Source organism: Passer montanus, unplaced genomic scaffold (genome assembly GCF_014805655.1).
Source record: "Passer montanus isolate IOZ18808 unplaced genomic scaffold, ASM1480565v1 scaffold15, whole genome shotgun sequence".
Taxonomy (NCBI): Eukaryota; Metazoa; Chordata; class Aves; order Passeriformes; family Passeridae; genus Passer; species Passer montanus.
In genome coordinates, this window is record NW_024362051.1 from 6,453,794 (window position 1) to 6,557,377 (window position 103,584).

Below are 103,584 nucleotides of genomic sequence, written 5' to 3' on the forward strand. Positions count from 1 at the left end.
GTTCAGAGCTATGCAGGCATCAAAATGATTTGTGCTGTGAGCAAAAGAAATGAGGGGTAGAGCCAATGCAGCTGGGCTCCAGAAAAAGTAATGAATGTCAAATAAGTGAATGCCTGAGGTAGCATCCTCCAAAAGAAAGCAGAGTGGAACTGGGCTGGTGGATAATAGGATTTCCATTAGTTTAGCCAGGCTCATGATTTCACTGAGTTGATTTTGGTACAGAAAGGACAATCATGTCTGGTTTAGAGATCTGCTGTGCACCACTGCCTGCTGAAACCCATGAATGGCCAATGCAGAGAGGCCATGCAGGACAAGGTGCTTCTCAGGGGCAAACACATGGACAAAACTCAGGAAACAGCTGGCTGTGGCATCAAAGGCAGCTTGGGGCTGGTGGGACTTCACCCTCTTCATCAGACAGTGCTGGAACTGCCTGACTCCAGTGCTGCCTCCTCCTGCTCTGGCTCTCGTGCCAGAAAACACCCTGGCCTCAGTATCTGTGGTAAATCAAATATGGTGGTTATGATTTTAAAAACACCTTCTTTAAAACTTATGAATTGTTGAGAAATTCTGTTATAAAAAGCAGGTAAAACTGCTGGAGGTAAACACACTGCTCTGGTTATTTACTTCTGTTTAAATTTCACTAGCTTGAAAAAAATGTTGATAATGAAAACCACACTCATATAAGTGTGGTTCTTATTCAAAGGCACACATGGTATAAGCCTTGGAATTTTGCCCATCTTTCCCTGTTTTGCTTTCCCATCCCTCCATTTATTCACCTGCATCTCTCACTTGCTTCTCACCTGCAGAGATGAGCTCCCAGGGTGAGCTGGGGCTCCTGGCTTTGCTGCCCTGCAAATAATGACAAGACATAGTCAAAAGGTGTTTCCACACAGATCTGAGCTATTTTCATTATTTCTAACAGTGAAACTTCCGAGTTCAGGTACAAATTAATGGATATGTTCTTCATTTGTTCTAATGGGAGCTGTGGCACAGACAAGAGGGATGAGGCTGGGACAGAGCAGCCTGTGCTGGGATCCCAGTGTGGGGCAGCAGATGCTGGAGGTTGTGCTGAGAGATTGGATTCAATCTGCTCTTCTGCACTGAGTACTTTGAAACTGGGAGCTGGGTGAGCCAGACCAAAGCAAAGAGGTGGCAGATGGGATGAGGGCAAGATGATTAATTGAAACATACCAAGCAGCCCTGTATTAGCTCCTGCTGCGTGTTCTGAAGTGTGGGATTGTGAGGATCATCTCTGGCTTAGGGGCAAATCTGCTTCTCTGTGGAAGCAGTCCCACTGTGGCCTTCAGAAGCACCTGACTGTCCACATTGCTTACCAAGCTGGGAAGTGAAACTGGAAAAGAAAGGAAAAGAGAGGAAAAGAAAAAGAAATGGATGCACAGGAACAGAGTCTCCTGCTCCCTGAAGCAGGGTGAGAAAGAGGGACAGGAGAAGAGGAGCTGCAGTAGGAAAGCATTAAATAGAGACCCAGACAGGCATAATGATAGAGACAGACTTTTAGATCAGTAAGGAAGTGTGAAGAAAAGCCTGTTCAATAAAAAAGCTGCCATCAGTGAACCACAGGGACAGTATCCACTAAATGACATCATTTACCACTCTGCTTGTTATCACTCATTATGCTGTAGATCCTATTATGTGCTGCTTGATGTGAATCTGGCCCCTGCTGTGTCAGGCACAACACACAAAAAGAGGGGAAAAATAATTTCTTGCCCCAAGGAGTTCATGGTGGAGAGTAAGGAGTATTTCTATGAAAGACTGCATTATCAGTTCAGTGCTGGAGGTTCTGGGAGACAGTGACAGGTGGACAATGTTTCTCAGAGTTCAGAGTTTTACAACAAAAGCAAATTATATACATGTAAAATAGAAATTACAGTTGGCTGAGTGCAAGAAAACCTTGGAGGTATGGCAGTTTCATTTTGTTGAAGGGAAGTGATACATTTTAGTGGCATAGGGATGCTGGAGATTTCATTAACTCTTAGATTTTAGTGGGCTACAAATCTTCACTGCTTAACTCCTGTGGGATTTGAGCTTTCATTTGGAACCCAACAATCCTTGGTAACCACTCCTGCTGTGATATGGTTTCTGCTTCTAATGAAGAATTTAAAAATTCAGCAAGTGATAAGTGCCAGAAAAGAGAAGAATTCAGGAAAAGTCTTGTAATCCAAAATTATCTCTTTTAAATAGCTAATAGGAAGGCTTTATACCACCACTGCAGTCTGAGTCTAAGGGAGCAGCAGGAATCAGCAAGGATTGGCCAGGAGGAGGCTGTAGTCAGCCCAGCCCAGCAGTACCCACAGGTTGAATTTAGGATAAATAAGACTTACCCCCTCCTATGAAGGACCTTGACTTGTCCTTCACGCGAGGGGGTTTGAGGGTATGTTGTTGGTTTTAAGCAAAATTTGTTTGGGTTGTTTTTCTGGGTTTTTGTTATTGTTGTTTTGGTTTTTTTGGCTTTTTGCAGGGAGCTTCATCTCCAGTTAATAGGGATCTATCTGATGATAGCAGGGAAGTGAATTTGTGAAGGAATGATTGCCAGCAGATGGCTTGTAGCTACAGAAGGATGCATCCCAAGCCTGAGGTGTCCTTAACTACCCCAAATGACAAAATTATCCTGAGACCCAAGGGAGTGGCTTTCTTCTACATTCATCTACTGTGGTAAGTGGGGTTGGGTATTCTTAGGAAGAATGACAGGGTAAGAGACAAAGCTCAACAAATTTCAGGGTATAAATTAAACTCCACAAAGCCTTGTCAGGCTTCTCCATATGTAAATGTATGTTTAATTCATCCATCTAATTGAACAAATTCAGGAATGTGTAAAAACAAAGGACTTGGCTGCCCTGGACTCTGCTACCAGCTCCTGAAAGAAAATCCAAGCCTTAGGCTCTTCCATTTGCATATAAAATGTATTTTGGAGTCGACCACTGAATGGGTGTGAAAAAGGTGCAAATATTTTAGAGCAGAGGACTTAAACGGGAAATTCACACCAGGACCCTCCTGCCTGGTCAGAAGAAAATACCTGCTCAGGAGAGAGAGGCTGAGGCCAGACTAAACCCCAGTGCTTGGTTTAGTCACAGGGACATTGCTCTGACTCAGTTTCCTCAATTTAGGGTTAATTGGATTTATTTTGAAGAATGCACCTTATCCCATAGAACTTGCCATATTCCGTTTATTTCCACAAGTCCCCATCCGCTGCAGAAATTTCCTCCTTTGTTTCACTGCATTTGACAATAGAAGAGAATTTTCCTCTCTCCACTGGCAGATTAACCATTATAGTTAGTGAAAAAATCTGTCCAACAGGGTTAAGTCATCCCACTCAGATGGCTTTGACTTTGCCATGCCAATTACTAATTTCCATTAAATTCAAAATATGTTTTATGCTGATAAAGCTTCTTAAAGCATTTTCTCTAAAGCTGCATTAAAGAAAGTGACGCTTACATAAGTCCTTTGGAATACCTAATGTGCCATGACTTTTGCTATAAATATGTGCCAGTTCATTATTTTCACTAAAGTTCACAAGTGGGTAGGTATAGATTACTTTAGCGTTTAAAGGGAAAAATCTTGGATACTTGCACATGGTCTGGATAAGCTTCCAAAGCAATCTACTGTTTTCAGTCTGGCCAAGTGGGTGATTTTTTCCCTGGATTTCCCACCTTCTGTTTCCTCCTGGGCTTTCATATTTTTTATGCTGGACAGTAATTTGCTGCCTGTAAAAGGTGGTTTACTGTTAGGATTCAATTAGAAAACTCTCTCCCCAAAGTCCAAATAGGTTTTTCACACCAGGGAAGAACTTAAAAAATGTGAGGATGAGAAGAACTTTACAAAAAAAGTGAAGATGGGGTGGGGAGGGAATGTGAGGGCTGTGGGTAGAGCTGCCCCACAGCAAATCCCTGCTCTCTGGGATAGCCTGGATTTATGGATCTCTCTGCACAATGGAGCAGCATCTCACACAGTCTGCCCAAATTTGTCCTTGTTTGTCTCTGACTTCTCCCTTGAAGCTCCTGCATCCTCGGGGTGATGGGCTGCTGGTCCAGCCTGCACAGTGGGCTTTGGGATGTTAGTCCACACCGTATATAACTTAATTAGCCTGGCTGCTAATTGATTCCCTGCTCCTCTCGCTGGCTAACAGGCCAAATAAAGCAGGGGAAGGGCTGTCAGTCTGCTGTGTTTTAGGCACCCTGGAGCAAATGCAGCGTGCCTGGCTGCTGTTGAAACTGCTGTCAGCTGAAGGACACTGTGCATGCTGCTCTGGGGACAAGCCATCAGCTCTGGGGCACTTTGCTTTGCTGCTTTGCTTTTCCCTGTCATTTTCTCATACAGAAATTATTTCCAAGGTCTTGTGTTCTGTTATAAAAGTCTATAAAATCGTCTTTCTCTGACAAAAATGATTCAACACTGTCCATGGTCTTCTCACCTCTTCCATGGTTCAGGAGGTTCAGAGCTATGCTGGATGTGACCTCCAGTTAATCCTGAAATTTTTAGAGTGTAATATGTCCTTTATTTCTGAATATCAGAAAGGAATTTGCTAATTAGGGGGAAACCAAGGTCTCTCACATGGGAAACATTTTAAGAAATCAGAAGTGTCATTCTGCTGTGACAAATGACATTTAACAATGATAAAATAACATTTCATAGCAGCAGAGGTTATTTGCTGCTGATATTGCAGAAGTCTGGAACTTTGAAGGACTCGAAAAGAAGGAAAAGTAAAGCATGATTCCTTAAAATAAGAGAGGGGTAGGAAGTGAAGAAGATGACTTTCCCACCTCCACAGGGAAAGATGTCCCAAGACCCACCTGGAATGTCTGAAGGAGCAGCAGAGCTGATCCTGCCAAATTACAGTTTTTACGCTAATTTCCATCACCACACCTTCCCTCCACTCTGAAATTACCTTTGGGTCACTGAACCCAGTTTGCTGTGGTAACTGGGTTAGGCTGAACAGGGAGATATTCATTTTGGTGGGGAGAAGGAGGACTGAAGGCAAAGGCTTGTGGCACTGATAATTCACATCCTGGTAATTCACATCCTGGCTGTTTTGTATTGGTTTCCCAGCGGAGGCAAGCCCTGGGGATGTGACTTTGATTATCTGAATCGGGCAGCTCCAGATTACCTTAATGTGGTGCTGGCTTCATCTGGAATGCTCTGCAGAAAGGGTGATTAACCACACAGCCCAGCATGGCCCAAGGCAGCTGAGATGGGATCAGCTCCAGGGGCTTGGTGAAATGCTGGAAGATTGCTTAGTCTGGCTTGAAACTGCACCAGGGCAGACTGGAACAGCAGCATTTGCTCTTGATGGATGAGTCCTAATTTATTTCCACTGCAAGAAGCTTTGGTGACAAGGTTACCCCATAAATAATGCTTAATTTGTAATTTTGTTAAGTACTTTTCTCCTGTAGGGGAAAAAAATAATTGCTGCCTTCTTTGATTATTCCAGGTTTCAGTCACCATCCTCATGCCCAGTGCTATCAGTTATTTTGTACAATATGTCTGTATTTTTGTATAATGTATGATCTATGTATTTATACACACACACACAAGTGTATATAGATATGTTCATCAGGAGAAAGATAATTCATGGAGTGATGCCTGATCCAGCTAAGATCTGCACAGGTCCATGGGCAGCCATCACAGCTGAACCTGCTGCAAGGTGACACATGGCACTATCCCTGTGGGACAGTGTGTGCCACCTTCAGGAATGTGTCATCACAGCATTGGCTTCTAAGAGGATTTCCTCTGGCTCACAAGAAATGAGGAGAGGCATTCTTCCTGACAAGCCATGGACAAGAAGGGACTGAAATCAGCCACCAGAGACACCAGTGTGGGGAGGGGAAGGCACAGCCTTGGGTGTGTGTCCCAGTTTCCAGGACAGGGTGGAAGCTCAGTGGCCTCAGACTGTGATCCCTGTCTGAACCTTTTCCTAGAGAGCCTCACATGCAGTTCTGGCTTGATGTGGAACAGAAGAAACATGGGCAGATGACTTCCCACCCTGGCTCCCTGATTTATTCTGACCCTCTTCACTGGGCACGGGGCAGATTGAAAACCAGGGCTGTTGCTGACAGCCCATGGGCCCAGGCAGTGCAGTGGCCACTGATCCCCAGCACTGTTTGTGTTCTCTCCATGCTGCTGTGGGCATGGCTTCTTTAACAAGGCACTGACCTTTCCTGAGCAGCTTGTCAGCAGCAGAGGTTTCAGCCTGACAGCTGCTGGCTCCCAAATGTTACCCGGTGCCTGGCTGGGGGAAAGGCAAGCTGCAAACACAGCCTTGGAAATCCTCCTCCTTCCCTGGGCGTGTGTGGCAGTGGCTGCAGACTTTTCTCTCTTGATCCTTGAGAGTGATGGTTTCCCCAGCAAGTGACTGGGACCTGACTAGTGTTTGGTTAAAAGATTTAATTTTTAATAGAAATTTGGCATTGATTTTGAGAGCAGCTCATTGTGAAATTCCTGCTTATATTTTAAAATATTTTTTGTCCTAAAGACCTTTGTTTTTCTTTTGTAGTCTCACTAGGGATGTGTCAGCCAGCAGAAGGCTGGCTGATATCTCAGAGCCAGGCTTTTTGTCTTAAAAAAGGAGAAATATTAACATAAAATCGGGAAGTAAAAAGTGTGTAATTTAAACAAACTTGGTGGGGAGGAGGAGGATATTTGTTTGTCTTCAACACTTTAATAGACAGGTTAGAAACCTTTCTGCCTGTGAGGAGTGTGCTGCAGCAGATGTGAGCTTGCAGCAGTGCTGCCAAAAGCAGCATCGCCTGTTTTACCGGTGGGTGTATTGCAAACACTGTCTGGAAAAACTGTTTAGAGGGATGTCACTGGAGGTGTTTCAGCCAGGATGACACCTGGGGTAGCAGGAGGCAGGGTTAGTGACCCAACCCAGCTTGTTTCCTGGCTCAGCCCAGCCAGGGCTGCAAGGAGCAGTGCAGGCTTGGCCGCATCTGCAGCGCTCGCACCGCGCCTCCCCAGCTCCGGGCTCTGCCAGGCTTGGGGGTCACTCTGTGGGACCCACCTCCCCTCGGGGATCTTGGCAGCTGCAGCACACGTGGTGCCTTGCAGTGAAGCAAGTCTGTCTGCTTTTCCCAGCCCAGGGCTGTCTCCTCTTGGATCAGATTCCATCAATGAATGCTGTTTCCCCATGCCCTCAGAGAGAAGCAGAAGGGCTGGTGGAGATTTCCTGAGGATCTGCAGGAACTGGCAGCAATGATTGCTCAGCACCTCCTTAGAAGCCTACCCAGTGCTCAGAGGATGTGGAGATGCACATGGCATGGCAAAGGTCACCAGTGGCAATGTGACGTGGGGATGGCAAAAGTGAGGCACTCCAGATACACCAGTGTAAGCTCCCAGTAGGTGTTTATGCAGGCAGAAGGGAAAGCAGTGTGCTGATATTAACAGCCATTAACTCAATTCTCAGTGTGAAAGATTATTTACATATTTACCTCGAAAAATCCCCTTCCAAACAATAAAAAAAAGCTTTGTAGGGAAACCAAGGAATTTCTAAGGGGTTGTAGTAATAGGACAAGGGGGAGTGGCTTCAAACTGAAGGGGAATAGCTTTAGATTAGGTATTAAGAAGAAATTCTTGCTTGTGAAGATGGTGAAACCCTGGCACAGGCTGCCCAGAGAAGCTGTGGCTGCCCCATCCCTGGAAGTGTTCAAGGCCAGGCTGGACGGGGCTTGGAGCAACCTGGGACAGTGGAAGGTGTCCCTGTCCATGGCAAGGGGATTAGAACAAGATGACAAGATGATCTTTCAGGTTCTTTCCAATCCAAACCACTCTGTGGTTCTGCAGTTCTTTGAAGTACTGGTACTAAGAGAAGATGCTTGCAAAGGTTGAACAAGTGAGTTGTCCTGCCCTAGAGAGTCAAAGAAAATTTATTTGGGTCATGATTGATTTTTGTCCATGCAAGAAGTCTGAGACAGACCCTGACAGAGACATTCTGTCCACTCAGACATCAGGGAAGGACTTGTTTCAGTCTCAGGGAAGTGACTGCACAGGACTCACAGGACTAAGGGCTTGAGCTCCCTGATTCACTGCAGTTATCTGATAGAAAGAGTAACGTGAAAGGTGGGAAGGGTTCTCAATTATCAGCTTAAAAGTTCAGTCCTGCCTCTCTGGAGCCCTGCTGCAATGAGACACTCACCGAGGAGCAAAGTGCAGAAGTTTTGGTTCAGCAGGTCCCATCATTGCCTGGTTAGAAGCCTGGAAAATCACAGGTTGCAGAAGCAGACTGCCTTAACCTAACTACAGATGTGCTCTGTAATTACAGTGCTGTTTATGTGCAGAGCCAAGTCTGCTGTGGGACACTTTTCTTGGCTGGAATCAATGAAAGAATCCAGCAGCCTCATTGACTGGGCAAATCAGGAGTCAGGTAAGTGCATTCTGTCAGCAGAAGGTGATTTTAATGCTAGGCTGTGGGCTATCATTAATTAAAATAAACATCTATTATTTGTTTTTGAGATTCTTTCCAAGAAAGAAAATAGAGTCTGGAAAGGTTTTCAGAGCTGATTACTTGGCACAGCCTGGACTTGAGACAGGCACGAAGAGGATCTGGGGAAGGAAGACAAGGATGAGGAGGAACAAAAGGTGTTGAAATCAATGTCAGCAATTAGAGAAAGAACAGGCAGGGAGGGAACAGAAAAAGAAGCAGAACAAAACCAAAGAAGACAGACAAAATGTGATTGATGGGGAAGGAGGGTGTCAAAAGACGGCTGAGTGACTGGTGGGGGTGACAGCACATATGTGGAGCTGGGGAGGTGACTTTGAGACATTGTCCCTGGGGTGTCTAAGGGCAGGCTGGGGAGGTATTTGCCAGGCATGGGGTTGGTGTGGCCATTGCTCCCTGAGGTGGATGAAGGACCCTGGAGGTGTCCTCCAGCTCTGGTTGTGCTCAGGCATCCCATGGCCCCCTGTGCCTGCCCTCACCTCACCCAGAGAGACTGCAGGTAGAGATTTTACAGGTCAGATCTTCTCCTGGGTCTGTTTCCAGTTCACACAGGAGGCAGACAGATGCAGGAAAGGCTTGGAGACTCCTGCCTGGCCAACATCATCCTGAGCACACACACAGAGCCCAGGGCCAGCTGCAGCTTGTGCTGCTCTTGTCCTGCTGTTGTCATCTGGCAGCAGGTACCAGGTAAGCACATCTTTCTGCTGGGAGTGGAGTAGAAATCCCTGGCACCTCCATAAACCAAGCTCATAAAGCGTCTGTGTGTGCAGGGGCTGTCAGGGGAGTGCTCCAACCCCAAACCCTCATCCCTCAGAGGCTTCCTCCACTGAGCAAATGACCTTTTGTGGTGGTTGCTGTGGTCCTGCAGGGACCTTGAGTCTTCTCCTGTGGCTGCAGGGGAGACAAGCCTGTGCTTAGCCATGGTTTCTGCTCTCTGTTTAGTTCCCAGCAGAATAAAGAGCTGCTCTTTTATGGGAGGCATAAGGCAGATTTGAGGGCAGAAGGAGGAAAATGTAGTAGAGCTTCACACCATCTCTGTAGACACATACACAAAAAAAAAAAAGCAACTCCCTAAAATCACAGTTTTTCTTATTGCTTGATGCTACATCTATAGAAATCAGAGGAGAATCTACCATTGAAACCAGATTAAATGCTGATATTGTAATTTTGGATTTTATACTGACCAAATAATTAAAAGCAGACCATATGGAGAGAGTGCAAGTTCTGTAGGCAGAGAGAATTTTTTTTAAATTGATCTGGTATTACCAGAAAATTGTGAGGGCTCTTCACCATCCCAGTGCTTGTAAGTAGGAACAGCAGCCTTCCAAATGAAATAGGAGTAGAGAAGAGTTATTAAGAGCTCACCTGGATGTGTGTGTGTTAGACCATGGTGGGAGGGAAAGAGGCAGGTGTAGTACTGGTGAGAGCAGCATCTCCTCAGCAAGGGCTCCGTGTCTTGTGTGTTTTTCTGAAGGTGCCTCAGGCTCCTGTAACCTCTCCCTGCTGCCTGGGAGAGACAGGCAAGTTGGGAAATGGGGAATTCAGGTGTGACCTCAGCCACCTCTGGACAGTTGAGTAACCCAGAGGGGGATATTCCAGTTAATGGGATGGGCATGGGATCCATGACCAGGGCACAGGCTGCAGCCTGGACTGCTGCCTCCTGCCTGCAGCTGGGCACAAGGTGTCCTGAGAGAGCAAAGGGAGTGGGATGCTCAGGTGGTTGGAAGACTGGAGATCCTGTGGCCAGGTGCAGATTTCAAGGACCCAGAATGGCAGGATATTTCATGCCTCCCCACTTCCACCTGCTCATTCTCATTCTTGGAGATCCTGTAGCCAGGTGCAGATTTCAAGGACCCACAACCCCAGAATGGCAGGATATTTCATGCCTCCCCACTTCCACCTGCTCATTCTCATTCCTGAACCCCCGGGGGCCTTCAAGCCCAGGGAATCCCATGCTGTGTATGCATCCATGTCACAACTGAGCACATTTCCATCATTTTCCACTGCTGCAGAAAAACCCACAGGGATACCTTGAGATTCCCAGGTGAGTATAGGCACAGCCTGAGCTGTGTGGCTCACATGCCATTTGATAAATTCTTAGATAAATTCCTTAACGACATTTAACTCTCATGAGGTTTCTAGTCTTTGGCATTGAAGCTAATGGGCAACAGTAGCAAAGAATCACCACAATATCAGCTGTGACATCAGAGATGTGGCATTTGTTATGTGCTCTAAACTAGTGACTAATTTCAGAGCATTTGCTCAGATATCCTGTTGATGGGGGAATGTTTTCCTTCCTCCTGTAACTTTCACACCATAGGGAAATCAAAATCTGCTCTCCAAACAGCTACAGACACAGCCTGTTTTCAAGAAGGTGTGAAATAGAAAAGAATAGAAAGATGCTCAGCACCTCCTACGTGGTTCCCTGCTCTCCTTGAGCAACAGCACCATGCAGGATGAGGCCCCATGTTGGCATCAGTTTCTGAGTAAACTGCCTCTATAGAAATTGAGCATCTGTTTCTATTAGCAACAGCTGCTTCTGCATGTAAGCGTGTGTTAGCGCATTTAAACACCTCATTATTAAATGGAGTTTGTTTGTGGGTTGGAAGTTTGGGGTCTGTAGGATGAGGAAGGGTGAGGTACAGGAGAGCAGGTTACTGTTGGTGGGAGAGGTGTGAGAGCACGATCCTACATTCACCTGTGCCTCCAGCAAAACCTCTGTGAAACAGGGTGTTTTGTCAGGCTGGATGTGCCCGAGAGCCAGAGAGGAGCAGAGGCTGAGCCCTGTGCCCAGGTCCCTGCTGTGTGTCCAGCCCCTCCCTGTCAGCCGGGACAGACGGACACCGCGGACAGCAGTGGGCTGAGGAGACATGGGAAAACACGGGAAAACAGGATGCTGCCAGTGTGATCCTGCAGCTATTCTGGGTCGGTCCGGGGGGACGGAAGGGCTTTCTGCCACGGTGCCTAGAGCAGCACGAGAGGAGCTTTGCCTTCCCTGGCACGAGTGGCACTGCAGCAGGAGTGGGGTGGATGGAGCGGGGTGCATGGGCTGCAGCAGGACATGGGTGCATGGGCTGCAGCAGCAGCGGGGTGGATGGGCCCCAGCACGAGATGGGTGCTGTTATGAATAGAAAGTTATCTATTTTTTTTAGGTTGCAGAGTTAAAAACAAGTCAGACCCACATGGGCCGCAGCAGGAGCAGGGCACATGGGCCGCAGCAGGAGCAGGGTGCATAGGCCGCAGCAGGAGCAGGGCGCATAGGCCGCAGCAGGAGCAGGGCGCATGGGCCGCAGCCTGGCTGCTCGCCCCGGGCCGGGGATGGAGCCCAGCATCTGCTCTGCTCCGCCGGTATCCTCATGTCTGCCGCCTGCATCCCCAGCAGGAAAATAAACACGGCCTGGGGACAGGCTGGCTGCGGGAGGCTGGGACGCGGCGCAGCAGGAGCAGCTTCAGAACAGCAGCTCTTGTTCGCAGCACAGCCAGCCCAGCCAAAGGAAAGGCTGGAGAGCTGCCACAAAGCAGCCTGAAAGTATTTTCCTATCTAGCTGCAGGGATTTTGTTGCAAGTCTTTAGGAGACTTTTTAATTTCCTTTGGAAAATAGGCTGCAATCCCCCAGAGAAACGGCGTGTGACAAGATTGGGGCAGGAATCACCAGTGTGATGAGTGCCCGAAGTGAACCAAAGGTTACATTAGTGTGTTTCATTAAATATTTCACTAAAGGTGTGAATATTTCATTCTGCTGCGCTAAAGCAACTCTTGAAGTATCAGTATTCTCTCACTGAAGAAAACAAACCCATGAAATTCAGAGAATGCACAAGGTGAAAATTATATTGAGGTTCTTCTCAGGCTCTGAACTTCCTTGCGTACAAGATTTGTCCAAGTGGAACTTATAATTTTCTGCCACAGAAACGCTAAATTCTTCTGACTCAGGAAGTTGTGCTGGAAGGAGAAAAACTAATCAGGCAGGGTTGTTTGGTAGCTTATAGCAAACCTTAAAAGCTGGGCCAAGCTTATAGCAAATTCACCTAAGCAGATTAACATGTGTGGAGCTTGCAAGCTATCAGTCCCTTGCCCAGGATTTGTATCGGGCACTTTGGACACTCCTTGGCCAGTCCCTCCTGGCTAACAGTGCCTGCTCACTCCAGATTCACTGAGCGGGCAAACTTTTCTGTTCTTCTTGGGCTTTTGTATTTCAGCTACTTTCCCTGAGAAGGGGGAAGGGAAACACATTTAGTATTGCCATGGTTGCAAAATCCGGCATTCCAAAGGCAAATCAGCTCCTTTTGTGTGTTATTGGGTCAGCTGTGATGAAATGAGGGGCAAAGAATGTGTCTGAGCCCTTCAGCTTTTGAATGTTCAATGAGAGAAGCATTTAAATGGCACCAGGAGGTCGGCTGTGATCTTGCAGAAAACATCTCCACTTGATGCTCCCATCTCCCCAGCTGATAATGACCACTGCCACAGCCAAAGGTGACAAAAATTACATAAAGGTTACTGTTTCTGCGCAAAATCAGCTGGTTTATTTTGACGACCTTCATTGGTACAGTTAGTGACCAAAGCCTGTGAGCTGAGCTCGGATGGAGGGATGGGAGGGGGAAAGGTGTGCGGGGAGTGTCTGCATCTCCAGGTCACAGCAAACAGCCCCAGGGGTGGGCTGGAAGGAGGCCATGCATGCAAACTCCTTAAATTCCTCTAGGCAAGTCTCCTCTGGAGAAATCTGGCATAACACGAATGCTTTTAAGGTGTTTTAGTTATCTTGTAAAAACAGCACAATGGTGAATGCCTGGAGAGAGCAGCACCTGTGCTGTTTGGGAAGTAGGTGGCAGCTGGCTCCTGTAGGTTTCTTGGGTCTCTGAGTTTTGCTCAGCAGGCAGCTTAGGGAATACTTTCTGATACGGTTGCTGAAAGATCTTGCTTTTGCATGATGTTAAAAATATAAGAAAAATTGCATCTTTCATATACTCTGGCTTTGTTGCTGTTTAAAACTAAATATTTGCTGGTTTTCTCTTCCAGTGCTGATCCTGTGCCTTGTTGCTGACTTTTATCAACAGCCCCTCTGATGGATGCCGTTGATCCTCTGCCCAGTACAGCACATGGCAGCCAGGAAAACACACTCCTGTGAGACCGTGCTCCAGAAAAATACACCCCGGGGCTGTATGAGCTCCAGAGGTCAGCAGTGGAGGTGCTGCCCTTTCCACAACCTTCCCTGAGGTTGGAGGACAGCGGTTCAGGCTGGGAGCACAACTGGGATCATTGCTCCCATGTATCCATCTCTAATCACCCTCACCTTCTGCAGTGGGAAGGATCTGATGTTGAAACCTATTTTCCTGGAAATGAGCTTTTTCCTGAGCAGCCTAATGCTCAGCTTCTAGGTGAGCTACTATAAATGTGTTTATAATGATTTACCTAATTGCAAGCACTTTCACAAACGATTTTGCTAGCACTTACTGGGGCTACAGTAGCATCTGAGGTTATAGCAATGAAAATGTAATGTGACATGATAGCATGATAACATCACCAAAAGGTTCATCTGAGAGGGATTAACAGCAAGATCCCAACTGTGGGTGCTTAGTTAGGAGCTCCCAGTGCAGGGAACTGCTCTCAAGTGTGGACAGGCAAGGGGCATGGGGAGAAGGGAGATGGTAGGGATGTAGAAAAGAGCAGGACATCAGGAGACCAGGACCCTTTCTTAGAAGCATTGTCAGGGGTCCTGGGCACTGAGAGAAAGAAAATGTTTTTTTAAGTGACTGAATAAGACATCCTGGTTTTCCCTGTCTTTTTCTCCTAAAATGACATGAGAATTGCGGGGTAGCTATTCCTGAATAAAGACAGTTTCAGTCTAGAATACAGAGCCCATAGAGGGAATTTCTGTGCAGAAGGAGCAGAGGGACAGGCATTCAGCCTCACTGGGGCAGGGCACAGCCCTTTGCAATGCCCCTCCCCAGCAGGTGAGGGTGGAGCTTTGTCCTCCCTGGGACACATTCAGAGGCACCATGGAAGGTGCAGAGGTGACGTTAACCAGGCAATGAGGACATTTGGCCTCTGCCTGGGAGTACGTTTGTTTATAAGTCAGTATCCACTTCCCAGGAAAATATTTTTGATGTTGACTTCAGACATCCTCTCTGGGAGACGGCCCAGCCTCCTGGCTTGTCCAAGAGACAATAGAAGGAAAACAAGCACAATAGGTGCATGTGCTAAACACTTTAATGAGCACTTCCACACCATTCTCCTGCATTTCCCCACATCCCCATGAGTCAATAAGCACCTCATGCAGCTTTCTAGATAGTGTGCAATAAACTGATAGAGCCACGGACCCAACATCAGCTCTCATTCACTGAATAATTGATGGGGATGTGAACTGATTTTGTGCCATGTGTATTGTCTCAGTGACTATTCCCACTAACCCCCGTGCCTGTGTAAGCTTCCTACAACGAGATTATGCTTCAAATATTTCAGATACAATTATACCCATTTGTGCAAGAGGCACTGTGACAATTTTTGCACATGCACAAATGCCCAGTTGATTGATCTGCACCTGCAAACAGAAAAGGGCCCTTGAATTTGTTGCCCTGTGGCTCTGGAGGATGTGTCTCTTGTTTTCTCTGGTTCATTTTGAATGGTAAGTTAATGACAGAGCACAAATCCCCAGTGATTATGCTCTGGTCTCCATTGTCACCCAACATAATGTCCTCCTGTGGCTCTTTGTGATGGTGCTCTGTGATGCACAGAGCATTCAATAGGAAGTGCTGTAAGTTCTGTACTAGAAAGTCAGCATTTATTGTAGTTACTTGGGACAATTTTATCTCCTGGAGACAGGGCTTTTAAATTATGACTAATACATGGTATCTGGGAGTCTTTCATCTCCAGCTCTCTCTCAGATATTTAGCCCAGATACACTTACATTACTCCCAAACCACTCAGCCTTTCTCTTCCAATGCACACAAGAGAAATTTTTATGATTTATGTAAATGGAAAATTATCAAGCTTCAGAAAATTTATTTATTTTAAAATATTTTTTACCTACAACAAGTAACAGGATCTGGAGTGGGGGATGTGGATAACAGAGCCTCATAAAGAGAAAAAACGTGAGCAGAGAGGACTAACTTCCCATTCATTTAGACATTAATAAATAATAAAAATGCTGGTTTGGGACAAAATTCTGCCTCTTTGTCCACCAAGACGAGCTGTTTCAATAAAGTTGGTCTGACTTTGACCTCTGTGTTGGTTGCACCAGCTCAGGACCTGATCTGATCATTGCTGCCTCTCTGCTGACTCTCTGTGACAGTTTCCAACAGCTTTTCAATTACCTGAGCCTGTGAAAAGCTCATGTAAGTATCTGATTTAATTTAGTGTTTTCCATCATGCTCTAGGTTACACTCAGTGCTCACTATCTTTGCATGTTTTGGAAGTATGTGACTACAAATATAACTTAGTGTGAGTATTCAGAATGAGGGATTGTTGGGAATTTTTCAATGAAATATCTTTGCAGAAGAAAAAGAGTTCTCAAACTGGCAGTGCAGCATTAAACCCAGAAATTGTACTGGGAAAGGTGATAGCTCAGGGTGTTGGAGAATGGGATACATTTTACAAACTGCCTCCAGTAAACACTCTTAACTTGGACCTTACACACCTGAATCAGCTGAACCTATTGGAACAATTTTATTATTGAAACAGGGATTTTAGCCTTAATCTCTCAGACTATACCCACACTAATATAATCGGCCATGCTTCCTTGCTCTGGGCACTCCATTAGCAATATCCTTTCTCCTCTCCTCTGGTTATTTTTCTTGCAAAGGCAACCCAAGACTGAGGCCAGGGTTCTTCTGCCCTCAGTGGCTGCTGTGATGTATCTGGTGCACTCTCAGCCATGTCCCACAGCCTGCTGGCCTGGCCTTGTTGCTTCTGATGCAGGGGCCTTCCATTAATTTCTGTTGGGGAAAAAGAAAAAAAAAAGCAAATTGGGGAAGTCCTTAATTTCATCCCTCTGCCAAATCAGACCTTTCTGAGTGCTTTTGATGGTCAGAAGGCTTTGGCAGAATGAAGCTGTTCCACACTGCCCTTTGTAGCTTTAATCACTGTTTTCCCTGTTGTTCATGTGATGAACTCCAAACCATAGCTTGGTTGGCAGCTCAGTATCTCTTTAAATCACTACTGGTTTCTCCTATGTCATTAATATTTTATTTATGTTGTATTAAATTTCGCATCAGTCTCCATGCCAACAGTTCATGCCAGCAGCAATGTCTGACAGAATAATTTAAATCCTCAGAGATATGAGCAATTCCTTTTTGAAAATCGTCACAAAGTTGGATTAATTTTGTCCCTTTTTAGCAGTGTCAAAGAGTCAGGCCTGGACATAGAATCAGAGTGGATTGGGTTGAAAGGGACCTTAAAGATATCTTATTCCAATCCCCCTGCCCTGGGCAGGGACACCTTCCACTGTCCCAGGTTGTCCAAGCCCAATCCAGCCTGGCCTTGGACACTTCCAGGGATGGGGCAGCCACAGCTTCTCTGGGCACCCTGTGCCAGGGCCTCAGAACCCTCACAGGAAGAATTTCCTTGTAATATCCAATCCAAACCTGCTCTCCTTCAGCTTGAAGCCATTCCTCCTTGTTCCAGCACTACAAGCTCTGTAAACAGCCTCTCTCCAGATTTCTTGTAGCCCCTTCAGATACTCAAAGGCCACAAAAAGACCACCCCAGAGCCTTCCCTCTCCACAGTGAACAATCCCAATTCCCTCAGCCTTCCATGTTCCTCCTCTGGCCCATGTCTGTGGGGACACCAACAGGGGCATCTTTTCACACAGGGAGAGCTGAGGACAAACACTCAACCTGGCACCAAATGTCATCTACAAGTGGTTGCAAGCCTTTTGCTAGGCCAGATAATAATTCTGGGAAATCAGAAGGTTTTGAACAGAAAGTCCCTTCCTCAGGACATTTGCAGACTCTTGCTTGTGGAGTTGCACCATTCTGGCTACTCCCCTGTTACTGCTCTCATTCCCATGTAAATGCAATTATTTTATTGCATGTTTATTTTATTGTTCCTATCTGCTTGGCTGCTGTCAAACAAATCTCTTTGATGCTGGTCTGGAGATAAAGCCGCTGAGAGGGAAAACCAGCAGCCAGCTTAACTCTGCCTTAACCATGCACAGTATGGTCTCAGTTTGGATTTCTTTATTTATTTATTGTCATTTCAACCTTTAGTACATCTCCAGTAGAGGGCAAAGAATGGTACTCAGTCGCAGAGGTTCAGAAAGAGCAGAGAGCTCTTTTGGGACTGCATGGCATCCATCCTGTCCTCTCTGGGATGTCACAGCAGCAGCAGAGAAATGCAAAAACCAGTATCAAAACAGTGAAAAGTTGAGTAGGAATAAAAAAGAAGAGTAAACAATAATGTTTAAACAAGAGACGAATATGCAGGAGAGTACAGCCAAAAATGGTTGCAGTCTCAAGAGAAAGAGCAGCAAAAAATTTGTGTGTTTCTTCATATTTTCATTCAAGGGACCCCCTAAAGAATTGCTAATTGAAATGCAAAGTCTGGATAAAATAATGTGTAAATGGGGATAATGTAATGCCACAGAGGGAAGATTTGGCACAAAACACTTTAGACTCCTGGGGCCCGACAAATACAAATTTTCTCCCACCATATTCTCAAAATCCCAAATCTGCAAGGCTTGGGGAATGCCATTAATCACAGGTGTAGCCAAAGGCTGAGATCCAGGAATCACAACTGCCTTCTTAAGCCTCTGCACCAGAGGGGATTAGAGAGAAATGAGTTTACTGGAGGAACTGTGGAGTTAGCACATATCATCCCAAGCAGCAATTTGTCAATATACAGCACATCTCTGCCAGTGGAGGGGAAGCAAAGAAAGACCCAGGAAACCACTGCAGCTTATACACGTGGCTGTATTGATTTTCCATGCCAATTAATGCCAGCAAAGAATACGTCCCTGGAGACCACACAGCATGAACTGTAGGCAAAATTGCCTCTCTTGAGACTGCAGCTGCCTTTGCAGCCTCATGGTATCAACCCTCCTTATTTGCTTCTGCTTCTTTTATTAAAAATCCACAGTGGGAAAGAGACTGGTGCATCTTCCTGCCCTTGAAATGTAGTTGAGGGAATATCCATCTGTTTCAACAAGCTAAATCTATCTTGTTATTTTCGTGTTTTGTTTCATTCTTTGTGAAATATAATTAATGGCCTTGCTTATTTCTCCCAACCAGCAATTACTTCAGAGATCAAATCACAAGCAGCCCTATAACCTTCTGACAGGGCAGGATTGTGAAAGACCTGCAGAAGTGCCATGCAGACTCTGCTGTGACATCTGACAATTTAAGAGATTCCATCCTGGTCCACACAGTGATGATTTTTGATACCCTTTTAAAATATCCTTCCTTTTTTTCTGCTCTGATGGGTATTGGAGAAATAAATGAAATCTGCAATCCTTTCTGCAGATGGGAGGGCATTTGACAATTCACTGGTTTGGATGGTGCTAACAGCCATCCTTTACATGTCTTGTCTTGGTTTAATAGGTGGTTGCAGCTGTGGGATCATTGCTATATTTCACAGTTCTGTGCTATTATTAGATATTGGAGGAATATGAGAACACGGATAGCTTGTGTTAAACTACCAGCTCCTGTATTTATTGGCACCACCTGGGAGATTAAAACAGCTGCTGTCACTCTGCAGAGTTATCTTCAAAGCAGGGGAGATATCATGAATACATGATCAAAGCACCCTCACTTTGTCCCATTGTGCAGTAATTACAGATGGAAATGTTCTCTGAAAAGGCAGCACTGGTGAAATAGCAGGCAGAAGCTTTGCCCTGACGTGGGGAAGCAAAGCCAGCCATGGAATCACAGAATATCCTGAGCTGGGAGGGGCCCACAAGGATCACAGAGTGCAGCTCCTGCACAGGACAGCCCCAGGGATCTCACCCTGTCCCTGGAGGGCTGTCCAGGCACTCAGTGAGCTCTGTCAGGCTTGGTGCTGTGACCACAGCCCTGAGGAGCCTGTTCCAGCCCCCCACCACCCTCTGGGTGAGGACATCCAACCTAAACCTCCCCTGGCACAGCTTCATGCCAGTCCCCAGCAGCTTCAGTGGCTCAAACTGGGGAATGCTCCATGGCTGTGGTGGCCTCCTGGGAGAGGGAGCCACAGCAGGAGAGTCAGCAGTGCCCTCCAGGGCATGTGAACCCCTGGGGATGGAAAGATGGTTCCTTATTCACGGTGACCAGGACCACATTTATAGAAAAATCCCTTCTGTGATCTTTTGGGATAATTTCAGCTCGTTTTGCCACAGCTGCCGAGCAAGATCCTGCCTCTCCAGAGGCTGGCTGGGACCTCCCTCCTCTGCATCCAAGGGAAAACATGTTTACCTTGAAAACAGCAAGGTAATCTGTCCTTTGGAGGAGAATGGAAAAGAACTGTTGGAGCTAGGATGGGGTATGAAATCTGTGGCAGAGGCACTGGCTCATGTTCTTTGCATGTGTGGGCAAAAGGGACTCAATAAATAATGCAGCAAATGCACAATTAATAATTTAGGCACCATGAGGTTTGGATGAGATACACAGGAACCCCTCCTACATTTAAAGTGCCTCTCCCTTTTTGCATGGCAGGATGGCATCAGCCTCTGGGACCAGTGTTGTGGCACCCTGAACCTGCCACTGCCCACCACGGCTCCAAGGCAGCAATGCCAGCAAAGGCCCGAGTGAGCAATTTGAATGTTAATTTGCATTTATGCAAATTGCACCTCTGTGACGTGGCTGCAGCCCAGTGCAAGGTGAGTGCTGGAGGTGTGTGTGGTGCCTCTGGGCCAGTTTGTGGTGGGTCACCTCTGGGACCTGCCTGGTGCTGCAGTTCAAAGTCTGATGATAAGAGGGTGTTGTAGTTAATGATAAATCTGATCTTCCTCCTTCAAAAACCGTGGGAGCTACTGAGGGGAATGTGAAGCTGGAGGCCAGAGAGAGAAAAGCAAGACAGGCAGGAGCTGGATCCCTACAGCCCCTGTGCTCTAATGGAGCCCTCAGAATAATTATGAATAAAGCACTGTTTTCTAAATCACTTTCTAAAATAAACCATCCAGATGGCTGTAAGGGAAGACCTAGTCATCAGTCTGAGTAATGCTTATTTTGAGCACATTACCCATGAAATGTGTACAGTTGTGCTGGATTGTGCACAATGAGGCTCAAAGGGATGCAGAAGCAGGAATATCACAAGTGACAGACAGTGCTGGTCCACACTGTCATTCTGAGCTTGGTCTGTGGGACAGCCCTGAGAGCTGTTTCAGTGTCTCACATGGAATGTGTAGAGAGAAAGAATGTATTTTCTTTCCTACAACTTTATAGGTTCCTGGATCACTCAGAAATATGTATGAGGAGATACTCGGGGCTAAGAAAAGGTGAATGTTCTCTGTCCTTTCTGGGAGAGGTGGACAGGATAGAGACATCTTCTGATAGTCTGTGTGAACAAGGTTATTTGGCTTTTCAGCCACTGCTGGGATTCTTGCCCCTTCTTTCCCCCAGAATGTCCAATTCAACTTTGATAAAAATGAAATCTGAAAAGCAACACTCACAGAGAAAGGCAAAGCCCTGGTGCCCTGCTAGGGCTGCCTGTGTCTGCACACAGGGTAAAAATTCACTATAACTATAAATTCACAGAGGTGTTTCCCAGCTAGCACCTTGTTCAGTGCTTGCACTGCAGTGCCTGGGACGTGCAGAGCTGTGCTTGATTGTTTTTATGGGGGCACTCAGGGGATGACTGCCAGCAGCGTTCGTGCCTAAGTGGTGAGGAATTGTCACTAGGTCTGCTGGAATTGTCACTAGCCTGAGGAATACCGGCAGGGTCTTGTTGGCTTCTGCCATTCCCCAAATCGTCAGTGAAAATTCTCCACAGGGAACACCCCCATGGTGTTCAGGGGGCTGCTGGAAAGTGCCCCCAGTGCCTGGAGAGGTGGAGGGGCTGTGCAGAGCCCCTGCCCCACTGGCTCCCTTTCATGGGGCCCACCTGCACACGGCAGAGCTTCAGCTGAGAAAAACACCACCTGAAACTCAGTTTGGCCACTGCACACTAATTTGCATCACCAGACTTTGTGCTAAATTACAGCCTGAGTAATAGCAACTGCTTTATTTATTTAATTTTCCTGAATGCAATTTTTATTAGCTGTGAAATCAAGTCCTTTCTGGAAGTATGTGAGCAGCCTTCATGTATAGGAAGATTATAATGGTATAGCAGAAAAACCAAACCATTGGAAGCTCTTGAGGCATAAATCCAAACCCTCATTAATCTCTGTGGGCTGCATCTCAAATCTGAATTTTTACAGAACGTGGGTGGTGTTTTCTAAGTGAGTTGCTGGAATTGGTTGGCTGAGAGGGTTGACTTAGATAACAATATGTTTCTGAACCACAGCCCTCTGCCTGAACAAGATGCAGGCTGTGCTTCAGGCTGAGCACGTCACATTCAGGGGGTGACCCAGGCCCTGCAGCTCAGGGCTGTGGGAGCAGTGGGACTGACACACAGAGCTGTTGATGGACTCATTCTGATTTTTCTGATCTTCACGAATTCAATTACACCATGATTTTGTGTCTGCTTTATTCTTTTTTTCCAAGAAACAGTTGAACTTCTTTATCTGGGCCAGCTCAGCATTTTTACTGTGAATACCCAGTTTCAGCTGGCATGTGGTGGATGTGTCATCCCATAGTTCTGTATCACTCCTGCCTTGCACCCCAGCCCCAGAGGAGTCCCTTGCTCCTGACAGAGCACCTCAGGCATTGCTGGAGAGCTGAGCACCAGGAATGAGTTGATGCTGGCTTTGGAGAGCTGCTCTGGGCTCCTGGGCCTTCCCCTGGCTCCTGTGCTCTGGGAGCACCCAGGTCGTGGGTTTGAGCTGTGATCACACAACGAGGTCTGAGTCACTGCTGCAAGAAGAACAGCAAAAAATAAACTGTGCACTTATGGAATTCAGGTTGTGACTGAAGTGCTGTCTTTAATTAAGGACAGGCTATGTGCCTAGAAAGGGCAACAAGAAAAAGGCTTGAGGCTCAAGTCCAGCTCCAAGAAGGATGAATGCTGAAGGGATTCCCCTTCAGAATTTGGAAAAAATTGTCAGTCATTCTGCTATCACAAACATCTTGGTACGTCATATGTAAGAACTGTCCACATTTTGTTAGAAATACTACTAAAATTGGAAGAATGGATTAAGCAAACCCTGCATGTGAGATGACAGCAGAAACGTGCATTTTTATTTTCTAATTTAAATCAGTTTGGTGTTGGTACAGATTGGAAAAGAACCTAACTTTGATATTTTTAAATCAGTTCAAGTAGCAGAATCCCTATACTAGGGAAGCAGCAGTTCTGGCCACAGTAGATCCTACACAAAAAATTCAGCTGAAAAAGGAATTTCTTCTGGAGCTCTATATCTATATTTTGTGCAGGTACAAATGGGAGATACTGAAAGGTGTTGTCCTCTGGGAGCCAGCAGACAAAAAAAAGAGTAAGATAGTAAAAAGCAGAAAACTTTGAGTGCATCAAAGTCAGCTGAAGAAATATTGGCTTTGTAACAAGAAAACATCAGTTCATCATTACTTTTTTAATAACAGAATTTAATAAGTGCCAGATCCTTGTGGCTTTATGGGCTGTTAAAACACGTAGACTATAATAAGCTGGAGAAAAACCCTGCAGATAGAGGAGGTTTTTTTTTTTCTTCCTGTAGCTTTGCTTTTACTGCAGAGCATCCCAGCGGCAGAGCTGTGGATTTCTTGTTCATGAGCACAACCTGCTGGCTCCCGCTGCAACCAGCAGCAAGAGACACGGGTCCATGCACCTCCCTTCTCCCCCAGGCACAGCAGTTTGTGTTTGGGAGGGCTCTGGGTTGTGTTTTCCCCTCCTGAATGCACATGGCCACTGAAATCCCCGTGACACATCCACAGCTTATCCTAAAGCATGGAGAAAATATAAATTCCTCACAGCTCTCTGCAGGTACAGGAGCTTTGAACTTTTACACTTAAAAGCCAGGAAAAAACTCCTGAAAAAAAAACCAATCAGACAAACAAACAGCAAACAGTTTATTCCTCTCAGAGCACTGGGTTACTTAAAAGCCAGGAAAAAACTCCTGGAAAAAAACCAAACAATCAGACAAACAAACAGCAAACAGTTTATTCCTGTCAGAGCACTGGGTACCTGGGGGGCTGAGGGCTTACTGCAGGCTGGGCATCAACTGAAATTGCCAGGCACAATTGTTCCACCACCTTGTGATACTGTCTCTGGGGCAAAGCCAGGGTCTGGGGTCAGGGAGGCTTTTGGCAGACCCTGCAGCTGTATCCATGCTTTGCTTGTCCCCAGGGGTTAGCTCTAGCCAGCACAGCTTGGGTAAAGGTGTTCACAGGCTGCAGTTCATGCTGGTGGCTGTAACTCCAGTTGAGAAAGTGCTATTATTTTCTCTTATGCCGGCTGACACTCACTTTTTCCTCTCATTTAATTATCTTTTTAGTTGGACCTTTCCCTCCCCATCATTTTCACTTTAGGATGGGTGCAGAACATGAGCCCCATCCCTCACCCCCCAAAATTTTTTTTTCTAAATATTTAAAGAAACTCAGCAGTAAAACTCAGAGTGCATTGACTGTAATTCACCCCAAAGGACAATGAGGCACAGGCAGGTGATGCACACCCCAGTCTCCATGCTACAGCTCAGCTGCCATGAGTGCAAAGTTCCTCCCTCATTCCCACTCCTCTCCTGCCTGCAGACACCTGCTCCCACCTTGTTCTGCTCTGAAAGCAAAACCTGCTCCAAGTTTGTGGCTCAAGTCTGTGGTATCATCCCTTCATCCCTTCCATCCTGCCCTGGAGGAGTGTGCAGCAGTTTTACCCCAAGGCCCTGTTGGTCCCTGCAGCTCCTGTGCCTGTGCTGGGCTGCTCTGCCCCCACACCCCTCCTCTGGATGTGCCACGAGGATCCTGCCACAGCAGGAGTGGTGACTCCTGGGGGCATCACGACAAATGTGGCTCTGGTGTGATGCCTAGATGGCAGCAGGGGCCAGCCAGGTGTTCCCAGGTACACAACAAACACTGCAGAGTGTTTAGTAAGCACAAAAGTCTCCCTCTGGTTGTGTCTCTTCACTCTGCAGTGAAGGTTGCTGCTGCTGAGCTCTCTGTTATTCACTCCCTGCTGTCCTTTGATCTCACTGAGGCTTTGCCTGAAAGCAAAGCTGGAGTACTGCTGCTGGAGTTCTGCTCCTAGGTGTGCTTAGTGGCTGCCCCTCCAACAAGCCTGCTGGCCTCTCCTCACCCAAAGGCTTGCCTGAGGTCTGGGATAAAAATCAAAGTCCCTAAACTATGGGCTCACTTGGCTGGCTGCACGTGGAGTTGGGAATAGGAGTGTGTGTGCCAGCTGTGCTGGCTCAGAGCTAACCCCTGGGGACAAACAAATGGGGCTGGGAATAGGAGTGTGCTCTTCTGAGTACCTTGCTGAAGCCCTGTCTGTCTGTCCTGGCTGGCTGCAGGAATGACTGACAAAACCAGTCACTGCTGCTTCTGTACACATGAGCCCAACAAGCTTCTTTTTAGGGTGAGCTCAATTCTTTAACAGTGTTTGGGAATCATGGTGAAGATTTGGCCCAAAGCATATTATTGTACAGAGAGCACTTTTGCATCAAACCAGCTTTTTAATTTCATGGAAGATTTCATCTTCAAATGAAAACCTTGGAGTGAGCTCCTGCAATGCCTGCTGCAGTCCCTGCCACCAGAAGGGATGCTGGAACCAGGGCAGGGAGGCTGGGAGCCCTGCTCCAGGGAGAGAGCACAGCACAGGGCAGGATGCTCTCAGCTGCTGGGCACAGGGACAGGTTTCCATCACCTTGTTTTCAAAAGCAACTTGCTGTGAGTCTGTGCCACCCACGTGGATGTACAGGGGAGCAACCTTCACCTCCTGCTCCCTCCCACACGGGTGTGCTCTGCTGCCAGGGCTGTGCCCACCCTGGAGAAGAGCCTGGACTCAGGGCAGTGACTTCACACAGAAATTCATCTATCTCCTCACCAGATCCCCCGTGCTTCTGCTATGTAAGCCTAATTAAAACCTTGCAGCACAATAATTAATCATTAGTAAGGGAATTAAATATTAGTCTGTATTATAGAAAACATTAGTTGTATAGTAACAGGATCATTAGCTGTTCATTAACTGCTTAATTCCCTTTGTCACACTGCAGGTTTGTGTTAAATGTCTGTCTCAAATGACCTGAAGAGAGTTTCCTTTTACCTGCTGTAAAAGGCATCACAAATTCCAGAACCAGTTTAGTTATTTTGCTCCTTTGGTTATAATCTCCCTTTCTATTTGAGTTTATTTAAGTTCAACAATAGTGAAGACATATCATTGATATAGAGCCACTAAAATATCCTAGGGATCAAAGGGAATGACTTCCCAAAATTGTATATGATCACTGAGGAAATCTTTTTTTTTTCCTATTGCTCTTGTGCTGCTGGCATCAGGCATTGGCAGATCCTATCCCTCACTGAGGAGTATATGCCCTACAACGATGCAGAACAGGGACTAAGTGAGGGCAAAGCTAATGAGCATATTTTCATTCTAATAAGATTCAGAACCACAGCCCCATTTTTGGCCCCTTCCTTTCAGGTCATTAAGGCAAATCACTGAATTTCTCTTCATCTGCCTTCCTTCACTGGAATTCATTTCCCCTGTGCAATAAAAATGTATAAAACTCCTCCTTTCTCAATAAAAAGGTAAGTTCCTTAAGGCTGCAGTTTGTGCAGGCTGCTGTCCAGCACCAGGTGTGGTACCTGCAGGGTTTACAGCCCAGTCACAGCCAAGGTGAAATGGGAGCAATGCAGCATCTGACACTGCAGTGGTGAGAGATTTGTGGCCAAAGCAAGGGCAGAACTGTTTTTGAGTCACAAGGAAAGTATTTATAGAGTCTAGATGGAGGAAGCACCTGCCCTGCCCACCTGAGCACAGCCTGCCAGCCTTCCTGTTGCTGTGGTTCCTTCCCTGCCTGTGGGTTACCCAGGGAAGCCAGCGGAGGGGTGGAATGCCCTGTTTGTCAGGCTGCTGCCTGGGCCTGGCAGGCAGCACAGGTGCTGGGTGTAGGGATGCTCCTGTCTCCTCCCAGACCTGGCCATGGTGCAGAGAGATGTGTTTGGAACCCTCTCCACACTGCTCAGCTCTCCTGCCTTTGTGGTGATGGACTGTGTCCTGGCTTGTCCTCACTGAGTGATCATTCATTTCTTGTATCTTTTAATTAGGGCAATTTCTTTTGGTCTGCTGGAAATGTTTTCCTCATATGGATTAATTAAAAATAAAGCCTAGCTCTGACAATTTAATATGAGCTCTGGTCAGGATGCAGGCAGTCTGGTAAGCCATTATTCGTTACACCATTCATATCCTTCATAATATTTACTTTTAAACCATGTTTTTCAGGAGCTGAGGACAGTATTTGTTAGTCATTCTCCACAAAGTTGAAGGCAGAATTAATCCAGCTGGAAAGCAAAAATGAGCATGAAGCATCACATCTGCCCTGGGGCTGCACAGCCCATCCCTTGCTGCTGAAAGCAGGGGCAGGGTGCCAGGTGCCCCTGGGCAGCTCCTTTGTTTTGGGCAGCAGGGGTCCCTGGCTCAGCACCAGGCAGTTCAGCCCCATGAAATATCAAGTCCTGTTAACGCTTCCTGCTGTTTTTTTCCTCTCTGTTGGCAGCAGCTGACTTTGGCCTTTGCAAGGTGTGAAACAACTGTCTAGAGATTTGGGCAGTCGATAAATCAATACTGGCTGGTGAATGACTTTGTTCTGATACTCCTCAGGGTGTCTATTTAACTTCCACTTTGATTGGCCTGTGGTATTTGCAGAATTGTGACCATCTCCTGGAGAATATTCACCTTTGTGTGGAGGACCCCAGATCAGTTTCATTTTATGTGACCTCACTTATTTCCCATAAAAAGTTATAATTCTGTATCTACAAATAATTTGGGTAAAAAGTTCCATCCCTTCACAGTATGAGTTTATCCAAGGAATACCAAGACCTTCACTACAAAGCCAAAGGCCAGAGGTGTTACAGACTGGACCAAATCCAACCCAGCTGATGTGACACTGCTCTGCCAGGAGGTCCCCTGGTGATGGGAAATGGGACAGGGGACAAACATGTCTCAGGTCTCATCCAATCTGGCACTCGCCTGCCTTGATTCTTCCTCTTCAAACTCTCTAAGTTCTCCCAGGCTTCCCTTTCAGTGAAGCTTCTTAGTTTTAATGTCTTATAAAACTGACCTTGGAGAATAAACTCTGCTTCTGCCAACAGCCCATTAATACACAGGGAGCAACTTTCTTGGTTGTGTTTCTGTGACCAGATGAGAAAAGTGCTCTGACATAGTGGGATTTTGCTTGTCATGAATATTTATATAAAGTCTCTGTACTTTGATACTTTCAAGAGAGTAAATGCAAAAGAGGAGGAAGCAGATTTTATTTAACAATATTTTTAATATTTTAGACTACTTGTGAAGTCCTAGAGAATACTGTGCTGTTTCTTGGCAGGTTCCTGAGTGAGAGCAGCATGCTAACTCCCTGTGGCAGGACTGCCCTGCTTCACTGTTTTCCAGATGCTGGAAGGGCAGGAGCTGATAGGCACAGCTGCACCTCCACCTGGGACCCAAAAACTCACCAAAGTTATCTACAGTATGGAGTTCTTTATGCTGACCAGAGCATGCATTGACTGCAATATTTAGCAGTAGAAGAAAATTCCTGTAGGTGTTGCTGTACTGTAGATCAGGCATTTTGCTGAGCTGCATTGAAATACATAAAACATAAATGCATCATAGCATTTCAACGAAACCTTTCTGCAGGACTTGCATTCAACATGACGAGAAATTTAAATTATGGTGGTCCTTGTAAGTTCTACCTAGAACAATATTCCTTAAATCCCTAAAACACTAAATGGGAAGTGTGAGGGAATACTTTGATCAGGAGCCCAGTGTAGAGATGTAATGAGATTAAATTTCAAGACAGTGCTGTGAAAACAGGGCTAGTTTTTCAAATGGAAAAGAAGTTTTACACAGTGGCTGGAAAGGTGGGGAGGGGACAAGTAGCATTTCCATGAAATACATTCCTTCTTCTTATGGTGAAAACTGGATATATATTGGCAATACTTGCTGTGGGAAACAACCCAAAGTGCTGAGTAAATACCATTCCCTAGTTTTATTCATTTAAAATGTATTTTAGTTCACAAGTTGCATTTTGGCTCTTTCAGGCTTCAGAATGCCTATGTAAAATTACTTTGTATAATGATTTAATTGTTCACATATTGGAGAAAAACAAAAAAAAAAGGCCATGTAATAGGTAGTCAAAAGATCAAGCAAATATTTCACTCAGTGTACAACAAAATATTATGAGGTAATTTTATTTTGTTTCCATTTTTAGGTAAAAATATTACAGTATACAAGATAATTTTATTAAAGGTAAAAATACAGTATTTTTTTCTCTAAACAGATCTACGTACAGTACACTTTTTTATTTTGTTTTCTTTCATTTTTTTGTACAAATATAACTATTATTCTAATAGGCTATATGTATTCTCATCTGGCACTTAAGAACTGATCACAGGTCACCTTCTGGCTCTGCTTGTTTGTCTCAGCTGAAACCTAGATGTCATGTTCATTTTGTAGGTGTCTCATGTAAACAAACAGTCCAGTTCCATGGTTCCCAAGTAGTAAGGTGTGCTTTAAGTAGTTGAAATCATGTAGCCAACCATGAAAACCCAAGCCATCCATGTTTGCAGTTCTGTTGCACAGACTTACAACTTTCCTGTTGAAACAGTGTGATCCTTCTATTACCACAGCCTTAGAACAGTTTGAATCCCTTTCTCATCTTCTGTAAGAGCCAAAAACATGACAACAATTTCTACAATGATTTTTCCTGTATTTCCTTTTTTTTTTTTTTTTTTTTTTTTGGTCAGAATGTTCAATTGAAACATTTTTGTACTAATATCAAGTCTGGACACTACTGGGCAATGTTCTTTGTGATTGATCTCTCCCTATGGCTTGCAGTTTGACCTCTGGAATCTGAAAGCTGAGCTCAGTTGCATCGCTGTCTCTGGATTAATGTTGTTCTTTGAACTGAATACATTAGCACAAGGTGTTTTATCTCTGGTATTCCTGGGAAGTGAGTTTCACATCATTACGAATATTTCAGTACACTGTGGTTGGAGATGGGATCGACTAAAGATAAAAGAGAGGCTAAGTGCATACAAAGAGACCATATCCATCAGCAGACTAGCTAATACAGCTGGAAAAGGTGGACAGGAGTGTTTGGCTGCAAATCCTTTCATCAGGTTAAAGGATCATTTACCCCACAAGCTTGGTTTCATTTTTCCAGTGCTGTCAGTGTCTACTTCTTGTTCACTGCCTTAGTCACTTCAACAGATGATTTCTCATTAGTTTTTCATTAGCCACAGTGCTGATCAAAGTTATATTCAGGGTTGCCAAAGTTATATTCAGGGTTCCAATGTAAATATAAAAGGAGAGTACACACCCAAGAATAGGAATTAAAAAATTTTTGCAGGGAATATGCTTGGCACATTTTTTCTTCAGGCTTCACCCATTCCTGGTCAGTACAAACTCTGTTGCTGTTAATGAGCACAGTTGCATTGTTTTCTCTGGAGTCAGATGAATGAAGATCTGGCTTTTTCTGTCTTTAATAGGAGGTGCCTTCTCTGTGGTGCATCTGTTTCTGATGTCAAGGGGCATAGATTTTTACCATTAAGTCACTTTTGTATCAGAAAAGATTTAACTGGTCACTCACCAAATGCAGGAGAAATGCAAAGTGCTCCTACCAACACTTGCTTGTCAGCAAAAGCTGAGTGTGCAGTACCCATCTTTCACGTGTTTTTTGCCCTCCTAAGATGCTGGTTGAGAATGAACAATGTTTAGAAAACAAGTTGTCTTTCTCTGTATTCTCCATCAAATGTCCTTATTTAAGGTCTTCCCAAACTTGTCACTCAGCTGCTGTATTAATTTTGCCAGCTCACCAGTAGCTTGGGACTTTTCCTCTAAGAGTTCATAGCGAAGACTGGAAATATCTTGTTTGATTTCTTTAAGTTCTCCTGAAAGATGAAAGTGTTCTTATTAGCCATACTGAACCAAGTCAGTAATCCCTATGGTTCCAAGACCTGAGAGAGCAATAATTGCAGTGTGTTTGGTCAGGAACAGGTGTGGAGCTGCATTTGATCTCCCTGCATTATGCATTTATATCTGTAGTTATAGGGGATAACCTGTACTTGCAGTAGTGATACCAACAGCAACAGCAAATATGTGTGGAGAGTTCATGTTTCTGTCTCAGATTTGTTCTCTCTCCACAAACTGATCTCCACCTACATAGGAGGTAGGTAAGGGGGGGTGTAGTTAAGAGGAGACAGAGGTTCTTTTCCATCTGCACACAAATTCCACAAGCCACCACAGCAGTTGAATCTGGATCCATTGAAAACAGGATCCTTGGGGCAGGCCTGGCCAGGGCAGCCAGAAAATGCTTCATGTAGACACCAAGGTAAGCTTGGGTGTTGGCAAAACCCTGGTGGTGGTAAAAGAAGGAGACTAAGAGCTACAGGGGTGAGCAGGGCTGGGTGAAGGTCCTGTGAGATGTGTGCTCTGCTAAGGACAAACAAGGACCTGGAATTTCCAGGGCACAAGGGTGGCTCAGAGTCAGCACTGCCCACCTGAGTGTGAGCATGAGCAAGCTCTCTCTACAGAGCATCTTAACTAAGCTCAGCCCTTGTACTGGCCAGATCAGCAGCAATAACAGCATATGCTTGTTAGGTAGGTTAATTATAAAATTCCACTTGCCTTCATTGACCTCGTCATTTTCCCGGTCAACCTGAGCCTTCAGCACATAGCGCTTAATCAGGCGCTTCATTATCTTCTGAAAGGAGAGCAGAAACACCCCTTTAGTGGGAGACTGTCCACATGCCAGACTTACTATGAGCAATTCAAACACCTGGTTTCACTAGGGATGTTTATTATTATTATTATTATTATTATTATTATTATTTCCCATTTATTTTAAGTTTTATATTGTGAACATTGCACTACAGTAGTTGATTGACAGCCACTCAATCATGACCCCACATACGAAGCACTTAGGGGTTCTTTGTGGGATGCATGTGAATGTAGAGCATGTCCCACAGACAGAAAGAAAACACACATGATCCAGTAAAAAGCTAAGGAAATGGGTTCCAGAGCCTTCTTTTAGCATGTTTCTGTCTAACAGTACTTTACAGGAAGAAATAAATGGTTAATTAATGATGTTAGCAAACTCACTCACAATGCAGCTGACCTAAGGTTCACAGAAAAGACTCTGTTAGCCTTGTCATTGGGTTTTTAAGAGAAAATAAATTTAGAGAAGGACAGAGAAAAGAGAGTCTGAACAAAGGTGGGGAACTTGGCTTAAGGGAGAAAAGTTTCTTATGGAAATGGTGGATTTTAAGTGACATGTGGTGAAAAATACAAAGCCTTGTAAACTTACAAAATGGAAGCTGATTGTTAGTAAGGAAGAGTAAGTATGGAAATAGATGATAGTTATGGATATGAGCTTGCAATGTGCTATTGTTCCAAGAATGTCTATTTCCATTTATCCATTTCTGTCTAAGTTCCATTTATCTAGAAGGAAAGTAACTTTGGCAGTCATGGTCTGCACTGGGGTACAGCTGATGGCTTCATCTTTGCTGTGGAAAAGACACCCCAGTGAGGGAAAAAAAAATTCTCATAATAAAAACCTATAAAGGAAAAAAGGAATAAAAATAAACATAAAAAGAACTGCTCTCTCAGAGACAGAGATTTACATGCATCCTCTGCAAACACAAGAGAGCTCAGTGTCTTTGACCAGACGTCCAATGTTAAAGGAGAAACCTCTCCCAGCACGGACTCACTTCACAGAGCAATCACATCTCTGCTTGGAACATCTGAAAAATGCTACAAAGGGTGTGAAATTAAGAAAACAGTACACCTGCTCTTTTTTCTGACTAGCCAAATAAGGATTGTAGCAGTGCAAAAGGCTTGTGGAGATCAAAGAAGGATCCAGTCATTTGTATATGCCATGCAGCCATGGAACATGGGATGTCTAAGACTGTCCTTTCTGTCAGAGGCGTCTGGCTAAGCAGGTGAGTCACTAAGGCAGCAGAGATGAGGTACAGTGCACCTACGGTGTGCTGGAGATGGCCAAGGTAGTAGAATCCAGAGGGAGGTAGGGCTGTCACCTGAGAAAACATAAATGAAGTAATGTTTGGGGAAAGTAGGGAAATCCTGGATCCAAAAATAAGTATTTTTTTTTCCCAGAGCAGAAGTCAGAGGAGATTTAGACTAAAACAAGGAATCAGAACATGGGTTCTTATTACCTGGAAAAAAAAAAAAGATACATAACCTCTCCTTACACCAGTTTCCATATTCTCTTTGATAAAGATATTGTCTTTCCTAGACTAGTTTATTCCCAAATCATGGCAGCTGTATTGACTTGTTCCTTATGCTTTTCCAAATACTGCATGGTTAAATTCTGTATATTTTTGTTATCCCTCTAGAGCACTGTTCATATGTAGTCTTAAGTACACAGGCTGCAGAGGCTGCAGACACATCCCTCGATAAACACTGCTAAGCTAAAAGCAACTGCTTCAAAGGTTTTCCCAGCTGTAGAAGAAAAGCTTTCCAGCCAGATTATTACACTGTTCCTTCTTCTTTATTTTTAGATAATCAAGACTATTACATTCTCCTTATATTATTTGGGCAATTTCTTTCTGCAGCAACCAAAATGTTCTAAGGTAATTTGAAGACAAACGTGGCATTATTAAAACAAAATAACAGGTACTTATATTTTTCTATCTATTTTTCATGGTCACCTTTGACTTTTTCAATATTGGAAATAAAGGTCTAATTTACCACAAACACTAGGTGGTCTCATTGAGAAATAATAACTGCAGGAAGAGAAGCAGTCCAGCAGAGGCTGACACAGCACTTGTGGGTTTGAATGGATGGAGACGTGTCAGAAGTGCTGAAATGCCACTTTGAGCAGGACACAATCTCTCATCCCTTTTCCTTTGATAGAATCAAGCCAACTAACTCCAGGTGCCAGAGTGAATGCATCCCATTTCTAACTTAGATTTTTAGATACCTCTCCTATTGTGGTAGAAAAGCATGAAAAAGTTTTAAAACCAGTAGAAATTCTGTACTGGTTTGCTGAACAGCTTGGGAGCCCATTGTGCTGGAAGCTGTACTAACATAAGACAAACCACTTCTGGAATTGCCCTTGTGCACTACATTTTAGGCAATTTAACTATTATTTTCCTCATCTGTCTTTAATGTCAGTCCCTTCAGACACATCACTTGCCATCAGATTTCTTTCCACTTTATGCTAAGGAAGAAAGCAAAAATCCTGCGGGGCACAAGAAATAACACATCTGCTGGCACAGCACTGGTGCTGGACAGGCAGCTGTGGTAGCCTGTGCCACTCTGCAGCCACAGGGGGTTCTGAACCGTAGCACATTGCAGGGTGAGCTTGGCAGGTCAGCCACTGCCAGAGGAAGCACATGCAAGTGTTAATGCAGCAGCTGGAGAGATGGCTGAGCCGTGGGAGATGAAATGCTGTCAACGCAAGATGGGAGCAGTAAAGGTTGGGTGATGTGTGTTGAGTTAAACACCCTGGAGAGGCATTAATTAGCATGACAAATGCTAACACCATGCGTATTTCCATGGGGTACAGGCTGCCTTTGTTTCCAAATCACCCCAGCCCAGCCCTGTGCCAGTCCCCAGCCTGGCACATGCCAGGACAGCATGGCTGGGAGAAGGCAAACGTGATTCTTGCAGGTAAGAGCTGGGCACTGGCAGAGCCGTCCCCTGGCTCCTGCTTTCATGCTGTGGTTACCTGGTATCTCGTGGGCTTGGTGTAAGCGTTCTTCACAGAAAAACTCTCTGTGTTTTGAATGCTAGAGTGAAAACGAACTTTCTGAAATTATAAAACATCATGACATGATTAAATCAATGATAGCTTCTCGTACCCAGACAGCCCCAAACTAAGCAGAGCTTTAGAAAAACAGTAGGAAATGGTTCTGTGTACAGTAGAGTGAAAGCCAGAACATTCAGGCCAAAAAGGGATTTTTGGAAGACATAAAAAACAAACAAAAAAATTACACAAATTAATGGAAAATCTGGATTCTAAATTATCTAGACAGAAATGGTATTTACACACAAGTTTTAGACAACAAGGTGTTAAGAGGCACAAAATATTTTTATCTTAATGAGCTGATGCTTATCAATTCAGAACACAAGAAAGATAACTACTTGTATTTGGAAAGAACAAAATTGTGGTACAAAACCAAATTCTGAAACACAATTGATTTTCACGGGTCCTTTTAAAACAGCAGTACCCTTTGCTATTTCTTTCGGGTCAAGAAAAATATGCATTTTTTAAACAGACAATTCTATTTTTATCAGAGGCATGACAGCTCTAGAAGCTTCCAAGGAGACTTTTCTGGACACTACACAAATATTTGTTGGAGGTTTCTTTGACTGTAATCCACCTCTGAGGTTTTTGATCCAATACTAACAAAAAAAAAAATTCACTTATTCAGAGGAATAAAGTCGTAGGCTTCTGCACCTATATGCAATTATATGTAGAGGGGAGGCCCTGCATAAGGGTTTTTCTTCCCTGGTTGAACCAGAGATCCTGATTATTTTTTTCTTTCAAATCAGGATGTTTATAAGGATCAGATTAAAAGTCTGAAGTAATAGGGTAATTTAAAAAAACTTTTTTCTTACTCATCAGGTGTATCATGAGCTTACAGAGACTCTTGAAGATGATATGTGAACAAAATCAATAGGCAAGGAAGAAATGACTGATATTCTTAATTGTTTATGCTAAAGCCATGGAAAATATGAATTTTGCATGAGTTCCAGGAAAAGGGCAAGCCAGACACTTTCCCTCATCAGGCTTGGGGAAGGAGAGGCTTTGAGAAAATTTTATTACTTTATTTTAGGCTTTGAAGCAGAAATTAAATTTCAAACAAAGCGAGCTTAGTGCAGTCTGATTCAAATAACATTTAAAAAACATTTAAAAATCATTATTTGAGGTAGTTGAAGGAGAAACACTTCTTTCATTTTGAGACTCCACTGTTCTAGTGGCTCTTCCAATAATCAATAGCAGTGCTAAATGAATTTGTAGACATGCTTGTCTATCTCAGCGATGCTCCCCATGCTGATAGTTAAATTATTTGATAATACAGAGTAGACCCCATGCACAGACTTCTCCCTTCACTTTAGGTGCTGGCAGAGACTGGGTGAGCACCAGACCTGAGCAGTTCTCTCAAAGTCCTGGGAGGATGATCCTCTTTGGAGGCTGTAGCCTTGCCTGGAGCTGGATGGTTCACCATGAGCTGGGGGGGCTCACCATGAGCTGGGGGGGCTCACCATGAGCTGGGGGGGCTCACCATGAGCTGGGGGGGCTCACCATGAGCTGGGGGGGCTCACCATGAGCTGGGGGGGCTCACCATGAGCTGGATGGTTCACCATGAGTTGGGGGGCCTCAGGATGGTTCACCATGAGCTGGGGGGCTCACCATGAGCTGCGGGAGGTTCACCATGAGCTATTGGGCTCAGTTGTTTGCTCGTCCAAGAGATCCAGGCTGACCTTAAAGCAGCCTACATGTCCCAAAGCCAAATTCTGCAAAGCCTCCCCCAGCTTCCCTTCTCCTCAGTCTCCCTTCCAAGGTTACAGCTGAAGGTGGTTGCACACATCTCAGCTGGAGAGTGCCACCCTGTTGTCCCCTCCCTGGGCAGTGTCACACAGCTCAGCTGGGAGAGCATGGAACAACAGCCCTGAGCCAGACAAGTCCTGAGCCTGTTTGTGCCTCTGCTTCTGCCCCTCTCTTTGACCTTGCTTATTTGGCCTTGGCGTGCCTGCTTTTACAGAATCTTTAGAAGAGCCTGCTTTTATAAAGATTGCTCTTTCCCTGGTGCCTGGTGCAATGAAGCCACACCTTTGGGAGGCCCCTCTGCTTGCAATGTGATAGAACAACGTGCAGTGGTGAAGTCCTGTGAGAGGCTGTGCTGTCCCCACAGTCCCTGTGTACCCTGCAACCCCCTCCAGAAGCTCCCTGGCATAAATCCTTTCCACAAAGAAGCTGAAAAGTGGAAATAAAACATACCCGTTTTTTGGAATTCAGCATCCCCATCTCAAGGTCATTTTCACAGTTTTTGGCCTTAGATTTGCAGAGTTTTATGAGGCACATTTTTATTCTCAGTATGAGATAATAAAATGATTTAGGGCTTGGCACTAGATTAAAAGGAGCAGGTAAAGTCCTTCCTTCATCAAAATAGGATAGCCAGAGCTTGGCACGTGCAAACTTCCACTCCACATCTGCGTCCTCCTTGGGAAGGGAAGAAGAAAAAACAAATCAACACCCAAATTAGTAAATAGAAAGGAATTTAGCTCTGACCAGGACAAACATAGAGGTAGGAGTTAAGTACAACCAAATTCTGCCTCCCAGAACAAGGCCCCTGCTCAAAATGTGTATTTGTAGGCTTCTCTGTGGTAATTTCAAAACAAGGAAAATTTAAACAAAGTGATGCATAAACAGAGCACATGTGTGTTCCAAATATTAGACTATTTCCTTGTATATCAAAGGGGTTGTCTCAGTAACAATCTGGTTTTTTTTGCTATGCTGATAAATGGATGTGCCAGAACATAGAGACATGGAAAGCAGAAGAAACTTTTATGAGCACAACAACAGCAAAGACTGTCTGTGATGAACTGCAGTGCTCTGTGCCATCTGTTACCACTGCACTGGCCAGGAGTCCCCTTAGAGAGGATCAGACACTGCTTTCTTCTGTCATCAGCTGATTTCCTCTTTGGTCCTTCCTGTATTCACCACCATTATCTCTATACACCTTAATTCTCCTACTATTCACCTCCTGCCACTGATGAAGGTGGAGAAAAACTCCATCATTCAGTGTCTGTGAATGTCCTTTATCAATTGTCAAAGTGGGCCAGGATCACTTCCAAGTAACCAGGGCAAGGTTGGCAAATATTTTATGGGGGAAATAATTCTCTTGGCATTTATACAGGAGGATGATCAGGGCCATGTACCAGGAGCATTTATCAGGCAGAAGAAAGGATGAGATACAGCTGCTGCACCACTATGTTCATTGTGCTTTACATGGAGGGCAGAAGCAGCAACAGAGGTGAGGATCTGCCAGCTCCCTGTACTTGTGTACATCTGTGTTCTGCTGGAATCCATAACCTCAGGAACTGCCATGACACCATGGAGATTAATTCTGCCACAGCAACAGCAATGTGTCTTCACCAGAGCAGCAGCATTCCATTCTGCCATTTGCTGTTCTCATGGTTTGGGGTTGCACCTCACAGAATCCTTTAGGTGAATTACAGAACAAGCCACTAGTGAACAGTTCTAATGCCTTTCTGCTAAGCAGTTAAAAGTTCTGCTGATGGGAGTAGTTCTGTTCTATGGCTAGCAAAAGGATTTCTTTCCATAAATCCAAATTTGTCAGGAAGCACCAATACTTGAGGCATAAACAGAGGAAGACCAGAAGCAGCAAAGAGAGATATTAAATGGAAGGCAGGAAAATATGGTCTTGTCACTCCAGCTAATAGCACACCATCTGCCCACTGACCATAATGGAATTTAATTCCTAAGTAATGTCCATCCCAGGACATTATTGACATTGCTCTGGTCAGACAAACACTTGGGCAATAGGGGCTTCCTCTGCAGTCAGTCACCACCCCTGGGGATATTGAAAGATGTGTAGATGTGGCACTTGGGGACATGGTTTGGTGATGGCCTTGGCCACCTGGATGAATGGTTATAGGTTTTTTCCAACCTATATAACTCAGATTCTACAATTCTCTTTAATCTTCACAGAGATTCACAGAGAGTTCTCGAAGTCTCACATAGTGAGTACTGAAATTAATTACTATAAGAAGAACTAGTTTTTCTTCAATTAGGAGGATCTGGGCCAAACACTCACACTTGTTTTGATTGCTGATACTTACAAGTAATCTTTAACAAATTTTGAAAATTTCCATGTAATCAAGAAGGATGACAAACCATTTTGACAAGACTTTCACAAACCATTTGGACTTTCACAAAGTTTAAACTGGAAAGTTAATTTAGGCCATCTATTCAGATATTTTCAGAGATCGTTTTTCTTCAAGCGCATCTCTGTCTATTACAATAAACTAGAAAATGCAGTAAGAGGCTGAGACCCCTTCTGAAGTAAAACTTTTTTCAGGTGAATAGGATTCAGGGAATTGCTTGATCCTATGTGATTAGAAACCTTTGGAGAAATGACTCTGCTTTCTGCAATCCTGAAAGGTTCTGGGGCAGAGAGCCTATGTAAGGTCTCTCTGACATTTCGACTCAGTTACAGCATGCACAGGATAGAGTTATATTTGTACTCCAGTTCATGGATGAATCAGACATTACAGTGAGAAAATATTTTCAGCCCTGGCCTTTTTCAATGTCAGGTTTGGAGGGGAGATTAGGACAAGTAATTACTACAAACCCAACTGCAGAAGTTTGACATTTAACAAATCAGAAGTAAAAGGTGACTCAATATTAACATTATCCAAATAATGTATTTTTTGCTGCCTTTATTTAGATTAGCAGAGAGTTGTTTATGTCCAAAGCATTTAGCAAATCCACTCTGCTAACAGCCACACTACTGAGCAGGGCTGGGTAAACCCTGCAAATGCCTTTCTGCAGAAACCTATTAATATTCCTTGAGGGCTCTGTTTATATGCTTTAAAAGACGTTTTTTTGTAAATGTCCACAAAGTCATGTTTTGCAGACCCTAAAGACTCTTCAAAAAAATTATATCAAGTTTTATGCCTGGTAATTGGACAATATGGAATTTCTAAACATTTTCATGAATGCACATGAGTTTCAGATCTACATGGGCTGGAGTGTTTAAGCAGTAGAGAACAGGGAAAAAAGTCAGAAGAAATATTACTCTGTCATAAGCAAACAATGCAGCTAAGGCAACACACATGGATAAATTAGCATAGCCAACAAAAGGAATTAAAAATATCACAAACCGCTTTCATTAAATGCATGTAAAGAAAACTTGGTTTACCCACAGAGGGTCATTAAAAACAAGGAAGCTGAAATAGTTATAGAAATGATTCATTGTTTATTATTAATTAAATCATAATTTCGGGAGAGACTCAGCCTTAACTGTTATATGATGGATGATGTTTTCAGGATTCTTACCTTGGATGTAAAGTAAACTACAGCCTCCTTGCATTTTTAGCATTTTCATTATCAGTAATAATTAAGTTTGAGTTTGCAATCTGATTTATCTTACCTCAATTTCCTGATAGGAGTTGTTGATCATGGCTATTAGCATATTAAGCAGCACAACCACCATAGTCACGTTATATACTCCATAGAGTACATATCCAATATTCTCAATGAATTTATGGTCGTACTTCAGCACCACAGATATCACTTCAGATAAGCCAAATATTGACCAGAATAAGGTTTTAAAACTTTCTTCTACCCTAAAAATAAAACAAACAATCTCTTGATAGAGTTGACACTGGGTTAGCCAGGCCACATGCTAACAATAAAAGCAGCAATCCACAAATATAAATATATCTTGGCACAGTTATTGCAACCCATTATCCATCACCCAGGGATGAGCCAAATCACATTTCCTGATTTGATAAAGAAATATGATTTCTGATTAATACTACAAAGTTACAGTGTGCCCTGATTTGCTCCATCTGTTCCTATCAGGTGCATTACACTTGGATTTTGTGTCCCTAATAGGGATGACAAATCCATGGGCACCTTGCAGTTTGAAACTTTTTATGTAGGGTTTTTGCTTCTACTCACTCACTCACTCTTTTTTCATCCCAAGCAGATAGTACCAAGTCTGACCTCCTTCTCTGCAGTTTCTGGAGCAGAAGAGAAGCATGTCTTTTACCCAGGAGAAGAGATTGAAAAGTTCTGCATTGTGGCATCGATATAAAGAACACTGAGTGCAAATATAGTCAGACCACAGCCTGAGTTTCTTCCCATCCTGCTCTGGGACTCCAAACATGTCAGACACTCAAGCATTTGTAGGAAGAAATTGGATTTAAGGAGTGGTAGAAGATGTTGCAGAGAGGCATTTCAATTTGATTATTATTCTTGCTTGAAAGTAGAAAGGAGCAAGAGGAAAATTAAAAGGTTGAAAGACAGGAAAACGGGGAATAAGCCAATGACAAAGAGAAGTGGTGCTGGAAAGAATGAAGCTGGACTAACAGGTCAAAAGGAGAGTCTGATCCAAGGAGTCAGGGCAGTAACAGGGGAGGAGAGCAGCCACAGCTGAAAAGGACAGGAGGAGGAGGAGGAGGAGGAGGAGGAGGAGGAGGGATGCTGGCACATTTTGAAAGCATTTTGCCTAATATTTAACTTAGAAGGCATTTTGCCTTTGCTGAGCAGTCCTTAGCCTGTTAGCAGTTAATTGCCTCCTTTCTCCTCCTGCCTGCCAGGAGGTGGCACCTTCAAATGAAACAATGCCATATAAAAATTATTTTGATGAAATGTTTCTTACTAGGGTTGCATCTTACTAATCCTGCTAAATCTGTTTATAAAAACAGCTTATAGACACAAACCATGGCATATTCAACCGGAAAAATAAACTTTATGTCAATTCCAGCATCAATTACACCATTCATAAAAGCAAGAGAAATTAATTTCAAGCCTTTGAAAGCTGGTGCAGAATTCCTGGACGGTTCCTTTCTGCTGCAGCAAACTGGTTTTTAATTCCCATCATAATCTGTGGTAGTCCATAGCTCATTTACAAGTAGTAGTAAAACTGCAGTAAAGAGTATAATATTTGCTCTGTATATTGTTTTGTGGAGACTAACCTTGAATGATGTTTCCAATAAATGTTGCACAACTTCCTGGATCTCCAGAGTCATGGATACCCCATTTCCTGATCCCTGCTGCTCTGCACGGCTGCAGGGATACCCTTGAGGGATCTCTGACCGTGCTACACTCAGGTGCCATCACTTTTCCTCTGCTTTTCCTCTCCTGTAACACTCTGCTCCTTTCTCCTGCCCTCATCTGCAGCTGAGCTGACCTGGCATTAATGTGTCAGACTCCCTGCACTGTGCAGTGGCAATCTGGCCACTGCTTCTTCAATAGACGTTGTGTTTTCCAGTTAAGGAACACATATTACACCAATGATCTCTGGTATTGAAACCCACCACCGAGGAGATTTCCGAAACTAATAAAAACCATAACTCCAGCCTTGAGCCCAGCTGCACCCTGCTATTAACTTTCCTTTTTAATTTAGAAAGGTTCTCTCAGTTTTCCACCCTGCTGGCAGATTTAATACAATGTGTCAGCTCTGCTCCTTTTCTGCAGCTCAAGCATTGACCTCTATACTCGAGCAGTGCCAGATTCTCCTTGAAAAGTAAATTGAGAGCTGCAAGCAGCCTTGACCACCCTGAGCCCCAGAGGCAAGCATGGGGGTGCCAGGTTCCTCTGTCATGTCCATAAACTGGATTTACAGTGTCTGGCAAGGGACCAGTGCCCATGGTGGTGGGACTGGGAGGCTGCTGGAGAGGCTGACCCAACCTGTAGCACCAAAATGATGTTTAGCAGTGCCCCCAGGCAGATGCAGGTCTCTCTCTGTCAGAGGAAATGATTTAAGGAGGCCTTGTATTAGTCCATCCTTACCCTTCAAAAAGGCTGGATGACTCTTTCCTTCTCCCTGTTAGATTATTGCCAGGTTGCACGGGATTTGGCACAGGTTGCAGGGAACATCAGTTGGGCTTTTTGTTTTTTTTCCAAGATTAACTCACTAAAGCACGAGAGGACGACGTTGGGAGCCAAGTTCTCAAGGATTCCAAGATGCCAATGTGTCTCCTTGTTGCCAGCTAAGCAATTTACCCCCTTCCTGCAAGGTCAGCAGGTGTTTTATCCTTCTCAAAGGCAAACAAATGAAGGATTTAGGAAGTCAGGAGTCCTGCCCAGACTGACAGCTCCTGGCAGCAGGCGGGTCTGGCAGTGACAGATTGGCAGATACTCCCTGTGGAGGTGGCTATGCAGCATCACTCTCTTTACTGTGGTAGAGCTGACTGCACTGGGGAGACCACAAAGATTGTTTGTTTGTTTCATTGTACTTATTTCAGTAAAATTTAAATATTTTTCATTGAGGAAGGTGATGCTTCCTAACAGACCATAGCCAGCTATCTATTTGCAGATTTTCCTCTCTTTTGTATACAGCTGTATGCTGTTCATCAAAAAGGATCATGGCAAGGCTCTCATTTCATATCAGTCTTGTGCCTTCCTCTTTAAAAAACCTTAAGGCATCCTTTCAGATTTATCTCCTTAAATGGGTTTGAGAACTAACTCTGCCAAAAAAGCAATGCAGTCAATGTAATCTACAAAACTATCACATTTTGACAAAACAAAACAAGTAGAAAAAAGCCTTCAAGCCTCAAAGTAGCATTGGCACTGAACAGTGAGTCACATTCCCCTTTGGGGAGAGTGAGACAGAAAACCTTGCCTTGTAGCCTTCAGCCTGATTTCTGATGCAGAAAGCAATGTGAACACAATCAGCCTTGCCTCCATTTCGATTTTGTTTGCATAGCATGTTCTTAATTACAGGCTGTTTCAAGAGCTGTGTGCTGTACACAGCATCTGATAAACAGATAAACATAGCTGGTGTGGTGCTGTGGAAATAATCTGCTCTTCAGCACTGAAGAACTTCCAAAAAATTTTGAAAGTGTGTTTAGTTAAATAATCTCTATATTTAACTGTGTGGAGTAAAGACAACTGCACCCTTATTTCCTTTGCTTCCAAAACATCAAAAGGAAAGAAATGACAGAAACTTTGTATAATAGCTCAAATCAGAGGCCACTGGGGTGCTATGTGCTTGCTCTGTAGATGAACAGAGAAGAAATTGAGTACACAATTTCAAAGTACAGTAGCAAGGGAGGGCGAAAGTTAAACCAAATATTCACTAACTATTATCATTAGAACTAAGCAAACAATTCCCTCAGTGTACACTCTTTTTTTTCTGCTTACATACTGCCCTGGGAAGGTGTGCTTTTCTTAAATGTGTAATTTGAATTTTAGTGAGCAGCTGTTTGTCCAAGACTTCCCACTGAGGCAATCCAGGGAGCTGTCAATGCTGTTTGGAACTGCCCACAGTCAATTATGGGCACAAATCCAGTGGGTCTTTTTCTGTCACAACTGTCCAAGTGACCTCTGAGAATCAGGTCCCACAGTTAAACAGTCACATTTCTGACTGCAAAACTCACTGTAAAATTTTATCCATCCTCATCAAAATTCACAAGCATGCTCCCAGGAAATGCCTTCTGTGATGTGCTGCAGTCACAGGAGGGTTATGAGGACACCAAAGTAAGCATGACCCCTTTTTGCCCCAGTGATTTTTCAGGGAACGAACAGCTGTGATACCCAAGCTCTAGTACCAAAATCTTCCTCCTTTCCATGAGTAAGCTGATGGCAGCAGGAGACCACCACCTTCAGCAAGGCCAACAAGCAGCCACCCAAAAAAGAGCAGGAAGCATTGCTACCACTGGTGTCTGCCCATCTGCCAAAACAACCTTGTAATTAGCTTATTAATATTGTTTGAGACTCTCTACCTCAGGGCTTCTAGTTTGTTGCATGGAATGTCTAAGAAGGATTTTTGGGATGAATGTAAATCTATTCTCTTTGTTTCACATGATGAAAGGGCTCATTTTCACTGATCATCATTTGTCACTCCTGTGTGTTTAAATAATCAGAAGAAAGTATTTTTAAAGTCTCTTCCAAATTTGAAAGGAAAATTTATGCTCATGGAAAATTTGCTTTATAACAACATGAAGTCCCGCCAGGATATGTAGTCAGCAGGCTGAAGTTAAGGAGGATTTCTCCCCAGTCCAAATATCCCTTGGGCATTTAAAGCAATCTTTACTCCAGTGAGCAGACATCATTTTAGTGAATGTTTGGTCATTATTTCAATCCAAAGACAGTAACTACTGGAAGATGCACTTAGATAATGAGTGCTAATAAGAGAGCTACTGGGCTGAATTGCACCAGTGACTGCAATTTGTCAGTGCTGTTCTCCAGGGATGTGCCTGGGGGATGCCACAAGTGAGGGCTGCTGTGCCACCAGGCAGTCAGGGGTGGTACTGCCTTGATTCTCATTAACTCTTGTGCTTCAAGGGCATCTTCTTTTCAAATCTGAAGAAAGTCCCATCCCACACGCTCAGTCCTCTTCTCCCTAACTATCGAGCACAGATAGATGTAAATGCATCTGGTCTCACAACTCCTTCCATTAAAATACATCCTGAGGCTCTAGGAGAGGTCTAGTAGGCAAATTTGGCTCAACAAGGGAAAGTAAACATTGTGTTAGAGGTTACATGTGGCACAAGAGGGTGGTGTGGTAAAACTGCAAGGCAACAGCCACTTGCAGGACAGAAATGATGTTGGAAAGGTCATTTCTCCATGAGAAGTGATGAGCTTAGCCCCAGGCTCACTGTGTAACACGTTCCAGAAGTGACACATCAAATGTCTGCTGTGCACACAGGAACCACTGGGGGCTCAGGCACTGTGGCTTGGGAGTGGTTTCCTGGAAGTCAGCAAGGGGAAAACATCATGCCAGGCTTCCCACAGACAGGTGTGTGGGAAGGAAAGCTCCCCCTGTGTCCCTAAGGCAAGTCAAGTGGATTTGTGAGACACAAAAGTGCTGTCCCAATGCTGTGCTGGTGCCACACTGCAGTGAGGGAGGAGGCTTTCCCCTGGATGCATGGGACATGTCCCTCATACCCAGCAGGACTGTCCCCTGCTCTGAAAAGTCCTTCAGAACCTCAGCTACAGGACTGGGACTTGTGTTCTTGGGGTCCTGGAGAATTGAGACTGCATTTTGCCCTGCCACCAAAGGGCTGTAATTTCAAAAGCAGCCTCACTCTGAACTTATTCCATTGGAATTTGCCAACCTCTTTCTCTTTCCAACATCCCTGACGAGGTGAAGGAGGGACCCCCAGCACAGACAGCTCTGCAGGGCTGGGCGTGCTCCAGGGGAGCATGGCCCAGGCAGACCCACTGTGGGGAGGAGCCTGGTGTGATGCTCTGTGCAGCCTTCACATGGCTTCTGCTGAAAAGTTCCCAGTCAGGGCCTAAACCCCACATCCCAAGCACCCTGGGTGGTTTGCTCTGTTCTGAGCACCATGGCCAGCAGCTGGCTCTGCAAAAGGGCACCCAATAATGACAGCTGCACTGAGGTGATGTCCTAAAACAGACCACACGATTCCAGAATATTCTGAGTTGGACGGGACCCACAAGGACCATTGAGTCCAACTCTTAATGAATGGCCCCTCTGGGAATTGAACCCACAATGATGCCTCCTGGAGAAACAAAAGCCTTCCTTATTTTACATACATTTCATCTTACAGGTTTAAGAACAGTAATCTTAGGTTTAACTTCTCCACTGCTTCTCTTGAAACATCAAACTGAACATCTCACAAACAATTTCCCTGATCTGCTATTTTGATTTCCACCAGAAACAACGGGTTCTGAACTGCTCCTCTGCCTGCACTCAGGCCTAGAGCTGGCTGCCAGGGCTGCAGGCTGTGGCACAAGTTTCCCTGTCAAAACCTGGGTGTGATTTCCCCCCAACAGCTGCAGCAGGAACCACCTGAGCCCCAGAAGGGCCCGAGCCCTGCAGAGCAGCCTCCTTCCCTCCTTCCCTCTTCCCTCCTTCCCTCTTCCCTCCTTCCCTCTTTCCTCCTTCCCTCTTCCCTCCTCCCGCAGCACTCACGTTGTAAACGCGGGGTTGTACTTTGCACCAAGGTAGTAAGAGTAAAGGTTGAACATCCCAATCATGAAGGCTAGGAATACCATGATGAAGATGACCATGAACTTGAAGATGTCCTTCACGGTCCTCCCCAGAGAGATCTGCAGGGGGCCGAAGCTTTCGTTGGCTGGAAGAATGTAAGCAATGCGGGAGAAGCTGAGTACCACAGCTATGGCATACAGGCCTTCTGAAATGATCTGGGGATCCGAGGGGAGCCACTTGTTCCTGGCTAAAACAATACATGTACACTAGGTGTTAGTAACAAAAAGGGTTAGGGGGAAGCTGCTATGATAAATGACCCTTTTCCAGACTCAGTCTTGTATTAGGGTGGGAGTTAAAGAGGAAAAAAACCCAAATTTGGGGTAATTGTACACTTAACCACAACATTCTGTATAAATATGATGAATTAGTTGTATCTTTCACATGGTAAAGCAGGAAATTACCAAGTCACTGGGATTTACTGAAGCCACACAGTGAAAAAAAACAGCATGGCTTTAAACAAATTTGATATTTTCTGTTTCCTAGTTGAATATCAACTGTGCTGTGCTTTCTCCATTTGAAGCTCTTGAGATGGAGAACCAAAACCACAACACAGTGGAGTATAGCTGTAGATTTGGATACAGGGCACTGTGTCAGTATTTGGAAAGGAAGCATTAGGGAGACCAAGATCTTCTATCCCCGCCATTAGATAAGAAAGTTAGGATTTGTTCAGATAAAGCAGGTATAAACATTGTGTACCATTCTTATGTTATCTCTAAATTAAAACAAGTTTCTGAAGTCTAGTTACTCCAATATTTTTACTTTAGAAAGCTTCAGGTATGCATCATTTACCTAATCTGCTGAAATGTAAATATTTATATTAATATGGCTTATAAGTGTCCTTGCATCAACTCAGGTTCTTGATGGAAAGATTGTGACTCACAGTTAAAACATGTGACATCTTCAGGGCCACAGCAGTAAACTTAGGCATTATTTGCAGTAATCTGAACCAAAGGAAAAGCAGCAGATGGAGGAATTCACAGGATCTTGTTGGGATATTCTGTTCTGGACCCTTTGCACCTTTGTGCCATGGGCTCACTCTGAATGGGTGAGCAGCAAGGCAGAGAGGGAGAAGCCACAACCTCATCTCTCTTGGCCTCTTGCTGCGTGGGCAGAGAGGGAGGCAGGAGCTGAGCTGGTGGGGCCACCCAGCTCCTGTGGCTCTGACTGCTGTCTGTGGGTGAGGCCCACAGCTCTGGGGCTGTGTGGGTCTGCCTCTGCTCTCCTGTCCAGCCCAAGCACAGCACCACAACAACCACCTTACAGCCCTGGGGAGCCCCTGGTGCTGCTTGGTGCCCAGCTCTGGAGCTCCTGCTGCCCCCTGTGAGCAAAAATCCCCATGGGTTTTGCCCAGGTGCCATCTAGAGCTTGCAATGTCTCCAGTCCCCACACATGTGTGAAGCTCTGTTCATTTTTGTATAGCAAAGGAAAACCATTTCAGCCATCCAAAAGAGCATTTTCAAGGCACTGCTGCGGCTTGCATTTCCCAAAGTCAGCACTTATGGATGATACAGGCTCTACAAAAATGTAGGTTTTGATGAGCAGCAGCTATTTTTATTGCTATTCTTATTTATTTTTGTAGAGGTGTTGGATGTAACAGAAATGCAGAGTTACTGCAGCCTCAGATTCTGTGTTTGTTCACACATTTCCCTCCTCTCTCATTTGGAAAGCCAAGCAGATTAATTCATCTGTAATTTACATTCTATTCTGCTCACTCAGAGTTCCTGATTATCTGTTGCTCAAGCTACATTTTCAGGATGTGATTGACCTGAATGTACCCATAGCACAAGAGCAGAGGCTGAATGAGGTTCGGGTCCTTGCTGACTGGTTAGGAAGATGGCTGGAACAGGTAGATCCAGGGAAAATTTGTTTTATTTAGAAAAAAACTATATAAATATCACAAAAAGAAAGCTGCTTTCAGTACTGCCACACATTAACCTAAGATAACAGGAAGTATTAGACAACAAAAAGCATCTTACCATAGGTAAAGTAAGCAACTTCAGGGGGAAGGGTGACATTATTGAGGTCATCATCCTGAACGTACTGATCTACGTACTGTTGTGCCTCAGAGGCTTTAAGAAAAGCCATGAACCTGGCAGTGAATGATGCCACGAAGATGGACAGCATCCCAAAGTCCAGCAGGTTCCAGAGGTGCACCACATATTCACGTGGACCCTCTTCCCAGATCTCCTTGCACTCCGACCATATCATACCTGTGGAGGGATCAGAGCATCTTGAACTGGCAAACACAGAAGGTGTTTCTGTATTCAGACAGGTCTGTTTGTTTCCTGCTTGCAGTGGCTTCTAAGACCAAAGCAAAAGACACTTTAATTAAACAAATTAATTGAGAACAACTCTTGTCATCTTTTCTTAAAAATTAATACAACCGTTTGTGCCTATGAAGCAGAAATCTCAAAATGTCACTGTATAAGTCAATGGAAAAGCTGATTTCTGATGATGACAGAAAAAGCACTGTTCAGAAATTCTGATGACAGTAGAAAATTCTACTGCTGATATAGTCAGAAAAAATGTAGATTTCCTCTCTTGTCCCCAGAATGACCTTCCTTCACCATGGCACTGAAGATGGCACTGCTTGCTCTGCTGCTCTTTTCCTCCTTCCCTAAGATAGTGTGTCCATTTTGAGAATGCAAACAGAACTGTTCAAGAGTAAGTTTAGTATGATTAAAAAAGAGTAAGACAGAAATTCTGTCCTTCCAATTTCATAAAGCTTTCTGTATTAAATAATGAATTTCCACATATTAAAGTCTGAACTACCACTTTGAAAACACTGAGTTTAGCCCAACTTTATGATTTCTGACAACAGACTTACAAATAAAACTAAATGCCAAACCCAGTGAATTCAAATATTTGACATCCATGTCCTCAGGTCAGATTCACCAATTTGCCCAACTTTCAATTCCAGCAGGGCTCCAGGGCTGAAATCTTACTCCTGAATAGCTAAAGTGTTGGAATATTTAACCCACTGATAAATATTTCCTGTGCTCTACCCAGTCCTGTTTCCATAGCAGCAGCAAAATTCACATTTAATCAAGAAGGAGCAGTGCCTGCCAATTTCCATGTGACCTCCTGCAATCTTCTCCTTTCTGTGAACTCCTTTCATCCTCTCTGCTGGAAGCTCTCGTGGTGTGGCATGTCAATGCTTTTGCTTGGCTACTTCTGAAGCTCCTGGAAGCAGGGGGTGTCCCCAGAGGAGCACGGGGAAGTTGGGTTACAGAGAGGGAAACAGGTCAGTGGGAATTTAGCCTGAGGGTGGAGGAGTGGAGAACTGCTGCTCTCAGTCCTTGTGCACAGGGGAGGATTTAAAGAGAAAAAGGAAAGCTGAGCCATCCATAGCACCATCAGCCAAGGTCACAGTGAGCCTGTGACCTCCACAGCCCTGGAGTCTCCCTGGAGATGTTCCCTGATTTAGGTCTGTCCTGGGAGAGCCTGAGATCTGCAGAATGCTGAGCAGAGGGCAGGAGAGGAGCCTCCCAGCTCTCCTCCTCCTGCTTGGCTGTATAAAAGCAGGAACTTCACCCCACACTGCCACTCACCCTGACTGAGATTTAGTAATAAATAGCCTAAGGGAGAAGGTGGAAGAATTGGTTTCTCAGGAATTTTCCTGGAGCAAGGATGAAATATTAAAGAAACATTTCTACCTGGAAAAAGAAAAAGCATTCCAGAAATGATGGATAGGAGCCATTAGCCCTGTGCATTACACATGTGTGCTTTATAAAGCACTTAAGGAAATATCACATGCGTGGTAGCATTGCCCAACCAAGCACTTGTTCACTGATGACCAGAAATGATTCCCATCCAAATTTATTTCTAATCTTGCTCCCTTAATATACCTAAGTCACAGATTAATGAAGTAAGAAGTGTCTAAAAGTGAGGAGTCTGACTAAAATTAGAACCCCTCTGTGAAAGTAACACGCTATTGGCCTATAATTTCCACTGTTCTTTCCCCCAGCTTTGTGGCAATCCTTTTTTAAAAATGTCTGTTCAGGACAAGTGGAAAAGTTACAGTAATTACTTGGTCAGTACTGCTGGGTAATTGTATATCCTTTGTGAGAGAGTAATTCAAAGCTCCTCTTTAGTAAAAGTATTGAGAAGAGAAAAATCAGCTAAAATTCAGGGGATGGAACATAAGATGAGGTATTAGAACTAAGGATGGGTAGTTAGACAAAGCAGCTCTGCCAGGATGTGATTAGATTGCAGTGTGCTGTTTCTGAGCCTCAGTGGCTCTGGCAGGGGGTATTTCCCTGAGTTTGATGCTCAGAGATTTGGGATATGAGCAGCTCTAGGCTCCAGCTTCTGCGTGTCTCTTGTTCCCACTGCAGGGGTAATCAGAAATGTCACCTCGATGGGCAATTCTGGTTTCAGCAGGGGAAGGAGAGTCAAGATACAGGCACAGCCCATCTGGAAGAAAAATGGGAGTGTGCAAGAAGTGTTGTTCACCACCTGTGCACAAAAAGGAACAGTTTGTCAGATTTCTATATCCTCTGGCCTGGTACATAAACCAGGAGCAGCTGATGTCGCAGAGCTGCCTTTGAGCCTTCCCGGGTCCACCAAAGGCTGTTGGATTAAGAGATTAATAGTGCTCAGATTGCATCTACCCAGAGTTCAACGGCTACCCTGGCTGCTTTTGCAGTGGGGATTTAGAAATAAACCCTCCAGCTTTCAGTGCACACTACAGTCCATGCTGTCCATGAGGAAAATGCCAGCCTTCCTCATTTGAAGGCAAGAGCTGGGAAGTCCTGGCCACAGGGAAGAGGCAGCCAAGGCAAATAATGAGCCCTGGGTGCATGAGCCAAAACTGCTGTGCACCATGTACAAAGGGGATGTTGGTCTTGTTTAACCTCCTGAGATCCCCATGATTCCTTAGACTAGTCTGGACAATTCACCTCATCCTTCATGTGCTCCAGCCTCAGCATTTACCAGAGGCCCTTGAGCCCTCTGTCTCTGTCATTAACGCTGGTATTAAATAACACTGGTGCCCATACAGACCCCTGAGGGACACCACTTGTCACCAATGTCCATCAGTGGACTCTGAGCCAGTGGCCACACAACCCTCCAACACTTTCTTACACATCTCATCAGCCCACTCATCAAATCCATCTATCTCTGATTTAGAGAGAAGGATGTTGTGGGGATCCATGCCAAAGGCTTTCCAGAAGTCCAGTTAAATGACATCTGCAGCTTGTCCTTGTGCACTTACACAGTCACTCCATCAGAGAAGGCCACTGGGTAGGTCTATGATGGCCACTTTAATTATATTTCTGCTTGCATATAGGTATTTATAATATCTGTAAGTTTTTAGCACCAGAAGTTGCTACCATTAGTGCTTTTACAATCCTTGAAGTTCGGGGTCACACATGGGACTCAAGAAGTGCAGGTGTCTGCAGGCCATGTGCACAAAACTACCACCTCAGTATTGCTGAAACATTTCTTGGAGGCAGACAGGTAAAATGGCCAGAGAAGATTGTCAGTGCAGATGTAGGCAGTCATTAGAAAATCTCATTATATTCAGGAGTCTGTACAATGAATCACCTTTCTTCTCCCAGAAAAGTGAAAACCTTCACTTTAAATGAAATGTTTTCTTCTTCATCTCTCAGGAACTCAACAAGCAGACAGATACCTACTGCCTATAAGAAAAGAATACCTAGTTTAAAATCTAATCATCTTGTCCAACTGCTTTAATATAATTTTAAAAATATATCTTACAGTCTTACTATATCCAGTCTGGCATCTATTCAGTATTTTCTAGCCTAATATCCTGTATGGGATTCTGATTATCACAGGGACAGGGAACAAAGAAACATTGGCCAAGAAGTCATCAGATAGAGCAGCCATACCCTATTTTTCGGGGGAATTTAATGCCATCAGTACTTATGGAACAGTGGAATTATTTGCTGCAAGAAGAGAATCAAAATCATGGTGGTGAACAAAAATAGCTACAGAAGAGGTAGACAAAGATTCTACAGAGTTGATAAGCTCAATTTCCCAAGAAATTCTCCTGAACTTGTTTAGATTAATGGTTCAAACTAAGTGACCTACCAGGAGTAAATGATGCTTGTAGGAAAAGTGAGACATCTGAATTAGTCTGAAACTCCTTAGAAATTTGACTTGTGCATGTGGCACACTTTCACACTCAAAGGGTTCACCCACAAGAATCCTTACTTTGTAATTGCTGAATAACTTAATTTCTTTTGTAAGATTTGAGCACTGCACTGTCCTCTCACCAGTACAAATTTCATACTACAAATTTCATAAAATCTAGCTCTTACTTGCCTAGGTTTCATCACTAGAGCTTGGAGTGCACTACAAGAAAAGCAAATGACATTATACTCATTTTGCAGACAAAGACACGGAGGTTCAGTGAATTACAGTAGGATCCCATGGCAGGGTAATGAATCAGACTCACCACACTTCTTTCTGCTCATTTTAACCCAGAGTGAAGCCACAGGTTCCTATTATAATATTATGTTCTTTAAGATGCAATGATTAAACCAACAGAGATAAATAGGCAACATCTATAGCATTTACGATGGAAAGTGGAAAAATCAGGTAAAAGAGAGAATTTGCTAAGCATCATTCAATGTTTTCAAAAGTGGTGGCCAAGATCAAATTTTTTGCTCCTCTTTTAATCAAAACTCTTGACATCAACCTCTAGACTCATAGTAAATTGTTTCAGTTTTGAGGAGTTTTCTTGGTTTGGGTTTTTTGGGTTTTCTTTAGCTTGGGGTTTTGTTAGTTTTTTGTTTGGTTTGTTTTGGGGTGGGGTTTTTTTGTTTGTTTTTGTTTTTGTTTAATTTTTCTTTTTTCTTTGTCTTGTCACTGTGTATCATGCTATTCCTAATGAGGTTGAATTTCCACAGAGGACTTGTGTTCATTTTGGTTTTACTTACCCAATACCCACTTCATGATCAGCAATTCTGTCCATGAGAACTGGGTTGTTTTCACTCTGAATATTTGTTTTGGATGATCCGTGATGGTCTCGTTGGGGAGATTTTTGACTCCTTCAAAGCGATCTGAGGCGTTCACTACTAACAGTCCAAGGAAGATTGTGAAAGAAACTGCATGAGCCACAAACTTCATGAAAGGACTTCGGAGGGTACGTCCCAGCTGCAATGGAACATGCACAGTCATAAGGTTTTTATTTACACACCTCCTTGATGTTTTTGCACTATAAAATTTGAAACCTTTTGCCCACGGTGAAAATGATTCAGTAATTGATTTTGGATCATTAGCTAAATCGGGTTTAGATTTGTTCAAGTTGTAATTTGCTGTTACCAGACACTATGCATTGGGTAATTTTCTATGCATGGCAATGTCTTACAGTGCCTCTTTAAACCCACATGTAATATCTAATTGCCCTGGCCATATGGTGAGTGGAAAATGAAGAGACAGGACATTTATATGAGAGATGTTTGTTTGTGCATGTGTGATATGAATGAACTCGTGTGTCAATATAAATCCTAATGATGGACACAATTCTCATCCTTACATTTAGAATCTTTTATTAATGGTGAACTCTTGGTTCATTATCAACGTGTAAGAAATAGCCTTCTGTTTAAATATGCTTTAGAAATGCTTTTCAAATGCTTTGCTATGATAGTCTTCTCTCATAATTAGTACCAAAGCTGGAGAATTACTCCCAGAATACAAGGATTTATTTCAAGACACTAAGCCAAGAACAAGAGCAGCAGGTCTCTTCACTACAGATAATTGTTCTGCTCTTCTTGACAAGCTTTCTTGATTAATGAATTTAAATATCACTCTTTAAATTTTAAATTTTCTGTGACCTAAGAAAACATTACTCCAGAATGATGGAAAGAGTAGAAGCATTTTCAGGAGCAGTAGGGTCAAAGCCTGTAGTGCTGGACACAACAGGGAGCAATGGAAGAGCTGGCCTGGATGGGGTCTTTCCAAACTCCTCAAAGCCAATTGGAATTTTTTTTTCAGTTTATTACTCATTGATTCATTCCCTTTGATGCCAAGATATCATCCATTTTTTCTTAATATCCACTGATTTGATAATAAAACTTCATAGGAAAAAGGACATAAAAAGGAAATTATTTGTTTTTGTATTTATCTCCAATAGCAGATTAATTCCAGGGAGCCCTGGTCTCTGCTTATGGCAGAACAGGAAATATTTCAAAAGCAGAGGTCTCTAGGTCTAGCATAAATTTAAAGGAAGTACTAGGATTCTGGCATTTATTTGTTTTTCTTATCAGAGTTTATAAAATGTCAATAAAATATTTTATAAAGTCGACAGAATAGGAAATCCTATTGGAAAATGTGCATGCTTCTAAATAACTTTCCAATAAAGAAAATTAAAATATCTGCTCTTTCCCGAGGTCCTTATTGACATTCTCTGAGGTCAGTAAGGACGTGTTTAGTTGGGCAGATATTGCACTGACCTGAAACCCAAGTTTATTTAATCTTGTCTAGAAATAATATGGCAGACATAGGAGTGGATGAATTGTTAAAACCAGTCTCAACCCTTACAGGTCTGGTTCACCTTCTGTGCTGGCACCATCGATGTCATTCTCAACAGTTCTTTATGGTTGATGTTGTGTAGATTTTGCTTTGTAGTAGAATTTATAATTTCAGTACTGAGCTGCATGGGGTGGTGGGATAGGTCTGGATCACACAGTTTTCCTCCTATGACCTGAGAGAGTTCAGACTGCAAGAGTAAAGTGGAACACCAGCCATGGATCCTTAGCAGGAAGTTTTTAAGAAAGTGCATTTGCAATCTGTTTGAGACTCATTTCTACCCTGAATTCACTTAAAGAGGAAAAGCAATACCTATTGAATCATGAATCCTCTCCAGAGACTTTTCCTGCTCTCTATAGAAATGTAAAAAAAAGACCTTAGATTAAAGTAGCATAGTCTCAGTTATCAGAGAAATAATCCCATGTATTACAGAACCAAATGGATTCTGGGGGTAATTTTCCTCATGATTTAACAGAAATCTGCATTTAGTTAATGTTACATCAGCCATTTGTCCCATTTATTACTGCAGAAAGCTTACCATTATTTTTTTTGAGCTGATGCTTTCTATATCTTCTCAGAAATCTAATTTTTAGCTAAGAGCTACAGAAGGTGTAGACTAGAATATTCTAAAAAAAAAATAAAATTATGAAGTGTCAATTCCTCCAGCCAGTCTAATGCTTTATCACAATAAGATTTTTCAAACAACATGATACAGCTAGACTCAAGGTGTGTAACTGCATGAGTATATAAATTTCTTGATTTTTTAGAAAATCAAAGTACCACCTTTCATCAAACCAGGATTGCAGGGTAGTGTCTGGCTATTACTGCTAAGATAGAAACACTGACAGTGTGTGAATACAAAGGTTCATCCTTAAGAGAGCAGATAATTTCATGACTTAGCATCCTATCTCCATGATAGAAAATAATGAAGCATACATTCATGTCAGAACAAAAATATATAGTGTGAGATCACTACAAAATTTTTCAGCTTGAGGATATGAGAACAAAAAAGGCTAGAAGCATAAGGAAAAATCCATTACTATGCTCAGTACTGTGTCTGTAGCAGAAGCATGAAGATGCTGTTGTAGTGATCTCGTGTATTTTAGGGGTCAAAAGGTACAGATATGGCTTGGGCAGAGGCAATCATTAAAGTTCCAGTGCTTCAACAGTGCAGAGTGTGTTGCAGTCTGAGCTGCACCCCACAAACCCCCAGTGTGGCTTCAGGAAATGAGAGAACAGCCAGACTGAGAGGGCTGTGTGTGAGTGACCCCTCGGTGTTGTGATGTTTGAGCGTGCACTTCAACCAACCCAAGAAAGAAAACACACCTTGAAGCTCAGCAGGCAATCTAAACAGCCCCTCTTGCTCTTGTCATTTCATTTTCAGGCAACAGACTGTACAATTTTTCTATCCAATCTCTTTTCTCTTTTCATTACCAATGAAAAAAGTTTTGAAGAAACTTTTTGAACAGTTTATTTCAGAGTCACAGACTCCAGGACATGGATGAGTCAGCAAGGATCTTTCAGGATAGGATAGGCTTAAGTTTCATGGTCATGAAGTGAATGAATGACTGACTGACACTAAAACTGGTTTTAATAAGTCGGTTCTATGCAACTGAATTAAAAAAATAGGTAAGGTGAGGTACAAACTCCAGTCAATGCTATGTACCAATTTTTTCTGGGTAGTTTTTGGTATGGCACATTCTAACCCCACAGAGCTTTATTAAAGACAATTTTCTGTTGGGGAGGACAGGCTTTAAAGTATGTTCCTAGCTAAGATACATCAGTGAAGGAATTTTGAATGTGAATTCCTCTATTGCCCTATGTGAAACTGCAGAATTTGATCATCATAAGAATGTGGCACACAGTAGTGTTGCTCAGGACAGCTCCCATTGCAGTATTCCACGTTAGAGATTTCCTCCATTTTTCTCACTGCCTTGGTCCAGAAATGAGCCCCTGACTCATGCCTGGGTACCTGTGAGTCTCTGAAGACAGACCTGATTTAAGTTAAAAGTCTTAACTGATTATTACTGTGGAAAAGTGATTTCTTTGCCCAATTGTGTAACATCACGATTGCTTCCATAGTAAAAACCAAATAAAACACTTGTAAAGCTGACCAGGACAAAACTGGGAGGCTCAGAGTGTAGATGCTGCCTGTGTAGAATTTTCTGCAATTACACTGTGAGAGGATAGCAGGCTCTTGGATCAACCTGCAGCCCTTGAAATTAACAGTGATGATTTTGGGTGAGATACCAATTCTCAAGGAAAAAATTGTGTTTGTGATTCAGTTATTTCTATCACAGGCCCCAATCAAAAATCAAGACTATATTGTTCTGATCAAGGCAAATCCATGCATTAAAAGACAATACCTGTCTGAAAGAAATTTCAATTGGCCTTTGTGATAGAAGGTTACATGTGGTTTTTGACAGTCTAGTGGGGTGAAAAGGAAGGAACATTGAAAAATGAGAATGTATGAAAGGTTTAGGATAATGAAATCAGAGCTGATGAAAAGTTAAATATCCCCCTGCCCCCATTTTAAAATTTTAATACACCTACCTCAAGAAATTAAAACCAAGTAACTTTCTCAATAATTTCTTAGTTCTGCTATAAAACTGTTTTAGTTTTAGCAGGAGGTTGTCTCAGTTTCTTTCCTCTTAGTTTGTATGTTTTTGTTTTAAATTCTCCACTTATTTCTAGTCTAATTCTTCCCACCTATTGCCATATTAATTCTGAGACTGCACCACAAATGCTGCTGTTGGCTGGTGTGCCATCTCCCAACACATTCAACAGAGGTGAAGGAAATTAAACAGCTTCATAAATCCCAGCTAGACTGGGGTCTGACATGAAGGAATCAAGGTGATAATTTCACACAATAATTCCCTCTATGACCCAGCCAAAAACACCCACAGCACAGCCTGGCTTTGGCATGAACTTCTCTGTGAGCACCTCTGAGTCCTGGCTGGAACCCATGAAAAATGAGGGGCTTTGTGTTGGTACAGACCTCGAGGAGATGAAGTTACATCCTCATATCCTCTAACACAAAGTACTCCTCTTGGAGCCATTTTGGAGGAGACCAAGGCTTAAATGTGTTTTGTTATCTTAGATGTACTGAAGGACTTTTTCTGATTGTGTTAATATGTGTTTCAAATTATAGTCTTTCTCAATACTAATTGATGGATCTATAACTACTTGAGTTGGATACATTTAGAAAGGATTTCTCACTGTTTTTAGAGGAAGTGGAAGAAGATACTTTCAAGACTGAATACAATAGCTGTGCCAGGTGTCATTTTTATCAAATTTAAGTACCTGTGACAAGCCTCCTGCAGAAGACATCTACCTTGTAAAGGATGATGTTGCTGGCTATTGCTGAATGTGAAATGATCTTGTCCCCTGCCACCCCTTTTTCTGTGGCAAGAACAGTGACAAAGCTCTTTATCACTCAGCCACACGCTTATTTATCTCCACTTGTTTGAGCAGATTCTTTCAGGATGAAACCCCTACAGATTTCATGCCACAAACAACTCGAGATTTTACCTAAGCTAATGTTTGGCTCTGCTCCTTTGACCTCCAGGTCTCAACAAACTCTCCTCCACTGTTTAATCTATATTTAGGTATACAGCAGTATTTCAAGTTGCTTCATCTCTTCCCTCAAAACCATAAAGATTTTATGATTAAGTCTAGTCTTTGCTGCAACACTAACAAGTTTCCTGGGGCTTGCCAGAGTTTCAGGCCCATGTGTCATAATAATACTCCACTAAATAAAACCACAATAATGCTGCATTAACTAAACCCACAACAATGCTCCACTAACTAAAACCACAAGCTCAGAAAGAAGGAGGAAAGATAACAAAGGAGCCCTGAAGAAGGGAGGAACCCACAACAAAAAGTGCATGAAAGAAGAATTTAAACATCAGAGTTAACTAAAACAAGGATCTCCTCCTTTAGTTATTTCCAGTTTTGGTGGCTCTTCTATTTTTTCTTCATTTCACTCCTATGTTGTTATCTCCTACACATTATTTTTTCCTTTTGTTTTCCTGTCACCCTCTTTGCCCACCACGCCACTTCTTTCTCTGTAAAGATGAACCTCAAATGATGACAGTTCCATTTGTGTCTGTCAAGCAACACCCCAAGCTTGCTCTCCCTGGGCCAGTCTTAGAGGATACCAGGAATCACTCCCCAACACCTTTATGGAAAAATCTGGGGTTTCACTGCAGGCCCTGGGTAAAACTGCCTGTAACCCCCCCAGACCATCAGGAGTTTGTACCTTGCTGCAGGGAGCAATCCAGTAGGCTATGGCAAGGAAGGGCAGCCCGATGGAGACCCCAAAAACAGCCAAGAACTTCACAGCTATGGATTGCTGCCGTAAGCCTGAGAGGTTTTCGTACCACATGGTGAGCAATTGCTGCTGGCAGTTGGGGTGAGCAACAAACTGTAAGAAAAGCAGAAATAGAGACATCAGTGGCATTGTCTGAAGAGGAAGAGATTTCAGGGAATAACCTTCTGATCTTGCCTGTGGAACATGACAGGTCATGTCTTTGTTGTCCATAAAGCAAACAAATAGAAAACTGCAAACAGGACCCCCAGGTGGTGGCAGAACGTGCATCACTTCTGCTCCTTGTCTTCTCTAGAGAAAAGCTATTTTTGTATGACTATTTTTGTCTGAGCCAAACCCCAAAATCCATTAGTGGTTAGCACTGACAAAATGCATCTAAGCAAGTTATCTCTTGGGGTAAGACAGTGTACCCTGAGATTCAGAAAAGGCACAGAGAGGGGCTTGGAAGTCAAGCTGAAAAACACTGTGATGACTTTGCCAAGGCCATTGACACAGCAGCTGATATTATATTGTTCTATTCACTTTGTAAAGACCCAAAGGGAGCCATTCTGCAGGGCTCTCCTGCAAATTATGTGATCTGGCTGGTATTTTGCTACTTTAAATGCTTTATCTCTGAGTACCTTTCAAAATATGACAGCTCATTCTTTACTGATAGGACAAAAAGACAAATTCAAAAGCAGTAGGAAAAGCTGTGGTGCTCTGGTACAGAAAGTACCTGTTTTGTACCCTGTAACTGGGACTCTTCAGTTTACTGTTCTGAAGTAAAAATAAAAAAAAAGAGGTAAAAGAAAATGTGAGTGGCAGAAAAGTGAAAAGGGCAGTTTCTTATTGGCAAAATTACAGCACCACCAGATCCTACCTAACAGTTTTATAATGAAAGATTAAACTTTAGTTCATATTGTTCTTTGAGGTGATCGAATTTAGAAGGTGGCTATTTTAATCACAAAGAAGGATAATAAAAATGCAAAAGAATAGAAAGAAAAAATGAAAAATAAATATGTTGCTGGTGCAGCTAACTTCATAAGTAGAACTGAGGGTTTCATTTATTAGTTCTGTGGATGAATAAATGTTCCTGGGAGGGAAATGTAAAATGCTCTCCTCTTTCAAAGAGTAGAACTTTCTGGAGGTGAAGGGGAGGAGGAAGGGGGTCAAGAAAAAAAGAGAGGAGGAAAGCAGAGGCTGCTGCGAGCTTGGGGGCCACAGGGACAGGGACAGGGACAGGGACAGGGACAGGGACAGGGACCACGCCTGGCAGCCACCCCTTGCTCTGGATCACCCAGCTGGAGGATTTCAGCTGCCTTCTGTAGTTTTCTCGGGACTGAAAAGCAGAGAAAATTCAAATTGTGCTTTCATCTTCACTACCTGTGAACGATGATCAATTTGGGAACTTAATGGACTCTTTTTGAGATGTTTGCATAACAGAACTGTTACTGTTCAGGAGGAAATACAGTTGCACAGAAATTAGGATTGCTCTGCAGTAACACTTTTCTTTCAATAACAACACATTACTAGCTGTTTAAAATATGCTTTTGAGATGAATTAGGCTTTGGGGTCTACATTGCTCAAAAAGAAGAAAAAAAAAGAAAATGAGACTCTACCCCTTCCAATGAATAAATCAATCAGAACAAAGGAAATTGATGGGTACTTTTAACCGCCTTTGTCTTTAGAATTTTTTTCCTGGAAATATTAACATTTTAATATGCTTTCTTTTAAGCTGCTTTCATGAAAAAGAATGCTTTCACAAAAGGTAATTATAAATCATGATTCCTAGTTCTTCTGAGCATTTAAAGTTTAAGGTTGAAGTGATGACAGCAGTATTACAAGGAGGCATTTCCCAACGCCTGGTGTTTATGTTTGCCCTAATGCTGCTTGGGCTTTTTATCCTCCTGGCAAATGGACAAAAAAATGAAGTGTAAGGAAGCTCAGTAGAGAATTGATCCCTTCTGCAAATTTTATTTTCAGATATCATGAATTCAACAACATTTGTAGTGACTCATGGGAAGGGAAATGGCACTGGTGAATGTGCAGAATTCTGGGATGTAGGGCCCAAGCAATATCCAGACTTCCTCCTCCTGTTGCAATTGATTCAAACAAAGATATTCAGTTGTCCTTGGCAATGAGACAGTCAAAGTCTTCTGGTTGGCATTTCAGAGACTTCATCAGACATTTTAATCTGTCCATTTTCTCAATGTGTCTGGAAACAGCTACAATAAAAATACAAGTATGGGAAAATTGAGAAGGAATTGCCATAAAACCCAGTTCAGTGGAACAATTTATTTTGTTCAAGGCAATAAAGACAGGCAGAGTGCCATAGAGCCTTGGTGGTGTTCCTCTGTCATCTGTTTGGTCCATATCCTCCCGTTCCCCACACCACTCAGGATTTCCCATGGCTGGGTCCCCTCCTGGGTCAGGGGTCTCGTCAGCCCCTCTGAACATATCAGCCACTCTAGACATGCTTCAGACCATGGAGAGGGAGCTTACCACATAAAATACCAGGAAAGTGGTCGCTTTAACATTCAGGGGAAACAGAGCATTGTAAAAAGGTGATGTAACAGATTCAAAGGAGAAGAAGGAAAGGAAAGGCTGAAAAGCCTCATCCCCTGCTCCTCCTCTAACAAACTGGGTACAGTTACTTATAAGCCCCCAAAGAATGGAACTGGGACACGGGTTAGGATGAAGAAACCACAAACCATACATACCTTGAACAAACCCCAGTACCTTTGTAAACTCCCTATAAATCATTATCACCAAGCCCAGCACAAAAGCTATTCTAATCCATGTCCCTCTACTGTAAAAGCCACATGTAGGGACAATACTGGAGGTATCTCCACATAAGAAAAAAAGCCTAGGGACCAGAAAATGCTAAAATCTCAAAAAAGCCTAGGGACCAGAAGCACATGAAGGCCTCCATCCAGAGACATTATGGATTCAAGCAGCATGGCTACTGATTGCTTTATCCCAGTACAGAGTAGGTACAACCAAAATGCAATCAGTGCAGGTTTTTTCACTTTCTCAAGCCTCACATTGGGCGCTGAAAGAGTTTTTGGCCTGGTTTAGGGCAAATGTGGGGAAAAACCTCCAAAGGGGTTCCTCTAGAAAGCAAATTCAAGCGGCCCCTCCCCGCCACTGGTTTGGGAAAAGATTTCCTTGGAGAAAAGTGGAAAACACTGCTTATTTAACAAGCAAAGAACTCACAAACATGAAAAGATTAATAATACTGAACAATGGAACCTCTTATTGTTCTGAAGAGATGGCAAATTCAGAAAGTCCTTCTGTGGATTGGAGAGATAAAGAATCTTTTTCGTGGGTATGTCCTTGGTTTTTTCTTGTTCTCCCTGGGGCTCAGGTCTGGTGTCCCAGCTGCAGTGCAGCCTGGGGGGCCCCTGGATGATAACCCTGGTGTTCTCAGACTGAACATCAGCTGTACAGTTCCAAAAAAACTTCCAGCCTCAGCTAACTAAAAAAACCTAACTAAAATCAAAGCAGAGTTCTCTCCTGCTCCCTGTCCATGCTGCAGACAACACAGAGAGCTGATGCTCTTTGGTTTTGAATAAAGCCAGGAAAAAATTCACTATTTTTCCTCTCCCCCCCTTTGCTCCTGGATCTAATTTTAAAGGCACAAAACCTATTTCTGGACTAAACAGACAAATGGGGATACAATTCAGCATCATAAAGTCACCCCAGGACATCATCTTACTCTGATTATTACAAAAATGAGGGGAAAATAAGTTAAGGATCAGGAAGATCAGAGCATGAATGAGTTTTGATCTCTTATTTGCTTACAGCAAGCAGTACAGTTTTCATTGTTTTCTCTATTAGACATTAATGAAACACAGAGTGACCCCTTGGGCACTGCCAGCCCTCTCTCTATCAACATTTCAGACACTGGTCTTAGTTCTCCTCAGAGATGTTACATTTAACTTTCTCTCTTCCCTGGGAATGGGCACTGACACCAAGTTACAGATTACACTGATGCTTTGGTAAGACACTTAGGCACGGAGAAGAACAGAGCTTGAGACAAAGGCTTCAAGGCAGAATGCTTCAAAGCATAATGACAAATGCTGATGTGTGATATTGAATTTCAGAGGACTGAATGCTGCAGTGCTTTTTCAATGTTCCCATTAAACGCTCTTTTCCTTCCTCAGTGCTGGAAAATGAGGCGAGGAGGCTTTTAGGGACAAACTGTGGGTGCTCCTGCGCTGCAGACAAGAAAGAGCAGTGTGACCAGGGCTGTGCAGAAGGGCAGGAAATCTCTGATTGAAATGGAAGCACTGGCAGTGGAGGGGATTGCCTGGCTCCAAAGCCAGCCACTTAAAAGCATTGAGTGCTTTATCTCCTGGGCAGAGTCACTAAGGTAATGCATCAGGACCTGCGAGCTCAAGCAAAATGTTTTCCAGTGCTTCTGCATTCAGCAACCACGGTGGGAGCTTTGCTGGCCCCAGGGCCCTGGGATCCCAGTAGATAGCAGTGGTTTTTCCTGCTACTGTGCATACCTCTGATATAGGAAGGAAATTGTTCTTCCCTCCAGCCTATGTCACACAGCTTTTTAAGTTAAAAAAGGCTAAAAAACGTCATAATAAAATCACACAGCAATCAGCTCAAATAATGGAGCCACCAAAGCAGCATTTTTGAGAGGCAGTGGAAGACTCAGGTAAGTATTGACACCTCCAAAAGCCCTGTCCTGTGCTACAGGGGATTAAATAAGAGACATGAATATTATTCTGGAATATTGAAAAAAGTTTCTCAAAGACTTCTGTGAGAATTGAAAGGACTCAAAGGAAGAGTTTTACATATATGAATAAAGAGGGTGTTTCAGAGACCACTGTGAATGCCACATTGAGTGATCACTTTTCCACATTTCTATTTAATTTGATGTGTGACAGCTCTCTCTGGTAGCTTAACACGTTATATGCATTGTGGAAACACTTCTGAGCTCTTATGACAGAATGAGTTTTTTCCTTAGCATAGCTGCTCATGAAAGCAAGAGTTTCACTCCACAGATCATAAAGTACCTTTATATTTTATAAACATATAGAAAGTTACTTCTGATAAAAAACACTGCAATAGAAAGACTTTTATTTTTTATTTTCTATTATATTGAAGGAGAGGAGAGGAGAGGAGAGGAGAGGAGAGTCTCTATCTTGGACAGAAAAATGGTGTCAGCAGAAATAAGGAAACTTATGGCAAGACAGCTAAGAGACAGAGGTCAGCCTCAGATGACTGGAATTAATCATGCAGAAAGAAACCAGTATCTCTTTTATTACTGAAATAATTCCATTTCCCTTAAAAGTACAGAAATCTACCACCGAGGCAAAAGAATTAACCACTCAGACAAGATCACCTCACTTTGCTAATGTACCCTACACTGAATAGCCAGGGGCTGTGCTAGGAAGGCAAACTCATCAGTGAAGCAGTGAAAGCAGATAAAACCCTGCATATCAGAACTAACAACATGAACCTGGGACTATAAAGTCCTGAGGTGCTCCTGTCGTGTCCTCTCAGCTTGTGCCTTCCCTGTCAGCCTTATGGCAAACTTCAGTGTGTTTAATCACTGAGTGTGAGCTAAAAAGGAGCTGCATAAATAGACTTTCAGGAGAACACTGGGGATGTCAAGAAACACTGGCAGGGGCAGGGATGAGCAATTTCTCTTTCCATCATGTAGCTGCATTCATGTCCTTGAAGCAACCTTTCTGGGTTCATTATTAAGCATTTATCTTTTGATGTAGCTCTTTGCTTCTGCAAACCTACATTTATTAACACATTTTAGGCTGCAGCACCTGCTCACAGGAACCCTGGGCTGGGTGTGTAATGCTTCAAATGCCAGAAATCTGAGGGAAAATGCTGATTCAAATGAGTCATCCAAGAGGTTTCAATCAGCACCTTGTGCCCCTGAATTACAAGTGAAAAAGAAGGGGGCAGCAAATGGGTTGCATACATGGCTTTCCCCATTTTGCCAGCCCTGCCCATGGCAGGAGGGTTGGACCTGGGTGATTTTTAAGGTCCCTTTCCAACCCAAACCATTCTGTGATTCTGTGGTGTCAGGAGCAGAGGAGCAGTGCTCCTGCAGGGATCCACACACTGGACAAACCAGGTGGCATCTGGACCACACACATCGTGTGCTCTGGAAAGTTAAAAGTACATCAGAATAATCACAAAGATTTCCTGACACCTCAGAGACAAACACAGCCCGAGCTGAGCTTGCCATGCTCGTGTTCCCAGCAGGACCAAAGCCAGGGCTGGTCTGGAAGGGGACTTGAGGCTTCCTTGCAGCTTTGCTGTGCTTGAGCAAAACCAGAGGGAGGGAGGGAGGGAGGGAGGGAGGGAGGGAAAGCTGGGCTTGCTGCTCAGGCAGTGCCATGATTCTCCCAGCAAAGCCTTCACCAAAGGAGAAATGAAATCATCCTTTTTCAGCAGGTCGCTGAACACTGTGGGAGTATCAGCAAACATTGGCAGGGGTGGGAAAAACTCAGGGAAAGGTCAAAGCAGGATATTGCTGCTCTTCCCCTGAAGGGTGAAAAATACCCTGCCATTTCACCAAAGAGGATCAGATGAATTAAGAGGTAAACATATGCCCACATGCAAATAAGAGGGGAAAAAAATCACTGAATGTATTAAAAAACCCCATTGTTTATCTGCTTTTATAACACTTCTCCCTTTTGAAGATTCCTTTGATATTTTAGGTATTTTTAAGGCTTGAAGCCTAAATAAAGGGTCTGCATTTACACTGAATAAAATACTTTTCTTGAACTGAAACATACTTTTTTGGGGGCAGGAAAAAAGGTGAAAAATGTCTCAAAATATTTTTTTATCCAGTAAAAGATCTGTTACTGAGTTGTTTCACTTGATGCAGAGCAGAAGATGACAGAGCTCAGAGGGAATTGCTGAAGTTTGCTGGAAAACACGCAGTGCAGGGAAAGACCAGCACAGACAGAAGCCTTTCCTTATCTCCACATTGCTCTCTGCTCTGTGAACTTCCAAGTGAACAAAGAGCCCTTTGTTTTGCAAAAACTATTCTGACACCTTAGCAGAAGCAGGTGGGATATTCTATATATTAGGTATTTATTGCATGTTCTGGAGTGTGAAAAAAATTGTCTTTAGCAAATGTGTGTGCTATTAAATTCTGTCAGAGGGTAAACATGGCTGGAACTTGGTTCACTCTTTGCTGTTGTGGCTGCAAGAGAGGCAAATAAAACTGCAGAAAGTTTAAGAAAGAAATAGAAAAGTACATACCCTACTGCTAATGAATTAAAAATAACAAGTAAGGTTCCATTCAACAAACCCACGCTGTGACCTTGGGACTTTTTCACAAAAAAATATCTGCTCTAATTATAGTTAAATTCTATCCATGGCCACAAGCCCCATTTTAAAAACACTTTGCACCAGACTAACCTTACAAAAGAGAGTAAAAACAGGTCCAAATTCCTTTGTCCAGATGCAAAAGAAAGATTTTCATGGATGAGAGAAAATTCAGCTGATCAAATCTCATTTCAATGGGATCTATCCACAGCATGAAAGGAAACAGTACGTGACAAAGGGTCCTCTGAGGTATTGCTGCAGACACCCAGAGAACAAGGAAATGTCCCTGCCCTGAGGATTGCTGCAGCTCTCCCTCTGTCCCTGGGGCTCATTTGACTGTCTAATGGCATCACACAAATATTCATGAGCTTCTTGCTCATCCTGCAGATGAGCTTTGTGACAGGCTCGGTGAATATTCAGACCTGCTGTCTGGAGTCTGACTTCAGTGCTTTTAAACCTGTAGCAAAGGGGAAAGGTTTGTATTTGTAAGCAAGGTCCAGCTGAGCCAGGATTATCAGGAAAAAAAAATCCCCAACTAATTGTGCAACTTCAGCCTCTGAGTTACATTTAGGGCATAAACCCACAAGGATTTAGAACAGTTTTAGTAATAAATTGCACCTTTCACAAAACTTTTCACATTGTTTCCTTCTAAACCAAAATGTCTTTGTTATTAGAGCCATTTGGCAGAGGGTAAATACCCACACCAAAATGCAGGATACTCACACATTCCCCCAGTTTTATTGAAATCCAATATGTGGATCCACTTGCTGGTTGACCTGAGTTATGTAGTACAAAATTATAATTTTGCGCACTGAAAACCTTCACATAGCTCCAGTTTACAGCCACATCTCCTTCCTGTGACTCACCCTGCTGTATAAAAACAAGAGTGTTTGGGGCAGATCTGCTCCCTGCTAAATCTGTGAGTGCATTACCAGGGCTGGGCTCTCACTTTGCAGAGGTGGCAGGGGACAGGAGCGGGGCAGTGAAGGTCACCCCAGGGCTGGTGTGATGGCCTCAAAGCCCTGTGTGGCTCAGCTCTGGAAAGGGCAAGGCATGATCCTGTTAGAGGAGTGACAGTGGTGGAAACAGGGACAACTCAAACCCACTAAAAACAAATTGGTCTAATAGAAAACAAAAATAATGAGGTAAATAAAACTGCCAAGAGCATTGCAAATGCAATTTGCCCATTGACACTAATGCTCTCAGCACTGACTGGGAAGGCACAATTAATAATAACAGCAGAAGGGACTTTTGTTGTTTTCCTATTAATTTTAGGCCATATGAAATGAAAGGTAAGTCTGATCTGTTTGATGTGTGTAACAGGAAAATGCAGAATTTACACAAATTCTTTGATTGGTTCAGTTCAAACGTTGCTTTGCCTTTAAGTTTCTTTATAATTTGACTTTTCTGAGATAAAAATTGGGCTTTTTTGGGCTCAGCATTCTCCTCTAGGGTAGGGAATAAGGTACTTGGCTCTTTGGAAAACTTCAGTTTCTTCTTGTAGTGGGCTGCATGTTTTCTGAAGAGATTTATTGTTACTGTCTGATTTCTCCTCTTTTTACATATATGAATAAATCTTATGACTGAATTATTTATCTGAAAACAAGAGACTGAATTGCAAGTCCCAGCCTTTAACATTCCAGGATTTTCATATCTGTGCAAAATCAAAACCACTTGAAAATCCTTATCATTGAATTATTCATCTAAAAACATGCCACAATAAAAAACTACCAAACAACAATGTCCTTTTGGTGTATAAAAAAACAGCCACAGAGGGTACAGAAGGAAAGATTTAAAACATTGCCTATGGGGATTTAGGCAAAGTCAAAATTGGAGTCAGCTAAGGTCAGGTTTGTAGCAAACCATATAAATTGTCCTTTTTTATAGGAATTTTATTATTAATTGTTAATAAAGGTAATTTTAAGCCCTCTCATCAGTGATGCACATCCATACAATGGTTTTGATGTGTTCTTGTGCTCACTTGTCTGGATCTTGATGGACATTTAAGACGCTGTGACACTTTGCAAATGAAAATAATTAAGTCTGCATATTACAGCAAACTGGGAATATTGCAGACAATATTCAGGATGGAGAAATGATTCATTGAAACCTTAAGAGGATGGATGGATGTGCAGGAAGTAACAAAATGAGATTCGTCAAGGAAAATAAAAGAAATTAAAACATCTGGGAAAAAGGAAATAATCAGAGTCACAGATTTTAGTGGGAGGAAGGAACCTTGCTAATGAAATACTCAGATATAGAAGTGCATTCTGTGGGGAAGGGAAGTAACTCCTTCCCTTTCCAATCTCTGTCAAAACATTTGCAACATGCAATTAAAAATGTAAAAAGAAAAATTACATGGATAAGCTTTAGAGTCCAGGATGACCACAGTGTTTCCACTGATATTAAATTACATTTTACAGTATTCACTGACTCTCCCCTGACAGAAGCAAGAGATGCTTTTCTTCCCACCACCTCTGTCCAGGCCATCAATGACTTCACAAGTCCTCATTTACATATTCCTGAAACTAAAAATTGGAAAAAAATTAATGAGGGATTGTAGCAACAAAACTACAACTTTCTGAAAACCTTTTGATTGAGAAGTTCTTTTCCTTGAGGCTTCTCATCAGATGGTAAACCACAATCCTGTCGTGTTCCAAGCCATATCTGTGTGTGTTACAGCCACTGGGGCACTGAAAGGTCAATGCTTGTGCTGTGAGAAATTCCTACAGTGAAGTTGTGGATGTGAATCACTTCATTTGGGTTTTCCACGGGTGTTCAGGCTGGTGTGCAGGTGTGGCTGGGCCCTGGTGTGCCCTCTGCCCTCTCCCCTGCAGCAGTCCTGCCCCAGGGTTCTCCCTGCAGGATAACTGCAGCTTGAGGGCAGAGAGATCTCACCCACCATGGCATGTGGCACAGAGACACTCCTTGCTCTCCTACTGCCAGAACTTCTGGTCACTTCTGGGTTTCTCCTGCCCTCTGTTCTCCACTTTATCTTCCTGTGCTTCCTGAGAAAAACCCGAGCTGTCCCAGGTAACCTCCCTAAGGATGCTCTGGTGGAGTTTGTCTGGGGCAGTGTCTGTAACTGCACATTTGGGGGGGCAAAACTGTCTCTTGAGCAAAGCAGGGCTGGTTCTCCAAGCCTTCTCCAGCTCCCCTCAGGCTGTTGCAGCAGTTAATGAGAGCTGGGACTTCTCATGCCCTTAAGTATCTGAGTCATGTGACCAACACAGTGAAAAGTTATAATCTAATGCAGCAGTGAGTATTCTGTTCAGAGCATCCTCCATATGTTAATTATTAATAATATAGTTATGAAAAAGTTCCTGTTCCAGCTCTCTCTTAAATAGGATTTACACAGCCATCTGGTGTTCTGTTTAATTCTTATTTTTTTTTCCCAACTCAATTTGTGTGTCTTACTGTTAATTAAATTAAAACTGGTGAAAGAGAAAGGTGCTCTGGCTTTGTGGTGGTTGTGGGCAGAGCTGCTGAGAAGACAGAGGTGGGCACTCAATATTTGCAATTAGAAGAATAGAGCAATGTTAATTTTGCCATTGGGAAAGAAGGGAAACGAATGTCACCTCCTACAGAAGAGCAATAACTGTGCACCTACAGAGAAACCACAGCTTTACACCTAAAGGTAAATGTTGACACAAGTCCCCTGCCAACATTAAAGAGCGACAAGAAAGGATCATATTGGTACAGACTAAAATGAGAACATAAAATATGTGCATCCCTTCAGCTGATATACAGCAGCAAAATGGTTTTGTTGTAAGACATCAAAACTTTAATTTTCTCACCGTTGGCTGTTCAAGGGTAGTTCCAACCTCTGTACCTCTGCCTCTCAAAAGAAATCATATTCTGGCTTAATTAGAAATGAGTTCACACAGGGAAAAAATGTGTGCTACCCTTACATAGCAAGTACCTGTGTGAAAATAAATTTGTTTGAATGTTTCAGGAAAAGAAAAAAACCCCTTACTATAAAATTTTCAGGAAAGAGTGCAGTAAGATTTCAGATGTTGTAAACCTGCATGAGGAGCATGTGGGTACCCATGGCCACAGATTCTGAAGTTCTGATCCCCAGTTCCTTGGGATCAGAACTTCAGCTTAGCAACTCAAGCCACTTTTGGTTATAATCCACTAAAACAACCTGTTCCACTTTAATGATTTTTTTTTTTTTTATTTTGCCTCTTCTATGAGCAGCTGCTGGACTCCATCAGAGTTTTCTCTCACTGTGAGAGCTCCCAGCCTCTGCTCCAGTGTCCAGGTGAACACAAGTGCAGCATCATCAGAGTGCTCGGCTGCTCCTCCTGCATCCCACCCTCCTCCTCCCTGTGCCCCAGACCCTGCAGTGCTGGACGAGAAAGAAATCTCAAATTGGCTGAAGTGAGCAAGTGCAAAGCATCACTAAATAAACCAGGGGAGACAATGGTACATTTGCAACAATCCCATAACATGGGCTAAAAGTTCAGTTCTTGGAAAGAATCCAGGACTCAGTAAATGCTTAAGTGTTTGCAAATTGTTTGTTTTGTTCTTGACAAACTGTTTGCATTTTGATAAATTTCAAGGAATCATTAAGACAGCTGATCTAAACGGAAAAATGCCTCTGGAAAACTTGGTCAGAGGACATTTGAGTGAATTTTTTCCAAAAATCCTGGAGTGATTATTTAGTTCTCTCAAAAAGTGTGAAGAATAACAGCAATACACCATTTTTATGAACACTTTATAAACTACTGTAATTTTGGGTTTCTCCTTGCTGCAAAATATGTAAAAGCAGAGTTTCTTAATTCTTCAAATATCTTTTATACAAAGTCCTTGAATTAGAGCCTTAAGCTTCTCACCATCTTCTCATATGTGTTAGTAGGAGGCATTGCAGAAGAAAAGAAAAGGAAAAAAGAGACCAACAAGTGAAGCCTGTAATTGTTGATGCTTTCTTGAATGACTTTACAAGGCTCATCTCAAACGTTGTGAATTAGGAAAAAAGATAATGATCAATAAAACCGTGTCCTTTCACTTGAGCAGAGAATCGCTTTTTTGAAGTTGAAAATGAACAAGGTAACAGGGGACTTTAATTGGAAACACAGAAGGAAAAATGCAGAGACATTTCCATTAATGTGGAAAAAAAACCTGCTGTAGATACCAGCTGCAGGTTTACTGACCAGAGGAGGTAAGAAGGCTTCAGCTCTGATGTGAACACAGATTTTCCTTAGACACCATGACTGCAGTAACTGCACTGTATGAGGACAGTGATGTAACTAAGAAATTTGGAAGAACTAGGAAGCTTTTAAAAGATTTTGCAAAGGCCTGATGAAACTCTGCAGATCCAATTGCTCTTCTGTCTGAAGGTGGGAGTCCTTGACATCTTTCCCAGACTCTAGAAATAAAAATGTGATGAAATACAGACTGCATCAGCAGCTGTAAAAGTAAAATAATGGATATTAAATAATAATTTTCAATGTGTTTCATGGTTCTCTGCAATTTTTCATCAAAGAAAGCCTATTGTAGGCACTGAGTATTAATATGGAAATGTGAATTAAGAAGCTAATGGTAGAAATAGATTTTTTAAACATCAAATATTTCTTAAAATTTCCCATGCGAGTGCAAATATTTAGTCTGGATATGAACTTATGAAAAAATAACTCACATTCTGAAGTCTCTGAAGTTCTTTTGTATAAAACCCCTGCCCAAGCAGGGTCATCCCAGAGCACATGGCACAGGATTATGTTGGAACAGTTCTTGAAAATCCCCTTGAGGGAGACTCCACACTCTCTGGGGGATCTCTTCCAGTTCTTGGTCACATGAACAGTGAAGAAATTCTTCCTCATATCCAGGTGGAACTTCCTGGGCATCAATTCCTGCCTGATGTCTCTTGCCCTGCTAGCTGGAGCACTGAGCAGAGCCTGCTCCATGCTCTGGACCCGCTCCCTGCAGGCACTGACAGACATTGATGGGGTCTCCTCTCAGGTCTCTCCTCTCAGGTGTGAGCAGGACCAGCTCCCTCAGCCTTTCCTCACAAGAAAGGTGCTCCAGTGCCTTAATTATCTTTGTTTTCTGCTGGACCTGTTACAGGAACTGCACATCTCTCTTGTACTGAGGAGCCCAGAACTGGACAAGGTCTAGTCATGATGAGTCATTAGCTTAGAAAAAGTTACTTGAAATTTACAGAATCTGTCCAAGAATCAGTTTATTAAATATGCAAAATACTTCACTCTCCCTCTGACCCCTCTCTATTATAGGATTTCTTTAAAATGAAAATGGATTTCAAATTACAAGATCTGTACACATAAACCTAAATATCTCTCAATTGAATAAAAGCTTGCACCTGAAGTGCATTACCTCTCAAGGAATTAATTACTGTGTTACCATAACACAATGTCTTTGTTCAGCAAGTGTGACCAATATCAGTCCATTATCATATCACTGCCAAAGCCAAAGCCATTTCTCTGTGTATCTGTGCCTCCCACAGACTGAACTGTCTGTTTTGGAGTTAGCAGTTAAATATTCATCTTACACATAAACACACACCAAACCAGCTGCTGAAAAGAATGTGCTGAAAAGTGCTGACCTGAGAGCCATCACCAGACTGCTGAATGCTCCTGTTCATGTCCTGCAATTACTTTAACAGTTGTTACCAGTGTGCAACTGGTAAGTTGCTGTGATCCACAAAGGATGCTCAGCTTTCCTGGGCTTAGGAAGATATTTATACATGAAAAGATCAACTGTACATGACCTCCTGCTGGTGCTTTAGGTCAATGTTCATGCATTGTGAAAAGCTGCACACACAGACAGGGTCAGAAATGGGGGAATGTCCCTCTGGAACCAGGTGAGCTAGGGTGGAAGTGCCCAGAGCAGCACAGCAGCTCCAGCTCATGGTCTTTTTTCAAAAAGGTGACACAAATTTTGAGAAGGATAAGCGAGCAAAGTAGCACAGGAGAATTCACACATTGAAAAGGCTCAAGGTCCCTTACAGCTCAGAATGTTCTGTGATTCTGTGACTGATGATTCTCAGGTCATGGATCACTGGGCACTGTTCCATGATGAGGTACTATCTGTGTCTTCTAGATTAGTTCATTTTCTGAAAGAGCACCAGAGCAAGTTTGGCCTCCCGTTACCAAAGCAACAGTTTCAACAACTAAGCTTGACCCAGCTTGTAGAACATCAGGCTGAGAGTGAACTGAGATGTTCAGTTTGGTGATGGAACAAAGCAGAGACACAACATCCTAGGAGAGAATATTTGGCTCCGTGCTACGTGCTCCTGCATGAAAGCATTTAATTTCAAATATGTTTTAAGACTCCTTAATTAATGGCTTTCATAACAGGAAAAGACCTTCTCCAGCCAGCACAGCAGCACAGTCAAGAGGCAAAATGAAGCAGGTGGTGGGTTTGGGAGGGGAATGAGAGAGCAGATGTTAGCTAGAAAATTTGGAATGCTCTTTGAGTCCTGTAGCAGGAGCCCAGTTTCCATCAAAGCATATTGTAGAAGCAATTAATTGGGACCACCCAGGCCTAGAATTTGCCAGAATAACATTTTCCATTCACACAACACACTTCTGTAAGGCAGACTAGTTGTTTCAAATACTTCTAGAAGAATTTATTTCTTCACTTTGCAGAGAAACTTCTCCATATTAAAGGATGTGAGAAAATGCAAATTAAGCCACAAGTTGCTAAAATTCTAGGGACAGTCCTGGTCCCACTAAAATCTATCTTTTGCTTATTTTTCAGGCAGCATCAAGGAAGCATAATAAATATGAAGACATATGGGACCCAAATGAAGAGCTCACCTTTTTGACCTCGTATTTAATAGCAAGTTTAATCCTGCTCAGACTTGGCCGGTGGTGCTCAGGGCACAAGTGGATGTTCACATCTCCATTCAGAATCGCCTCCACCTCCTCAGTGTCTCTGCACAGGTCCAGCACCCCCACCACAAAGTCCTTGCATTGCATAGATAACTTCCGATAGTCGTTCTGAGGGAAAACAGAAAAAAAGGATTTAATTGTGTGCTGGAAAGCTGGGCTGCAAACAGCAAATGAAAAAGGGAAGAGAGAGCAATTGTATGCAAGGTTGCTTCTGCAAAACTGCTGCCTGGAAGAGTAAGAAAGCATTTGATTTACACAGCATGTTGATGGCTTTTCACAAAAGTACAAGAACTCCTCCAGACTTAATTAGCAATATCTCTATCAGCAGCATAGTTTGCATGATAATAGAACAGGTTTTGCAGAACAAGTAAATAATTTCTGGGGAAATTTTGATTATAAGCAATCAGTTGATCTCTGCTCTCTGTATAGTGTATCTTTAGAAATGTAAAAATATAGCAAAAAAATGTCCTACTAACTGGTTAAAATATACAACAAACTTTTCAGTTTAGATTCTTTCCTAGTAATTCCTTCTTTCGTAACTTTCGAGACGTTTCAGACTGGTACAAGCATCACACACAGATGTGTTCAAATGAATAATACAGTTGCAATACCAACTTCAGCCTCAAACCTTAGAATTTAGTTAAACATTCCTGAAAGAGTATCCAGATGATCATTGTCACAACACGTCTCCAAGAAATGGAACTTCAGAAACTCAACATGATTTCCTGTGAAATAATTTCACTTTGAAAACTCAAATTACACTTGTGGAGAAAGAGATAACCTGTACCTGACTTGACAGAGGACTAGAAGAGCAAGTTCCCTGCCTTGAATTAAATTGTGATTGATTTTCACATGCTGACACTTAAAAAAATGAGGAAAGTGCCACCATCTGAGTAAATGTTGTAAATTAGAATACGATTAAGGCTCCCATTCATATAATAACAAAATGATGATATTAAAGGCTCCATGCAAACAATAAGCATAAGACAAGCTCTAACTGACTTGAGAGGTCTTTTCAAATTAGGTTTGATGAGTTAATTAAATTCAGTACCTCATCTAATTAAGCCAGCAGCCAAAATAAGAAGATAGTTAAACCTGGCTTTGATGAAGTGATAAAGGTAACTTGGCTTTATGCTTCTGTATTTTCTAAATTATCAACTCTATCATTTACACATAGCAACATATTAGCCTTCCTTGTTACACAAAGTTCTCAAAGCACTGTACAAACATTCATTAATTAGAACAGCACTGCCTAAAATGCTTAATTAGATGTGGCTTAACTTCTTTGGTCAGTTTTAACCCTTCAGAACTGAGATGATAATGAAATTTTAAAATCAGTTGGTTTAATGACTTTTTCATAGGTTTGAGGTTACTCCTACCCTGAATGTGTGTGTGTGTGTCCCAACTTCGCTTTTCATGCATGGAAGAGCTGGAAGAGCACAGAGTAATTGAATAATCACAGGAGCCCAGAAAGCCCCTCAGTGGAGCATTCTGACAGAAAAGGGAAGAAGCCATTTCTGATCTGTGTTTAGGAGAAGGGGCTGAAGACACTGGGGAATAGCGGGGATTTTACTGCTGGCACTTTCTGCAAGGTGAAACTTGTATGCTTACATCCTCTTATGTATCAAAAAAGTTTAGATCTGAGTTCCTCTCTTTGTCCTTGAGTGCTGTAATCAGACCAGGTGTTCTAATTGTGGTTTTAATGGACAGGAGCAACAACTTCAAATCTTCATTAAGAGGAGACCTGAGAGAACAACAAGCTGATCTTTTTCTGGGTGAATGCCCCATTGCAGAAGCTGGGGCACCAAGACTTCCATAAATGTGCCAAGATAGAGCATTAAGATGCTCTTGCCTGTCCTTATGTCTCAGGCAAAAGATGGTCCATTTAGGTCTAAATGGTCCATTTACATCGAAATCTAGTGCCTGAACATCTTGTGGAGATAGACAGGATTTGTGCAGTAATTGTTTACAAATACAGGGTGAGGTAAGGTCTGAAATGTAAATGAAAGACAGATTGTACTTTATGGCTTCAAAGCACTCCTCTCAAATCAATTCCATGCTTTAATCTTCCCCACACCAAGATGAATTTCAATAAATTGAAAGCTTACCTCTTCACTGAAAGAATAGATGGCCAAACAAATATATCAGCCTCAAAATAATTACAGAAATAGTGAAGGACAACAAATATAGATAGATCTGAAAACCCGTGTAGGGTGGGAATGAAATGCCTTGCTGCCACAGGTAATGGAGATGCTTAATTAGCTCAGCAGCTTAAAAAAAAACAAGGGTGAGAACTCTGCTGGGCTTTAATGCCATTCTCTATGTACTGTTTGCAAAGTTTCACAAGCTTATCTCTTAACCAGAACATTTTAGGTAATTCTCATCACCACTTCCACATCATCTGAGCAACTAGTTTGTATTAGATTGATTATTTTCCCCCGTCTTCTTTCTTTGAGGAAAGACATTTAGTAGCAACTGGGAAAGTGTTTCCAAAAGCATCTGCAAATGACGGGCAAACTCTATCAAGACCCAACTTTATGCATGTCTCCAACCTTAATGTTTTTATTGGTTCTGTACATTTGTAGAAACTGATTTCCTAATTAAAAAATTTTTACTCTGATTTTTAAGTAGACACAAGCAGGCATACATCCTGTCCAAGGTACAAGCTGTAGAAAGAATAAAATAAAATAAAATAAAATAAAATAAAATAAAATAAAATAAAATAAAATAAAATAAAATAAAATAAAATAAAATAATAAAATAGCCTCCAGCAATTCTGCAGTCAGGCAGGTGGGCAGATTACATCTCTCAGGAGACTGCTAAGACAAGTCTCAAAGATTGCTGAACTTGTTGTGTCTTCTGATGATCCCTTTTACAAAATCATTTGTCATCTTTGTTCTGGCCTCCTTAATGCTCACAGTCATCATAGAAAATCCTGATCACCCTGATGGTGAGAGCACACTCAATGACTCTCCTCATGTCAGGGTATTTCTCTCAAGCACACATTATTCTTTACTTAAAAACTGAGATGAACAGTGGTCTGACAGCCAAGCTTCTCCTGATCCTGGCTTGCAAAGCACAGGTCTGGTGACGCAAGCAGAAATTCTGTACCTGCATGCAAAATCCTGACTTGTGAATTCTGACGCACGGGAAAAATCCCAAGGAAGCCAAGAAGATTTATTTACAAGCAACATCCAAGCTCTGTTGGTATTCATGCCAGCACTCTTTATTTCACACATTTGCCTGATTTTCACACATTTGGAAGCGTCCAAGATGCTGCTTTCCCTGCAGGGAGCAGTGCTGGGACAGCGGATGGAAGGCTGCACCCCAGGGCAGAGATTAGCCACGGGTGGGAGGAAGAGGTGAAGAACCAGGATGCATTTCCAAATACTTCCAGACACTGGTGAGCAGTTACAGAACTTGGGGAAATGGCCTGAAGCTGTGTCAGGAGAGGTTTAGGTTGGATATTAGAAAAATATTCTTCACCCTGAGGGTGACTGGGGACTGGAAAAGCCTCCCCAGGGCAGTGGTCACAGCACCAAACCTGACACAGCTCAAGGAGCTCAACACTCTCAGGAACATGATGGGATTCTTGGGGCTGCTCTGTGCAGGGCCAGGAGCGGGACTTTGATGATCTGTGTGGGTGCCTTCATACTCAGAGGATTCTGTGATTCTGTGATTCTCTGTGATTCTTGTTACACCGAGGTTTTTGAAGATCATAGCCTTGAGGACTCCCCTGGCTCTGCCAGAACACAGCGGGGCAGATGGCCACCGTGTCTCGGGGTACAAAGGGACAGTCCCCACTTCAGCACTGCCCTGCCAGCCAGGCTCAACCCCTAAACCAGGCACTTCATGGCCCTGCTGTCTAAATAAGTTTTGTGGAGAACCATCCTGGCTGCAAGCCTGGACAGGCAGTGGGTGGCAAGCAGGGTCAGACTTGTACCACAACAAGAAACTCAGGGCTGGAGACACAAAATGCAGCTCAGTTCTCCTGGCAGGGCAGCAGAAGCAGACACAGGCAATGGCAATAACCCAAACCTTCCCAAGCACTCCAATTAGGTGCCATATTATGGAAGTCTGAGGATTAAGAGGCTCATAAACCAGATGGATTTTTACAGTAATGAAAATTGCAAATTACACATGAGAGATGCTGGGGCCTCATCCTGACAGGCTGAGTGCTGTCAAACCTCAGAGAGGAAGATGAGGGATACAACCAAGTAGGCAAGAGAGGCAGTCTGTTCCAAATAACACATGGAAGAGAATTTTATTTCCAGAGAGGCAGTGAGCAGAGCAGGATCAGGATAATGCCTGAGAATGTTACAATATCATTTTTTAAAAACTAGAATGTAATAAAAGGATTCCAAATTAGTAATTTCCTGCTTCTTCTAACACTGTTGTGCATGTGGAGTTAAAAATGTCTAATTTTGCTGTTTTGAAAAGGCTGATGGTACTTGTCATTCACTGCAATTTCTCTGAGTACCCTATTATTATCTGTTGATTATGTTCTAAATGAACTCTGTCATGTCTCCACATCTGTTCAAAACCAACCAGATTTTTTCAGAGAAGAGCTGTTTCAGGTCATAGGGATGGAGTCTGAGTAAAAAAGTTAAGTGAAATGAGAAAAACTAAGACTAGGAACCTATCTGGCATTTCTGGGTAGCATTAAATTTGCTGTGCAAATGAAAGCTGTAGGCACATTGCACAGAGTATCTTTTTATGTTTCTTTAAGCTCTTGGCTCTTTGTATTTATTCTACATCACACATAGCACATATATCAAGGAGAGAAATATTGCATTGCTTAGATTAGCATTTTAAGAAGAGACAGCAAATAAAAAATGAAGAGGTAATTCTGTAAATATGAACAGAAAACTCCCCCAAGTAAAAATTATTGTAGAAAGAAAACAAAGCTGAGAGAAAGGAGGGGGACAAAAAGCAGAAATATTTCATGCAAGATTTGAAATGAAATTGCTAAATAAACCACCATGTCAAATATTCAAAATGCTTATAAATATTTACCAATTAGATACCACATGAAGTATGCACAAACCTGTACAGAAAAGCTGTGGGACAGATTTCCTTCTGAGTACTTACAGTGTCTTTGACTGGCCATATGGTTGGGAGTGAAAAGAAGCACAAGGCCTGTGGCAGGAAAGGCAATGAGAGAAGATACTGAGGAAGGGCCCTGCACTGATCCTGACCATGTAACATCCTCTGGAATGCACTGAGCACCCTCCCAAAGAGCTTTGCCAGCTGCTGACACTTTTGAATACAGCTGAGTACATTCTTATTGTTTCCAGACTAAATGCCTACGTGCAGAGTCTATGCCAAGGCTGTACAGTTAATTCTGCAGAAAGCACATCCAGTTGGTTTATGTTCCCTTTCTCCTTAAGTGGCAGCACATCAGAGAAATATTGGAGCTCTGGGTGCATTGTGCCATACCCGTGGGCATGTCTCTGAATTTAGAGCCCACTGCTCATTTAAAACATTTCCCCGCTCAGGTGCAGGTTGCTAAATGTTTCTAGAGGTAGGAACAGATGCCTCAGTTCATTTTCAAAATGATCCAGACCTTGACTTCTTAATCTCCAGTGTGCATAATATAATAAGCAATCTGTTCATATACAAGAGTTTGACACTTCACAAGTGTGACTCTGTGGCTTTCCAAGCAATTTGGACCCTTCTAAATGGAGCCAAGATAAACATGGCTGTGGTTTGTCCTCTGAGCAGTGCCAGGCTGCAGCATGGCAGAGCAGAGGGGCCTCCAGGCAAAGGGGGATTTTAGATTCTGTCAGGAGACACCAAGAGATGTGGCCAATATAGAAGCCCAAGGACAAACCAGCATGTGTGTGTTGACATTATTCTTCTCCAAAGAAGCCCAGAAAACAACAACATCATTTGACTGAGGACCAAAAATTTTCTGACTTCCAACAAGCCATGGAAATAACATCCCTTGCATCATTACAAAGATTCCAATGGCAGTTGCACTGACTGATTTACAATGAGACTATTTTTTTTGTGTCCTTTATTCTTCTCAGCTTTCTAGCTGCAATTCATCTCTTCATATGCACTGCAGAAGCTCATCTCTGAGAGAGCATATCCCTCCACAAGGGGACAGAGCAGTGAGGAATCAATCAAACCACATGGATTTCATCTTATACCTATTCACTGGTAGATACATCAAGTCCTTCAAGAAGCTCAACAAGATGGTGGTAGTAATTCTAGTTGTGGGGTTGAAAATCTTTTAGAATTGTTACCATGCTTTTGCAGCATCATTTGCAGCTCCAGGTATGTGTTTAATCTTCAGCAATAACATTCCAAGAACTTTGAAGTGTGAACTGTCAAAAGCAGCAGAAAGGACAGGTTTGTACCTCCCTGTTTCATTTCTACTCTTTTGCACTTTAGCTCTTTTCTGCTCTAGCTCTTACAAATCTACAAACTCTACCAATAATACCTTCTGGGAAATTATTAGTATTTTTGATAAATGTAGCTTCTGTGGGACCAAAACTAATGAATAAATTTTGGAAGGTGTTTTTCCATCAATAAAAACAGGAAAGGAAAAATACTTTACTTTGACCTCCCCTTGGAACAATTCCTTTAAAAGCTGTCTGGGTGGTTTTTTTAATATCTAAAATTAATGGATGGATTATTTGGGGAAGCAAAAGCAGGAATCAAACAGAATCCTTAAACAAAGTTAAGGACTGTGACTGAGCACGATTCCTAACTCTTCAATCAAAGTTTTAGACTCCCTAGGATAAGAAATTTCAGAATCAGTCCACTCTCAGCCTTTTGTATTACTTCTATTGATTTTCTTTACTATCTGAAACTTAAAATAAGTTTCCTGTACAAGCGAACTCCCTCTACACTGAAATTAATGGATGATTTGACTTATCCAAAGTTCTCACCCTGAACAGAATACAGTCTTTCTTTTCATACCTGATGAGTTGTCAGAAAAACTCCTCCATCTCCTCTACTCCTTTCCCCCAAAGTCACCTTCAGCCTGACAGGTACCATTACTGAGCATCCCTGTGCAGGAACATCAGTGCTATTCAAGAGAGAGCTACCACCCCATTCCAAGTCTCTGAAAATATTTAATTAACCTAGAACAGAAATTATATTGGTCTACAATTCCTTTTAAAAATGAGAATATTTAAAGTCTCAAGGTTGGTGTAGCAGCTTTTCAACATAAGATGGCATTTGATGCTTGAGGTACTTCTCTTTCCTATCACCTCAGCTTGTTTTCAAGCACACATCACAAATAAGCCACAGCTTTTGATTCCTCAGCTAAGTGAAAGGTGTTTTTTTCCTTGCAGATTTTCCCTAGCTCATTTGAATGTTTATGCTGAAACATCTGTCTTCAGAAGATAAACTATCAAGTCCCTGGATGTCTTATAACGAGGACAGAGGTATTAGTGAAATGTGCATGCCAAATGTGGGGCATACACAAATGTGGCCAAGGAGAGGGCCTGTCAACAGCTTCTCTTTAAATGCAAACTGTGCATGTCAAAATAACACTCTGATGGTTTTGTGGTTGAAGAAGAGTATAAGATCTGTTCATGTCAGCAGTAAAATCAAGCTCATGATGATGCAGTGCATTGCTCCAAATCCCTCTCCATGACATCCAAATATTTGCTCTCTGCTTGTGCGGGGATTTGACACTGAGAATTACTGGTTACCTGGGAGAAAAGGCCAACTCCCACCTCACCACAACCTCCTTTCAGGTCATTCTGCAGCTCTGATGTCAGAGATTTATCAAAGCACGAAGTTACCTCTGGGCCAAGCTTCTCATTTCTCATGCCATCCATACTTTTTCTCTCTGACATTTTCCCATGTATATTACATTCCTGATCTCTTTGTTGCAAGCTTCACTGGGGAAGATTTCTATTTCCTATACAAGTTGAGATGAAATAGCTTCCTTGCACTAAAAGAATTAGCTGCTCTTCCTCAATTGTGTGGCTCTTTTCAGCTCAGCTGCTTGAAATTGCTGTTTCCTGAAAATCAGATGGGGAAAATACAGGAGAAAATAATGGATTTAAATTCAAAGTAATTGTTTGCTAATGACAGCTTCATTTATCCCTTAGGCTGAGGTAAATTTGGCACCTCCAACTTGCTTAAGAAACACACTTATAAGTTCAAAGGTGCTATGAGTCCCTCTTCTCAGAGAAATTTTGGCTACAAGCAGCACATGCATATCAGGAAAAAGACTTCTCCTAAATCCATCCTGCAAGTGAATGTTGGCTAAACTGCAAGCCACTGCAAGTCATATTAATAATTAAAATAACCTTATGTTTTCCAGGTCTCAAACAGCCAGCTACCACAGTTCTCAATGCCCAGCAAGGAGAGCTTCTAATAAAACTGGTCACAAGAATCAGAGTGGGTGAAATTGTGGTTCCCACGGCACATAAGCAGCAACCAAGCACTTTGGAAAAATGTGATTCCAGCTGCTGAGTCCTGGCACAGAGCACTCTTGACTATAATGAAATTCTCCCCTCTCTAAGAAGAGCAGACTTAGAAGTCATGCTGCAGAACCTTCTTGAGCAGAAATATGAATATAAAAAGTGCATAATTATATCTCTTTGTTCTGAAATGAGTTCAGATCCTGGAGTTTGGACAGTGAGAATGAAATGATGCCCAGTGGGTAATGAGCTGTTTTCATGATGCACTGGTGACAATTTCCCTGCAACGAGTTATATTCCAGAAAATTGCCATTTTTGATCATGTAAATACCAAAAAAACCATAGATACTATAGTACCTAGCACCATTTTAAAGCAATATGAAATTGTTTGTATACCATTACTGTTTATCCACAATTCTCTGAATAGTCTGCCTGGACTCAGTGAGGATAAGTTCATCATAATTATCTACAATAACAACAATTAACAACATAATGAGGGATAAACTAAATCACTTCCCATCTGCATCCTATTTGATGTCAGACTTGAGATCCTCAGAACATGTTACTTCGTTTACATTCATTAATATGATATTGATTCCCTACAGTGCCTTGGATAAACGTACCTGACTCCATTCTCCCATCTGCTGATCTAACATCATTATTCTATTCGGAGCAATCATCCTCATTATGCTCATTTGTAGTACCAGTAGATATCCCTTCCCAACGTGAATAATGAGCAGCACTCTTTGGAAAGCAGTCATCTCGCTCATCATAAACCTCCTGCCTCCTAACTATTCCCAAAACCCAGTGCTGGTACCAGCTGAATGGTTGGCCATTTGGTGGTACTAATTAAATGCAAAGCTCACCAATGTTGGATTGGAATGATATCACATAGTGATTGCAGCCTATTCTGTCTGTTTTCCTCAACAAGAATTGGATTTTGGCTTTCTGAAAAATGTCTTCATCTTTGGTGCTCTAAGGTGGACCCCTCTTGGTACCAGTCATTGCTGCGGGGAGGAAGAAGGGGGATTGTGTTTCTGTGCCATTTTATATCAGTAAGTGTGCTGAGAAAATTCTCTTAGATGAGTGGTGAGTGTGTAAGGGCAAGCTCAAAGTCAGAGGAGCTCTGAGATCCCTGCAGAGGCCCCAGTGACTGGGATGGAAAGGCCCAATGAGTCTTTCCTTTCCAACAGCCAGCTCAGGGCAGCAGGAACCCTCCTTGCTGCACTGCCATGCACCAGTTTGAGCACTGGGACTCATTTTGTTTTCCACGCTCAGTGGGCAAGAAAGGAAAACACTCTGTCACTGTTAACTAAACACAGGCAAGTGGCCAAATCACTGTCCCTGCTGCTCAGAGCTCTGAGCAGCTGGCAGCAGAGCTGGCAGGGAATGCAGGATGCTCCGGCCCAGCTCCACGGCACAGGGACAGGGCAGCCAGGAACAGCAGGAGGGGGCACAGAGGGGTTTGTCTCACCTTTATTGCTTGCAGACTGGAGAGACAAAGGTTCATCCTGTGGGAGATCCAGATCATTGGGAGAGACTGTGCTAGGGATCAATCCCACCTACTGATACACCAGCCCATCACACCTTGCTGTGATGGATCCAAGATGTGATGTTATTCCTCATTTTTATAGAGAGAGGAATCTGTGAGCAGTGGTCAGCCTTGGATCACACCTGCTGGTCACCCCACTGCTTCACTGCACATCATTCTGTCAAAGGGTGAGGAAGAAATCATGGCTTCAACAAATCTGAAGATGATGGTCAAATGGGTCATGATTTTGCCAGCTACTGAGTTTTTCTCCCACATTAAAGCTGTTATAAAGATCCAAATGTGACAATTATAAGATTGTGGTAAGCTGAACTTTTTACATTTAAATTTTGAAGGTATTTCTAAACTATTTGTATAGGGATTTTCCAGCTCCTCAGAAATGGGCTCTTGATGGAGGATGGGCTGCTTATTTGTAAGGAAACACTGCAATCCCAGGAGGAAAATTACCTTAAAGCAATTTCAGCTGGTTCCAGATTTTACACTTATTTCTCTACCTGGCTAAAGCATCACAGATTGGCTTAAAATCTTTATATGTAAAAATGTTTCTGAATTGCTTGGCAGTGGTGAGGCAACTGCTGGGCTGCTTCCTTATGTGACACTTTTCTATTGCTCTCTGCTTCCCAGATGTTTTCTCCCATTAATGATTATAAGACGATTCCGTTTTATTTTATATTTTTATGATCATGTCTGTTGTTCACCTAAACTAAAATCCTGCTCCAGGGACGTGTTCAATCAAGCTGGAAGCAGTAAGATGTAAGTGTTGCAGTTGCAATGTTGCTCATCCTTAACTGAGTAGGAGTAAAAATGACTTCCCAGGGAGCTGTAAAGGGTAATAAACATTGCACTGATGGTGTGCACACTGGCATTGCCAAAAATCTCACTTGCAGTAGCATCACAGGAAACAAATGTGTCCCAGCAATACTCTCTGGGAGAGTCAGGTATTTCCAGAGTTACATCTGTCTTGCCATCCTCAAATGCTGAAAGTTTCCTTCAAGTTTTTGAGATTTTTTTAGGGGAGCAAAACCATTGAGGCATTTATTCAAATATTCTATTTTCTTACACTGGTGCATTGTCTATGCTTTGATGTGTAGAAAGAACCTTTTTTTCCCTTTTCACTCTTTCAAAAGAGAGAATGGGCTTGTTCCCCAGGAAAGTAAAGAAAACTTCTTCCTGCATATAAAGCATTTTGATAACTTTAAAGAGGTTTTCTTTTAGCTGGGAGATTTTAACAACAATGTCACCTCTAAGGTAGGTGCAATAACCTTGTGGGCAGTGGACATTATCCAATTTTATGTGACTGCTCAGTGGCTTGTGCTGCCAACAGAGTTACAACTTCCACGAAAAGTGGTCTTAATTTCCCAGGTAGAGGTGTGGGTTGTAGATGACTGAGTTAAACCCTTCACTGTGAATCACAGCACCTACTACTCTGCTTGACTGTGAGCAGACACAGACAGATGAAACACACCTTCACACACAGAAATACAAATCTGGATTTCTCAAGGCAGCTCCAGACATCACAGCTTTGGCAACAGTTCTACACCCCTCTGAAAAGCTTTGAAGATTTTTTTTCTCATGCAACATTTTAAAACCATTTTTCTTGGGCAATATGCCAGGCAGAAAATTATTTAATCACAGAACCTAAAAAGAGCACTTACCATAACAACGCTCAAAATATAAAGGACATTTCTTAGTTTATAAATATGTAGAGAGCAACATAAGAGTCACAGATTTGGTGGGGTTTAAGGGCAGAAACACTATATATATCCTTTTTCCACAGTCTCTGCTACATATCCTCAGAAAAATGTAACCACCATTAATTAATTTAGCTATCAAGACAAAGCTGATGTAGCAGCTATTATTAGTGAATTTGTCTCTGAAAAAGAACAGCACAGAGAATGAGTTCCTTCTGCACAGAGTGAGTCCCACTCAGTGAGCCAAACACTAGATTTCACTAGAAGGCTTAAATATATTCTCCTTCTCCCAGGCTATTTCCATTATCACTTTTAATTTCCTCTCTTATTTTAATACCTAATTTGTTCTAACAAGAAGTTAAACTTGTAACAATAGGAAATTTGTTTTCCTGCTTTACTGGGACTTGATTCTTTCCTGTACTATGAGTTGGTTAATTAATTGGTTGTACCTGTTTATGCATTTGCTTTGCACAAGTGAAAATTAAAATAAAAAAATCATAGGTTCTAAATGTGTGTGTTTTCATGGCAGTGGGGAAAATTGGCTTATAGGTGAGAGGGGGGAAAAAAGGATCAGTTATTTTTAAAGTTAAAAACCACCAAACCACATCACTGACTCCATCACTAAAAAAAATTAATTATATTCTTACTAAAGATTGACATAGAAAAATTAATATTAAAAAAATCACTTGTGACTAGTGATGTTCCTATACTCATTTGTACTGGTGATGCTTAATTTTCAAAACAGGCACAGGTAAGATTGAGAGCTGTGCAAGAGAAATAAAAACAACAGTAAAAGGTAATGAGTACATTCTGCCTACGAGACCAAATTTCTGATGTTCCCTGCTGCCTTCTCTTCTTAAAACCCAGCAAAGTGAAACATGAGGAAAAAAAAGAAAGCTGCTTAAGTAAAAAAATCTATCTCTTTAAAATATGCAACTCTTGTCTGGAAGAAAAATAAAGAACAGAATGTCTGAAAAATTAAATGAAAACTTAAACAAATGCCATATAAACACACTGAAGCCTTTAACTTGCTGAAATAATAAATATGAGTCAGAAAAAAGTATTCCCAAACATAACAGAAGCAAGATGTCTGCCAGAGAATATGTTGAGGGCAGAGATTAGGAAAAGATGAAAAGATCACTCAAGGAAAAATGGGTCAGAGCGGAAACATGAAGTGATGGATTTACAGGAATGTTCATGAGGCTAATTAGAGAGGTTCCCACGCCCGTTTCTGGTTCCAGTGGGAGATGAGTTGCAGGCACCAGCTCCCATCAATCAGTCCTGAGAGCAAACAAACCTCAGAGTCTGTTCAGCCTGGGTAGGAAACAGAATTTTTAAGTGCAGCCTTGCTGGTTTACAGTCTGAGGGTTTTCAAGTATTTTTCTCTTTCCCAGTTCACTGCTATCCTCCATTCTCTCAAAGTATTTCCCCCTCCTACTATTTTACTCTTCAGTGTTTTATTCCATTTTCCATCTTTTTATCACTCATTTCAAAAGACCAAGAGTCTAATAATGATTTTTTTAATTCCCTGCAGCATGGACCCAGAAATACTGAGAAAATGGACAAAGTAATTTCTCTTAAAAATTTAAATTAAAACATATCCTGTGAAGTTAACAATTTATAGTTAGGTAGAATAAAAGCTGGAGCTGACTTCCTGAGGCAAGAGGAGTGCCAGATCATCCTAACAAGTCACAGAGTCTCAAGGGCTGTTTTGTCACTCTTTCATCATCATGAGGACAGAGGGATTTGAGGCTCAGCTGCTTTGCATCACTGCAGCCCCAGTGGAACCAGAGGCAGCTCAGGCTCATCCCTGCAGGCATCCACACACTTGACTTGCTGCCCCACCAGCCTCCCATCCCTCAGCCAGCTGAGCCTGGACCTGGTGCTCACCTGCACATGAGAGCAGACTCACTGCCACGACCTGCTTTTGGATCTCAAAAGCTTTTAGAGAAAGTGTTTTAGGGGAAAAGAGACAGTAAGAAACATATAAGTTGGAAACAGAATATGTTATGCTGTAGTAATTGCACAGACAATGTTGGTGGGAGCAGTAAACAAAGACTACACACCATATGTCTTCCAGGTGGTGATTTTGATCTTGCTTTTAGTAACATTTTAGTCAGGAGGAGCTGAGATCTGATTCACTGCTTAGGGTGAGATCTTTTCTAAGCCTCCTTTGCTAGTCTCTAATTTGATTTGTCTGGATTGCTACATGGAATGATTTGCCTGATTTACTTCATCACAAGGATGCTTCCTGACACACACAAGCATGTGGTCTAATTTGAGAGCTTGCAAGGCTGTAAAACAGTTCTGGCTGTGGAGGGGGATCTCACCAGAAAAAAGGAGTACACAGCCACTGCTTTAGGAAAAGTAAACAGAACTATTATTCTGGGTTTCACTCAGTTTCCACATTGTGGACAGTAATATTAAGCTGATGCTGCTATTAAAGACAGTTGCAAAGGCATTTCCTGCAGGCTGTTTGCCAGAAATTCAGTCTCCTAAGGCTTTTGATAGACATTTAAAAACGATTCTGTTGACACTGCTTTTAATATTCCAGTCTTGGAAATGAGTCACCTGGCTGTGACCAGCTGGTAACTGTGCAGACATCTGCATACGCTTTCACACCGAGCTGCCACGAGGGAGATGGATTTCTCTGGACCAAAGAGGAGAGCAGCTCTCATCAGCCTGGCTCAGGGTGGTGACTGCTTCAGATGGACAAATCCTGGCCGTGTCATTCACACAGCAAGTGACATCAGACTTATTTATATGAGCAAAACAAACAGATTTCTCTGGTAGATGGCAGAGGGATTATTTACTTTATGGCTGAGGTCTAAGATCTGCAAATGTTTAAAGAAATTGAAATGTACAGAGATGGGTTTTTTGGGCAAAACAGGGAGAATGAGAGGGGAGAATTCTTCCTGTGTGGACCACAGGGATCCTAGCTCTGCTAGGCTGACAATTAAAGTTTTGTCCCTCAAAACAGCTTCACATATAAATCATTAGCCTAATGTCTGTTTTCCTCCCTTCATGGAAAACTACAAAGCACTTTAACTTTGTCCTATAATTGTTTTAATTGTCCTTTTAACTTTTTAATTGGGGTGTCCCTCAGTTGCCTACGCAGATTTTCCTACACTCTGCAGAGGCACGGTCGCTTGGAACCCTTGAATCCACACGGGATCCTCTCTTTCTGTGTTCCCAAGGGCAATACAGAAGGGACCCATCCACTGGACTAAAGGAGGCCCCCAATCCGTTCTGCCTTTGCTCCAGTGGATGTTGGTTTGGTCTTTCAAAACACAAAATTAAAACTAGAAGAAGAGAGAAAGTCATGAACTGGTTCTTAACTTTGAGCTTTCAAGTGTGATATACAAAAATGACAAAGCACTTAATTAAGATTATTTTTTTTCAACTTGGGCTGCCTCCACTACAGGGGAATATCATTGCATAAAGACCTGCAAACATACAGAGCGACTCTGATGTTTGCTTCTCTCTCTTCTGAAATCCATCTCTTAGGGGTTTCCCACCCATCCCACTTCTACATGTATTTTCACAGAAACAACTGATTGCGTATTTTTCATTTTACTTTGGGGAAGGGGTCTTATTTATTTCTAGACTAATGGACTACATCTTTCATAGCAATTTTTTTCTACAATTAATAAGAAAAATTGGGTTTTGGCAATATTTTGCAAAGCTGTTTCATCAGCTTTGCAGCATATTACTGAATCTTAGCAATTTAGGGTGATAAAAATCTACTCAGCTTCTATGACAGCAAAAAACCCTAAAGAATGGATAAATTGGCCTAGCACAAGTAACATGAGTTTTCTTCTTTAAAGTGGTCCACATGGCTGTTTTGTTTCACGTTTCTCTGCAAAAGAGGGAACTTGCTTAAAAAAGATAACGTTCTCTAAAAAATAGCACATGCATTGGCTTCTCATTTTGGTGTGCTGAAAGGTGCATAAGAGATTTGGGGCAGCAAGCAGCAGGCGAGAGGCACTGCATTTATATTTTAATTAGCTCATGCTAGCAGTTTCTTCAGAGGTTACTAAATTACTATTTGTCCACCTACATTATTAAAATTTTGAGTCTTTCCATTTCAAGGACTCTTTGTACCTCCTGAAAAGTGCATTTCTGCAATTGCACATAATTTTTAAGGTATGTTCTTAAATAATCCCATGTGATAATTTTATAAATCTGTTGAGTACCAATTCTAATTATTAACTTTAGGAATCGAACATATTGAGATTCTGGGAAAATTCTATTTTAGTCACCAAAGAAAGCTCCCTAGAACTTGTCTAATTTCATAAATTTTCTTCATTTGTGGGCTTCTTAAATACATTTTCAGCAATTGTGTTCTTTCCTCAAAATAAATTCTTAAATTGTCATGTTCTGTGAAAAACCCCCCACTGTTTTATTAATACCCTATTTCACATCACACTGATTATGTTAATAAGAATAAATATTTTTACATAAATACATAGCTCTGAGGGTTTTTTCTACAGTGAGAATACATTAGAATCTTGAGAAATTTCTTATTTCTGAAAGAATTAATATATCAAAAGAATGTAATCTTTGAAGAAAATTAATGTAGGTGCTTCACTAACATATATGGATGTGTGCTGAACCACAGACCTTTCCAATAAGACAATGAACTTGGAAAACCTGGAAATGCAGTCATTTGGCAAATGGTTTCTAACGTTTTGGATGTTTCCCTGGTATTGATTTATTCCCATCCATTTGCCAGTGCAGAGATATAACCACCATGAAGCTCTTCAATATTGGATTGTTGGTTTGCTCCTGGAGGATGTGTGCCCCTGCCATGCCAGTACAGACCCCACTGGCAGCTCCAGGAACAAAAGCAAGGATTCTGGTAGAAATATATTTACTCTTCTCCAGCCAGACATTTATCAGGACTGACAGGCATGCAATGCTTGGGGCTGCTCATGCTCCTCTCAATATACAGTTGTCCATGAAAAGAAGCTGGAGCATTAATGAGATATTATTATTGTTAAGTGTGGGCATGAGCCTCCAGTGCTTGCACACTGGAGAAACCCTCACTCAAGCAGTTGGATTCACTGAGCCCAAGGAGGTTGCTTCAGTCAGACTGAATCCAAATAAAACTTCCCCTTCAAATTATTGCATTATTCCTGATGCACATGGGGAAAAAGAGTTTGCAAAATTTTACCCTGATTTTATTGCCAAAAAGATCTCAGGGGTTTGGGAATTTTTTCTGTTAGAGTTGCTAAAGGGTTGCAAAGCCTGAGAATATATTTTCTTCTTGCTTTTAAATTGGAGAGCACAGATTCATAGAACCATTTAGGTTGGGAAAGCCCTCTAAGATCCAGCTTTAAACATGACTGCCAAGGCCACCACTAAACCATGTCCCCAAGTGACACATCTACACATCTCTTAAACCCTTTCAGGGATGGTGACACAGCCACTTCTCTGGGAAGCCTCTTCCAGGGCTTAACCCCCTTCTTTGTGAAGAGATTTTTCCTAACACCCAGACCAAACCTTCCCTGGCATAACTTGAGGCTGTTTCTTTCGTTGTTTATTACCTGGGAGAAAAGACCAACCCCCAGTTTGCTACAGCCCCTCTCAGGGAGCTGTAGAGACTGACAAGGTGCCCCCTGAGCCTCCTTTTCTCCAGGCTGAGCCCCCCATCTCCCTGCTGCTCCTCATCAGACTTCTGTTCCAGACCCTTCCCCAGCTCTGTTGCCTTTCTCTGGACCTGCTCTAGAACTCCAAAATCTTTCATGGAGTGAGGGGCTCAAAACTGAACTGGGATTGAAGGCGGCCCCACCAGTGTCTGGTGCATGGGGGTGATCTCCTCCCTAGTACTTTGTAGTACAGAGCTACAAATCCTGAAACAGATGCTTTAACACATGAATAGTTTTCTTAATTAGAAATGATGGATTCCTGGTGAGCATCCTGCCCCAGTGTACTCACAACATGGACTTTATTACCCCAGAGTCAGTGATCCTGATTGTAGCTGCACAGTAGCCATAAGTCAGGAAAAAAGTCTAATGTTGATGGCTGAGCCACTGAAAATGAGGGGTTTAATGGCTAATTTAGATTAGAAAGGGAGACAATGCTCTTTACATCATGTAAATGACATACAGAAATACTGCAAATGGCATTGGACATTTACAAACTCATTATGATAATGGAAATCTCAAATAACTTGTAAGAGAGTTCCACAAGCTCTACTCTTACATTTGGCATGATGATAAACTTTATAGCTATTTATTGATTGTTTGTCTTTTCCTTTTTCATGCAATTCATCATGAATAGATGCAGCACCAAACCATTAAGATGCAAGGCAGTTTAAATTATTGTACAGAGAAGCAAAACTTCTTGATTTATACCTTTTATCATTGTAGCAGAACTAGATGTACTGGATTCTTAAAACAGTCTCTAGAACTCTGCCTCTAAAATAGATTGCTCAATTAAAATACTTACCTTTCTTACAAAAAACAAGTCTCCATTTTTTGAATAATCTAATTTTTATTCCTGCTGCAAACTAGAGATTCTAAGCAATCACAGTGTGCAACACAGAAACTTAAGCTTCTGCTGTAATATGCAATGTTCAGTTCCAAGCATTTATTAACTGAAGAATGACAGTGATCTGAATCTATGCATAGCTAACACATCTGGCAGTCTCTGCCAGTCTTTCTCCCCCACCTCTCAAACAGCAGCCCAAAATTTGATGAAACATGTAAACTACACAATAGCCTGAACACTCTCAGCCCAAGGAAAAAGGCACAGTGGTGAGTTACCTTAAATTCAGTTTCAATGTTGGCTAGCCTGGCCAGTTCATTGCTAAGCTCTAGAGCAGTAAGGACAGGGTCTTCACTGGACAGAGACAAATAAGCAGCACTGGCTAATCCTTTGTAGGCATTCATTCTTGAGCGAGAGTGACTAAAGGAGTCTTTCCTCTGCTTTTCCATACATTCATTGCACTTGCAAAAATAGTCATGTGGCCTTTCAATCCGTGCACCTTTTAGGAGTAAGATGTGAACAATTTCATACTCCTGGCAGTGGGCAGCAAGTATGATGGGGGTAATGTCATGGGAGAACCGAGTTCCATCTTCATCGTACGCATAGAAATCATCATCCCTCAGCTCCTGCTCGAGGGGGCTGAGCGTGAGGCGCTGTCCTTGCGCGAAGGCCGGGTGGTTCAGTATTGCTTCCACAATGCGCACGTACCCTTTACTGATGGCTAGCAGAAGGGCATCCCCGACTCGGGCGAGGTTCTCCTTCTTGAGGAGCAGCTCTGTCACTTCCAGGTGCTCGTTCCCTACGGCCAGCTGGAGGGCGTTCTGTCCCATGTAATCGACACAATTGAAGTTCAAGGTTTTGGATTCCTCCAGCATTTTTCGCACGACGGGAATGTTGCCATACTCCGCGGAGTCGAGGAAATGCTCCTCCTCTGGCGTGAGGCTGGTGCCTTTCTCGTTGAACATGTAGGCAGGGCCCCGGATGGCCTGGCGCCGGCCCTTCTCCCGAAGGGTGGCGTGCCTCCGATGCATGTCTTTAGAATTGCTGTGTCTCAACCTGCAGAAAACCAGAAGGGAAGGTTGGACACATCCTAGCAGAGTCACCATTTCACAGAACCTGACATAAGGTTGGAAATGTGTCATTATGACCACATCTGGCTAGCTTTTTATGGCCTGAGCCAGTTACTTTAAAATCATTTAGGACACACCTGGAATAAAGATTAGCTTCTGAACAAAATACAAGCTCTCCTTTGATTTGTTCACCCTTCCTGATTGCAACAAGGATGCTCAGCACATTCATGACTTGATAAATAGGAAAAGAAATGCACATATATATAATTTTCCATTTGTATTGTTTAGAACTTCATTACATCGTATTTAGGACTAATATACACAAGACACTATTTCTCTGAACTACTCTTCTTGAATTTTCTCCTTTAGGGCATGAGCCCCAAAGAAAGTTGGCAGGACTCTCCCTTGTCAATAGACCTTGGATCAGGCCATTATACTATGTTCCATGAAGTTTATATGTTTCTAATTTTAAACACATGGTAACAAGGATAATTATATTGCATATTGTGCTAAGATTCAGCTGGTACAAGAAAACCACCTATTCATTCCCTGCTTTTTTTCAAGGTACATAACATCATTTTTCTGTTTCCTCATCTAGAGCAGTTTAATAATGAGCTGTCTAATTTCTTACTGAAATACAGTTGACCACTACTTCAAATACTCAAATCCAGGGAGAGTCTAGAAAAACACAGGAACAACTCCTGATATAGTGTCACATCAGTCCCCAGTAAGCATCTCTTAGAGAGCTACTGCAGAAGCACAAGACACAGATCTTTCACCACAAACAGAAGGCAGGAGAAAAAGAGTGATAAATTTCCTCACTGATTATGTGGCTGAAATGCCCTTCACTTGAAGCCAGTGAGATGAAGACAAACTATTCTTATGCCACCTTCTCTGGAAGTTCCAAAGAGGGTACATGGGTGAGAAAACACACTTTTGTATGAAATAAATGGAAATCCTAAGTGTATCTGTGTCTTTAAAACATTCACATTTTGCATTCAGAGCTGCCTCAAAGTGGCTCTTTTAAAAAATGTTATTGCAGCAGCATTTCAACACACTCACAGTGCCTTTTAGAGTCTAAGTGTGGAGTTAATTGCCATCCAGAGCCCACAGAATGTGCAGCCTAAGTAAAAAGGTAAAAACAACACCTCTTTCACAGACAGCATTTGCACTCAGCCCAATGGCAAGTCCTAAATCACTTGGGTAAAATCTTCAGGAGCCTCTGAGCTGCAGTGGACAGATGTAACAAATAAGCAGGTGTTAATGCTCGGTGGGTGGCAAAGGTTCATCCTTCCACACTCCATCTGCTCTCCAGGCCAGTTCTGACCTTCAGTCAATGAAAAGTTCATGTGTTGCTCTGAAAAATACTACAGAAGTTGGAAAGTTCTGCAGTGAGTGATGAGAGGGAACTGTGCCAGGAGACAAAGTGGAGAAGGTCCATTGCCTTCAAGAATAGGGAAAAAAGGAGTAAAGGAACCAGCAAAAACCTGACAAAACACAGGGTTATCAGAAAGTCAAAAAAGATCCAGGACACTGAAATCCTCAAGGCTGCTGTTATTATGGAACTAACATATATTTATCATTTTAATTAATCACTTTTGTGCTGATATGGACTGAAGACTTTCAAAGAAATTTTACAGCAATTTTTTAAGAGTTATATTAAAATTTAAACAAATCCTAGGAAATCAATTTTGTGACCACACAAGGTTGAAACAGAGGTTCATAATCAAGAACCTCTCCCCCTAAGCTTTGATGCATGACTGTAACATCTTAATGAAAGCTAGTAGGAACTGAACACACCATCCCAGGCTCCACTGAGAGATAAAGTGCTGTATGAATCTTAAAGCTATTTCCTTCCAGTATGGTTTGAAGTTGAAGAAGCACACAGAGATGAGGGATACAAGAATAATGAAGGCAATGTTGTTAAGTGAATTAATTCCCTAGACTGCATGAAGTTTACTGTAGGAGAAAACAATAACAACTAAATAAATAAAGTATGCAATTAACATATCTGAGTTTGATATAGAGTTGTCTAAAGCCAAAACATGCATGGGGTAAAATTTGGGGCCCTTTGAAGTCAACATTAGAAGTTTCATTGATCAATGGAATTCAAATTTTGGAAACATAGATGCGTACACACATATTTTCCTCAACAATTTGCTTTCATCTCAGAAGCAGCTCCAGCGAGGCCAGGACGAGTAACATGGGGTTAAAAAGAAGTGTTTAACCATATGCACAAATGCTTTTCTAAACTGGAGCTCCTGTCCTTAACTATTCAGGACAGCATTTACGTTTTAAACATGTAGTGGAACCTTGCTGAGGTCAAGCAAGGACTGCACATGCGAAGAAACACTTCTGAGCTGTGACTTGGTTAAGTGAGGAGTTATAGAACCAGAAAGCACTTTAAAAATTTACAGCCTTGGGAGTTCCTGGGTGTTGAATTAAATATCTTAAAATGTTAAGCAACTTGAAAGGACAAGGTAGTGATAATTTAAGCCACCATTGCTGGGATCAAAAGGAAACCAGTCCAGCCCAAATGGGTGCTCAGTAATCACCCACGAGTGCAGCAGGATTGCACGTGCCTGAAAATTTTAGGACAGTTAATTTGATTATCTGCTTCAAGCTGGAGGAATTCCACTGGGCTTTTTTGATATTCAAAACCCATGTACGGTAAGACATTTGGCAACCATATATTTGTTGCTATATTTAAGTGTCAGTACTGGAAGCAACTCAGAATTGTCTATAATTTCCAGCAGTGAGAAATCTATTAGATATTTTTCCTGATGTAGAAGTACAGTTCTTGATACTTTATTTTTTTTGTTAGAAAAACTTTTCACTTATGTTATTACCTGTAAAGGAGAACCCAGATAGATGGGACAGATAGTCTTATAATCACACCCAAAGTAAACATAAACCCACATAAAATATTACTGTTGGCCTAGTTAAGATTTTTGCCTGAAAAAGAGGTTAGAGTTTGGCCTAGAGGTAATTCACACCTGTTTGTTGCATATGTAAAAACATGCCAGAAAAAGAGGACCTTCATTTCACATTCTTCAATTCAGAGACAACACTGGTTTCATACACAGTTTCTAACACCAGAAATTGCATCAGAAAAAGAGGAAACAGGAAAGAACACCTGCTCTTCACAGAGATAACGACTATCCAATATTTATCTTGCCATAAATGTTCTGCAGGGATGTCCCTACATCACAGAGCTGATCTCCACTCCCTGCAGCTAAGGGCAAGAGCACCATCAGCCAGAGGGCTTCACCTCAGATGAATTATGACCCCCCACCCCCTTGCTCATCAGCAGAGAAGATCAATATCTCAGCTATCACACTTTATCATCTTTATAGAGAAGTAGAGATGAATAAAAAATTACACTTTTAACTTTGAATAATTTCATTAGACATGCTCAGCTGTCAAACCCTCTTCTGAAAAAAAGTTATAATTATGCTTGACCTGAGCACTGAATCATGACAAGAGAAGCAGTAGTGCAAAGAGCAAAGTATGCTGGAGCTGGAGCTCTTGGAAACTGAACCCTACTGCAATGTCACGACTGTACTCGACACCTTGTTCTACTCTGCTTTTCAGCTGTGTGCAGGCAGATTTAGAACTAATCATATTTACTGAGCCTATGTAATGTGCTCACTTAATAAAAGTAATTGTGACTTGATTGCATTTATCTTACCATTTTTCTTCAAAGGTGCTTTGGATTGAAATGGCTCTGTATTTGCATACTTTATTGAGACAGCTAGTGATCAAACTCATCAGGCACTGCAGTTAAATACTGTGTTTTTCTAGGAAAGGATGCCAATGCATGCAGTGCTCTTGGAGACAAAATGGCCCAGAAAAAGAGAATTAAGAATTTCAGAGCCTGAGCACTGCTTGCAGCAAAGCACATCCAGCTTTCCATGGCTGAGGGAGCCACAAGATGTCTGGACTCCTGTGGGGAGTGGAAAAGTATAGCTCTTTCTGAAAGGTGATTTAGCTCGTAACAAATCTTCCTCTGGGAGCACTTCAGTTTCTAATTAAAGTGACTGAGAGCAGGTCCTTGCAGCTGGCTCTGACGGTGCTGAGGCACTCAGTGTCTGAGAGGGGAACATGGCATAACATAAGATTTACTCTTAATGTGGAGGCATTAGAAACACACTGAAACTGAAACTTTCCTATTTTTTTTGCAGCCACACTCTCTTAACTGATCCAAGTGTCGACATGTAGGACAGGGTGGACATAACAAAGAAGTTGAGCTGCTTCACAGGGAGCTTATTCCAGCAAATGGCCTCTCCTTGACCCTCCTTTCCTCAGTGCTCCAAATTCTACCATTCAACACCTTCTGCTGCCTCTCTAGTCCCACACAAAAACCTATGGAAGGGCAGGGCTACCACCTGGAGCTGGGGCTTGGACAAAATGTTCAAAGACCCAAGTGCCTTAAAAGGCTGAATTGGAGTTTTCACACCTGGCTTTGAACCAGAGCTTTAAAAGTGTGTAGGAGAGGCTGAATAGTACCTGCTTGAGATTTCAAAACATCCAAAGCCTGTGAAAGGTATTGAAATCAATAGGTATTAGGAACTGCAGCAATTCTGGAATTCTCAGGTGATGTCAACCTTTGCTCGTCTTTAAGCCTAGTAACTGAGCAGGACATTTACAAAGGCAGCTTTAGGGACATCTGGTCTCTAACTACACTTTGGGTTTGCCTTCACTATGTGGGGAGAGGTTTGCAGGAGCCCCCCTGTGACCTTTCAATGGCCCCCTTTGTCCAGAAACTACAGAAGAGACTTTGGATATGTAACCATTACTGTGCTCTATAAGCTCTGTAAGCACCCATCAGAGCAGGCTTTGATGAGACGTTAACTCTGCCTTGTTGAAAAGAAAATTTCAGTTTCTGAAAGCCATTTTGAAAGTACTGCCCTCAGTTCCTACAGAGCCTCAGAAACTGTCAAATTGACACTTTACTTATTATTTTTCTTTCTACTTACATCAATACTTCTGAAAAGAATCAGGGCACATAAAGGCTGCAGACTCCCTGAGGCCTCTTTGGAATTGACACAGCTCTTATATATCAAAGGACCATTTTTCTCTGTTAACCCTTGGTTCCACACAGAAAACCTGGCCAGCCAAGACATGATATAAACATGAACAAAATAGAAGGAAATTGGGTTCTAAAAGCAAACATGAACTGATATAAAAATCAATCAATTTAAAAGAATAATTCAAAATTTTCAGGATAAATATAGTAGGCTATTTAATCTTTTAATTAAAAATTGCAACTTATTTTGAAGTATAGACTTCAGACAAGGAACACAGACTGAACACAACTGCATACATTTATTATCTTATATACAATAGACTACTCTGGCATTCCAAATGCTGCATAGACTTGTGTTGCCAGAGTCCTCTGATACCCCTTTTTGTCCAATATCTTAATCAACCTTCTAAATCTTACCTCAAGTCAAGCTTTTTCTCCCATAAGACAAGACTTTTAAGTATCCTTTTTCACGTATTGCTGATTTGTTATGTAAACAGACTCAGTAAAATTTGGGATGGCTGCCTTGATTGGCAGCAGCTTATTCAGAAGTTTTCTCTGCTTTGAAAAGCTGAAGTGCCACTTTATTTATTCTTGGATTGTGACCAACATTGAAAACCCCAATTCAATACTGTCAGCAATGTGGTCGTTCTCCTACACGTAAAGTTGAGTACATGCCTAGGATGTATTATAAGATTTTTCATTAATAGATTTTTAGATGTAATTTATAGAAACTTTTAGCCTATGCAGGCAGATATTCATTCATTTGCAGAGTAGCCCTACAAACCAGATGCAGGAAGTAATATCCCCTCCCCATCATTCCCACTGCTCATACAGATAAAAGAAAAAATTTGGAAAAACGTGTTTCTTCTCATGGAATTACAGGAGCAGTCAGCAAGACCACACCTTTCCAAATCTTTTTAGGGAATGGCAGCATGAGAATGTTCAGGAAGATAAAACAGGCTCTGGTGCCATTAAAAATGCTGATTGATGACACACATGAACACTTTTAACGTCTTCATGACGTGAAGCACAAGGTCTGAGGACAACAGCCTAGAAACATTTAGGATGCACCACCAAATCTTTAACAGCATCTACATTTTCAAATCCTCCCTGGTCTCTTTTAGAAAGGAGGGAGCTCTGTCTTGTGGTTTGGGAAGAAAAAAGGAACTGGAATTTGGTTTTCTACCAGCTGTCTTACAGAAAGAAACATCCGCTGCTTTTCAGCTGTCTCACCCTCCTCTTTCTTATAAACTAATCATCAGCATTTTCTTTCCCATCCCATAGAAATGTCATGCACCAATACAAGACTTTTACAGCACGAGAGACTGACAAATAATCACCTTTGCTCTTTTATTCAAATTCTTCTTGTGTTATAAAATAAGTACTAGATTACTTTTTTCCCCTTCCTTCCTTGTTTCCCCTTAATCTCTGGTTGTGAAGTTGGCTAATTATTACAAATTTATCACATAACGCCTAAGATAGATGTACCAAAATTGAGGCTATTTTTACATTCTCTCCCATTGTTCATTCATTAATATGTTTGACCACCAAATGAACTGTCACATGAAGAATGAGTTCTATTATTATTTTTTTTAAATCTGGCTTTGAGAACTAGGAATAATTCACCATCACTGTCGAAGTACTTCAAAACTCAGGCTTGGATGATACTAGAGAACACAACAGAGAAATACCTGTTCATTCATAAATTTTTACTAGTGATGAGAGAAACGAAAAATCTCTAATTGTTCAAGCAGGGGGCAGTGTAACGCTGATTTTCAACAAGCAGTTCCATTAAAAAGAGCAAGAAAAGCTTTGAAAAGAACTAGTAATCTCTGTTCTGGCTGTATGTAATTTTCCCCTACTGATGCACCCTTTTCTTTGCTCACTTCGTAGTTATCTCAAGACGGGAAACAACGTGCAGAGAAGGACCCCTGACAACCATTAGACTTTGCAATCTGCAACAGGCATGATACAGCGTCCCCTTTCACTTTTTTTAAAAAATTTCACCTTGCCCACATGCTTTCACAAAAACCAAACCCTTAAACATTTCACCCAGCTACAAAAGAAGACAACAGCGTGGCTCCAAACCATGTGGCAGGCAGCAAAGAACAAGCCCTGTGCGTTGCACCGAAAGCAAGCCCAGATTCCAAGGGTGAGCAGCCAAACCAGTGCCACACGCAGCCAGCCCGCCCCACTCCCACCGCCCATCCCCGGCTCGCAGAGCCCCGACACCTCTCCAACCCCCGCAAAACTTCCCCGTGTAAGTGAGGAGCGGCGTTAGAGCCGCTTCTCCGAGGAGCCGAGAGGGGCAGGGGTGCACCCATCCCGGCCAGGATCTTACATGTGCGCGTCGGGGCAGGCTCCGCTTCGGGGCAGGCTCCGCTTCAGGGCCGGGGCGGGCCCGAGGCCGCGGGGCGCAGGCCGCGGTGCCGCTCGGCCCGCCCGCTGTCCGCGGTGCTGCAGCCGCCGCCGGAGCCTCTCATCCTTATCCCCTCGCCGCTGCCGGGGCACGGCTCCCCGCGAGCGCCCGGGATTCGCCTCCCGGAGGAAGAGCCGGCTGCGAGGTTGGCATGAGAGTTGCGTTGTCCTCCTCGTCCTCCCTCCCTCTTCTTGCCACGCCGCTGTCCTCCCGGAGGTGTGGACGCGATGCTGCTCTGGGCGCGCCCCTTTCTCAGGCGGAGGTGGGCGAGCAGCCCGGAGCCCTCCCAGGGGCTGCCCCGGAGCAGGCGTGGCGAGAGAAGCTTGCCGGGGAGGGCAGGGCCGCCTGCGGGCTGCCCGGCGGGCGGGGGGCTCCGCGCGGCTCTCCCCTCATGCCAGCCTCAGCCGGCGGTGCCGCCCCGCTCTGCGAGAGGCTGGAGCCGCTTCTCGCCGCCTGCCGTGCCCAGCCTGGGACTGTTTGATCCCTTACCTAGGAGACCTTGCCTTTTAGGAAGCGGCGGAGAAGGGCTGTGTGTGTGCGTGTGCTAGGAGAGGAGGGAAAGGGAGAGTGAAAGCAACAACGCAAAATAATCAGTCAATTCAATCACTCCCCTCCCTTGCGTGGCAGAGGAGAGCTGCCAGAACAACTTCAAGCTGCATCCAGGAGCACTGGGGCGTCGTTCTGCACCCCATTCCGAGTGGTAACAGCAGGTGTTCTTACCCCAGTCAGCCCCCGGGATGCTCCCAGTGCCTCCCACACAGCTCCAGTCACACAGGGCTCTCCAAGTGCATGACCTTCCATGTCCTTCCCCACTGGTGCAACTCCCCTGCCCAGCTGCTTTGCCTTACCTGGATGCAGGGATGCCCACCTAATCATACAATCACCAAATAATGCCACCCTGCCTCGGCTGCCGTGTCTCTGGGAGCTCAAGCCTGGAGGAATCCCCCTGCTTGGAGAGGTGATGGTGGGAGGCAGGCCAGGGAGCAGCACACACGGGAGGATGGCACAGGGATGATTTGCCCCAAGTTCTCCTTCTGCCATCCCTCAAAGCACTACATGAAGTGAGAGCACTGATTAGGAGGAGATTTTTCACCATCTTTCAGTCTCAAATCTGTGCAATCAGCTGAGGATGTTATTTGATTGAAATACCTGAGGGCACTGACCATTTTGGCAAGGACCACAGAGAGCTTGGTGTGGCTTCTGCAGTAGCACTAGAAAAGCATCCCAGATGATGCCTTTTAGAAACAGTTAAAGGTGGCTATGCAGGACTATCCCCCTCAAAGCACTACATGAAATGAGAGCACTGATTAGGAGATTTTTCACCATCTTTCAGTCTCAAATCTGTGCAATCAGCTGAGGATGTTATTTGATTGAAATACCTGAGGGCACTGACCATTTTGGCAAGGACCACAGAGAGCTTGGTGTGGCTTCTGCAGTGGCACTAGAGAAGCATCCCAGATGATGCCTTTTAGAAACAGTTAAAGGTGGCTATGCAGGACTATCTCACATTTTGGGCAACGAAGTTAGTTCCACCAGCCTGAGCTGTACTTACAGGTGTGAGGAGGGGAAATCTTTCTCTACTAGAGGTTTTGTCTTGAATAAGGGGGAGAGAGTATTAACCTCTAAGGATCAAGGGCAGCAGCCACACCTGCAGGATTCACTGCACTCTGTTTTGACACTGTCAGCACCTGCTCTTCTGTAAAATGCACCCATGGCTTTGGTCTTGTCCCATTTAGGGCTTCTTGAAGTTCACTTTGAAACTAATGAGGGCTGGTATTGGCAAATATGAGAAGGATGTGGATGTCACCAGACCCATGGGAGAACAGCACTGTGTGGGAAGAGATAACCTGTGCAGATTGGAAAATAAAATGGAAGAAAACAAAAAAAAGACTCCACAGCTACATAACTCACTTATGCTGTTGAGATAGTTTTGAAATTATGTGATGCTGCAAAGACACAAATCTCTGCTTTAGCTATTAAACACAGCTTGGGGTAAGATCTATGCCTCTCTTGCTTTTGGACAATTCTTCCCCTAAGCAAAAAAAATTAACAGCCCTCATAGTATCTTGGTACTTGTCTGGGTGCTGTTTTTTGCTGGGGTTCATTTTCTTCCTAATACATAATATGAGGCTGTGTTTGGACTGGAAGATGTTGATAATTTGGGGAAGTTTTCGTTACTGCTGAGCAGTGCTTACAGAGTCCAGGCCCTTGCAGCTTCCCACTGTGCTCCCTCCAGTGAGGGGTCTGGGGGTGCCTGAGAAACTGGGAAGGGGCACCATCAGGACAGGAAACCCCAGCTGAGCCAGGGGACATTCCATACCCTTTGACATCATTCTCAGCATACAGAGCTGGGGGAAGAAGGAGGAAGGGGGGATGTTTGGAGTGGGGCTTGTCTTCCCAAGTCACTGTAATGCAGGATGGAGCTCTGCTTTCCTGGAGGTGGCTGAGCAGCTGCCTGCCCACGGGAAGTGGTGATTAAATTCCCTTTTTTGGGGTTGCATGTGTGATTCTTGCTTTACCTATTAAACTGTCTTTATCTGCACCCATGAGTTTCCTCCCCTTTACCCTCCTGATTCTCTCCCCCATCCCACAGGAGGGGAGTGAATGAGCAGCAGTGGGGATGAGTTGTCACCAAGGGTTAA

At 42.8% G+C, this 103,584-nt stretch overlaps 1 protein-coding gene across 1 annotated transcript; it reads right to left on the minus strand.

The window, feature by feature from the left end:
* Nucleotides 1–29,455: 29,455 nt before the first annotated feature.
* Nucleotides 29,456–101,105, minus strand: TRPC7 (transient receptor potential cation channel subfamily C member 7). The gene is made up of 12 exons (XM_039701487.1): nt 100,865–101,105; nt 92,703–93,480; nt 74,228–74,410; nt 59,085–59,249; nt 53,233–53,449; nt 48,304–48,537; nt 46,250–46,514; nt 39,791–39,986; nt 36,613–36,834; nt 34,336–34,416; nt 31,272–31,347; nt 29,456–30,535 (listed from the first exon to the last, which is right to left on the minus strand). Coding segments are annotated over exons 1-12 (2,562 nt in total). The 5' UTR covers nt 100,867–101,105; the 3' UTR covers nt 29,456–30,392.
* Nucleotides 101,106–103,584: the final 2,479 nt, after the last annotated feature.

Bases quoted from the DNA above. Each gene is read 5' to 3' on its own strand.
- TRPC7 (XM_039701487.1), bottom strand. The intron at 46,515-48,303 runs GTAAGATGCTTT...GTATTGTTTTAG, and splicing joins AGTTGCTTACTTTACCTATG to CCAGGAACAAGTGGCTCCCC. The intron at 31,348-34,335 runs GTAACCACAGCA...CTCTCCTTTCAG, and splicing joins CCAAGCCCACGAGATACCAG to AAGATAATGAAGCGCCTGAT.